General features: G+C 35.9%; 2 protein-coding genes and 1 long non-coding RNA gene across 4 annotated transcripts; 1 reads left to right on the top strand and 2 right to left on the bottom strand.

Annotated features, from left to right (window-relative positions):
• Positions 1-61,589: 61,589 nt before the first annotated feature.
• Positions 61,590-67,136, bottom strand: LOC143248290 (uncharacterized). The gene is made up of 2 exons (XM_076496685.1): positions 66,655-67,136; positions 61,590-62,819 (listed from the first exon to the last, which is right to left on the bottom strand). The coding sequence occupies exon 2, from the start codon at positions 62,658-62,660 to the stop codon at positions 62,331-62,333; it is 330 nt and encodes a 109-aa protein (XP_076352800.1). The 5' UTR covers positions 62,661-62,819; positions 66,655-67,136; the 3' UTR covers positions 61,590-62,330.
• Positions 67,137-71,679: 4,543 nt separating this feature from the next.
• Positions 71,680-140,891, top strand: LOC143248789 (uncharacterized). 2 transcript variants are annotated; one of them, XR_013027181.1, is made up of 3 exons: positions 71,680-71,800; positions 134,439-134,550; positions 140,043-140,891. It is a non-coding gene; the product is annotated as an uncharacterized LOC143248789 (long non-coding RNA). The 2 variants fall into 2 exon arrangements; XR_013027180.1 differs by lacking the exon at positions 71,680-71,800 and adding an exon at positions 119,547-119,960.
• LOC143248788 (hillarin-like) lies at positions 102,483-131,539 on the bottom strand. The gene is made up of 7 exons (XM_076497520.1): positions 130,545-131,539; positions 118,218-118,334; positions 116,160-116,444; positions 115,158-115,313; positions 114,268-114,350; positions 109,180-109,323; positions 102,483-105,589 (listed from the first exon to the last, which is right to left on the bottom strand). The coding sequence occupies exons 1-7, from the start codon at positions 131,073-131,075 to the stop codon at positions 104,488-104,490; spliced, it is 2,418 nt and encodes an 805-aa protein (XP_076353635.1). The 5' UTR covers positions 131,076-131,539; the 3' UTR covers positions 102,483-104,487.
• Positions 140,892-144,179: the final 3,288 nt, after the last annotated feature.

Below are 144,179 nucleotides of genomic sequence, written 5' to 3'. Positions count from 1 at the left end.
ATACAATAAAACTGTGATGTTTCTTAATCTCTGTGAAATATAAAAGAAATGAATCGACTTTTTAATACCTGTGTGATCTTTGCGTAAGTTATTTAGTATTCTACAAACAAATTGGATGCAATAAACCGATTTGTCTTTGTTAGACTGGTACTAGAAGAACAATTTCAAACGGGTCGTTTTGAGCAGATTTTATAACCCCTGTAAGAGAACCATAGGTGCCTTTTTATGTGTGTACAGCCTGAGAAGTCAATAGCAAAGGTTTTGAAGTGTTGTTTGAACTGGATCTTTACTGTTTAAGGTGCTTTTTGCCAGAACATTCTATTGGGGTTTCGAACAATCCATGGCGATCCCTATTATTAATCACTATCATGGTTCGTTATATATATATATATATATTTAAGTCAGTATCTTTTGTTATGTCTCTTTTTACATATATAAGTGCGCTGTAGATATTTTTTTCCGTATCCTCCACAAGTTAAATATCTGGAATAAGGGACGAAAATCTAGTTAACGTGTTATTTTAAGAAATATTAGGCGTACTGGTTTTCAAGAAATTCGCATGATTTCGTAGTTTAAGTATATGATATGTATATATATATACACAAAGTAGATAGGGCTCGACATGGGCAAGTGGTTAAGAAACTCGATTCGAAATCTGAGGGTCGTGGGTTCGAATCCTCGTCACACCAAATATTATCATCCTTTTATCGGTGGGGGTGTTACATAGTGACGGTGAATCCAACTATTTATTGGTAAAAAAAGTAGCTCAAGAGTTTGCGGTGGGTGGTGATGGCTAGCTGCCTTCCCTCTAGTCTTATTCTGCTAAATTAGGGACGATTAGGGCGGATAGCCCTCGTGTATCTTTGCGCGAAATTAGAAAAGTAAAACAAAGTCTAAAATATATATGCTTTTACAAATAGTAAGATAAACAAACAGTTTTGTTGTTGGATTTCATTTGAATGCATACCCTATGAGAAAATTAATACAGACATAATTAAGACAGTGAGGGTTTCATCATGATTCACGCGTTGTGCTGGTGATTTAGCACATAATGCAACTTTAGAATTAAATACTTTGTATCTGTTAAAACTGAAACTGTTCCAACAGAAACACTTTTCGTAACTGCTACCTGTTTATTGGTTTATCAGCACAGACAAACTCCGGCTAAACAAATTCCCACATTGTAATAATGTAACTAACTTGTAGAAGACGTTCTAAACACGTGTTTATTTGAACGCGAGTAAAAGGTTTGTTTTGTTTTGAATTTCGTGCAAAGCTACTCGTGGGCTATCTGAGCTAACCATCCCTAAGTAAGCAGTGTAAGACTAGAGGGAAAGCAGCTAGTCATCATCACCCACCGCCAACTCTTGGGCTACTCTTTAACCAACGAATAGTTGGACTGACTGTCACACTATAACGCACTCACGGTTGAAAGAGCGAGCATGTTTGGTGTGACGGAGATTCGAACCCGCGACCCGCAGGTTACGAGTCGATTGCCTTAATCACCTGGCCATGCATGGTCCACGTGAGTGTGAGGAAGGATCGAAAACACAGAGAACATTCAGTTACGCGCTAATTTTATTTTATTAATTACAGGAATTTAACATGCTATACTTTTATGTTCATGTGTCACACTCGGAAGTGAAACTTATTTTGAAGTTGAGCCATATTAGCGAAAGCATATATGACGCCTAACGCAAATTTGTTAGGCTTAGGCGTCATGTGTTTTTAAAGACGGTTAATTCCCACTGTAGTCGTAAAAGTGACATTCAAATTCCACTAATTCGGTTAGAAATGAGTAAAGCAAGGGTTAGCTAGGGGTGTTGATGGCCAGCTAGCTTCCCTTTAGTCTATCAGATCAATATTAAATAGGGCTAGCAAGAATATCTGACAAAAAAAAAGTTCGACAAATTTCAGGAACACGATAACCTTCCAGAACGTTCTTTTTAATGAAAAACATATAATTAAAGTTAGCTGAGTGAAAGTTTCGTAACTGGAATGTCGTGAAAAAGTTTAAAATGTCAAAATATGTTCTTTATATCGGAGCTAAAGCAATTAGTAGCTTTAAGGAATAAGGAAAGAAAAGTGGTAAAACATTACAAAAGCTGAAATGGAAAAACGTTAGAATGCTATATGTTGGCTGGAAGTTTTGGAAAACAACTTATTTTAAATTAGAAATTATTGTTAAGTATAAAGGGAATATGTTTTTTAAGCTTACTTGCTCTATATCTGTGCATGAGTTTTACGTCTGTGTACATATTTCAACCAATGTTTTGACCTACCTAGAAAAGGTACAAAATTATTTTTTACTTTTCTATTACTAAGCACAAAGTTACCCAATGAGTTATGTGTGCTTTGCACACCACGAGTATCGAAACCCGATTTTTAGTGTTATAATCCTTCAGACTTACTGCTGTACGAGACGAGCATGGTTAGTATCTTATATACATGTCAGCTTGGTAGGACAACGGTAAAAAAGAAATTCAGTAGAATAATCGTACGACATGGATTTACAACGCTAAAATGAGGGGTTCGATTCGCCTCGTTGGACACAGCACATAGCTCGATGTAGTTTTGCTATATCAAAACACACACGATTTTCTTTTGTTTTCCGAAATAGAAAAAAATAAAACAAAAATAAAACGTGTATCCACACAGTATGCTGACAATGATACATATGTTTGTTATTATCGATTACTAGCTAATACACACACACAGGTCAGAACTAACGAACGTTATTGTTTTTTTGAGCACAAAGCTACCCAGTGAAGTATCTACGCTTTGGCCTGGCATGGCCAAGCGCGTAAGGCGTGCGACTCGTAATCCGAGGGTCGCGGGTTCGCGCCCGCGTCGCGCTAAACATGCTCGCCCTCCCAGCCGTGGGGGCGTATAATGTTACGGTCAATCCCGCTAGTTGGTAAAAGAGTAGCCCAAGAGTTGGCGGTGGGTGGTGATGACTAGCTGCCTTCCCTCTAGTCTTACACTGCAAAATTAGGGACGGCTAGCACAGATAGCCCTCGAGTAGCTTTGTGCGAAATTCCAAAACAAACAAACAAATCTACGCTTTGTTCAGCGTGGAGAACCGAGTGTCCCAGCAGGGGTGGTGTTGACTAGTTGCCTGTACTTTGGTCTGTAACTTCAAAACCGTGGACGGCTAGCTCAGACAGCCCTCGAGTAGTTTTGCGCGAAATTCAGTAATGAAAAGATGCATCTGCAAGTAACATATCAAACAGTGCTTGTAAAGAACGTTGTTACAGCATCAAGTAAGGACCTCTCTTCTTACCAAATTACAAGTACAGAAATTATAGTAAAAACACAGCAATGTTAACCTTATAACTCGTATGAATTAAAAGGCAGAAACGTAAATATTAGTTTGTACATGTTATAGCTGTCTGTCCAAAGAGTAATGCAAATATTATAATCAATATACTTTTGCCGCAAGAGGAAATCTAAGCCTGTCAGAAACAAGGCGGCCCGGTATGGCCAGGTGGTTAACGCACTTGACTCGTATTCTGAGGGTTCAGGGTTCGAATCCCTGTCACACAAAACATGTTCGCCCTTTCAGCCGTGGGGGCGTTATAATGTGACGGTCAATACCATTATTCGTTGGTAAGCCCAAGAGTTGGCGATGGGTGGTGATGAGTAGTTGCCTTCCCTCTAAATTATGGACAACTACCGCAGATAGTCCTCGAGTAGCTTTGCGCGAAATTTAAACCAAACCAAAAAGAAAGAGACAATGATTTTTAATGTTTTTATTACTTTTTAATTCTAATTGTCTGTTTATATTTTCCTGCCAGAGAAATTCTAAACTTGGAAGAGAGAATGGACGTTTTTTTTTAGGGCGGAAGGATGGTGGCACAAAGAATGAGGCTACAACCTTCTTTAACAGTTTACTAGTGGCTAATGGGGAATAGAAAATGATTTTCTTGCAATAAAACGACTTCGCAAATTATACATAAGCTGTATTATGACCATACTCTCATTTCGAGAATGTGAAGTACATCTAACGTTACATTCTTTTATTACTAAAACATTACATTAAAACTTGGTTAAACATAGCTGATAAAAATTCGACATAGACATAATTCTTTTTTGTTTTATCTTTTGGAATTTGATAATTTATCGGTGTCGTATCGATAGTTGGTTAATAAAATTTGTTAGTGTCGTATGAATTTTGTATTGAAGTTTATTTGTTTTGAATTTCGCGCTAAACTACGCGAGGGTTATCTGCAATAGCCGTCCTTAATTTAGCAGTGTAAGACTAGAGAGAAGGCAGCTACTCATCACCACCCACCGCCAACTCTAGAACTACCCCTTTACCAACGTTCTCACGGATTAAAGGGCCAGCATATGTGGTAGGACGGGAATTCGAATTAGCAACCCTCAGATTACGAGTCAAGCGCCCTAACCACCTATCCATGCCAGGTCTTGTATTGAAGCATCGAAATGTTGTACGTATATATATATATATATATAAATATTTAGAGTTGCGATTACGGAACATTGACAATGTTAAAATATCACAAGTCAATATGGCGCTCAACGCGTTATCAACTGATACCCTGGGGATAATCCCGGAGAAGATTCTTGTGCATGACAATAGAAGGAACATGGTAATTAGGCAGTTAATGTTGTTTAAGCGTGACCTATTAGTTTATCGTGAGAGAGATACCAAGCATTTTTGGAATATGCATAATTTTGAAATGTCAGAAGGGAAACTAACATCCAAAACGGGTTTGACCGAAGTGCTTAAATTAGGTGCGTAGGCTGACTTTGTTCTAAAAGGTGGTGGAAAATGTGATAACTAGGTAATTTAAAGGATAATAGAAATGCCTTACGAGCAGCGAGCAGGGGATTAACCATTAAATTTAGATGATAAAGTCATCAGCTGAAGTATTAGGAATTACAGTATAACTCGTTCATGAACTATATATATAACACAGCGGAAGGTGGTAAACTTGTTTTTAGTAAAAATTATGGTGGCAAAATACAAAACGCGTGTGATGACGAAATTTAGAAAAGTACATTTCAATAACTTTACTGAATACCTTTATGACTTTTAAGTTCGAATTCACTACTTCAGTATCACACGGGTGTCTTACAACTTTAAAATAGGGTTCTTATTCTCGCATAGTTTACTTTGAATGCTCAAAATAATTCCCTGAAAAAGCTCAAATTATGTATGCCATAACATAATGTTACATAACGAAATATTATTAGAAGCATAGTCAGTATTATGTTACATATGTTTTAATGTGTGGTGTGAAAATCATAGAAGATACCATCAGCCTAATGTTACATTTGTTTCAATGTGTAGTATGAAAAAAGCAATAAACGTGGTCAAGCCTAATGCTACGTTTGTTTTTTAAGTCTTATTAAATTTTTTTTACAAAAAGCACCGGTTTTACAGGGTGTTCGGAAAGTCACTGTGCAGTTTTGTAATCAGCATTCATTCAGTCTTGTTCAAGCCAGCAACTGATAGCGGTGTTTAGAAACAAAATAAGAAGGATCCAAGCCTGTATTGATGCCAATGGGGGTCATTTTCAACATTGTTTATAATTGTCATTCATGTTTACCTCCTGTATTCTATATTGAAACATGTCTGTTAATAAATATATAAGTGCACAATGACTTTCCGAACACCCTGTATTTACCTTTCCATATTTTCCATCACTGATATTTGTGTTTACTGTTTAAACTACTGGTTATTTGAGCATTGTTTCGCAAAGTTGGTGTCACGAAGCTTTTTTCCGGAAGAGGGGGCCACCAATAAATAAACAGAAAATAAAGATGCTTAATTAATTTTAACTCCAAGTAAACAATAAACAGATAAAAATTATGCCGAATTAATTAAATGATACAGTATGTCGAAAGGAGATATTACTGCTTTTGTTTTAGCACTGTTCTTCAATCACCACGTTAAAGTTATAGGTTGGAGACCTCAAAATTTTTATTAACTTTGTTTTGGAATTTCGCACAAAGCTACTCGAGGGCTATCTGTGCTAGTCGTCCCTAATTTAGCAGTGTAAGACTAGAGGGAAGGCAGCTAGTCATCACCACCCACCGCCAACTCTTGGGCTACTCTTTTACCAACGAATAGGGGATTGACTTAACATTATACACCCCCACGGCTGGGAGGGTGAGCATGTTTAGCTCAACGCGGGCGCGAACTCGCGACCCTCGGATTACGAGTCGCACGCCTTACGCGCTTGGCCATGCCAGGCCATTTTTTTTTTTTTATTATTAACATCAAAGGAGCCACAGAAAAAAAGAATTTGGGAACCACTGATTCAGAGTGCCATAATGACAAGGATGACCATAATCTGACAAATGTAAATAATGTTTTTTTTATATATATATTCCTGTTTTTCCTCTATTTTTTTCATTATTTATGATTACGCATTGTAGGAATTGTCCCCAACCTATTTTATAATAGCTAATTTTGAATAGACTCGAACTCATTTCTTCTGTGGTATTTCCTCTTATGTCCTTCCATGACAAGTACAATGGAGCGGTAATATATCCTCTTTTCGAACACAATGAAGCCTTTATGAACAATCATCTAATGCTGGTTGTGGCAAATAAAAGTAGACCGAAACTGTATAGTCATGAAATACCATTGTTACTGGACGACTGGACTCAATCCAAGTACATGTACTTTTACTTGCTAAATAAAGCACAATCATACACTCACATATAAATGTATGTATTAATATACATGTATGTCAATATAGTTTCTGTATACATAAACGCATTTTATTATATTTTTGTCGTTGTTTGGGAAGCTGTGTCGTAGTTCTTCAGCCATCCTACAGACGAAAGTAACCTCAAAGGTTTCCAGTTGGGCAAAACCGGTTGCATGTATTGTGCTTAAATTATTAGCAAAACCACAAACTTTGTTATTGTAAGGTTGTTCCGATGGCAAAAAGAGAAACGTTAAAGAACCTCTTAAATAAATGATATTTGGCACTTACGACCCGAATAGTACCATATGCGACACAGTTTAAAACTACCAGGTTAGAGACCCAAAGTTCGGACGTAGCCATCTTTAATTTAGAACTGCTGACTAGAAGGAAGGCAACCGTCCGGCAGCGTACACTGCCTACACATCTACTCTTAGCCTAATAGTGGTATTGACTGCCACATTATAAACCTCAATGGCTGAAAGCTTTGAAACTTGGATTTTTCCCAACCACATCTTGGCACATTAACCACTAAGTCCAACCCTACTCACAGCATGGCAAGAATTATAAATATTATTATATTCTGATATGTGGGCTGAAAAACACCAATTTAATTCGCGTATGGATTTTGTTTTAGTTATTTTTTGGTGTTATGTTACGTGAAACGGCACTAAAGCTGGTTGAAAAATAATAAATGAATTTTGAGGTGACTTTTGCATTAGCACTTAAACGTATAGAGCGAACTATAACGAAACCCCCTACCTCCCTTAATACAAATACAAAATACTAATTGTGTTGTATTTTCTGAAATTGTTTTATAAAAATTTCTTACGCCACATCTTCACCGGTTAAGATAATAGACTGTTTGGATATTTGTAAGTTTAAACTGATTCAAGAATTACGTAAGTAGGCCTAGAGTTTAACCACGTGGGTTTCTTGTTCGTATTACATGTAATTTAATTTTATTTTATGTATATTTAATATATAAATTTCATTATACATACATGTACTTAATATGTAAACTTAACGTAAATAAAACGTAATATCACTTTAATTTTTACACAGATCTCAGTTATACTGGACACATTTAAGTATTTTCTTTTTGATAAATCTTGCATGTTTCTTTTCGTTTGTGATTTGTTTATTATTACATCATTAATCATAAAGCTCCCAAATGGATTTTCTGTGGCACATCCACTATAAGTATCGAAACATTTTAGCATTATAGGTCCTCAGACTTAACACTTGAGCCCCCTTTATTTTTATGTGGGAAGGGGGGGCAATCACTAATACACTACAACGAAATACACGTACTGTATCTTACACAAATATACAGCAAAATAAATATGGAATGTTATACGTTAAACAGCAGAAACATAGGATAATCTGGCAAGCACAGGTGTCATTGTTTTGAGTCCTGGTAGGACAGCGGTAAGTATATAGATTTGCAACGCTAAAATCAGAGGTTTGATTCTTTCCGTTGGAGAACACAGCAAATAGTTCGATGTGCTATAAAACATACACTTAAAGCTACTTGTAAATAATAATACTCTTGTTATGCTTCAAATGGATTGACTAACATTTTGTGCAGTACCATTGTTAACATAAAAATGTAATTATCTGAGGTATGAAAACATATACAAAAATACACGTTTTAATTCAAAAATGTTTATCTGATTTTTCATAAACATTATTATATAGATAAGGCCTATCCATTGTTCCTATTTATCTGGCCAGGTGGTTAAGGCACTCAAGTGGTAATCCGAGGGTCGCGGGTTCAAATCCTCGTCACACCAAACATATTCGGCCTTTCAGCCGTGGGGGCTTTATAGTGTAACGGTCAATCCCACTATTCGTTGGCGGTGGGTGGTGATGACTAGCTGCCTTCTTCCCTCTAGTCTTACGCTGCAAAATTATGGACGGCTAGCGCAGACAGCCCTGGTGTAGCTTTGCGCGAAATTCAAACCAAACCTAATTATCTACACAAGTTAGTATAACAAGAATATACACAAACTGATATTTGTGTTTTATACATGTGACCTACTAGTGTTATTCTGCAGTTCAAACAAAAACAACAAAAGAACTCTAAACCTGTAATCAGTGTAGAAAAATGTTAAACATGTGATTAGCAGTATCAGAACCAATCTCTCAGATAACTTGCTAACGATTTGATGTTTATTTTCGGTGCGTAATATTATGACAAAATTATGGTAAAATGATACGATTTATCAACATCGTGCTTTATATAATTAAGTTTTATGTGGTTGCTGCCATGTGCCAGAGATAGAAATTACAACAGTTTAACTTCAAGTCTGTGTCCAGTCATGATCGGACCCACCCCTAGTCTGGCGTTCAGTGGGAGTGTAAAACCAGTAGTCCGAACCCCAGTCGTTTAACCTCGCTAGCAGGTCTCACGACGCCAAATTTATGAAGGCGGAGAGAATGGAAACATAGATATTACTGTTATATAGATTTATGATATACACTTATATATCATTTTTCTTTAGCTTAAGACAAGCATTTCATCATCTCTTAGTTACGTTGAGTAAATCAGCCTATTGATACAGCTTCCTGGATATAAAGGCAACCAATCACTTTTATTGTTAGACTGCACACACACACACGCAGATTAAATTTTACCAGGTAGGCTTATTTTAATGAATCACGAGACATATGTAATAAGCAAGTAAAGCTCTTATTTCAGTGACAAAGAAATCCTAAGTAAATCCAAATCGTATCCACGCTCCCTTGAAGGTGAGCTTCAATCGATGCATCATATTTTACACATCACTCAAATTGACAGTCGAAGTAACATGTTGTGTGTCTAAAGTAAATAAATATATATATTTTTTTAAATCTAATTTCCCAGCGTACCAAGCATAAAATGATTTTTTTTTTTGTGTGTTTAAAGTAGGCTAACTAACACTATGTAATTTTTTTTCACTTTTTCTTGTTCCTGGGCAGAAAGTGTTGTTTCCCAATTGCTTATGCCTAAAGTAAATGGAAAAGACCTATTTTTCTCTTCAAACTTTGCTTTACTACTTAGGAGCGTATAATTAAAACATGATGGGAGACTATATTTCGGGGCTGATACGTGAAAGTGATTTATATTACAGTAACAAATTTCGAAAAACTACTCACTTCTAAACGTTGTTCATTTTTGTATAACTTTAGAATAAATACATGTAAATCTTGATTCATATGTTGTTTTATTCAGACCTTATGTAAATGAAAATGTGCAAATTTACCCGTTTTTACGTAGAAAATAGTTTAATTTCTAAATGTCATTATCCAGGTCACAAAAGCAAAGTTTGAAGGGAATAATAATAATGGCCATTTTCTGTACTTTTACAACATAAGTAATTAAGAAATAACACATACTGTCCAGGAACAAAGTTTCTGTTACATAATGCAATTCAGTTTGGGCTTTAATATATGATAAGTTATTTGTTGATTTTATAAAAAAGGGAGTAATTCTATAGTGATAAATTTGGACAAAGGTAATTTGTTGGATTAACTGATGTTATGAAAAATTATAGTAAAATAATACGATTGCAGTTCGAAAGCTTCTAATGACAGCTAAGATATAAGTGAAACAAGCTTAAGTAAAAATAAATAGTAAAAATATAAAATATAATTATATATCTAAATCCTGGCACACAACTTACAAACAATCTATTACAATGTGAGGTTGGTTTTAATACATTCAGTCTTGGTTTGGTTTTTGAATTTTGCGCAAAGCTACACGAGGGCTATCTGCGCTAGCCATCCCTATTTTAGCAGTGTAAGACTAAAGTGAAGGCAGCTGGTCATCACCACCCACCGCCAACTCTGAACTACTCTTTTATCAACGGATAATGGGATTGACCGTAACATTATAACGCTCCCACGGCTGAAAGGGCAAGCATGTTTTTTTTTCAATGTTTCGTTCTTTCTTTTTCATGGCCTGGCATGGTCTGGTAGTTAGAGCACTCAAATCGAAATCTTAGGGTTCGTACTTTCAGTCGTGAGGACATTAGAATGTGATGGTTAATCCCACTATTCAGAGCTGGCTGGGAATGGTATTGACTAGCCATCTTCCTTCTAGTCTGGACTCCGCATGGCCAAGTGTGTTAAGGCACTCAACTCGTAATCTGAGGTTCGCGGGTTCGAATCCCCGTCGCACCAGATATACTCGCCCTTTCAGCCGCCGTAAAGGCTTTAAAATGTTACGATCAATCCCACTATTCGTTGGTAAAAGAGTAGCCTAAGAGTTGGCGGTGGGTGGTGATCACTAGCTGCCTTCCCTCTAGTCTTACACTGCTAAATTAGGGACGGCTAGCGCAGATAGCCCTCGAGTAGCTTTGCGCGAAATTCAAAACAAACAATCCTTCTAGTCTACCACTGCCAAGTTGGAGGCGAGAAGTGTAGATAGCCCTCGTAGAGCTTCGCTAGAAATTCACAAACAAACATTGTTTACTTATTTTTTAACAAGATCCCTCCTTAAGTTAGTAAAGTTGTACGATAATAATCGAGTAGACCCCATTAAGAATGTCAGAGGCTTAGTTGCGACAAAATACATTCAGTGCTCACACTAATGCATTTCTTATCGGTTGTGACCATAAAAACCTAAATCGATAACGGGTTAAGATTAAGTCTTGAGCAACTCAAATACTATATAATAATTATGAAATTAAGTTTAATATATGACTTTTTAGATTAAGTTTAACGTATCGCATTAAGTGTTTAAAATTCTTTTGAAGTTCGCATGTTTCATATTATTATTTTCTTTACGATGTCGAATTTATTATTGATTCGTTTATCTTGTAACTTTATAGTAATGGCAGTTGTTACATGAGTACAACACATTTAAGTAAAATATTGTGCCGCTTCTGAAAAGTGTATAACAAACTAGCTATCAGAGACAATAAGTGTAATGAATAGTGGTTGTACTGTATGAGACATCAAAGAAACAAATCTAACAGCATTGATTCCTCTGGACTCTATATTTTGGGATAATGAACCGTGTTTCGTGTCTTACATTTATTTCCGTTAGAGCTACATAACATGCTGACAGTTTTTGAATGCCGAGCGATAGGCCAGACTGCCAGTACAATTGGCGTGTATTTTAAATGCGTTACCAATATTGAACCTTTCATATCAAATCTCCAGAAAGGGGGAACTGTTTAATATTAACACTATAACAATGATATTGATATCCATAGCTCGCTGATCTAATGGATTGAGTTTAAGGCTATGAATCTTAAATCTGTTTATAATACTAGCCTCTAGCTTTGAAATTCGGGCATTTTATGGGACTCTGATTAAAAAAGTCTAAGTTTTTTTTTTAATCACAAATTGAGAAATAATAGCATCATTACGCAAACCTGTAATAACTAAGTACTCAATACGATGGACAATGTCTATTAATTGACAGGAGAAACGTTTTTACCGAATCAGCCCAATGAATCACCTGAGTAGAACAATTTTGGGAAATCTTATGATGAATATTATACGATTAAACAGACCTCAAGTATGAAAAATATTAAACTAAATTACGAGCTAAACTGGACTCGTTAAGTGACGTCTAATTTCAGTTTCTCGTGAATGCTCTATTCTGCTTTCAATTTGTAGATTTGATTGGTTAGTATATTATGAGATTCTATAAACGTATGTATAAATATAACGAAATTGGCGTAACTAGACTTGCACGTGGCTAAAGCAATCGTAGTTAGGTACTAGCACGTATTCTTCTCTTGGACAAAGCAATCATTTCTTCAGAATTTTCTTTCAAAACTGAAAGGTATGTCATGTGCCACGCGATCTCTAAAGATGAATATAAACAAAAGATATGTAATAAACTGTGCATGAACACCAATTTAGCACGAGTCTAGTCAGGTCAAGCTGCATTATATTAAGAATAATCACTGCAGTTTTACCTTATAATAACGCCTTGAAACTCTAAGGTACCATTGAAGATATTTGCAGTGTTAATTATTACAAGCTGATGGGTAAAATTCTCTTGTCCAAACTTTAAAAAATATTATTTAAAGGCCTAAATCTGTTCTATATAATTAAACTAGCGCTTTAGTCTGTGTGTTTATGATAACATAGTACTTTAAACCTCCACAGTAAATATCGGGGTCCATATAAAATACATTCATTAACGCAAGAAACCTTTAGGTACGGGCACAGCTATTACTCATTTATATTTGCTAACCAAAAGAAGGAAAACGTGCCAATAGCAACCACTATGGCTACTAAAATTCACTGGATTGACTATCATTATTACTATACTATCAAAGTTAAAAGTGCTGAAGGTATTCATATGACATGTTGAAAGCTGAAACTTTAGACCTTTTGATCCGAAGACCGGCACGCTAACCATTAGGACAATTACAAATAGGTTTTTAGACCATCTTGCTGGGTAATAATTCGTTTCCATACAGTTTACGCTTAAAATATTTTGCAGTTCAATTCAGTTGTATATGCAGGGTGTTCATACTGCTTTCTCAAGTTATGTAACTAATAGAAGATACATGCAACACAGTCGATAAGTGTCAGAGTGATAAAAAAACGTTTACACTTTGACAAGAGTTTATGGAGCCATCTCCACCCACTAAAATGAGTTATACATAGATATACGTAGCTGATAGACTTAAAGAATGTATTAAATAAATAAGGTTAATTATCTGTAATCAAGTGAACTTAATTTCTTTAAACCAGTTTCGTTCAGTGGCATGTCTGTGGACTTACAAAACTAGAAACCGGGTTTCGATACTCGTGGTGGGCACAGCACAGGTAACTTATTGTCCAGTTTTGTGCTTAATTACTAACAACCAAACAAAAGTTCCATTCAAAATTTGTAAAAATATTATACGGGAAGAAAAGTTACTCGGAAAAAAATAACTTTTTTTTTTTTTTTACACGCAATGAAACGTATAAAAATAGCAAAACAGACAACTCGTTCACAGAAACAACTATAATAAAAGACAGTGAGAGTCGAATTAGTTTGTCAGATTGATGTGTAAAATAGCTTACATTACGCTGGAGTTACGTACTTATCGGTACGTATTCATAACATGGCCAGGTGGGTTAAGGTGTTCGACTCGTATTCCGAGGGTCGCGAGTTCGAATACCCGTCACACCAAACATGCTCGCCCTTACAGCCGTGGTGGCGTTATAACGTGACGATCAATCCCACTATTCATTGGTAAAAGAGTAGCCCAAGAGTTGGCGGTGGGTGGTGATGACCAGCTGCCTTCTCTCTATTCTTACACTGCTAAATTAGAGACGGCAAGCGCAGATAGCCTTCGTGTAGCTTTACGCGAAATTGAAAACAAACTAAATCTACAACTAGAACAAAAAGAGACTTTTGTGGAAAGGTTGAGACAACTATACTGTCAACACAAAATCTCTCATTGTCTTATCTCATTCCAAAGCTAAGAAAGATGCTTGTAAGAGTTTTTATTCTCCGTTTATTCCTCCAGTGTTTCGGCAAAGCGTAACCCAAGAAAGGTGTGTGTGACAATGTCGCAGGCTCGCAGTTTTTTCTTATCGGACATTCCAATCAAAACTTCTGGTGTAGGTACAGCTTTTCCAACGAAAGCTAAACACCTTTAACACGTAACTGAGCCACAAGTCTCCTAAATTGTTAATATTCTCATTAAGCTTCGAGCTTAAGGAGAAGAAACACAAAGAAGGGAGACAGAGGGGAAGGAGACAAGTATCATATGAAATGTTCTCGTGTCTTGAGGTTGTTATTTCTTTTGTTAATTAGCTAACAATCACAGTGTCTGCCACTCCCAGGAAAAACAATGAAAGTCAAGCTTTGCCATTTTAAATCCAAGTACGTGGAGAAAAAAAATAATAATAAAGAACTCCCACAAAGTTATAATAAGCAGAGCATTTCGAGAACACCTGTCAGTGGAGACACGTAATTTCACTAAATTATGAAGTACACATCCGGGATGTTGTCAACTATATGTACATATACGGTTTCAGTTTTTAGTAATTATTCACCCCCACACACTTTTTTTTGGCCCAAGTTTAATGTACTTGTTTTTTTTCACTCTGAGTCTTCTATATGGAGCAAACACGAATACATTAATTTGAAAATAGTAGTTTCTATGTATTTCTATAGAAAGAAAAAAGCCTCCATAAAAATGAATGATCCCTCAATGTCACTAATGTTTGAATTACTAGTCAGAGACCCGAATAAATTGTTTGTTTGTTTTTGAATTTCGCGCAAAGCTACTCGAGGGCTATCTGCGCTAGCCGTCCGTAATTTAGCAGTGCAAGACTAGAGAGGAGGCAGCTAGTCATCACCACCCACCGCCAACTCTTGGGCTACTCTTTTACCAACGACTAGTGGGATTGACCGTCACGTGATAACGTTCCCACGGCTGAAAGGGCGAGCATGTTTGGTGTGACGGGTATTCGAACTCGCGACCCTCGGATTACGAGTCGAGTGCCTTAACCAACCTGGCCACCCGAATAAATATTGGGGAACTTGTCTATGTGTATTTGTTTTGATTTAAACGTGCTTTTCTGTAAAAATTATTTGCCCACTATATTAAAGGGAATGATGATTATTGAAGATCGCCTCTCTTGCTGTTGTAATAATTTAAGATCTTATTAAAACTAAAACATGACCGTTCTTGTTCCTCCCTTGATAATGTCACAGAAGCTGCTGTTACTTTTGTGTGTTGAAGACAGGAGTGATTGTGACGTGTAAATAAGCGTTACGCATCTACCAGTGAACCAGCGATTGTTAATGGTATACTTAATATAAAAATATAAAAGCAAAGCCTTTCCTTTTTGCTATGTTAGTGTAAAAAAAAATATGTTCGATTGTATTTTCGTTCAATTTTTACACTTAGGTATACTTATAAGACTATAGTGTAATTATACGTGTTTCCTGAAGTCATATTATTGTTCTAAAGTAATACATTTGGCAGCAAAACGTATATTTTACGTATTGGTAAAATATTTTAATGATGAAAGAACTTTCAGAATTTTAAACTTTCTATAAAACAATTTCAGTTACACGATCCACATAACAGCAGTTTCTTTGTACACAAAATTTCATAGGTTTCAGCACCGTTTGGCATAAGTTATTCTGTCTCAAAGGTTTGAGTGATTAGATCGATTTTAGCTGTTGTTGAGCTCAAATCTACATAAAGGGCTTTGACTCTGCCCATCGCCACTATCGAAACCCAATTTTAGAGTCTTAAGTCTGTGACTTACTGATAAGCAGTTCACATTTCTACTTTTGGTCGTTTTAATCAGTCACTGAGACGTTCTAAACATTAAAGAAAAGAAAAAGGAATCTCATTCAGAATAAGCAATCGCCAATTAGCAGTGGAACTCAGCCACGCGGCTTGCCAGTTGTGTTGGCAGCAAGTTGCTGCGTATTGCATTGTCTCCATTGTCACTGATAAAAATCTACCATCGTTATTAACCTTCAGCTGTGTTAGCTCTCTTGCTCAGTGTTGATTATCTAACCCACGTTGACTACACGCCCACAGATTAGAATGATTATTGTTTATGTATGAACTGGCCTATCAAATTTAGCTGTGATTATACTGTTGGTATCAGCGTAAAATACTACTGTTGTTTTTTTAGTACAAGACTACGCAATGGGTTGTTAGCAATTTGTCCACTGTGGAGACTCGGACATTATATTTTTGTGTTATAAGACTGTAAACTTACTGTTGACCTACTGGAAAAGCCATTGTTGAGGGAACTGAGCCTTTGATACTGTTTTTATTGCCAATCTTTTGAGGTAATAGGAAAGTTAACGCATTTAAATCTGTTTCTCAAGCCATTCACATAACTAAATATCATAAGATACTTGCGCTCATGTCAACTCTTTATTTATTTGTATGGCTTAAACAGTTAAATATAAGGGTATACAGTGGGCTGTCTCTACTGTACTCTAACCCCAGGTCTTGATCAGAATAATCTTAACTTTTGTTCTACTTTCTTGCGCCAAATATACGTTGTCCAAAAGTCCATCTTCATTTCGGACAATATAATGTAACCAGTTATGTTTTTTATATTTTTTAATTAAATGAAGTTTTAAAAATTATGCCTAGATATTCATGACATTTTAATTAAGTGTTTTGATAAAATCGACCCACCAAACATTTTCGCTTTTTTTTATAGCCGTGAAGATGTTATAATGTGATGTCTAATTCTACTGTTCGTTGATAGAAGAGTAACCACCCAAGATGTTCTCCAGTAATTTTGCGCGAAATGCTGAAAAAAAAACCAATCTCTTTGACGTTAAAAAAATTAATCTCTGGCCGTGAAAGTAATAACGTGAAACTGTCTTTTCTTTCATCGAGCTTACACAGTAAATTACTTTAATGAATAGTTTGATGACTTTCTTATCTATTGAAGCTATCAGTGAATATCGCGCAAAATTAATGGTGAGGAAACATATTTAATTTTTAAATGGTTTCTTGAAGTGCCTTTTCCGTAAAAAACACATGAACTGTATCACGTTTTCTGATTATCCATTCACTCAAGTTTACTGATGCAACAGAGAACATCCGTTTTTCATAGAACTAAATAATAATACTTCTCGCTCACTTGAGAACAAGTGAAGAAATGTATTAAGATTAAACTTTTAATATTCTAAACGTAATGAAAAATTGAAATGGTTTGATTTAACCGGTGAAGAACATTGATACAATTTTCATCGTTGTAAGACAGTATTGTAGTGGCTCAGCGGTATGTCTGCGGACTTCCAACGCTGAAAACAGGGCTTCGATACCTGGGGTGGGCAGAGCACAGATATTGCTTTGTGCTTAATTCAAAACAATAGCAATTTATTTCTGAATAGCTTAAAATATTCCACTGGGTTTTCTTATTTGGTTGGTTTATTTTGGAAGATCTCTTTCAATCATAATTGGCTGACAACTACAGTTCTGCACAGGTGTTTAACGAGTCTATACAACCAAGATAACAAGTCGCTCTTGGAAATGGGTAAGAGGGTAATTAAAGGTTTGAGTTAAACAGCTGAGTTATGAATGTGTCGTGACGCCCGAAGAAAATAGTTCTATCAAATTAAGACATGGCGAACGTTTACTCTGAGTTTAATGATTAATCTTATTGATTGGTTAATGTAAGTGCTGTCCAGAGACGGAAAACGGTACAGATATACACAGATGTTGTTTTTACTTTTGTTGCCGATACCAGTATATATAACTTACAGAGATCTTCGTGGTCGAAGTTAATTTCCCCTGATGAATCACCGCACAAACCAAAAGGCAATAGGCAAGGTAGAGATCACGTGTTAGCAGTTCTTTTGTTCACTTCTACACGCGCATTCACCATTCCTCTATACGTAATAAGACAAAGAAAGGAAATAATAACTATTCAGTATCTCACAGTAAAAAAATATTTATGTATATATATGCGAAACCCTCACCTGTCGAGCGTGAAAGTGGTCTAACTTTCAATCATGCATGACACATTCACAGACTGAAGTCAAGCCAATGTAAGCCTAACAACAACATTAATCATTGCACTTCTAGTAAATCGGCGTTTCAAACAAATTCACATATTGCTCTGTGAATACCTAGATTGTAAAAATTTCAGTGGTCTCTTGTTACGCGTTAGCAATAACATGTCATACGAACTTCACGGCAACTTTAAAGGTCAGCGACACCATTACATCTGGGATAGTTTTTTTCGGTTTCAGATAGCAGTTTTTCTGACCATTAGGAATTGCTTCCGTTAACAAAATAAGGAACATGTACATAAATTAAACTTTTAAAAAGCAATTTACAACTAATTAACTTCTACAGCCTTATTCCGTACGCAACTAAGTCAACATTAACTTCTACTCCAATCAACCAAGCAAAGACAGTTTATTATTTGCGAGTAAATCCATGTCCATCGCTAGGAATCGAACCCAGGATTCTAGCGTTCTAAGTCTATAGATTTACCGCTGTAACACCGTAGAATGCATTGGAAAAATATATGTGAGCTATACGAGCCCTCTCAGTGGAACAGCGGTATGTCTCAGACTTACTACGCTAGAATCCTGGGTTCGATACCCATGGTGTGGAGGTACGGTACAGCCAGCCCATCGTGTGGCTTTGTGCAAACAACTGTATATTTTTAGTAATTCTTGTTACTTTATCTTGTGAACCTTTAAATTAACAAATCAAACTTTTAAGGAATGTCGTAACATGTTAGATGTTGTTTTCGAAGAATGTACTTAAATAACATTTAGAATTACACACATGTTAAAACATAAAAGTGTTGCTTATAGTGAATAAGCGAGTGAAAAATATATTGGTTGTAAAATTAAATAGTTTCTCAAACAAAAGTGTTTTCGTCTGATTTCTGTATGTTTTAACTTGCTTCGTCTAACAACACACTCAAATCAGACCTTTATTCCGATAGGTTGTTTAATAGGTTTTTTTTTCAAAAAATATTTTCTTATTTCGATTAATGATATTAATAGAGCTTAATTATTGACGTCTGCTGATAGCATTAATCTATCGTACATTTCTAACTGCATTATTTGTTTGTTTTGAATTTCACATAATGCTTCACGAGGACTATCTACGCTAGCCATCCCTAAATTAGCAGTGAAAGACTAGAGGGAAGGCAGCTAGTCATCACCACCCACCGCCAAATCGTGGGCTACTCTTTTACCAACGAATAGTGGGATCGACCGCAACAATATAACGCCCCCACCGCTGAAAGGGCAAGTATGTTTGATATGACGAGGTTTCAAGTCCACGAGTCCTAACCAGCTGACCATGCTGGGTCCCTAACCGCATTGATGATGATGAGGCGTTACAAGTAAAACTGTAATTATTGGTAGGCAGGACAAATATTTATCAAATAAGTTTTAATTATAGAGGGAGCAGGGTAATATATTTTGGTTATCATAAATTTGTACACAGGTGTCATAAAGATAAGAATCATATCAATAGTGTGATTGAAATATCAACAGAGAAGTCATCGAATGATTTCAGAATGAGTTTCCATAGATACTGACTACAAGTCAAAAGTAGTAATTCCAATTATCTCGCTTTCTGTACAAACCAAGAGTTAGGTCTCACTTGGAATAATGAGTAAAATTTTCGTCTCTTTATCTAAGGAAGGATATTGAGTTACTGGAAATGATTGAGAGGAGGGCTTCTCGGATGATTCCAAGGATGGTATGATTTATTTGTTAGAGATCGATATAGGTTAAAATTATACGACGAAGGGACACAAATTTAAGATTTCGAAGAAAGTAGTGCAGGCTCCAGTTAAGACAATGCGGTCTTTCTAAGTGGGTATTTGACTTATGGAATAAATTGCTGTCGGCAGTAAGCGGATTCCTGTAATTTACCAGAATTTAAGAGAAAAATCGATGATTTTTCTAAAACCAAAGTTATGAATATAAATATTTATTTTTTAAGGGCCGTTGTGCCAATAATGTCTTGGAGAACAAAACGTCTTTTTGTTGTGAGAACATTATGTTAGGCCTATATTCGTTTTCATTATTTTTGAAAGAACTAACCAGAAGCAGTGCGTTAATTTCAAACGTTGTTGATTAACTACAGTTTTATGTCTCTCTCTTTTCTTTTACTGCTTTCTAAAGCTAATTTAACATTAATTTTTAATTATCATAGAACTTATGAAAATTGGGGAAAATCCAACGTGTACGCTCACTCGGGTGTTTCTGTCTGTTGAATTCAGTAAAAATATTTACAGTACCAAAGAAAATAATAAAAAAACTTATGTCTCATTAATCATATTTTGAATGACGTTGTTTGAAGATATAGTCTTCATAGGGGTATCGCCAGAACATGGTAATTTGGTTTCCTTTGCTTTGAAAACCTGTATTGTTTCAACAGAAAGGTCAGATCTAGTTTGATGTCACAGTTTGAATTTTTTTTTTCATTAACTTATTTAGCGTCAGTGTGCCTACAACAATACCTTGGAAACAGTATGGGTCCACCTCAGCTTTTACATACCCAGCTGTAAACCTGTTTCATTTTCTAACGTGAAAAGCATAAATTACTATAGATTTGGCAGTATATGAAGTTGAAAAAGGCTTGGCTTAAGCCTAGTTTTAGCCTATTTCGAAACTCGAGAAATTATGTTTCTTAAGGCTAATATACGTTATTTATTATTTAATAAATGTAGACAATGCTATACCAGAATGTTTTGTTTTGTTTCATTATGTTATCATAACGATAGAAGGTTTTCGTTATGCCTCAACAATAGAAAGAGCGTTTTCTTATATGTTAACAATGGTAGGAACATTTTGTTATATCTCGGTAATAACTCAACCATTTCGTTATGTCTTAGAAATATTAGAAAAGGTTCAATACTTAACACTAATAGCAGAAGACGTTTCGTAGCATTACGTTGTATCAAACTTTTCAGTAAATTTGATTGTATCTTGAAATTAAGCTTGGTTTTATACCCTAATTCCTTGTAGCCAGGTGATTAAAGTAATCAAGGGTCGCGGGTTCAAATCCATGTCGAACCAAACGTACCAGCCCTATCAGCAGTGGTGGCATTATAATGTTGAAAAAGTAGCCAAAGAGTTGTCGGCGAGTGGTGATTACCAGCTGCCTTCCCTCTAGTCTTTCACTGCTCAATTAGCAATGGCTAGAGTAGATATCTCTCGCTTAGCTTTGCGCGAAATTCAAACCATTCGTTATCGACAGATATAAAGAAAGCAGCAGACTATATTAACCGATAACATGTTAAATTATTAAAATTTAGAATACGAGTGGCTTTATTCCTTCAACTCTAAATTATGAATAAGTTAAACTTCCTTTGAATATTTTAGGTTTTTTTCAATCGCAAAATGAACTTTGTGGATGTTTCAGATCGTATGCTTTATGCCTTGTAATTATTAAAGGTGTATTAATTTGTTTTAATTTCGCGCAAAGATACACAAGGGCTGTCTGCGCTAGCCGTCCCTAATTTAGCAGTGTAAGACTAGAGGGAAGGTAGTTAGTCATCGCTACCCACCGCCAACTCTTGGGCTACTCTTTTACCAACGAACAGCGGGATTGACCGTAACATTATAACTATCCCACGGCTGAAAGGGCGAGCAGGTTTGATTTGACGGGGATTCGAACCCGCGACCCTCAGATTACGAGGCGAGCACCTTAACCACCTAGACATGCCGGACAAACGTGTATAAAAAAAATAAGTTATCGAATATGCAATGTTAAAACCTTGTGATATTGTTTGTAAATACTTTGATATGTGATTAGTTACTACCAATTGTATATATTCATTAAACGTATTCAACTACATTCCAGACGTAGTAGATTGTGTTTATATATAATCGATATATTATAGATTCGGTTGAAAATTTATTTCTTAACTTGGAACAGCAGTGAACGTATTTTTATGTTTACCTAACCATAAATTATGCCTAATGATATAAAATTCAAATAAGAAGAATAAAAGACATTTATTAATTGTTAACACATTCTACTTGGTACCAATTTCAGATAAAGTAAAAAACAACAAAAAACAAACAAACCAAGTTTGGCTAGCGCAGTGAATTATTTATTTCCTTATTTTATCTCAAAAATAATAATATGCCTATTGCATTAGTGGAGGCCCGACATAGCCAGGTGGTTAGGGCGCTCGACTCTTAATCTGAGGGTAGCGGGTTTGAATCCTCGTCACATCAAACACACTCATTCTTTACACTGTAGGGGCATTATAATGTGACGGCCAATCCCGCTATTTGTTGGTAAAAGAGTAGCCCAAGAGTTGGCGGTGGGTAGTGATGACTTGGCGCCTTCATTCTACTTTTATACTCCTAAGTCAGGAACGGCTATCGCAGATAGCCCTCGTGTAGCTTTGCGCCAAATTATAAAGTGGGAATCTGTAAAAAAACAAACTTTTAAAATTATTTTAGGCAGTGTTAATCTATGTGAACTTGGGCTGGTCAAATGCATCAATCGAAGGGTTTAACCTTCTGAGTCTAAAACTAATTAGATCTCAAATCGTTAAAGATATGACGGAGTTACGTACTAAAAGTCTATACTTGAATTTAGAAAGACTACAACACTTAGAGCCTTTCTATGAGCCGCTTTGTAACGGCTTGTTTCGAATTTCGCACGAAGCTACACAAGGGCTATCTGCGCTAGCCGTTCCTAATTTAGCAGTGTATGATTAGAGGGAACGCAGTTAGTCATCAGCACCCACCGCCAACTCTTGGGCTACTTTTGTACCAACGAATAATGTGGTTGACCGTCACAATGTAACGCCCCCACGACTGAACGGACGAGCATGTTTGGTGCAACGAGAATTCGAACCCGCGACCCTCAGGTTACGAGTCAAGCGCCTTAACCACCTGGCCCTGCCGGGCGCTTTGACACGGCTACAAACATTATGTTACCACGTTCATTTTTCTAAGAGAAAAAAAAACCCACAAAAATATCATTACGTTACCACAGTCTTCTCTATAGAAAATAAATAATAATATGCTACCACACTTTTTTCTTCATGAGATTGTGTTTTTTGTTTTGTTTCTGAATTTCGCGCAAAGTTACACGAGGGCTAATTGCACTTCTTCAGGAGAGATTATTCATGAATTCGTTACACGTTACTCTCTGGGTAACATAAACCTGTATTTTACTGCATTCTTCTCTGAAGGAGAAACAAAATCAGTATGTTACCACACTCTTCTCTGAAATAAATGCTAGATGTACCTCTGCAATGTCCCAGAAAGTGTGTTCTGTTTCAAGACTAGAGGTACTTCTGCAGAGTTCCAGAAAGTGTGTTCTGTTTCAAGACTAGAGGTACTTCTGCAATGTCCCAGAAAGTGTGTTCTGTTTCAAGACTAGAGGTACTTCTGCAATGTCCCAGAAAGTGTGTTCTCTTTCAAGACTAGATGTACTTCTGCAGAGTCCCAGAAATTAAGAGTAACAAATACTTTAATTTCTTACTTTTGAATTTTTACGTCATAGTGTATTGTAGCTTACAAAGTACATAATTATTCTCGTGATTCATGGCATACGCACGTTTTAGTGACGCCACGACAGTACAAGTTGCAACGTTAAGCGTTCCATGTGTGATGTTATTTTAATATCTGCAAGCTGTCTAACAGACAACACACTATTTTATAATGTTTAAACACGTAACCTCTCCAGGCGGCCTTCGGCCCCTTTTAGAAATTTTTCATTGATATGTCGTATTCTTCTCTAAGAAAGATATAAACACATCTCTTTCTTTATTATTCTCCTCAAGAGATAAAAACCAATATTACCACGTCCTTGATGAATGGAGACAAAAAACATTCATTAACCATTTCATCCCTCAAGGAACATTCATTAACCATTTCATCTCTCAAGAACACAAGGAATATTCATTAACCATATCTTCTCTCAAGGAGACAAGGAACCTTCATTAACCAGATCTTCTTTCAAGGAGACAAGGAATCTTCATTAACAATATCTTCTCTCAAGGAGCCAAGGAACCTTCATTAACCATATCTTCTCTCAAGGAGACAAGGAACATTAATTAACAATATCTTCTCTCAAGGAGATAAGGAACATTCATTAGCCACATCTTTTCTCAAAGAGACAAGGAATATTCATTAGCCACATCTTCTATCAAGGAGACAAGGAACATTCATTAACCATATTTTCTCCCAAAGAGACAAACATCGTTTAATAACCATGTGTTCTCTCAAGGAGACAAAGATCAGTGTAATTCTCTTCTCTTCTCTAAATGAAGACAGGTTTGGCTTCGTAGAGAGCGTTGGGGAATGTAAATCTGTGTTTGCAAAATTCCTTCCATTATTTCAACTTTGGGTGTGCTATTAAACATACATGTTAATGCGTGGAAGCTTGTTTACTTTTCTTTGGATCTGCTAAAATCATATTTGTTTGCACTTGCTAGTCAATATTTCATACTTAAGAGAGGATATATGTTATTTTAATAACAGTCAAATCCTATTAATCGATGACTTAATAAATGGATACTAATGTTCCTTTATCAGTTCAAAATTTGAGACGAATAAACGAGAAAATTTTGAAACTGACATCTAACCAAAAGGCAGTTATGAATACATTTCCATACACTGTACTCTCGTCCATCATTAAGTTACCAATCTACGTGTGTTATTATTATATTTATGTTACCAGGTAGAGCAGATATAGGGCCTGGTATAGCCAGGTGGTTAAAGCACTCGACTGGTAATCTGAGAGTCGCAAGTTCGAATCCCCATCACACTATATATGTTCTCTCTTTGAGCCGTGGTTGCGTTAAAAAGTGATAGTCACTCTCACTATTCGTCGGTAAAAGAGTAGCCCAAGAGTTGGCGGTGGGTGGTAATGTGGTGAAAATTAGCTGCCTTCCTTCCTACTAAATTAAGGATGGTTAGCGCAGATAGCCCTCGTGTAGCTTTTCCCGAAATTCAAAAACAAACAAAGAAGAGCAGATATAAAAAAAACAACTTTGAACGTTGACAGGAAGTATAATAGATGGCTGAACCTTACGATCTTACAAAATTGAATTAGTAAATTGCTGGTTGTGGACAAAATAAATGTCTTTTTCGTTTTTCGAAGGTAAGATTGATAAAGTCTGCGAACAAAAGTGAGGTTTCCTCTCTTAACTGGAGGCAAAGTAAGTAGGATTAGTCTTTGACTGTATACCGAGTTTGGAAGGTCATTGATATTTTGATTACGAGCAGGATGACCAACTTGCGCAAAAAAAAAAAGTGACCGATTTAATTTGTCAGTTTAGAGCTGATAAATGATTATCTGTCATGTTTAGGTTAAAATAGCGGCTTCAATTCCGGTTTTAAACATGATAAATGGGCAAAACCTTGACTTCTAAGTTCGTGAAACCATTGTCTTCCTTTAACTATGACAGTTGGATATAGAAAAACGAGATCCATCTTCGTGTTTTTTGTGCGTTTTTTTTACGTTGTAGTGCAACGTTAGGTTTCCTTTCTTTGTTTCCTATTTAAAAAAATATATAATATAAAACGATTGACGTTCGTCAAGACTATAGAGTTTTTCCCGCGATCTTCAAACGTACATAAGAAAAAAATGGAGCATTCTAGCTCCAGACGGTAAGGCTTAACGAGTTTAGCGTCTTAGACTACATAAGTTTGAAACGAACTGAGCGTTCGTCTTCGTAGACATCAGTAACAAGATATTATCCATTTACTTTAGAAGTCACGTGTAAGTCTGAACCCAAACTTTTCGTTAAATATTATGCTGGTTTTTAACTTATATTTCTTTTGACGAAAATGTTTAATTATCTCCATAAACAAAAAGAACAACTGTGAAATAGCCGAGGGGTGGCGTTTTTAAATAAGTCCTAACACGTACGATTTGTGAATTCGTCGACGCGTGTTCGTAAAGTATCTGAAGCCAGATTTGAATTTCATTACGCTCTTGTTTGTTAAAGGTCATCGAGAAAACGTAATGTGTGGAATGCATTACACCTTTCACTAATATGTCGTTCCGAGCGAGTCTTCTAATCGAATGTTACGTTATGGAAGAACGCTACGCGCACAGTTGGTGGGAACGTTCACGTGCATAGCGTGCCGTTGACACGTTATGCGTGACCTTATATATCACCGCTAGATGGTGACTCGCGTTTACCCGGCCATGATTCCACTATCCCTTAGGAAATGAACGCAAACAAAAGCGTCGTCATGCCGGTCGTTTGGTTCGACACACTTCATAACGTTTATTAGAAAAGAGCTCTGGACGTCACGCATGCCTTTTCCTCGACCTGTCTTGCACATAGCAGACTTTGCCAGGAAGTTTGGAATGAGTACTACTTCGTGCGAAGTTGCAGTCCACGAAATTAACATCATCCGGTGTGCTACGTCTGAAGCAAGTTTATAATTAATAGCCATTCACGACTTGTATCCAAAGTTGGAAACTTCTCTAAGGTGTTTAAATATACCTTGTACATGTATATGTCGTACCTTTGTTTCTCGATGATATTTTAAACGTTCAGTGTAGCACAAACTTCCTTTGGTTATTCCCTCATTCCTGCTTCAGGTTTCACTTTGGTTGGAAAGTTCAAGAGCTTTTCTTTACCCTTTTTACCATTTCATGATATTCACCGTTTCACATGTATTTTTTATACAGCGTTTTCGTCTATTGATTTGTTCTTTCATGGGAAATAAAAAATCCTATTGTATACTTTCATTGGCATTATCTTTCACTCTGAACGAAATTGCTGATGACACATAAAGTCATGAAATAAGAAGTGTCGAGTTACAAACAGATTCACTCTATAACTTAATTAATATTTTAGACTTGGTCAGACTTTTTTACAAGCAATCCACAATCTGCATATTTTCGTTTGGTTTCTTTGTATAAAAGCGTCGTGATAAGATTCTGTGTACTTGTGAAATTTCTATTGACTAACAACCTTTAATATCACAACAATAATGGAGAATAAAGGCTTTAAAGTAATTTTTATAACTGGAAGTGTAATATTAATATCCCTCACAAGATGTCCAGCTACAGTTTTACATCTCAATGAGAAACGACCAAGGCACGTCAACAAATTCAAATGTCTGGGAAGCTGGATGACATCTGATGGTAAATTTGATCATGGAACAAAATGGAGACTGAGTATGGCTATCTTCGAAAATGTGAAAAAGATGCTGATAAACAGTAAAATTTCTATGGGGACGAAGTTAAGAGTTTTGGATTGTTGTGTTATACCAATCATCAAGTATGCACCAGAATGTTGGACAATATCGCCAAGTATGGAAAAGAGAATTGAAGTAATTGAATTAAGGTTCTTAAGACATATCTTGAAAGTATGTTGGACAAATCACACCTAAATGAGGATATTTTGTTCAGAACAGGCTGAAGAAGAAAGATCTTAACTAACACCAGAAAGAGACAGTTGGAGTTTCTTAGAGACATTATGAGGAAAAAGAAATTGAAAATCTGGCATTTTTTAGAGAAGAAAGAATGGAAACTCCCTCTCTGTGTGTACCATATCGAAAGAGGACGTTGGTGATCATGGTCTTTCACAGCTCTATTCTCGTCGAGACACAAAGACTTATCAATGTCAATACATTCATCCATTTAAATAGACTCTTGACATAAGAGTTGCAACTTCTTTCTTCAACAGGAAAGACTGAAAGAAAGAGACTGTTGATGACAGAGTTTGCAACACTTATGCCAAAAGTCTATTTAAATGGATGAATGTATTGACATTGAAAAGTCTTTGTGTCTCGAGGAGAATACAGCTGTTAAAGACCATGGCCACCAACGTCCTCTTTCGATATGGTACACACAGAGAGGGAGTTTCCATTATTTCTTCTCTAAAGAAAATGCTAGTGACCACTTAGTGGAAACTGGTGAACTTATGAATGGAATATAAGAGTCTGCTCTAAATATACTTCGTTCTGTTAAGAGTAAAAAGAAGAACAAGATATTATTTTCAGAATATTAATGGAACTTGATAGTCCTGGAAACAGGTCATTTGATTCTTTATTACACATTGTGAGATGACAAGAAAAATAGTACTTTAACACATCGTATTGGAGACTGTTTTCAAGCATTCTTTCGTCATTCATCGAATGAAATAAAAGCTTTAATCTAAGAAGTAGTTCTGAGTTTATTTACTTGGTTATAACAATGAAGAATTAAAGTCGAAAAGAGTATAACAGGTAATGCTAAATAGTTTTATTAAACTCGGCAAGAAATTAGCGTGATGAAAACTAAAGTGTTAATGTTTAGTCAACTTGGATTAGATAACACTGGAAATGATATTTTACATACCAGGATAAATGTGTAACACACAATGGTACACAATTTTCGGTTTTATCTGAAGATTAACCTCTTTCAGACCTTGTAAACATTCTTCACCTTGAACTTCTTTGTGTGTTTGGGATTTTCCTATCTTTTCCATTGTTTTTATGCCTTCTATATTTTGCTATGCATTATGTAACTGTTACAAAACATTACCTCAATACAATTTCAAAACTATGCTATATATATATATTAATTTACCAGTACATATCTCAGTCTTATGTTTCTTACATTTGTGCTAGGAAGTTTATTGCTATGCATCACGTAACTTTCATAAAAGTTACGTCAGTAGAGTTTCAAAGCTATGATATATATATATAAGGTTGTTATAACTCAAAACCAAGCCGAAACAAAAATAAATTAGACAAAAAACGCTGCATCAACTGAAAAGATCCCAAATTACAAGCTACAATCTGAGATTATAAAATGTACCCTAGGTTTTGGAGGTCACTGAAGAAGTAGGACCTATATTGCAGTGGGGATACATCGTCTACCAGTCTTAACCTTCACTCGCCAGCCTCACATATATATATATTCATTTACCAGTACATATCTCATGCTTCTGTTTTTTTATATTTCTGTTTAATAAATAATTGTTACTAATGATTGTAAATAACTGATTTATAAATTTTGTATATTTTATAACAGTCTTACTTATTCACGTTATAAATTATTTCTTGAAATTAAATGTTTATCAGTTCATTAACGTTAAGTATTCTGTAACAATTAAAAAAAAGTGTATACAAGAATTTAGCAATTTAGTTACATATATTATCCCCATTTTTAGTTTGTAATTTGTTTCTCCTTAGAAGAAATCTGATTTATTTTACACAAGACTACATCACAAAAAATACATTAGAAAACATTAAATTAACCTACACAGCTCTCACTGAACCTAGAACTCCGAGGCTGATAGAAAACTACATAAGATATCCATATTTTTTATCCCATGTAAGCAAACAAAATAAACGTTGTCCTATTTGTATCAATTAAAACCTGAGAACAAATGGGCAATTTCTGTGACACACGTAAGCCCAATTTCAGGTGAACATTACACGATCTTAGTTCTTCTCGTATTGTCCAAAAGATCAGCAAAATGAATAATTTTTAATAGTTTTAAATTAGACAATGTCAGGAACCCAAACCACGCGTTTCTAAGAGTACTGTTTTATTTCGTTTATTATTAATGTAACAATATACAAAGTAAAAAATAAGAATTTTTTCTTTGTATTATATCAAGATGCTTGCTATTTCAACCGATATGACGTCCATACGCAAAGGACGAAGCGAGAGAGTCCGTGGTGAACTTACTGGAGTGTTGGAACTGAAATTTCCTAGTTATCGTGGTGGGTGCGTTATAAGAGTGACAGTTAGATCCTTCTATTCAGTCCGCACTATATGGCGGTAGTGTTGACAAGAAGCCTTCCCTCTCATCTACCACTTCAATATTATAGACGGTTAGCGCAGATCGCTCTCTGTGCATAAAGATATGAACCATAATACTTCTGTAGAAATAATATACTTTGCATAAGTTGGTCACGGCTTACGCTTAAAACAATCCATCCATTCTACTAATTATTCTAATCTTTATCTGGAATAAAAGAAATCTTATGACTGGTCGTTGTCTTAATTTTCTCTGGATGCACTTGCCATCAGTTTCATATAGTCTACATTAAAAATACAGCATATATCTCCCTCGTGGGCTCTCATGAAAAACAAGAGAAGCAGTTACTAACTGGAGGCTAGTTCGTTTCTTTGTTCTTGTTGACTCTGCAACTCAGTATCTATCTAAAGGAGGTCATTAAGAAGTTACCCCTCAGTCAACTGCAAAACAGGAAATGTTATTGAATAACAGATAAACTCTACAAGTTGAACCTGTAAAACTGCATTCTTCGGTTTAATTACCTACTGCAACATCTATTAATTAGTAAAAGAGTGCTGTATTCTATTGTTATTTTAATATCAATACCTTACCTTAACTGTGCATGTTGAACTGAAATCAAAATTCATTCGTTTAAGTATTTTGTCAGAAGATGGAAGAAAACAGTACTAACCGTAAACACCAAATATGTTTATTGAAGGAAGAACTTTTAATATGAAATTCTCATAAAATACTATTAGCAAGTAGGCCTAACGCATTCACTTTCAACAACGAATTTAGTGGAACGTAATTAACAACTCAATAGGACGAGGAAGAAATCATGAAAATACTAATTAGGCTAAAGTTTGTTTTTTGTGTATAATCGTAACTTCAAATAGTCTTTGAATGTTAAATAAACTACCGTGAGAGGTCAGGCGTGGCCTTGCAGCTAGCGTTTTAGAGATTCCGATAGTTCATGGTTCGTGTCTCACTTCCGTAAAATTGCTCTCCGTACTTGGGTGTTTTGAAAACGTTATAACAGTATCTGTCAAAATCACTATTTAGTCAGAAAAGAGTAGCCCAAGTGTTGGCGGTTGGTGATATCAGCTAATTGCTTTCTATCTAGTTTGTAGAATTATACACGGATTTTTCTTTACATTAAAATACTCGCAAATAAAATAATTTTAACGTAGAGAAACGTCCGTGTATAACTTACACCTTAATTTACTTACGTTATGAGTCTTAAATAACAATTCTGTTCAGTGTATCAGTTCAAAAATCAAAGACGGCTCTGCGCAGATGTCCCTTGTGTGAAATGAAAGGAACACACAAACAACTGTCGTTCGTGAAATAGAAATAATTACAAACTCACGTGAACTTAAAAAGATTACACAATACTTTTTGTTATTTTCATAAAACAACGGGTAATATGTTTCTTTCTGCAGTAAATAATATATTTAATTGCACTAAAAGTCAATATAAAAATAAACTACAATTATCATTTACAGTTCTCTGTACGGTCTAACGCTAGGGGGCGGAGTAAGAACGCATGATACCAGACTCTTATTGCCAACTATATTTTCATCTTTATTATCACCTGCCATTCTCAGTTCTGGAGTACGTGCACATGTTTCTTTTTTTTAATTAACTCTCGACATCCGTTTTGCGAATTAGAAGCGCGGCTGCGGAGGATGAAAAACGCCCTCTCGCTAGTTTAATAGTTGAAAAGATTTTATCTTAAAAGGAGTTGGCAGACTATTGACAGAAATATAGATAAGCTCCAAACTAGAAATAAGATTACGTGTATCTTGTACACTAGAACGCGGCTTAAGGGTTTATCCTAAGCAGTATGAATTACAAAATGTTTTGAACGATGTTAAAAGAACAAAACTGACCCGGGAAAAGAGAGAGAGTGCTGTTATTGTTTTGCCAAATAGCAATTATTTTAAATTACTAATTTTATTCGATGTTTCACTTGAACGGTTCTAGAGCTTGAAATCAGTAGATACATTTCTAAAGCTTGATAATTACCCTATTAAGCATCTTGAAGATTTTGTAAAAAAAAACAAACGAAAGAGGTAACAAACATAAGCTCCTATCTTGTGAAATAAGGAAAGTTTTAAAATTGCTAACGTCACGCAAATTAATCTGTTTTAACAATAGTTTATTATCTTGGGGTGGGCACTACTGACTTACCATCTCGCTTCTAGTTTAACAGCTCAAATCATCTTTTACGATTGTAAGAAGAAAAACAAACCTGACCCTCCTGGGCATTTAAATATTCAACATACCCAAATACCCACAAAGAAGAGTAGGAATGAGAAACACGTAAATACATTTAAAATAATGACATCGGACCCAATTCTTCAGTTCATCTGTTTACCTGTTTGGTCCGGTATGGCCAGGTGGTTAAGGCACTTGACTCGTAATCTGAGGGTCGTGAGTTCGAATCCTTGTCGCACCAAACATGCTCGTCCCCCCATTCAGTTGTGGGGGCGTTATAATATGACGATCAATCCCACTAATCATTGGTAAAAAAGTAGCCCAAGAGATGGCAGTGAGTGGTGATGACTAGCTGCCTTCCCTCTAGTCTTATACTGCAAAATTAGAGACGGCTAGCGTAGATAGCCCTCGTGTAGCTTTGCGCGAAATTCATAAAAACAAAACAAAAACAAACATTTTACATTGAAAGTCACTATTTATTTATTACACCATTCCAATATTACACCAACAGGTAGAATATTCTTTCTCTTACATTAGCTTGTTCATTTTCATTGAAATACCTTGATAAGTGGATGAGATACTCATAAAAATAAAAAAGAGAGTAGGTTTATGCACTACATTAAAGTGTCGCAGTTTTAACTAGTACTTTTGTACTTTGTGTATTCATTTTTTTTTGTGCTCTGCCCACCATGAATACGAAAACCCAATTTTTAGCATCATACGTTTTCATATTTAGCGTCGAACCAGGGGGAGAGTGGTGGGGGCTTTTGTACTTAACAAAGAAATACTGCACTATACATAATGTATACATTATGTATGAAGACAACATTTCGAACTAATTTTCACACAGTCGTATTACACATCAAATAGTAAACCATTCAGAGCGGCAACCATCAAGTGAAACTACTAGACCGTATCAGCTTTTATAGTTAGAGTAACACGCGTAACAAAATATCATAAAAATATAACTAGGGCGGATCAACTAATATTTACATATTTACAATCAGTGACAGAGAAGTTTTGTAGTTATGGCCCTTTTATGGGGATTTATTTTCAACAAAATATATACAACAAGATAGGTCACGGCATATAAGTAAAATAAGTAAATTACAGACTTTTATTTCTGTATACTGATATATACAGTTGTAGTAGGCAGGACTACTCGTTTACGCATCTAGATCGTTGGTTAAGCTTTGATAAAACACATGTATTATCACCCGTGTAGGGAGTGGCTTACATTAGCGAACCCAAACAAGCAAGGAATCCAAAGATATATATGGTTTGCATCTCTTTACCCGAAAAACGTACTCACTTTATAGCCATGGATGAGCTATAAGAGTGACATTCATATCCAACTATTCGATTAGGAAGAAGTAGTAAGATTGTTGGAAGTGAGTATTGACATTCAGTTCTATGTCAGTTAAACCTGTCCTCAATTGACCTTCATGTGAAATCGCACAAACATTTCAAACAAATTCTTGATGATGAGAAATCCACATGAAGCAGAATCGTCCCGAGATAAATTCTGAAACAAATATATCGTCACCTAAATTAGTTTATTTGTTTCTGACATTCAAATAGGATTGTATTAACAGTATAAACGTTGAGTTTTGTAAATAATCCCTCAAATGAGATAGCGACGTCTCAAATGCATTTCACACAGGAAGCTGGTGACTTCACCTGCTTATCGGGATTACGGCCGAAAACATCGCTAATAGAGAGTCTATTCAACTGATGAAAGAATCCATCATAATTATTGTAAATAACAATAACAAAGGAGAAACAGTATAACAAAATTGAAATCTGATTCAAAAATCAAAATATTTCTTCAATTATACAACCTTTACAGCTACTTTTAATACTAGAATGACGTTTTTATTTTCTTAAATTGCCTTAGTTTCTTTCATGTAGGAAAGTTAAGTGGCAGAAATGTTTTTATTTGTTTACGAACGACATGCTGACTATTTCCATTTCCATAGTCCCCCCCTCCAAGTGGCGCAGAGGTATGTCTACGGACTTACAACGCTAGAAATTGGGATTCGATACCTGAGGTGGGAAGTTTTGTGTTTAGTTTCAAACAAACAAGCTTTCAGACTCATAAGTTATCACTTACAAAACCAAAAGTAACACGACGTAATCTTTTCGCCATTTAAAAAATTCATCGTGTCACAAAACATCTCTCAGAATACATTTCTTCGGATACACAAACGCTCCAACAAAAAGAGTGATCGAAAACTGGAAGATCGAATTCGAACATTATTTCATGTTAACCCAAGAATTACCGATGGTTGACCCCACTCGGTTTTTTCTACTTTGTTTTTCCCGTGTTCACTAACAGTTTCCCAGTAGTACAGCGGTATGTCAGCGGACTTGCACAGTGAGCGACAGGGGTTTCGATACCCGTAGTGGACAGATCCCCGATAGTGAGATTTGTAGCTTTGTACTTAATTTATAATAAACAACACGTTCCTACACAAATGCGAACAAAAATACCGTCATAATTTCGACCAATCCTACTCACTTCTGCGCATATTTCTCTTGTATTTCAGACACCAAAAAGGGTGATTTTACCCAATGTTTTGGTCAGTTCTTTGTAGTGAGTGTTGTAAGAGGACAAAACATTATGATACAATATCTGAACCCGCCGTTAGTGAATGGTATGACTTGGGAGTTAATTTATTAAAGTTTATTCAAAGAAAAAGGGTTTATATCTGGTTTCACTCTCACCTGTAAACACTCACGGTTTTTCTGTAATCAATTTTAGAAACTGATTTTGCTAATGTTTTCATTTCAACTTTAATCCCGTCGACTTTGAAGTCGGCTCGTAAGAGTTACAGGTTAAAAAGTATTTTACATCCTGGCGACTAGGCATATATGACGTGTATGTTCGGGTGGCAGGGATTCGAATCCCTTTACCACCTTTGGTGATATTAGTATAGGGATAACAGGAGAAACCAAGAGTCACTGTCAGTTTTGTTCATGAGTGTTGCTTCTAAAGTCATTATGTACATCATATCCTGTCATCACTGTCAGTTTTGTTCATGAGTGTTGCTTCTAAAGTCATTATGTACATCATATCCTGTCATCACTGTCAGTTTTGTTCATGAGTGTTGCTTCTACAGTCATTATGTACATCATATCCTGTCATCACTGTCAGTTTTGTTCATGAGTGTTGCTTCTAAAGTCATTATGTACATCATATCCTGTCATCACTGTCAGTTTTGTTCATGAGTGTTGCTTCTAAAGTCATTATGTACATCATATCCTGTCATCACTGTCAGTTTTGTTCATGAGTTTTCCTTCTAAAGTCATTATGTACATCATATCCTGTCATCACTGTCAGTTTTGTTCATGAGTTTTCCTTCTAAAGTCATTATGTACATCATATCCTGTCATCACTGTCAGTTTTGTTCATGAGTGTTGCTTCTAAAGTCATTATGTACATCATATCCTGTCATCACTGTCAGTTTTGTTCATGAGTGTTGCTTCTAAAGTCATTATGTACATCATATCCTGTCATCACTGTCAGTTTTGTTCATGAGTGTTCCTTCTAAAGTCATTATGTACATCATATCCTGTCATCACTGTCAGTTTTGTTCATGAGTGTTGCTTCTAAAGTCATTATGTACATCATATCCTGTCATCACTGTCAGTTTTGTTCATGAGTGTTGCTTCTAAAGTCATTATGTACATCATATCCTGTCATCACTGTCAGTTTTGTTCATGAGTGTTGCTTCTAAAGTCATTATGTACATCATATCCTGTCATCACTGTCAGTTTTGTTCATGAGTGTTGCTTCTACAGTCATTATGTACATCATATCCTGTCATCACTGTCAGTTTTGTTCATGAGTGTTGCTTCTAAAGTCATTATGTACATCATATCCTGTCATCACTGTTCAGTTTTGTTCATGAGTCAGTTTTGTTCATGAGTCCTTCTAAAGTCATTATGTACATCATATCCTGTCATCACTGTCAGTTTTGTTCATGAGTTTTCCTTCTAAAGTCATTATGTACATCATATCCTGTCATCACTGTCAGTTTTGTTCATGAGTGTTGCTTCTAAAGTCATTATGTACATCATATCCTGTCATCACTGTCAGTTTTGTTCATGAGTGTTGCTTCTAAAGTCATTATGTACATCATATCCTGTCATCACTGTCAGTTTTGTTCATGAGTGTTCCTTCTAAAGTCATTATGTACATCATATCCTGTCATCACTGTCAGTTTTGTTCATGAGTGTTGCTTCTAAAGTCATTATGTACATCATATCCTGTCATCACTGTCAGTTTTGTTCATGAGTGTTGCTTCTAAAGTCATTATGTACATCATATCCTGTCATCACTGTCAGTTTTGTTCATGAGTGTTGCTTCTAAAGTCATTATGTACATCATATCCTGTCATCACAGTAATACCATAACACCCGAATCAAGAAAAACAAATAATGCGCAGTATTCGGTTCTCGACTTCGTCCATTGTCTGTTGACGTTAAAATTATATACTATAAAAATTTTCTTACTCTCATGATTTGAGATGTTATTCTTTTTAAGCGCTCTTAATATGAACCGAATAGTATGATACTTCATTTAAAAAAATTAATTTCGTACGTTTTGATGCTAGTCGTTTGTGTTATGCTGTGTAACAAAACATCGTGGCAGTCTTTAGTGCGTTGTTAACACCACAACTTACACCTGGTGCAACATGCTGAGAATCATATTAACGTACCTCGTCATGGATAATTGTTGTTGTTTTTTGTGCGATTTTGTGCTACACAATGGGTTACCTGTGCTCTGTCCGTCGCGGAAATCGAACCCAAGATTTTATTATAATTAGTGAAAAAGGAGGTTAGAATCACTCGTTTAATGCGTATTGTAGCAGTAACTGTTAAACTGTAATTAAAATGTTTAGTTTTTTCTGATCAATGACACACAAATTTAATAAATGACGTAGTTATAAAAAATAATTTGATAGATTTGAAGATTTTGGCTTTGAAAAGCATAATATATATATTACACATTTTGATTATGTGCTTTTACAATGACTTATATTGGTAGGTTAATATACAAACATAGATCAAGCCTAAACCGAAGCAGGCTGAATCTCTTGAAACATTATTGGGTTTACGGCCGAAAACGTCGCTAACATCTAGGGTTCTCAACGAATAAAACAATGCAGTCGAGTAAATATAAATAAGAACAGTAGCTTAAATTAGGTATAGACACTGCTGGTTTGATTTTCAGATCTGACTTATGTAGGTAGTTTGATTTGATCAGAATTTAATACTGACTAACTGTCTACGAACTTAAGAAAACGTGAAGAATGTCTGAAATTACGTCAGAAATAATCTGTTTAAGCCTTTTTATGATATCAAAAAACAATAAGAGGAGCTCATTCGGCACTAACACCCTCTAACTTATGGTCTATAGTTAAAGCATCTATATAGATTCCAATGACAGTATTTTTCTCGTTCTTGTGATATTTTATGTTGAACGAACGAGTTGTATGGACACCCTGTGGTGAGTGATAAGACCACGAGTACAAAGGACGTTAAAACTGATGGAGTATTACAGCATATCAAATTTGTCACGTTTTCATGGGATAATAGTGAGTATGTGAAACTAATTAAAGGCAGTGTCCATTAGAGGCCGCTGGTGCATAAATGTAAGAACAGCAAGCAGAGATTAAACAATGCAGACCATTAGAGATGTAGTAATCCAACGCCCAACATCTAAGCCAAATTATACCATAATTCTCTTCGGCCCTGTGACTGATAAAACTTCTCATCTGTTTATATAATGAACATATTGGGTTAGTAATGGGACTTCCTGTAAAGGGCGCCGAACAACTCAGTTTGACGTCAGTTTTGCTGGCTTTTATAAAAGTGGATACACGTGTGTTTGTAAATTTGGGTTTTCGAGTTAGACTATTGTTTTACGTCCCATTCCGTGGAATAAATTAATAGAAAGAAAGACGTAGGGTTTCCCACAGAGGTATTAACGCGTTAAAAGATTCAACCTGAATATTTAATGTAGTTTTTCATACTTAGGTTTTATACCTGAACTTCAGGATGTGATATTCCCCACGTTAATGTTAAACTCGAGATTTTTATTTTCTTTAATTATTGGTGAATAAATTACAATACAAAAATGTTTACCCAATCTGAAAATTTACCTGAGAAACGTTTGAACAGAATAGATGTTCCTTCTTTTTCGAGTCGGTAGTAGTGAAAGAGCTCGTGCCTATAATTTGAATCCAATGATTCATGGTTTGCAGTTCATTGCTGCAAAAGCGCATTCTGTCCTTGGGGCCATGGGCGCCTTGCCTTGTATGAGCTGCAGTTAAACCAACAGACTAAGGAAGATAATTAACAAACAACATTCAGCGCTATCTTTTGACCTATTATTGTGTGACCGAATGGTGCGATTTAACTATTTTTTACTGATATGTTTTTCAGTAGTACATATTACTATTCTCAAACGTCTACACAAATCTACATTTTTGAGGATAGTAATATGTTTGTTTGTTTGTTTTTATAATTTCGCGCAAAGCTACTCGAGAGCTATCTACGCTAAGCTCTCTCGAATTTTGCAGTGTAAGAATAGATAGAAGGCAGCTAGTCATCTCCACCCACTGCCAACTCTTGGGCTACTCTTTTACCAATGAATGGTGGGATTGATCGTCACGTTATAATGCCACCACGGCTGTAAGGGCGAGCATGTTTGGTGCGACGGGGATTCAAACCCGCGACCCTCAGAATACGAGTCGAACATCTTAACCCACCTGGCCATGCCGGGCCTAGTAATATGTACTACTGAAAAACATACCAGTAAAAATAGATAATACAATACATAGTATAATTACATGATGGCGTATCAGAACGTAATTTACCACGAATCCACTGGCCAGGTGGTCTAAGGCGTTTGATTCGTAATCTGAGGGTCGAGAGCTTGAATCCCCGTCGCACCAAACATGCTCGCCTTTTCAGCCGTGGGGGCGTTATAATGTGTCGGTCAATCCCACTATTCGTTTGTAAAAGAGTAGCCCAAGAGTTGGCGGTGGGTAATGATGAATAGCTGCTTTCCCTCTAGTCTTATATTGCTTAAGGCCCGGCATGGCCAGGTGGGTTTAGACGTGCGACTCGTAATCTGAGTTTTGTTACATTAAAACTATTTCTTATCGTTTTAGGATATGTTTGTGCACATTATAGGTATGCTTGTTTTGGAATTTCGCACAAAGCTACTCGAGGTCTATCTGTGCTTGCCGTCCCTATTTTAGCAGTGTAAGACTAGAGGGAAGGCAGCTAGTCATCACCACCCACCGCCAACTCTTGGGCTACTCTTTTACCAACGAATAGTGGGATTGACCGTAACATTATGCACCCCTACGGCTGGGAGAGCGAGCATGTTAACGCAAGCGCGGGCGCGAACCCGCGATCCTCGGATTACGAGTCGCACGCCTTACGCGCTTGGCCATGCCAGGCCTGTATAGGTATGCAAAACAGTTTTGCTTCTAGGTTTTCGATAACACTATGTAACAAAATTTTCACTTTTTCTTGTTCCTGGGCAGAAAGTGTTATTTCCCAATTGCTTATGCCTAAATTAAATGGAAAATATATATTTTTATTTTCAAACTTCTTTGCCTTTGTGACCTGGGTAATAAAATTTTCAATTTTATCCATTTTTTCAGAACATTCCAGCTAGATTCAGTGATGAGTAGCTGATAGAGAATTTTCAAGAACCTTTTAGAATTTTCTAGAACTTTCCATAGTAATATATATACGGGGGCTCACCACTTACCACTTCAGTTTAGTTCTAGCTTCCTAAGTGAGCACATAGATCTATCTGATTTTATCAGACATGGCATCAAGAAGCTGCAAGTATTCTCCAGACGCATTCTGCTATGTATGTGGCCAAATTAGCAAGACAAGAGCAAAACAGTATTCTGTGACACTGTCTGCTAAAATGTGTGAAGCCTACAAGGCATATTTCGGCATACCTGTCGGGGATCAATACAAACCCTGGGCACCTCGTTTTACCTTCGAGCACTGCAAAAAAACTATAGAAGATAAGACGGACAATTTTTGCTTGCTTGAATAGTAAGATTTTATATTATACAAACTTTAGACCTTTTAAAATTTAAATCTATTTTAATTTATTTTTTTAATTTCCAATAGCACAGAAAAAAATATCACATATAAAATATTTTGCATGAACCTCTTAAACATTGGTTGTGGATGAAATAAGTTTATTTTTCATAATAACAATTTTATTTTGCTCTTTTGCAGGATGGTACAGAGGGGAAAAGAGAACCATGAAGTTCGCTATTCCAAGAATTTGGCATGAACCCACTGACCGCTCAAGCAATTGCTACTTCTGCATGGTGGACCCTTCCAAACGTCGGGCTGGCAAGAATGCATCTGCTATCATGTATCCGGACCTTCCATCATCCGTCGCCCCAGTGCCACACTACCCTGAGCTCCCTGTACCCACTCCGCCAGAGAGAAAGCAGCCATCCTCAGAAGAGAGCAGCTAATCAGAAGAGGAGGTAGATGTTGAAGAAAACATGATGGGAAGCTATATTTGGGAGCTGATTCGTGAAAGTGATTTACATTACAGTCGCACAAATACATGTAAACCTTGATTCATATGTTGTTTTATTCAAACCTTATGTAAATGAAAATGTGCAAATTTGCCCATTTTTACATAGAAAATAGGTTAATTTCTAAGTTTCATTATCCAGGTCACAAAAGCAAAGTTTGAAGGGAATAATGGTCATTTTCTGTACTTTTACAACATAAGCAATTAAGAAATAACACATACTATCCAGGAACAAAATTTGTGTTACATAGTGTAATTGAACGGTTGTAATATACTGCTTGTGTGATTAGTCTGTTGTTTTTTTTTTACTGTAAGCATGTCATTTTAACATTGAAAACATTAAAAGAAAGGATATACGGTATACTAGTATATATAATTTAGAATAAAACTGACATACATATTTTTAGCCACGAAACTACATTTCAAATATACGAAACTGATTTGTCTGGTTTGTTTCGAATTTCTCGCAAAGCTACACGAGGGCTATTTGTACTAGCCGTCCCTAATTTTGCAGTGTAATACTAGAGGGAAGGCAGCTAGTCATTATCACCCACCGCTAACTCTTGGGCTACTCTTTTATCAACGTATAGTGGGATTGATCGTAACATTATAACGCCCCCACGACTGAAAGGCAAGCATGTTTGGTGTGACAGGGATTCGATTTCGCGACCCTCGGATTACGAGTCGAGTGCCTTAACCACCTGGTCATTCCGGGCCTACGAAACTGAAGGTTACATGTCATAAGGCGATAGATTTATTGAAATCGTCATCGGACGTCGTTGTTGTGAATTATTAATTAATGCGAAAATAAATTATTCATATGTTATGAAAAAATGTATATTTTGTATCGTCTAATTTTAGTAATTTTAAATTTACGTTAACTAGAATATAATGCTTTTTTTCAAACTCTATAATAATATACACTTTTCCAGATCCATCTATCTAAAGACGTCACCTAGTGAGTCAGCGATAAGTTTACATACTTACAACGCTAAAACCCGGAACTCGATTCCGCGTGGTGGCATTGTGCAGATATTCTAGTGTGTAAATGTGCGCTTGAAGAAGCGATTAAAACATTCTATAGACATCGGACAGACGAGGACTTGGTCCAGAGTAAAGCGGGTAAATTTGTTTTACTGTTTTTTTATTCAAAACATATGGCGTTTAACCGCTTTTAATTTAACCCTAAACGTCTAACCTTTGACTTGGCCTGATGGTTAGCGTGCCGGGCTGTGAATCCGAAGGTTCTTGTTTGTGTACTGTTGTCCTACTGTAAATACGGACGATAGTAAAATTCTGTCATGTAATTAGAATAGCCCAAGAATTGGCAGTGGGTGTTGCTGACTAGATACCTTCCACCTAGTGTATCAGTTAAAAATTACCGAGGACTGTTCAGAGTTAGCCCTTGTAGCAAGTATAAAAACTATCAAATAAACTCTTAATGAATACTATGCCATTGCGAAACTTGGACCTTTAACTATCATAAAGTTTAATTTACTTAATTTGTTCGATTTTTATCACTATAACTCAGTTAAATGAAAACAATAACCTAAAAAAACAACAAAATGAATAAGGTAACACATAAATTCGACCTGGTTTTTCTCCATCGTCAGGGAAAGTTATGAAATGAGAATTTGTAGCACACAGTTGTCCAGAGCTGAAGGCTAATATTACGCACACTGGTTGTTGCATACTATTTGGATTAAGTCTTATTATTTATATATATAATATCTGATAACTTACTAAAGTCACATCTTTGGGCTAAATTAGAACAGCGTTTCCTTTAACAAAGCAAAGGTGCAATTTTTTGGAGGTAAAAGTCTATAATTGTTTTCTTTCCGTGTGTTATGTGGAAAACAATTGTTCGCTATACCTTTAATGTACCTCGTAATCACATTGACCTATATATGTATAGACATTGTTTAAAAACAACGTACTAAAGTTATGGACGCTTAAAAGTGTTTAACACTCCTACGAAAAGTGGGGCCTAATAGGCCCCAGAGCAACTTGAAAGGTTATTAATATTAGGCTAATAATTTTGCATTTAAATGAAATTGCCATTTAAATCCATTAATGAATGGATTAACGAGATTCCCACTGTCCCTATCTACTATCTAGCGAAACCACAGCCAGGGGAACGGGCTTGGAGAAATCAGGACTAGAAACGTCTTTTCGTAGGAGTGTTAAGAAAACAACTGTGTTTGAAGGCATTTTTGGTTTTTGCCTCACTTGATTATATACCATTTTCCAATGTAACGCATAGTTAAGACATTGCGCATGCGTACGTTCACTTCTCAGCGTATTTCTTTATAACACAACATTTTTTTTGTGTTGTGTTTGTTTATCAAGTATAGGTTAGATCTAAACATTTAATATGTTTATAGCTCCAGGCATTAACTTTTATCGTCACCGTTTTCAAGTTATTTCTATCTAAAGAACAACGACATGTTTTAACCCTTTTCAAACAACAACTGGTATCCGTACAGATAAACGCCAGTCGTTGAGATTGCGCACAAAGTGTAATTGTATCTCTCGGAATTTCTAGACCGCGAGCGTAAGTTTCTCCCAACTGCCAATAGCTTCGAAAAAACGATGATAGATGGCGATGAAAATTATATACATTCCGATAAACTCTAACAGCGATTAAAGTCGACGAAAGGCTTCGAACTCTGCTATAGAAAGTTATTTCGTGGTTTTAAAAAAAAAACCACCCTGGCCTAATAACGCCCAATGATCCGCGAAACCAGTTATTTCAAAAAAGAACTGCAGCGTTGTTGAGCAAAAACGAAAGAGACGTGGTCAACTGGCCCAACTATTGTTCCATATTTTTACTTTGGTTATCTTAATGGCCTTATTCCTTTGTTATAAAGTTGTAAAAAGATATTGGGATAAAAACTATGAAATTGAACAGGCGTGTCTAGTACGCAACAGATATTTTCTGAGGTAAATAACAGTATGTATATATACGAGTCGTAAAATAACAATTCTACGTGATTTTAAAGCTTTTTTCTCCTGCAAAGTCAGACTGAACCACTTAATTACTTATTAACTGGCATAATTTTCCAACTGAAAGCTTTTATTGTGTGTTGCGAAATTATAAAACTAATAATGCTGAAGCTAAAATATTGGGTTTGTTGGGCTAAAAAAAAAATGCCAAAAACATATAAAATCATAAATGTTACCAAATTTACACGTTGTTAGATCAGTTATCAGTAATGCCTGTTAAAAAAGATTTATGATTTGGTATCAAGAACAAAATACTAATTATTGAAACGTACTCTTTAAATCCTGTTCCTCCCAGTGGTGCCACGGTGTGATTGCGGACTTCCAACGCTAGAAACTGGGTTTCGATACCCATGATAGGCAGAGCACAAATTGCCCCTTGTGTAGATCTGTGGTTAATTTCAAACAAACAACAATAAACATGCTTGCTCTTACTGCTATGGAGGCGAAAAGTCTGAGGCTTATGAACACTAAAATTGGATTTCGATACCTGTGGTTGACGCAGCACAGATAGTCGGTCTATCACGTAGTGTTTTGTGCTTAACTACAAAGTTCAACAAAGCTAATATACGAACACCGAATTTTATGAATTATACATCATGCAAAATTTCATCACGTGAATAAAGTATTTTATGTAATATAATTTTATTAAATACACCATAAAACGATATCCCAAAAGATAGTAGAAATGACACTTGTTTGTGGTTAAACACAAGGCTATAACATTGAGCTATTTGTGCTCTGCCAATATGGGTATCAAAACCCAGTTTCTAGCGTTGGAAGTCCGCAGACATTTTGCTGTTCTACTGGGAATGGGAGAGTATTTGTAGGTTTTGGTTTGTTTTGAATTTCGCGCATAGTTACACGAGAGCTATCTGCGCTAGCCGTCCTTAATTTAGCAGTATAAGACTAGAGGGAAGGCAGCTAGTCATCACCACCCACCGCCAACTTTTGGACTACTCTTTTACTAACGAATAGTGGGATTGATTATGACATTATGACGCTCTCACAGCTGAAAGGGCGAGCATGTTTGGTGCCACGGGGATTCGAACCCACGACCCTCACATTATGAGACGATTGCCCTATCCACCTGGTCATGGCGGGCCTGGTATTTGTAAGAGGTTGCATATTACTTTAAGACCTTGTTAATCCTTTCAATCATAGACTCAATGAGTTTTGTTTGCTGAATTTTTTAAAGTACACGATGGTTATTTGTGCTATACTGAAACCCGGTTGTTAGCGTTATAAGGTCGAAGCAGTATTTGTGACCAAAGAAGTCTGATTTAATTAAATGTTACATATGTACGTATTTTACCTAAGTTCAAAAATGAAAAAAAATAAATGTCTTCCTCTGAGACAGCAGTAAGTCTACGGATTTACAACACTAAAATTGTGGGTTCGATCCTCTTCGGCAGACACAGCAAATAGCCCGATGTTGCTCAGCTATAAGAAAAACACATGACGGTAAACGTTTACATCAAATTCTCTTAAATACTTAAATTATTTTGATAGTAATAACTCCTGGAGATACTGACTTGTGATAGCAGTCCATTACTCATTCCATTGAAAAAAAGCACGATTAGCATATATTAACATAAATATAGAGCAAGTGTGTCCCGTAAATTTATGCTGATTCTATTTAGGTGTGTGTTTTAAGACCACGTGACGTTATTAAAATCTCTGCTAATAACGAGTGATTTAAAGCCAACATCAGCTGTTTCATAGTTTTTGTGAACCCAAGTGGTAAAATAAAATATACTCGCTTGAGTTTAACATGACAGTATCGCAACAATCATGTGAAACAAACTTGACAAAATCAATATGATTGATCTGAACTTTACGTTACAGTATCACTACCATCAAGTGAAATTCAACATGCAAAATAAACATCATTCATTTAGGCTTCACATGATAGTTTTACAACCACATCTGAGCTTTTATAGCGACATCAACACAGAAGTCTAGAGTACACGTGAAACACTGTAATATATTGCGCATGTTAAACAAACCAGAAACGTTAACTCAGCTAATAACCGGAGGTTTTTGGGTGTGTGTTTCCAAAATAGTTTGTGATAGTTGAGTCACAAAGAAAAGATGCAGATTTACATACGAGAACAAATGTTTAATGACATTCTTACGATTCAGAACGTAAACATGGATGTACCACAATACAATAAACAGCTACAGAAGTTATAGTTGGAGAAGTGATCCTGTGTTTAAATGTAGAAAGGCGTAAGACCAGCAAGAATGATGAAAAATTAATTAGGCAAACAAGTTCATTCTAAAAAGGACTCTAACCCCCATAAAGGACTCTAACCCCCTTACCCACTAATTTAGGCTACGGTATAAGCAAGGAATGCTAACTAAGGATGCCTCCAAGTTAAAATGTAAACATTAAACCTCACTTTACCCTTCGCGAAATTCAAGTTCGCATTTCACTACAACAATATAACACAATGTTTCACTATTCCCTAAAACAACTGATATGAGTTTTTATCGGTTCGAATGCAAATAACTTAATAAAACTATAGAGAACAGTCGAATGGCGTCTTTAAAATGAAAACTTAAAGTTAAATGTAATGTTACGAGAGTACTTTGGGTGTTCTCATGAGGTATAAAAACAGAAAAATACACTAAAGTTTTACCAGAAATCAATAGTGAGAAGTGTAAAAATTATCGTTGTGGAAAATAATGTTGAAATCCATGCATGTTTTATGTTGAAATCGGTGTACAGTCTGTGTAAAGATTTGTTCTCTCAGGTCCATAGAATATAACAACAAACTCAAGTTCCAGTCACAAGACAACTGTGATTAGTTGCTGGTAGATAAGCTGGCCAACAGGCAGCGAAAATCAAGAGTCTATTCACAGCTATTATATGATTCGTAGACAAGAGATCTTGTTTGTTGGTAGTTTAAGCACATAGCTACACAATGGACCATCTGTGCTCTGGCCACCACCAGTGTTGAAACCCGGTTTCTACCGTTGTATGTTCGCAGACATTCCGTTGTGCCACTGGGAAATATCTGACAAAAATAACTCGCTAGTTAACAACAAAGTTGTCATTCTCGGAACGGCTGATATGGGTATTAACACCTTTAATAATAAAGCAGAGAACTACGTTTCGACCTTCTTAGGTCATCTTCAAGTTAAAAAAGGGAGAGTTAGCACATGCCTTAAACGGGTATGGAATTGTAGGGGGCGTTGCAATTTGATGTTAGATTATTAATTTGTATAGGTATAAAGATGTTCCTTTATATTTATTTAATATTGGTTTGAGTTGTTGTGTAAGTAGGGATTCTTTGATTTTGCGTTTGTTTATATTTGCTTCCCTACTTAGTATCTGACTGTTTTCTCTGCTTTATAGGTAAAATTGTTAATACCCATACCAGCCTTCTGATATATATTTTTACTTCAAGTGGGTTTCTTGTCACCAAGAAAGTTGTCATTCCTGTAAGAGAAACAGATAAGCCAGTTTATAAATCTTAAATTAATCTAGGAAATAAAAGTTGTTTACTTGCTTGAGAATCGCTCTTTTCTATCAATAAAACTATGATTAAAATAAACCCCGCAAAGTTGAAATATTTACCGTTTAACTAAAGGAGTGGAAATCATACAATATCAACATTATTCACGCATGGAAGTGTCTGTTTACCATATATTTAAACAGGCGCTACTATAATTTCTATATTAACATATCTTTTCAACACCAACTGCTTTTCGAACTCCATGCGTTAATATTTTCAATACCTTTCTGAACTCCAGTCATTACGATCCCATCATTATTACCAAGAAGAAGTATCATTACAAGTCATTAAAAGTTATAACACTGTTGTACCTGTTTTTGCTTGTTAATTAGGGCTAACACTGTTGTACCTGTTTTTCTTGTTAATTAGGGCTTTTCGTTGTCACACACAAAGCTAGCAATGCGCTATCGGTGTTTTGCCCACCACAGGTATGGAAACCCGAATTTTAGCTTCGTAAGCTTACAGCCTTACCATCGAGCCACTAAGGGACATATTATCTGACTTTATTTATTTTTTTCTATTATGTACGTTTGTGTTAATACTAAGTACATAAATATATGTTGTTGTTTTTCAACCAGAACAATTTCTCACAGAAAGTGAAATCAAAATGATCTCTCTTATAAAACGTGTTCTGAATATTAACTTATCATTTTGATAATGTGTTTGGCCTGATTTACATTTGAGACTCCACTTTGTTTTTGTGTAATTATAAAACAACAGCATCGATAAACACTGATATAAATAGTTTAACTTATTTGAATTCGAAACAATTGGGTCATTGTAATACGTGCATATAATTCCAGATGTCGCTTTTTTCTAGTTAAACTGATTTTAATGATTTATGGAAATGACAGGATAAAACAAGAATAGAATTTAGAAACTGTCTTCTTAATAGAGACGTAAAAATACGTCATCAAAAACTTTTCTTTCAAGACATTCAGAATGTTTTATACAGGTTATTTGCAAATGCTCAGTTCATTCGATATACTTTGGAAGCAGTTACATTCTCGTAAATTAGACCAAAAGAAAATAAGGAAAACCCACCTTCTTTGCATCTGTAAGGCAAAGAATGCGATATGTCCAAAACTGGCCTGGCATGCCCAGCTGATTAGGGCGCTTGACTTTCAATTCGAAGGTTGCGGGTTAAAATCCCCAACCCAACAAACATTTTCTCCCTTTTAACCATAGGGACGTTACAAGGTTACAATCAATCCCACGATTCGTTGGTAAAATAGCAGCTCGAGAGTTTGTGGTGGGTGGTGATGATCAGTTGCCTTCCCTCTAGTCGTTCATTGCTAAATTTAGGACAGCTAAGGTAGATAGCCTTCGTGTAGCTTTGCGCGAAATTCAAACCAATGTCTAAAACTATCTTAGTAACATTTGCAGAGCTGTCACTACGATCTGTCTAAAAGTAATTTACTCTAGTGTCTGTTAAGCAATCTGTCTGACCTGTCTAAAACAACTTTATTAATATCTGAAGAACAGGGTTAGTGTGGTCACTAGTAACATCCGTAAGGCAGTCAGTTTTATCTAACAAGTACTACCTTTTTAGCACATGAACAAAGCATTAAACTCGACCTGTCCGACACTACTCTAGTGACATCCGTAAGACAGTCAGTTTTATCTAACAAGTACTACCTTTTTAGCACATGAACAAAGCATTAAACTCGACCTGTCCGACACTACTCTAGTGACATCCGTAAGGCAGTCAGTTTTATCTAACAAGTACTACCTTTTTAGCACATGAACAAAGCATTAAACTCGACCTGTCCGACACTACTCTAGTGACATCCGTAAGGCAGTCAGTTTTATCTAACAAGTACTACCTTTTTAGCACATGAACAAAGCATTAAACTCGACCTGTCCGACACTACTCTAGTGACATCCGTAAGGCAGTCAGTTTTATCTAACAAGTACTACCTTTTTAGCACATGAACAAAGCATTAAACTCGACCTGTCCGACACTACTCTAGTGACATCCGTAAGGCAATTAATGTGGTCTATTTGAATTCACTCAACTAGGATCTGAATAAGGTATTCAACGTGGACTGTCCGAAATTACTCAGGTAACACCTCTAAGATAATATGTGCACTACAGAAGTAACCTAATGTAAATTATATCATTGAAATGTGTTCTGTTTTCTTCAGGGTTTCAAATAAAATGCACGCTTTATAATTCTTTTTTTTTAAAAAAAACCTTCAAATTTTCTTAAGAAAGTAATATTAAATCCACCAAAGAATAATACGAAAACCACACATTCTGTGGTGTTTGTCAGTAATTTGCTTAACAACGTTATTTAAGAGTTATTCTTTTCTCTCCCTTCCACTGGTGGCTCAGCAGTAAACATTAAGGTTTAAAATGCCATAATTCGAGGTTCAATCCCTGTAGAGGAAAAGCGAAAAGAGCTATTATGTTGCTTTTCGATTGCCCCTCATTGGCACAAAAACACGTCTGCGGATTTACAGCGCTAGAAATAGGGGGTTCGATACCTGTGGTGGGCAGAGCACAGAAGACCGAAAGTGTAGCTTTGTGCTTAAACTACAAGCAAACAAACAAGGTTTTCGATTGAAAGCAACCGAGCAGTTAAACGTTCTGGCACACGTATATAAAAATAAATGTTTGTTCCACTCACCTTTCCTATGTCTACTAATTTCAACTACAGCTAGGGCTTTAATACGATCTGCCTAATTAGAAATGTAAAATAGTTACGAATAAGTATAATTAATTCCTATCACCCGTACGTAACCAACAAATACTCATAGTGTTGTAAACTTTATTCAAACATGACTACGAATTCCACATCGTATCTTTGAAGGAATATCCTTTACTAGCAGGCAAAGGAACAGAGAATTCCTAGAAATTCGATTGGTACTTTGTAAGAATGGCTATGAAACCGTAAAAAGCGTAACCATTTCAATTTCACGATGAATTTCACTGACACATAACACGATTTTTTTAATGTCCTTAGGCCCTAAAGAGAGTAGAAATGGCATGAAAATTATGCCCGTAAAAGTAATAAGACACGCTTTAGATTACGTTATAATGATCGCTTGAGGGAAGCGGTTGTTTCTGTTCAGCTTGTTCCTCAATATCCTCTATTTAGTATATCAAGCGATTCTTACTCTGTAGTGTTGTTTCTTTAATTTTAGAGGCGTGGTATTTATTCAACTGATATGTGTGTTTTGAAAGTGACAGATTTAGTGTTTTGTGATACAAGACAGAAAACTGCGTTTAATATGTGAAATAAAATTATTCTTCGACATTTCTAAGCTCAACAAAAATAATAACCATAAAGCTGAAATAATTTCGTTTATTTGTTTAGCGTAATTATACATATTGAGTTGCCTTAGTTTTATTCACAGCAGGGAATCGAACCACGGGTTTTAGGGTTGTAAGTCAGTAAACTTGCCACTGACCTACCGAAGGACTTGAAATAACAGATAAATTTGTTTTCGTCTCGAAAATGTATAAATGAAGTCGGTAAATTTAACCACGTGTTATTCTACGTTGTTAAGCCTATCTAATTTTGAACTACTCACCAGAGAAAAACTCGTTAATCAGCTACTCTTATAAAACACCCACATTTTAGAGAGAGGTATATTTTGTGTCATCACACAAGTTCAAACCCGGATCATTAATTCCACACCCAGATTTCTTCCACGAGGCCTCTCGAGGTAACTCGAACTTCAGTATTAGAAACACAAATTTATTTCTAGTTTGTTAAACGTTTTGGACCGTGTGTAGTTCAACAGTTTGCAAGCCTGGACAATTAATCTCGTGATTCCTTGTTTGCGACTCGACACCTCAAAAATGCAAATGCACTTTGAAGTTTACGTGGGTGCATTATATGAGTGACAACCAAATCCCACTATTCATATCGAACAAGTATAGCTCAAGAGTTGACGGCGGGATATGTCAACTAGCTGCCTTTTTTCTACCCCATCAGCTTAAAAGCTGGGATGGTTGTATTCCAGATAGCTTTTTTGTAACATTGGGTGAAACTGTGCAAAAAATAATACATTTGTCTGCCGAAAAGATTGTAAATTAGGACAAGCTACTGTAAAAATATAAGCTCTGTATTTTTAGCTATGGAGCTACTGTATCTTTGACAACCAATTACGCTATTATGCTTAAGAGCCTGGCATAACCAAGCGCGTAAGACGTGCGACTCGTAATCCGAGGGTCGCGAGTTCGCGCCCGCGTCGCGCTAAACATGCTCGTCCTCCCAGCCGTGGGGGCGTATAATGTGACGGTGAATCCCACTTTTCGTTGGTAAAAGAGTAGCCCAAGAGTTGGCGGTGGGTGGTGATGACTAGCTGCCTTCCCTCTAGTCTTACACTGCTAAATTAGGGACGGCTAGCACAGATAGCCCTCGAGTATCTTTGTGCGAAATTTCAAAACAAACAAACAATATTATGCTTAAAGCAGCTAAGCACCTTGTAGCGAATTCTATTGACTATTTGTTATTTTTTTGATTGGCAGTTTCGCACTTGGTATGCCTGAGCCTGAAAACATGAATAATAAAGTGGTATTGAGTGATTCTATTGAATATGGACTATTCCAGGAATCATGATTCCATCGAAAGGCCATCCACGCCAATTCCAGTGGCGTATCTTTTAAATCTCAAATAAGACAATAACTGATAAATTCTGAAAATATGATTTCATAAAGATTATTTTATGATCAAAATTAGTAATTAACCACAACTAGCGCACAGTTTAAGTATGTTTTATTATCTTATCACTAATGTTTCTTGTCGTTATATTATTCACCTAAGTTCTTTCCCTATCGAAAGTGACTCTCAAAATGAGTGAAAACAGCTTAGAAATTAGTTAGCAATATTCTGGAGTTTCTGTTTTTATGAGTAATTAGTCCTTTGCCTCCAGCTAGTACCGCGGTAAGGCTACGAATTTACAACGCAAATGTGGCTTTGCTATAAGAAAAACTCACATACACTATATGTCTTTTTCTGCTGATAGTGTCTCCCTCTAGGTGAATACAAGAAAAACTATTCAGAAATTAGATTCTGTAACCTTTAACACTCCTTCATTAAATGAAATGGCAATTTCATTTAAATACAAAATTATTAGCCTAATATTAATAACCTTTCAAGTTGCTCTGGGGCCTATTAGGCCCCACTTTTCGTAGGAGTGTTAAAGTCGTTGTCTTTAAATAAGTTAAGTTAACTACTTTTCTGCCAATAGTTTCGCTCTCTTGTAAAAAAATAAAAATATTTAGTAATTAAAATCTTATGTTTTTTAAAGACCAAGTCGATAATATAATGACTAAATTGGCCTTTTTCCCACGGATGAGTTGTTATGTTAGTGCTTCGAGCAATAAAAGTCATATCGTAATACACCCAGCAAAGGAAGAGTAGTCGTGACTGTTTAAATCAGTGTGTAAAAGTTCAAGGTTAACAAAATACAGAACCATACACCAAGTTAAGATTTTTCTTACCACGAACGCATCAATAATGTTTCCACATGACTGTCGGCGTCAAGTACAAATGTGGGTCAAAAGATATGAAACGAACGATTTGATTTTACATTTCTTTTGGAATTTAACCACAAAGCACCATAAAGGACTAGATTTGAGCTCATGAATTGAAGAGAAGGCAATAACTCAACATTGTCTTCCATTGTTGGATAACTGGGAATGATCACCATTCTTATAACGTTGTCATATTCCACTCCCACCCCATGCGGAGCGCGTTTTTGAGAGAAATCCAATTTTACTGCTGTTTTGACATTCATAACATTTACATCACCTTTAGAAAAACAGTACTTATTATTATTTGTTTGGTGAAAAATATCAACAAAGAATTACTATGCGCTTCTGGATTGATTTTGATTTGTTTGTTTTGAATTTCGCGCAAAGCTACTTGAGGGCTATTTGCGCTAGACGTCCCTAATTTAGTAGTGTAAGAGTAGAGGGAAGGCAGCCAGTCATCACCACCCACCACCAACTCTTGGGCTACTTTTTTAACCACCGAATAATGGGATTGACTGTCATATTATAACGCCTCTACTGCTGAAAGGGCGAGCATGTTTGGTGTGACAGGGATTAGAACCCGTGATCCTACTATTATGAGTCGAGCGCCCTCACCACTTGGTAATGTTGTTTATTGAAAAGTCACAATATGAGTTAAAATTACGGTTGTAATTATTGTTTTATCAATACTATAATCGATCGCTTGTTTAACTAGAATGCGAATTCTCCAAATGAAATAGATCTGTTTTGAAACAAGAAACAAATACCTTTATGTGCGTATGAAAAACTCGAGAATAAGGTTTTTGTAAAAATCATGACTTAACTAATTTTGAAATAAATATTTACCTGAAGACGGCGTAGGTATTTGTATGCTAACACTTGATGCATAAAATAGAAACAATACTGAGGATGGGTAGTGGAGTCCAATGTTTATAAATACCTTTATCTGTTTAATGTATAGCAAAACATTAGGTTGTTTGCCGTGTCTACTGCTGGTTATTTTAGCGTTATGAATCCGTTTACTTGCCGCTATTTTACCAGATGAATGTATATATATATATATATATATATATGTATTTACTCCAACACGTTTCTACAGTATTAAAAATGTTTTGCACTCGACTTAACGTAAGGTTTTTGTTTATTTGAAACACTGTATTACTGTAATTTTCTATCACGCTTTCCACGGTATTAATACTAAGCCTAGTTCGTCTGTTTGTTGTTATTCTTCAGAATATTCGCGCAAAATTCTTCAAGGACTTTCTACACTAGTCATTCCTAATTTTGATGGATCAGAGAGCAAGCAGGTAGTCAACAACACCCACGAGAAACTCTTGGGCTACTCCTGTCTGACCAAATAGTGGATTCAATTGTCACACTTATAACACTACAAATTGGGAAGCGTGATTTAGTAACGGGACGCAAATGCTAAAAAGTACAGATCCACAGTTCGGTAGACTAACCACTAATCCACGCTCAGCCCATCTGTTACGAAACTCGGGCATATGTTCAACATATATTACAACAAAGTTCGTTTACCCGTCCAAGTGAAGCTGTGTTGTTGTTGCTTTGCTGTTAAACGCAAACTTTTACAATTGACTATCTGCGCTGTGCCACAGCAGGAATTCAACCCATGAACTTTAGATTCATAAGCCTTCAAGCTTGAGGCTGAGCCATCGGTGGAAGGACGGGGAACGTGAAGAATTATTTGTTGACTCAAAAGTCGCAGGTAGTAGTCAGGTGGGCGGTGTCTTTTACATTTTTGGCACTGAGCCGGTTTTTTAACTCAAAGATATCCGGGAAGTTGTTTATTTAGTATTCACACTATGTCTCAAAGACAGGGTCAAGTTATGCCACAGCTTATCAGTGTTGGTAAGCTAATACGAAAAACAAAATTTTCTCCTTGTTGTCGTAACGTAAGTACGTTTGTTTTTTTTTAATGGTTGAGAAATGGCCTTTTTGCGTTACTTAATTTTGTAATTAATAATCTCTTATTTTCAAAATCCTGTTCAAGTGTGAGAAACTTAATTAGAAACTACTAACACAAATCACTTATTTTTGGGTGACCACTCTTAATTAGTTTCCACAAAGAAGTGCCGATTACTTCACAGAACCACTGATACATTAACAGTTTAGAAAACTATACGAGTTATTTTTGACAGTTGAGTATTTCGAGAACGAATATGGTGGTCCTTTTGGTGAGTTTTCCTTTTTTACATGTATATAAAATAAACAGTGTAAATGAAATACTGCAATTACAATACTTTGAAATTAGCAGTCCTTTCACGAGATGTACCCTTATTCTTTCTCGAAAGCGCTCGGGTTATAAGTCATTTTATTGTTTTATATTAAGACTTCTTGAACTTAAGCATTTTTTAATTTTTTTATATCACGAAGAGAACTATTGTTAATCAGAAATGGCCTGGTGGGCTTTAGCGTGCTTTAACTGCAGGTCTGCAAAAACTTCACACTTACAAATTATGCACTTGGTTGTACAGCAGAAGTGGTTAGGGCATTCAGCTCACAAACAGGACGTAGATCTAAACCCGTTAACCAAAAATGTTCGTTCTTTTCAATCATGGGGTGTTATAATGTTTAATTTAACTTCGTTATTCGTTTGTAAGAAACTAACCCAAATTTGACGGTGAGTGATGGTAACTAGCTGTCTTCCCTCTTGTTTTCCTACTTCAAAATTAGGGACGGCTAGCACAGTTAACCTTCGTGCAATTTTTGTTTTTCTCATATTATAGAGACGCTCACAAAATTCTAAATGCACTTCGCTCTTATGAGCTGTTTGATATTATTTATGATTGTTTCATTTCCTTTAACTCCACTTTATTATTAATTCGTCGCAAAGACGAGTTATTATAAAGATAAAAACAGAGGCTATTTAACAGGATTGTAGTTTTTCTTCCTTTATAAAGACATTCTATTGTATTTTATTTCTTTAGTAATATGTATTTGATATGGAAATGTTATTCTATTTTTGAGGAAAAATATGCATCTCTTACTAACGAGACCCGAAGAAGAAAGAAAGTGGCCGTTTCACCCTTGTATATGCATCTCTTACTAACGAGACCCGAAGAAGAAAGAAAGTGGCCGTTTCACCCTTGTATATGCATGTCTTACAAACGATACCTGAAGAAGAAAGGAAGTGGCCGTTTCTCCCTTATAATATTCCCTCCAGTGGCATAGCAGTATGTCTGCAGACTTACATTGCCAAAAGAGCGGGTTTCGATACTCGTGGTGGGCGTAATACAGATAGACCATTGTTCAGTTTTTACTTCATTCCAATCAATTAGGCTTATAATATCTAAAATGTGATTTACGAATTTATGGACTTCAACAAAATAACAATAACTTTGGACTTCAACAAAGTAACAATAACTTAACCTAATGAAAATGTTTGTTGAGACACTTTAATCACTTACAGCTTTCACATGTATATTTATTTCTTTTTCGCTTGATAAAAAAAAGACTTTTAAATACCATTTCAAGTGATAAGTTAAGCCTTAAAAAAGTACAAAAACTTATTCGCTATGATTGATATACACTATTGTTTCACAAACAAAAGACTAGGTCTAGAATCTGTTCTTTGTAGAATTGTTTACGTAAAGATAGCTTTTGATAGACATTAGTTCAGCAGGCTAACACTTTATCTATTGCGAAATTATTACTTGTAGTTTCTTTGATATTCTGTACACTAATGTTGTTGACCTCGATTAGTGTGAGGGGAGTTTATTGTAATTTATATGTCCGATTACCTGGTTGCCGTGAGGCACCTTTTCCTTTGGATGTCGTATACTATACCCTAGCAACATGAAGGTTTTCAGTGTTTACAGCATGGGCTCCTCAACAGAAATGTTTACCTATTCCATTTATGACGTGTATTTTAGTGTTAGTTACTTTAAGTGTACTTGATATACCATTCCTAAAGAAATAGGTTGTATGAAAACTATATGAACGCTTTAAATTTATTTATTCAATGACCCTTTTTTTTTTCAATTTTTAACGTTATAGTCTGTACACTTATTGTAGTTTTAACAATATGCTAGGTGGCGTGCAAGTAGCCTAAAGAAATATGAAGTCATTGGCGTGGTAGCAGTAGTTCAGATTAATTAATTAATCAGTTCTTTGAAGATTACCGCGCGTTTATTTTACTTTTAAATCACTGGCTTACAAAAAAGAAATTCTTTATTCTTATAGTGTCTACTAACGACACGTGCAAACTAAAATACACCCATAGCAAACTGAATATGCAGTAGTAGTGGTGTTATACTGTATGAGCCAATTCTTACAACTTCCAACAAGTTCGTAATACTTTTGTATAATGCATGGTTGTAATTTCTTTTTACTCTAATTTAACCTGCAGGTCTACGGAGCTGGGTCGATAGTATCCCAATAGATTCATGGGTTTATATACTTACCAATAAACCTGGAATTAACAGTGATATTACAAAAAAATATTTGTACTTTTGGTAATTACAATTAACTTGCGGCATATAAACTGTTCATTCTTTATGTCACTTTAAACTTGCCGTAGCTATTTGTGAATTTTTTTAAATATTTTCCTTGGACCCATTTGTTGCCTTGAATAGAAACCACCAATTTTTTTCAAATTTTTCAAATTTTAAAGACGATTAGACTTAGATTTGGAGATTTAAGTATTACTTAGACATTCAAATAATTAATTGTACAATGACAGCACATTCCCCTAGAGTAACTTCCCTCTAGTCTTACACTGCTTGGCCCGGCATGGCCAATCGTGTTAAGGCGTGCGACTCGTAATCTGAGTGTCGCGGGTTCGCATCCCCTTCGCGCCAAACATGCTCGCCCTTTCAGCCGTGGGGGCGTTATAAGTAACGGTCAATCCCACTATTCGTTGATAAAAGAGTAGCCCAAGAGTTGGCGGTGGGTGATGATGACTAGCTGCCTTCCCTCTAGTCTTACACTGCTAAATTAGGGACGGCTAGCACAGATAGCCCTCGAGTAGCTTTGTGCGAAATTCAAAACAAACAAAATTACACTGCTAAATTAGGGACGTGTAGCGCAGATAGACCTCGTGTAGCTTTGTGCGAAATTCAAAACAAATAAACAAACAAACCTCAAGAAAATATAAAAGCTTGATTTAGAAATACTGAAAGCGATGTAAGTGACATCCACATCTTTGCGATAAAAGGACACAAAATCTGTAAGTTTAGAACCCATAGTGACAACACCAATCTCATGTTTTTAAATAATTAGACTGTTTTGTCACAAAGCTCACAAAGACAGATTTAAGAATGGTCAAATTATGGATGTGGTTAAAGATGAGATAATCATTTATCTGTATAATGTTTTCCAATGGGATATTTATGTACGGGCTTTCAATATCAAAAGTGGCACAATGAACGTCGCTATAAAATTTTATTTCTTATACCTCATTTGAAAATTAAAACGTTTTTTTTCCGCGCTTTTTGATTAGTGGCGAAAGAAGTCTTCAAATAAAGAAAGCAGTTAAGGCATGATTGTAAGTTCCAATGGTTTCAACTGAATTATTTTCAGATTGGCAGTTAACTCACATAATTTATAATAATAAATAATAATATATTTAAACAATTCCGAAATCCATTATTGTAGAATAGCACACTAATTTTCAAAATTTACATTTTTTGAATGTGTTAAGAATAAGGCTTTAGGTATAATAAATAAAACATTTAGCCTAGGCCTAAGTATTGGAATTCGTCTAGGCCTAAGTATTGGAATTCGTCTGGGCCTAAGTATTGGAATTCGTCTGGGCCTAAGTATTGGAATTCGTCTGGGCCTAAGTATTGGAATTCGTTCTATATACCAAAGTTTTAGAAAAACCGTAAAAGATTTCTGCAGTTTGGTTTTAGAAAGTTTCAGATGTAGTTTCTCTGTATTTCTAAATTCACTTAAGATAGTTTTGCTTTTCCGTTTTTAATAATGTCAGCAATTGAACGATTTTGGGAAAATATGAAAAATACTTTGAATTGTAAAACTAGGTTAACCAAAAACCACACATGTACTTTGACCTCAAGTGCTAATGAAAACGACTTTTATGAAATTATAAGACCACATCAAAAACCTTTTTTAAAAAAATTATATATTTTCTTTATTCCTCAAAATACTAATTTAAATGTGAAATTTTGTGCAGGAAGTCAAGGTCGTCAAAAAGTTCGACAGTGGTGTTCAAAAAAATAAAAACATAATTGGAATCTGGCTCGGTTGTTTGTGATTAGGCACAAAACTTCATTGTTGTTAAACACAAAACTAAACTGCCCAACTACTGGAATCGAAAGCTGATTTCTAGCGTCTTAAGCCTGAAGATTAATGGAATGAAATGTAAGGGCAACAATAACTAAAAAAACCGTAGTAAATCAACCATCAATTATTTTTGAGTAAACCATAAACATCATAATTACAATAAAATGCACCTAAAACTAATATTATTTTACACTCCAAGCCTAGTTGAAATGTACTGAACCATACATTTGACTCATCCAAATAATGTAAGTAATAAACAAAAATAAAACACCCGATATAATTCTAAAGCCTACTCTTTTCACATTGAATAATATACTTACTTTAATAAAAACTCCAAGTTAAAGATAAACTGTCTTTTTCGAACTGCACTTACTTTTATTATTTGGTGATAATTATAGTTGTCGAATACCGCTTTGCATTTGATCAAAAACGGAAGAGAAACTTTTAGAATGGTCCAACATGGCCAGGTGGGTTAAGGCTTTCGACTCGTAATCTGAGGGCCGTGAGTTCGAATCCCCGTCACATCAAACGTGCTCACCCTTTCAGTCGTGAGGGCATTATAATGTGACGGTCAATCCCACTATTCGTTGGTAAAAGAGTAGCCCATCAGTTGGCGGTGGGTGGTGATGACTAACTGCCTTCCCTCTAGTCTTATACTGCTAAATTAGGGACGGCTATCGCAGATAGGCTTCGTGTAGCATAGCGCGAAATTCAAAAACGAGCAAATCAAACAAACAAACTTTTAGAGCATTAAAAGTAACTTGTAAACTGAAACTGCTTATCCGAGGCCACATTCTGTGAATATGAGATCATGTTATTATATGTAACATAATAATATTCGTAGTCGCAAATCACAAGACAGTCTTTTAAAGAATTTAAAAAAGATTTATGATGCTTATTTTGTGCCTACAGAAACATTCGTGTACCAACACAGCAATCTCTTAATTTCTGTGTTTCAGACTTGAACGTTGTCCTATCAAAATGAGCTTAACAAGGCTTAAAAAATCTTAATATTTAACAACGGTGTAATGGCACTATAAATCCATAATATTTCCGTGTTTGCGCTGTCTAATTTGTTTACTAACATTCTTTCATGTACATATTTATTGACGTACGCTGTTGTAAAGATACTGACACAATACTTCGCTAATTATAATTATTAATGAGCCAGACTCCACGGAACTTATGTGTAAATTTAATACAATCCATTCTTGGCAGGTGTTTGGGTAATTAAAAATGCAGAGTGCTATTCAGGGTTTACAAAGGTTAGAAAGCTGCCACAGACAGTCAGTTCTAATCGCTTGTAGTGGTCTGAATAAATTGAAGACTGCTAGATTTACTAATATGGAATATTGGTCTCTCTCTTCCCCTTCCCCGTCTTCAAATAAATTAATTCCAATTTCTTCTTTGAAACGTGCTGCAAACAAAACTCTGCACATCTGGCATTACATTCGTCCTTCACGACTGTAATTATAGAGTAATTAGAACTACAGGTTTGTTTGTTTGTTTTTTGAATTTCGCACAAAGCTACTCGAGAGCTATCTGCGCTAGCCGTCTCTAATTTAGCAGTGTAAGACTAGAGGGAAGGCAGCTAGTCATCACCACCCAATGCCAACTCTTGGGCTACTCTTTTACCAACTAAAAGTGGGATTGACCGTCACATTATGACGCTCTCACGGCTGAAAGGGCGAGCATGTTTAGCGCGACGGGGATGCGAACCCGCGACCCTCAGATTACGAGTCGCACGCCTTAACACGCTTGGCCATGCCGGGCCCGAACTACAGGCGAACAAGTGTATTTTGCACAGAAAACTCCATGCTAATGGACATGTTCCAACCTGTAAGTCGGTCATCACAACCATAAATGTAAAAAATTTGCTCTCGTTGTGCTTTAAGCGTTAACATTAAGATGAATAGCAATGAACAACAACAACACGTGATACGGAGTGATTAATCCCATTACTTGTTAGATGGACTGGCCAAGCTAGACGTCAACCTGGATAAAGTTCATTTTGTGGCCATGTTGCTGAAGTGGGTGCAGCGTTATGGTTTGGGCCTAAATTAGATAACTTTTCTTTGATTTACTAGTAACAACTACAAGAATTGCCGATTCTTTGTTGTATTGTAACGATCTAAAGTATATTATAACTCCTTAAATGGCGCAGGTCAGAAGGGAAAAAATCATCGTATTTCATTATAATCAAGAACCATTTCAAATCGAACGTATGATATAAAGTGTACACGAATTAATGACTTTTCTGAGGATATATACTAAACAGCAATGATTTGACGAAATAGACTGTGAATCTGTTTTGGATGGTTCATAATATATATCTAACCGAACTGCCTTGAAGTGTTTTAAAATGTCTGAAGTTCTCGTGAAGCGAACTGACTGTTTGTCCTATTATACCTTTAACAACAGGTTGCAAGTTTTAGGAACTAAAAATGAACCGCCTTCTCATCAAGATGTTTTTAAGCAGCGAAATAACACCCTCCCTTTCAAAATGTGATGTCTCACGAGTTGTGGTAAAACAGCACTTAGGAATTCTTGATGACGAAAAACCCACTTGAAATAAAAATGTATCTCAGAACGGCTGGTATGGGTATTAACACTTCGTACTGATAAGCAGAGAACAACGTTTCGACATTCCTAGGTCATCTTAAGGTTAATACCCATACCAGCCATTCTGAGATATTCAGAGGAATTCTGTTTTACCACTTCGATAAATACAGGGTATCCCCAAAAATGTATACGCACTTTTAATTATTATAAATACAATGTTTATTAAGATATATCAAGGTTTTATAATCTGAGTCTACGACGACAAGAGTAGAATCTTTTGAGTTATCGCAGGTGTTCGAACTGATGACCGTTCTGATCCAGGCACTGGTGATAACATAGACAGATGGAAATGCAAACTTCACGAATCATTTTACTTGGTATTTGGGTGCATTCTCTTTCAATTGCTGCTCTCAGCTCATTGATTGTTAGAGGTTTTGTGTTATACCCTTTATCTTTGACGTATCCCACAAAAAAAAAAAGTCCAGGGGTGTGAGGTTTGTTGAACGTGGGGGAAATTCAGTGCTACCTCTTCGCCCAATCCATGTGTTTGGCAAATGTTCGTCAAGATAAGCTCTTACATTACGATGGAAGTGGGGTGGTGCTCCAGCTTGCTGGAAATAAAACTCCTCATTTCCAAATTGTTCTCGAATGCGTGGCACGACAGATTCTTGCAGCAAGTTCAGATAAACAAGACTACTGGCTGTGTTTTCGAAAAAGAACGATCTAATTACGCCCAGCGCTGATAATCCATACCACACTGTAACCCTTGCTAAGTTTACGGGGTGTTCAACCGTAATATGCGAGTTCTGAGGTGCCCAGCAGGTGCAGTTGTAGCGATTAACTCAGCCATTTAAGTCAAATGTGGCCTCATCGCTCCAGACGATCTTGTTCGGAAACTGTGCATTCTCTACAGATTTTATCAGGTAGCACTCACAAAATTCAACTCTCCGGTCAGGATCATCTCCATTGTGGGCGTGGACTAATGCCAGAATAAAAGTTTTCCAATGAACATAATTATGTTGATTTTTGGATTCCTGTCTCACGAGCTGTTTGCCAAACAGATTTTCATGGAGGTCGGTGGAAACTTTCCAACAACTCTGCTTCTCGAGTGAGGCTGGTGGACGACCGCGGTCTTCCAAAACGCCCTTTATGGACGTCTTGAACAGATCCATGCGAGTAATGGTGAGTCGCGTTGGCGGATCTGTTTAAAACTCCCTTCTAAACCATCTTTACACTTCAGCTACGTTCTCACACTTCCAGTTGCACTTTAAGATACATTTTCTTTTTCAAGCCTTAGTCATGCTTCTGCCATTATTTCAAATCAGTTGCACCTGTAAAAAAAAAAGAAAGTTTAAGTAAGTTGTAATCATTCAAAGTGTACATACATGTTTTGCGACACCCTGTAGATGGCTGAATTATTCTGATGTGGCGTTAATATTGACGCAATAAAATCCGGTGACTTTTTTATCCTAAGCCATTCCAGTTCTTTTTCCCATCGTCTACAAATACATACATTCATAACACAACGTCACAAAATTTTTACTTTATTTCCCAATTGCTTATGTCTAAAATAAATGGAAAAGACCAATTTTTCTCTTCAAACTTTGCTTTTGTGAACAGGGTAATGAAACTTTCAAATTTATCTATTTTTCAGAACATTCCAGGTAGATTCAATGCTGAGTAGCTGATAGAGAATTTTCTCAAATTTGCAAGAATTTTCTGGAATGTTGTAGAACTTACGAAAATTTTCTAGAACTTTCCATAGTAATATATATATGGGGCTCACCACTCACCACTTCAGTTTCGTTCTAGCTGCCTAAGTGAACACATAGACCGATCTGATTTTATCAGAGATCGCATTAAAGAAGCTGCAAGCATTCTACAGACGCATTTTGGTATGTAAGTGGCCAATTTATCAAGACAAGAGCGAAAAACTACTCAGTGAGTGACAGCATCTGCTAAAATGTGTGAAGCCTACAAGGCATATTTCGGCATGCTCGCCTCTCACTATGAGAGATCGCAGGTTTGAATCCCCGTCACACCACCCTTTCAGCCGTGGAGACGTTATAATGTGTGATAAATCCCGCTATTCGTTGGTAAAATAGTAGCCCAAGAGTTGGCGGTGGGCGGTGATGACCAGCAGCTTTCCTTCTGCCTACACTGCTAAATTAGGGACGACTAACGCAGATGGCCTTCTTGTAGCTTTGAGCGAAATTAAAAAAAACAACCACTTTTCACTGAGGCTTTACGTAAAGACTCCAAGGACATAGACAAGGTAACGAGGTGGGTATTTCTGTGATTTCTTCTTTGTAGTTAACCACAAAGCTACACAATGGGGTATATGTGCCCTTCTCTCCCCAGACATTTTGTTGTGCCACTCATCGATTACGCCTGTTATATATAAATTTTGATTCCAAAGCTAAAGTCAGAAGATGTGGGATTATATGTTTCCGTCCACCATGATTCTTAAGCTTTTATCCAATTATAAAAACTTTAATTTTGTTCAACTGTGCTAATGACGGTAAGACCAGGAGTACGGTCTTAATAAAAAAAAAAGAAACAAAATAAACAGAGAAGGAAATGAATAGAAAAATATTGTGACTGAAGGGCAACAAGTCTTTGGCAGACAAAGACACCTGTTTTATAAACCAGAAATTAAAAAGCAATTTCGACGTATGATTAATGGAGAACGGCTGTTTTAAGACCGATTTATCGACCATTCGGAACTCTCTCGGCAGAAATATAATTAAAATATAACCTCCATATTAGCACCGTAAGCGTCGCTTTAAAAGACTGTGCTTATTGGAATCTCTTTTGCGTTGAGGTTTTACAATTTCTTTTAGTAAATTATAGGGTCCACGAGTAGAGACTGAAGAATAACTGTAACTTTGTAATAGCAATTTCCTTGATCTTTCCTAAAGCAATTAGACATTAATTATAATATAAAGGAGCGAGTGATGGACCTCATTGTTACTGTTGATGTCCTGTTAAATCAACATCAATGATATTGAAGCAGATACCATATCTGATCTCTAAGAAGCAGTGAAATGATGATTAGGTAAAGAATACGTACACTGAAGTTTATAGTTGAAAAATATATATAACCGAAGCCGTTTTGATAACCATATATCTCTTTAACTGTCTACCTGTTTATCCGTCTCTCTTCCTGTTTGTTGTTTCTAAGCTCATTACGTTTGTTTGAATTTCGCGCAAAGCTACACGAGGGTTATTTGCGCTAGTCGTCCCTAATTTAGCAGTGTAAGACTAGAGGGAAGGCAGCTAGTCATCACCACCCATCTCCAACTCTTGGGCTACACTTTAACCAACGAATAGTGGGATTGATCGTCACATTATAAAGCCTTCACGGCTGTTTGGTGCGACGGGGATTCGAACCCGTGAACCTCAGATTACGAGTCGAGTGCCTTAACTCACCTGGCCATACCGGGTCCAGCTCATTATGAGATGCAATGTCTGACAGTAGCCTTAAAAACAAATAGAAAGAAAAGAAAAACAGTTAAAATGGTTTCTGTTCACGTAAATCTACAAAGATATCAACCAAGTAAACACTATTGTGCTGTAAAATATTGTGTTATAAGTGATATTAATAAACATATGTGCATAAAATATGTATCTTCATGTTATAGTTGAAGGACTATAATATAATTTGAAATAAAGCTCAAGGTAACTGTGAAAAAAAACACACGAAAAATTAGCAAAATAAAGAACCAGGTTGAAACACACGAAAAATAATCAAAACAAAGAACCAGGTTGAAACACACGAAAAATAATAACCAAATAACAAAGAACCAGGTTAATCCCAAAATCAGAAAAACCATAAGAAAACCTCGTATGGGGAATGATTAAAATTGGGGATCTTGTTAAAATGAAACTCTGAGTAGATGTAAGAAATAAATACAACAGAAACGATTCAGGTGAAGAAGCACACTGATATAAAGCTCAGAGAACCTGTAACAAAAAAAAACACATAAGAAATTAGATCAAAAAAGAAGACCGGGTTCAAATAAATCTCTAAATATCTGTAAGTAATAAACAAAGACGAATGATTATAACGGAAGACTGGATTAAAATGAAGCTGTGGATAGTTGTGAGAAGCAAAATAAAAAGGAACAGTCAAGACTAGATAACGGAAGACTGGATTAAAATGAAGTTGTGGATAGTTGTGAGAAGCAAACTAAAGAGGAATAGTCAAGACTAGATAACGGAAGACTGGATTAAAATGAAGTTGTGGATAGTTGTGAGAAGCAAACTAAAGAGGAACAGTCAAGACTAGATAACGGAAAACTGGATTAAAATGAAGTTGTGGATAGTTGTGAGAAGCAAAATAAAAAGGAACAGTCAAGACTAGATAACGGAAGACTGGATTAAAATGAAGCTGTGGATAGTTGTGAGAAGCAAACTAAAGAGGAACAGTCAAGACTAGAATTATCAATATTTGTCAACTTAAATACTTGAATACATTAATATCAAGCACACAGATCGTAAATAAACATGAAAATGTGAATGTTTCATCGTCTCACATTTTTGAAAAAAAACAAAATTATTGATAGTATCATTCGTTTGACAGTTATATTTTGGTTGAGGCCCGGCATGGCCAGGTAGGTTAAGGGGTTCGATTCCCCTCGCTGGACTCAGCATCAAACATGCTCGACCTTTCAGCGGTGGGGGCGTATTATGTTACGGTCAATCCCACTGTTCGTTGGTAAAAGAGTAGTTCAAGAGTTGGCGGCGGGTGGTGATGACGAGCTGCCTTCCCTCTAGTATTACACTACTAAATTAGGGAAGACTAGCCCAGATAGCCTTCGTGCAGTTTTGCGCGAAATTCAAAGCAATTCACTTTATACATGACGTTTTCTTTGTAGTCACGTGGTGTTTCCGTCCACGGTTTCCGCGGATAACAGTAGCAATAAAATGTTAATAGCATCATTAAAGACAGTCAAAATCACTTTAACGCGCAGTGTTGATTTATGGCCATTTATTAGCAAAAACCAAATTCCTTTTCACAAGAAATCGAAATATATATACGTATATCTAATTTCATAAAATCACACAATATTATATGTAGCAGATAGAGAGGAAAAGGGGCAGTAAAAGGAACAAACTTTGTTCCTTTCAGAACAGAGCCATATTGGATTATCTTGTACTCACCGTGGAAAATCGAACCTAGGATTTTAGCGTTGTAAGTTTGTAGGCTTACAAATATTCCACCGGAAAAAAACTGATAAAATTTTGATGCTGGAGATATTAGTTTCAATACATTGGTGTGTCTTCATTCTGTGTCTTCTTCAGTGTCACTCATTGGTGTGTCTTCTCCAGTGTCACTCATTGGTGTGTCTTCTCCAGTGTCACTCATTAGTGTGTCTTCTCCAGTGTCACTCATTGGTGTGTCTTCTTAAGTGTCATTAATTTCTGCAATATCAAGACTCCTGACAGTTTGTTCCTTTTCGTGTGTTTCTTGTTTGTTTTTCTCTTTTCTTGATGAAGCCACCAACGCATAGCAATTTGCGTCAAACTCTGCAAACGCGAGGAACACTTCAAGTAGCTTATTTCATATGTTGTTTGCAGATGTAGAAAAGTAGTTTCACCTCGCACCAGAACGTGTTAGGTTCACACTACAAAGTTATAGCAACTTTGTCAGTAACTACGAGTTTATATTTTAAACTAGTTATTTGTGCTCATAAATCTTGCTGCAAATTATCTTTAATAACACCTATGAACTGACAGTGAGCTCAGCTTTTTTACATCATCCTTTCAGTTATGGAGCAATAAGCTGTATCCCCCCTATCTCTGAGCAGCTGTGCAGGTAAGTTTTGACTAAGGTGCAAGATTCCTGATTTACTTAAGAAAGGCACTAAAAGTTACCATTAATAACTAGCATTTTTTTACGTGGTCAGATTGTAAATATAATTGTAAGATATTGAAAGTTTTTTATGGTTTGCTTGTTTCTTTTGGGTGTTTGTGCAAAGGTTCACAAGAACTACTTGCACCAGTTGTCTCTAATTTTGAACATATATACTAAAAACAAGGCAGTCTATAAACAGCACTTGCCGTCAGTTGTAGAGGTACTCTAATCGAAAACAGAGGCTCAGTACGTTATACTAAAATTATGTAAGAAAGAGATTGGCTTGATTGCAAGGGCTCTTAGCTCAGCTGTAAGGAAAGCTTTAAACTAAAAATAGATAGTGCTGAGTGAAAAAATAAAGTAAATAAAACAAAACTGACATGTAGAGGAGAGCTTAACGTAGGAAATCAGTGCACATATAGTTATAAAACGGGATTAATTTTCATTATTGTAGCATCAGAAGTATAAGAATAGAATAGATAATTTTAGGACTGGTGGGAAGAGAAGATTTTGATATAAAGGAAATAACTGAAACTTTGATGATAAAAGTTTCTTTGAAAGACACGGTTATACGATATTTACTAGAAACAGAGTAATAAAGAGAGAAGAAAGAATGACTCTGTGTGTGAAATGTGAGTCACATCCTGCTGAACTTGAAAATATTAAGGATAACAGCAAGGAGATTGGATCCATTTGGGTTTCTGTTAGTGGATGTCAAGAGAAAAAGCTTTCAGTAGGAATTTGTTAGAAACTGATGAAATTAGTGAGAAACTTTACAGTGAGATTAAGATCTCGACTGTTAATGAAATCATAATTATGGGAGATTTTAATTTCAAACAAACTGAATGAGAAATTTTAAGAGTCAAACCATGGTGGAGAAAGGTTTCTGGAAATTGTTCAAGATGGATTTACTGCCTTTTAGTCGTGAACTGAAACATTCTTATAAGGCAATTTTATGCTGGTTGCTAGTGTGAACCGTAACATTTTTACTTGATTACTCTGTACGCTGTTAATACGAACCGTAACGTTTTTACGTAGCAACTCTGCTGAGCAAAATATATTATTTTTATGAAAATATTCCTGGAACCTCAGCACATTCATCCGACAGACTGTGAGATATATATATATATATATAACGATCATAAATTTACTTTTGAAATTTTCAAGTGGCTCCACCTTACTTTTGATAAGTAAAAAAATAAAATACCATTTTGTTTAAGATAGAAAAAGGCAACGAAGTTGTTTTTCCTCAAATGCACTCGTTCGTTTTGCTACACTCGGATACGGAAAAACAGCAATTTGAATAATTCATGTTTATAAAATTTGGGTTATTGCTATTGCCACAGGATGCCTGTTTTTTTCTATCTCAGTTATCACAAAAAAACATGAAACTGTCAGCATGTAAAAAACAACAGTTGGTTTGTTGTTTTCCACTTCAACCTATATATCTGAGAAAACGTGGTTTGGAAAATTCCGTGATTACAAAGGCTTTTGTTAATAGTATTTTTAATAACCGAAAACAATGAACACATCAGAGAAATTCATTTGCTATTGTTATTTAACACTGTAAATATTCATTTAGTGTTAGCACATTCTCCACATAAAAAAAAGCAGAGAGCCAGTGGCTATTTTCTATTCAGAGCAAATAACTGGAACAACAAGATAAAGGTAAGGGCAGCTAAAGCAATGTAATGTCTTTCAAGGTAAAACTGTATTCAAATAACTCAAGCCATACCCCTCCTCCCCCAAAGGTGCAGTGTAAACCTGTTTTATAGTAACATACACCTCCCTTACTAAAATTACCAAAGCGACATATTCATCTACACATTCTTTTGTTTTACATACATCAAAAAATACCCAACATTAACTCGAAAACGTTTATTACCTATACGTGTATCTTTTATACCTGGATAGGTGGTTACATTCGAAGTAATTGTCATCTCAGTTTATCTGAAAAGTTTCTAAATGTTTCTTCATTATTTTTAGTTTCAAATACGAAGTTTTCAAGCATTAAGAGTATTTGTTTGTTTGTTTTTTACAGAGCGACCCCTGTTGTCTAAATGATGATGTACTTGCTTTGTTTTTTGCAAATATATTTCGAAATTTCAATACTTAATTACTTTTAAGTTCACGGCCAGTAATGGTATTGTATAATATACACAACACTTTTTATGAGAATATGTAACTAAAATCATGAAAAGTTCACGCATTTACGAAAGACAGTATGTAAATTAGGATTTGAGATCATGTCTGAACAGATCCCGTCGAGTGCGTACTAAAAACATATTGTTTTACCTATTTTTATGTTGTCTAATAAGAAAATATAACAAATTAACAACATTTTCAGGAGAGGACGCTTTTTGTAATCTTCCCTGTACAATATTACAATTTAATATAGCAATAGTCAACTGACTATAGTTACATTTCTACAGGTGCACAAAAACTATATTGATGTGCCAACTGTCAGTTTTGTTATTTTACCACCTCTTAGTTTTCATTAATTTGTTGAGGCAAAATATATCTAAGTTCAATGACACCTGGGTTTAATTAACTAGTATATTAATATTAAGTGCCTGAATATCCTACACTACGGTTAATAGATCAAACATCTCAGTGTTACACACTACTGTTAATAGACCAAACATCTCAGTGTTACACACAACGATTAATAGATCAAACATCACAGTGTTACACACTACTGTTAATAGATCAAACATCTCAGTGCTATACACTACTGTTAATAGATCAAACACTCATTGTTCCTAATATTATCAGTAGATCAAATATTCAATGCCTTACCCTATGATTAATAGATATAACACCTCAGTGTCCCATACTACCACCACAAAGGAAAGCATAACGTTATATATTTCAGTATTTAACACAAATAATTTGATGTTCTATACAGATTGAAGATTTAAATCATTTTAGGTCACTCAGTTTGTTATTATCATTCACTTAAGTTTAAATTGTAAGAAATCATATTTTGAACATTGCTATTTACCTACGTTATATTTTGTGATACAAACAAAATAAAACCAGTGATTAATTATTGTGATATCATATTGTTAACTTCTTCGTTCTGGGTTAAATACAAAATAGGAATCTTATCCAAAGCTACCAATTAATTTTTAACACCATATAATTCTTATTTGGAGCTTGGTGTGACCTACTAGCTAGTGTGCTCGGACTACGAACCCGAGGGATCATAATTCGCTTTCCCTTAGAAACGCAACCTATATTCTTGGGATGAGGCCTGATAATCAAACATGACAATTCGGTCGAACTATATTACTATAATGTTTGGCAGTGGATGATGTTGACTCGGTGCCTTTTCTCTTGTCTGAGGTGATTAGGGGCGCTCGACACGTGATCTGAGGGTGGTTCTGTTGGAATCCCTGTCGCACCAACCATGCTAACCTTTTCAGCCGTGAAGATTTTAATACGCGACGGTCAGTTCCACTATTCGTTAGTAAAAGAGTAGCCCAAGACAAAACAAATTAAGGATGGCTAGCGTAAATACCCCTCGTGTAGCTTTGCGTGAAATTCAAAAACAAACCAAATTACGTTGTCTATCTGCTGAAGGGGCCTCGCATGGCCTAGCGCGTTAAGGCGTGCGCTTCGTAATCTGAGGGTCGCGGGTTCGGGCCCGAGTCGCGCCAAACATGCTCGCCCTCCCAGCCGTGGGGGCGTTATAATGTGACGGTCAATCCCACTATTCGTTGGTAAAAGAGTAGCCCAAGAGTTGGCGGTGGGTGGTGATGACTAGCTGCCTTCCCTCTAGTCTTACACTGCTAAATTAGGGACGGCTAGCACAGATAGCCCTCGAGTAGCTTTGTGCGAAATTCCAAAACAAACAAACAAACAAACTATCTGCTGAAAATTAAGTACGTTTATGTGCAGATAGTATCTTATCTTGCTTTATGCGAAAATTCTGAAATAGAAAAAACCATCTTTCTGCTTGAAGTAAAATTGCTTACACTGTGAACAAGGACAACTGCAGTTCGTCCTTCTTCTAGTCGTATATTTAAAGAATAAACATGTATCTTCAAAGATACTAGAAAGCATCATATCTTCCATCATCCTTGTTGAATTTTGAGACTTCATTGCATAGTATAAAATATTCTTTTACACAAAAAAACAACGCATATCTTTATGACCTTCACATGCGTTGACACATATACGTACGTCCACAGCGAAGGTCTTTTATCACACGATCTCCAAATCCTACAGTGATTACGGTAAAAATACAGAGGATCATGAAATTCTATTCACCAAGGTAGTAACATAGCCTTGAAATTCATTTCTTTCTACTTTAAATTATGGTGTATAATACTTGTATTACTGAACTATTCATTAATGTTCTGCGGTTTTATACCTTAGTCATTCTATTTTCTCTGGATCAATCTTCTTTACAGTAAAATATAACGTTGAAAAGTGGAAAGTAAACAGGTATGTTTCTGTCATTATTTAATGTATAATAGAGAGTTCTATTAGTTGTTATTTTTTACATTTTTTAACATCTGTGAATCGTAATTAAGTATTGCTTGAAATGTTTTGCTTTGTCTGGTGTCTATTTATTGTCTGTACCATTGGCTTAGTTACTTACTTAAAAGTAAAAAAAAAACTTCGAGCGCAGCTTTGTCCATGGTTTACGATACCCAGCCGTCGAGGTTTGTCCATGGTTTACGATACCCAGCCGTCGAGGTTTGTCCATGGTTTACGATACCTAGCCGTCGAGGTTTGTCCATGGTTTACGATACCAAGCCGTCGAGGTTTGTCCTAAAACATGTCAACACTTTTCTGATTTTTTGAAATGAAACTAATAGAAGCAGTTTGAGTACAACTGTTACATCTTATAGCGGCAACTAGTTAAAAACAGAGAATCTGTTTACGTCGTCACGGTTAGTAAATTCAAATACGTACGGCGTAAGTAAGCTATGTAAGACATAATTTTCTGTTCATGTGGTCCAACTAAAGTCTTATTCATGTCATAAAATTACGTTAGTCTTGTTTATTAATTTAATAAAGTTTCCTTACTGATAAAGTTTCCTTACTAATAAAGCCTGTTGGATTAATTGTTCTGCCAATAGTTGTGAATATTTTTAATACTTTTAAAATTAAAAAAAAATTAAGATATGTGTTAAAATACATGTTAATCTAAAGTTCCTCGAGTTTTTCTCATTTCGCTTGTATTGACCAAAGTTAAGATTTGAGATTTTATTTATCGACTGTGCTATAATATCCCCAATAGCATCGTGGTAAGCTTACAGGCTTGATAAGCTAAAAAAACAAACAAACATGGTTTTGATACCCCTGGTGGACAGAACATAGGTAGCTCATTGTGTAGTTTTGCGCTATAATACACACAATTAGTACCATAATGGCTACTGTTCAGCAACAAGCACCGATCATTCTGTAAGATGTAGTTTTAATTCTAATATTCTCGTGCACTGCGAGTTCCAAAATATTTATCATTCAGGAGTTTCATTGCACTCAAATGATGGCCTCGTTTGGTTTGGTTTGAATTTCTCACAAAGCTACACGAGAGCTATCTGCGCTAGCCGTCCCTAATTTAGCAGTGTAAGACCAGAGGGAAGGCAGCTAGTCATCACCACCCACCGCCAACTCTTGAGCTACTCTTCTACCAACGAGTGATGGGATTGACCGTCATCTTATAACGTCCCCACGGCTGAAAGGGCGAGCATGTTTGGTGTGACGGGACTTCGAACCCACGAATTACATAAGTGATGGTTTAAGCAGTTATAACACTATAAAGCATGGGTGTCTTAAATACTTGTTGTTAAGGGATAACACTCTCGACTCTGACTCAGAAAAAGTCTTAGAGTAGAACTTCTATTAAAGTTTGTATAACAAAATCCATTTTTTAAAGTTTTTAAAAACAAACGGATATACAAATATAATGTAATGTGACCTTTCATGATAAATAATATTAGTACTTTTCTTTCACTTTATACCTTACGATGAGGCAGCATTCATTTGTGTGGACCAGTCAACGTTGGTAACTGTCGAATTTTAAAAGACGATTGCTAATGAAACTCACAATGTTTGGTGTCTTTTCCCGACGAATTAAAGATCTACAGACCATTTTTACTTCCAAGATAAAATAATCGTTGGCCATACATTTGTTTCTTTCTGTAGTAGGAAACCAATTATTGTTACTTGTCTGATGTTTTCCCAAAAAGACGGGACTTTGCACTCTAAGTTTGTGAGGCACTGGACCATTGTTTGTCCGACCAAACGACTGAATTGTCGGGGCGGAACACTCTTAGTTCTACCACCGTTAGACTTTGAGCCGCCTAGACTTGGATGACTTGTTTGTTTGTTGCATTTTTCCCCAAACCACTAGAGGACTATCTGCGTTGGCTGTCCTTAATTTATAACTTAAATACTTCTAACTCTTAGACTATTCTTTTACTGAGGAAAAGTGTGATTGACCGTCACGTTATAATGTCCTTACGACTGAAAGGTTGAGCATGTTCAGTGATGGGATCCGAGAGTCCTAATCATCAGGCTATGCCAGGGCGTCATCTGGAACGCGTATTTGACGAATGGCGAATCCGTTTCGCTGAAGGTATCAAGATTGACAGAACTTATGAAGAGATGGCAAAAGACGTGAGGATACTTAGATCAACATACACGTTATTTCACTTGAAAGTGGTTATGTTTTAAACTCACTAAAGTAAGCTTAATGAAATGACTGAAGAATTCGCAAGCTTTTAAAAGCACCCTTTCCATTTATTGCCGTGTATTTATGTAATTCGTTACGTTAGGGGGCCACAAATCTCGCGTTGCACTGCGAGAACTAGTTCCAAGACAGCAACAATGTTTGAAACGAGAAACTTTCTCCACATTTTCGCTTGTCCCGTAGAAGTAAGTTAACACTACTTATTTACAATGTGCTTATATAAAATTAATTTTAAAAAGAGGTCATCATAATTTAGAAATTAAATCACAATTTATTTAACATAATAACTGAAAAATTTCTAGATTAATTATCATTCTCTCGGAGAGTCCTAGGCAAGTGAAATTGTCTTTCAGCTACCAAATAAATAACCCAATAATCTCAAAGATATTTCTCGAGCTTTTTACCCTTTACTTACACTTTTGTCAAATAAACACGTTTTCCCTGTTAAAAGTTTCCCAAGAGGATGGGTTCAAATCCCCATCACACCAAACATGTTTGCCTTTCCAGCCGTGGAGGCGTTATAATATCACGGTCAATCCACTATTCGTTGGTAAAAGAGTAGCCCAAGAGTTGGAGGTGGATGGTGATGACTATCTGTCTTCCCTCTAGTTTTACACTGCAAAATTAGGAACGGCTAGCGCAGATAGCCCTTGTGTAGCTTTCCGCAAAATTACAAACAAATCAAAACCCAAGAGGATTGGGGATTTTTTTTAGAACATAAATGATCCCTCACACTGTTGCTCACATATTGATTTCTTTTCAGCGTTTTTATAATCTTATATGATCATACCTTGCAGACATGTTAGCCATGCTACCCTACAAGTTTTAAGCTTAATTTGTAAACGACTCATTGCCTATGTTTTGATAGTCCTTTTCCACATTGACTTACAGTATCAAAACCTTCTAGTAATGGAATACCAGTTTAACCTTTACACAATATGCAAAACATAGCGCTAGTCTTGTGTATATTAAATCTAATGCTGTCTCGTGGTTGAGCAATAAGCTTGAAGATTTTTGTTTCTGAAATTCTGGCTTCGACTGATTGACTAACATAGCACAGATGGCTCATTTTGTAGGATTTACAGATGTCTTTTCCAGCTATTTCCAGTAATACACTGCTTACCAGCTAACTGTAACTAACGAGATTCCATAGCACATTTCTATGACACATTTCTTTATAAACAACCATCACACTATTAAGTTGTGTTAATATCCTAAACATATATGAGGATCCTAACACAAAAGTTTAGGGTTGATATCTTAAAACGTGCATCAGGATCCTAACACGGGAGTTTAAGTAACAGTTTATCACTCGGTCATTGTACTTACTAGTCTTCAAGACTACAACCAATTAACAAACAACATGGTCATGGTTGAAGCGCTCTCACGTTGGATAAACTATGAAACCAACACAAAGAGTGGTTATCATCATTAGAACTTACTTATTTAACGTCTAAGACAGGTAATTATATTAGTTCATTAGAACTCACTGCTTTAGCTTCTAAAACAGATAATTATGAGGTCATTAGAAACAACTGCTTTAGCGTCCAAGACAGGTAATTATAATGTTGTTTTTTTCTGTTCCAATCATTTGGAGTATTTCAGTTTTGAATCAGACTAGTTATTTTATTTCATTCTTTATAATAATTTATACAAGGTTTTCCTTTGGTTTAATCAGACCAACATCTTTAACCAACCCTTTGATATCATCTTTATTACAATTTATTTTCATATTATCGTAGGCCCGGCATAGCCAGGTGGTTAAGACATCGACTCGTAATCTGAGGATCGCGGATTCGAGTCCCCCTTTTACCACTGGAAGCTCGGTAAACGATGTAAGATAGGGAATAAGTCAACAGATGTTAACAGGGAACAATGCTGTTTATTAAATGGGTGCATGCGTTCGTATACCTCCGCTACGGATAGATATATACACAAACGAATGGAATAACAAACTGAGCTCCGAAAGAAAATAAAACGTGTTTTCAAGTTGTTCCATTCCAGAAAAAAGTACGAATCAAACATGATCCAAATAAGTATATTTTAAACTACAACAACCAGTTTCAGCTCACCTGAGATCTCTAGAGAAATAACTTAAATAACATCACGGTTTTACCATTGGGTGATGTTAAAATATTAAAAGCTATTGAATTACCCTTCACACCAAACATGCTCGCCCTTTAGTGGGTGATGGTGATTAGCCGCCTTCCCTCTAGTCTTATACTGCTAAGTTAAGGACGACTAGTGCAGATGACACTCGTGTAGCTTTGTGCGAGATTCAAAACAAACCAAACCATATGTGAGAACCATTTCGATTCGATGCAAGTAGTTTAAAGAGGTACTTTAAAATGATGTGATCCATACAGTTAATATAGTTTTATCTGTAATCTGATATAGCATTGTTACGTATTATAAATTATCTCGAGCGACTCTCCGAGTTATTATGTTACGTATTACGAGTTCAAATAACCTGAAATTTTAATTTTTATTTAGAAATTAACTGAATGTTGATAGGTATCAAATTTATAATATTTTACCACAAGATTAATACACAAAGTTTCCCTCTGAACACAAATATATTTTAACATACAAACAACTTTATAATAATGGTTTTTATAAATAATGATTTATATACAAGAGTTTTACAAGATTACAAGCAACACTGAATATTTTATCTAGTCTGCAACTGAATATTTTATCCACGGTTCACGATGAGCGAATTAATTTGGAGTTGATATTGTTACAATTCGCTTAATAACTGGTCAGCTAATTCTCTATTCTTGACTGACCTCACGCGGTTTACAAGCTGATTTTTCTCCGACGTATCAGATTACTAACTAGTTTATATTCTTGGTTTAATTAACTAATAGTCTATCGTCTTCAGGGAGTTTCTAAGGAGGATTCTTTTTTTTTCTCATATTTGCGCAAAGCTTCAAAAAGACTATGTCTACTAACCCTTCTTAATTTCGAGCTGAAAGATAAGAGGAAGGGTTAAGCCGGGGTGTTTGTTTGTTTTGAATTACGCGCGAAGCTACATAAGAGCTATCTGCACTAGCTGTCTCTAATTTAGCAGTTTAAGACTAATGTCCGTCACACCAAACATACTCGTCCTCTCAACAGTGAGGGTGTTATAATGTGACGGTCAGTTTCACTATTCATTGGTAAAAGAGTATCCCAACAGTTGGTAGTGGGTAGTGATGGTTTGGTTTGCTTTGAATTTCGCGCAAAGATACAAGAGAGATATCTGCGCTAACCGTCCCTAATTTTGCAGTTTATGACTAGATGGAAGGCAGTTACTCATCACCACCCACCATCAACACTTGGGCTACTCTTTTAGCAACGAATAGTGGGAATGACCGTCACATTATAACGCCTCCACGGCTGAAAGGGCGAGCATGTTTGATATAACGGGGATTCAAACCGTGGCCCTCAGATTACGAGTCGATTGCTCTAACAACTTGGCCATGTCGGCCCTAAGCCTGGGGGCAATGAACACAATTTTTGATAAAAACATCTGTGGCCAATTAATAATAACAACATTTAACATTAGTTACATTTTCACAAAAACATAATGGTATTGTTTCACGTTCCTGAAAGTAGGTTTGAAAAAAACTTAAAACCTTGTTTACGTGGAAAGCTCCTGACAAGTCAATGGCGGGACCTAGGAAATGGACAACTACAGAAGGGTTGAATTTATTATTAACTACATTAAGATTGTTTCGTAGAATGTGACAAACTTTGTGTATTTTAAATTTAGAGTTATTGTTTCGAAGGACAAGTAACAAATAGAATTGTTTAACTATAGTTGAATTATTTCGTAGGATATCACCGAAACCGAATGTGTTTTAAACGCAGATTGTTTGGAAGGACATCATGAAAACCAAACGTGCTCTGAACAACGCCTTTTAAACTCAGATTGTTGTATAGTATGCTACAGAAACTATGCGCTTTACCCTCAGTGAAGGCCCGGCATGGCTAGGTGGTCAAGGCATTTGACTTGCGATTTGAGGGAAGCGGGTTCGAATCCCCGTCGCACCAAACATGCTTGCCCTTTCAGCCATGTCAATCATACTATTCGTTGGTGAAATAGTAGCCCAATAGTTGGCGGTAGGTTGTGATGACTAGCTGCCTTTCCTCCAGTCTTACACTGCTATATTAGGGATGGCTAGCGCAGATAGCCCTCGTGTATCTTTGCATGGAATTAAAAAATAAAACAAAAAAAACATCAATAAAATTGTTTCTTAAGGTATGACAAAAGCTGTATGGATGCATTTTTTACTTCAATGGAATTTATAGTTTCCATTTCGATGTGATACAGTCGTAGGATATAACAGTAATTAAAATATTTAACTCCAGTAAGATTTTTCCATACAATATGACATAAAATAAATGCTACTAACTTCATTGGATTTTGTAAGTTATGACAGAGAACTGAACATTTAAATTTTAAACAGATGGCAGGTGTTGAAAGTTTTATAAATCATTTTATTTTAGTGAAATGATATCGTAGATGTCGCTGGTGCTTAGGAACGTTGAATTTGCTTACAAATTTGGTCAAGAGGATGGCAACTCTAAGAAGTACAACTGACGAATTAATTATTAATATTCTACATTCTCTACGTTACAATACACGTGCCTATATTTGTATGAATAATCATTGGATTCGTGTCGTATAAAAAAAAATAAGAAAGTGAATTTCATGTGAGTCAGCTTATGTTCTTATATTTGTAAATATTCTCATGTGTCATAAACTTGTACATGTTTTTAAATTTATATTGCAAGAAGTCTTGGGGCATAAATTTTCTTTATCGTGTAGGTGTATTAATTACACCTTAAAGTCATAACGTTTCGTTATTCAGTTCATCTGAACATTGATTATCACCATATATTAAAATATCAACGAAAACCTAACGTCTGGACATCTTAGGTGCAGCTCCTAGGTAAAACAGGACAGTACTTATTATTTTAACTTGTTTCTTTATGCAGTAACTTATTTGTTTGTAGTTGAACACAAAGTTACATAATGGACTATCTGTGCTTTGTACATCAGTACTATCTAAACACGAAGAATAGGTCAGCAAACATACCGCTATGCCAATGAAGCCATGCATTAACCTTTAATTCTAATATATATATATATAAAGCCTAAATAAATGAGGTTTAAAACTATATTTTTCTTATAAGCTTCTTTCTTTTTCTTACTTGCATTTCAATACTTTTTACAAAAAAAATAATATTTTTTTATAAGTAAGGAACGTAACACATCTTAATTCGTCAGTTAGAAAATATTTTTTAATATTTATCACACATTGTGGAGAAGAGAAAATATAAAAAAATCTACATTTATATTTGTTTAACTTTCTTATGTAAGCATTCGACCACTTTCTTTAGGTCCAGCTCTCTTTTATTTTTCTCTTCACAATTGCTTAAGTTAAACAGTGAAAGAATGTGGTTCTATAACATAACGAATATAAGTAATTTAACTATGTTGTTTTATCCATATAACTTCCAAAAGATGAAATCTAGAGTTTGATTGTAATTTTAGGCAACCACGATTAGCTCATTCATTACGATTGTGGAACTACTTTGCCTAGCGTAATAATACATGTTGGATCTAATTTTTGTGGTGTCATAACACAATATGGAATTACATCTTCGGATGTAATAATATAACTTGGAACCTATTTTCTGGATCTGATTTCTATGGCGTAATAATTCATATTGGAATTACTTTTTGGAATACACTAGAGGAATTAACAAAAAATGCAAAAGTTTCACTGCAGTTCACGTTTGCGCTGCAGAGAAGACAAAAAGTACACACGAAAAGCTTCACTGAAGTATAAGGTGATACAGCAGGAAACCAACAAAATATTTATGAATTCAAGTGACAAGGGTTGACTCAGGAAACCATGGCTGTAAATTAACCTTCTATAAATTTAGTTTGAGTCTCCTAGAAATTTAGTTTCATCCAATTGAAAACATAACCGAGAACAACTGGCCTGGTTAAATTAATACGACAAACCTAAAGACGAAAAAAATTACTATCGTATCCTACATGTAAAGTCAGAGACTTAATAATACATCTAAAATCTAAACAATCATATCTTAGAACTCCTTGTTCATAACATGAACATTTACTTCAAACTTTCTTTTCTTAACATGATTATTTACTCCTTTCCTTGTTAGATTCATAAACCTAACATTTATGAATTCAGCAGCCATGTAATTTTCTTCTATGATGCCTTACTGTGTTATTTTCCGTTTCCTCCTTCAAACTTAATCCAAAATCCAAATCTTTTATAGATGTCGCTTAAGTCTAACAATGAGTTAAAAGTACAAAACATGCTATATTTCTTCCCTCTCTTTTCAAAGATAAAAACCAGGTCACTAAAGTTGTTTGCATTTCTTTAAACTGAAGTTTCTTTTAGTTGTTTTTATTTTGTGGTATTTGCAGCACAAAGTTTTTATAAACGTATATTATTATTCCTGAACATCTTAGCAGAGTCGCTGACCGAGGGTTAGCGCTTTGGAGAAGTAATCGAAAAGTTACAGACTAGGATCTCATTTTTGCTCTGTGTATTTGTCCCTTTGACCTAATAATTGCTTCATTTTATCAGCTGTTAAAGAGTTAAGAGCTTTAATTTGGTCTGACGCAAACTGGTTTCCTGTCCAGGAGAAATCTAATAAACATTTTGAAATACTTGTGGCCAGGTGTGCGTTTAAGACACAGGGGAGAACATAGTTAAACATACTGACCCTATGTGTCTTTAACACACGTAAAAACACAAAGTTAAACACACTAGTCCTATGTGTCTTCAAGACCCGAGGGGAACGTTATTAAACACATAACCATATATGTCGTCAAAACAAACAGAGAACCGTAGTTAAACATACTGACCCTATGTGTCTTTAACACACGTAAAAACACAAAGTTAAACACACTAGTCCTATGTGTCTTCAAGACCCGGGGGGAACGTTATTAAACACATAACCATATATGTCGTCAAAACAAACAGAGAACCGTAGTTAAACACATTAAGATTTTCTGCTCTTGAAGACAAGTAAATAATTTGAGATAACTGGAGTTATGTATTGTGGAGATTCGGTTTTTCAATAATTCGTTTTACTTTACTTGAAAATTGTTGGTGTTAACACATGTTAATTGTTATTGTTTCATAACCTCTTTCGTGGCTGATAAACTGTTGATGTTACTAAAACATGTTCTCAGTTGAATATTTTTAAAATATTACTATACAAATATTTTCAATTTTTGTAAATATTAAACTGAAAGGTTTTTCAACCTTTATTGTTATTAAACTGGTAGCTTCAACCTTTCTTAGATTTAAACGAAAGTTTCAACCTTTTTAGTATTAAACAGGAAGTTTCGATCTTTTGTTAACATTAAAATAATATAGAATTTCGACCTTTGTTAGTATTAATCAGGAAGTTTCGATCTTTTGTTAACATTAAAATAATATAGAATTTCGACCTTTGTTAGTATTAATCAGGAAGTTTCGATCTTTTGTTAACATTAAAATAATATAGAATTTCGACCTTTGTTAGTATTAATCAGGAAGTTTCGATCTTTTGTTAACATTAAAATAATATAGAATTTCGACCTTTGTTAGTATTAAACAGGAAGTTTCGATCTTTTGTTAACATTAAAATAATATAGAATTTCGACCTTTGTTAGTATTAAACAGGAAGTTTCGATCTTTTGTTAACATTAAAATAATATAAAATTTCGACCTTTGTTAGTATTAAGCCGGTAGCTTCAATCCTTCTTAGATTTAACCGAAAATGTCAACCTTTGTCAGATTAAACTGATATATTTAACCTTTGTTAGTGTTAAGTCAAGTGTTTTAACCTTTGGAATTTCAAATGCAAATGCATCTGAGTTTTACAAACAGTTTCATATATTTAAAGTGGCTTGCACGACTCTTGTTCAACTTGGGACAGAAATATAATTTTTATAAGAATATAAGACCAGATGCTTTAGCTAGATTTGAAAATGCATGTTAAACATCTCAGAGATGTTTTTTTTTTTAAATAACTCAGGTCTTTAAAATGGTTGTAGTCACGTAAGAACTTGAACGCTTGGTTTTGCACGTGCAAAAGGCCCGGCATGGCCAAGCGTGTTAAGGCGTGCGACTCGTAATCTGAGGGTCGCGGGTTTGCATCCCGGTCGCGACCAAACATGCTCGCCCTTTCAGCCGTGGGGGCGTTATAATGTGACGGTCAATCCCACTTTTCGTTGGTAAAAGAGTAGCCCAAGAGTTGGCGGTGGGTGGTGATGACTAGCTGCTTCCCTCTAGTCTTACACTGCTAAATTAGGGACGGCTAGCACAGATAGCCCTCGAGTAGCTTTGTGCGAAATTCCAAAACAAACAAGCACGTGCAACACAAGAGTTCGGCTGTTTCTTATTATGACAAACTAATGCGTTTCGAGGCCCACTTCTAACCTTCTTCCTATTCACCACAAATGTATTTCTGGAATTAATCATACGAACACCTGAAAAAAAGTTTATTTATATCCATCAGTTCATAGGATTTATATCGCTCCTTCATCTTTGATTCCAAACAACAAACACATACGGGACTTACGTGAGCTATAACATTTCACGTTAGAATACAATATGTGTTGTTCTAGTTATTTTCACAAACACCAAATCAAACAAATAAATAGCTTTTGTGACGCGCGGCTAAACTAGTCGTTTTGACCAGGCCTTTTGATATGGTGTTCGGTATTTAGTTTATAAATCCTGCATAATAATCATCCGATCTTAAATTGGTGTTTAACGACTACTATACTTAATAATACAGAAAAAAATTCAGACTAAAGAACAAAACACAAACTCACTTTGTAACTACACAGTGATGAAAAATTCACGTACCATCATGGTATTTGTATGTAACGCCCATGTTTTGATTTTTTTGAAAGTCGTTTTTGTACTTCACTATCTGTCTAATTATCTTTTATTACTGTAATTGGTTGGGTGTCATTAATCTTGGAAGTAATTCCGTTGTGACACTGTTTCGTGATAGCAATGGTGTACACTTCAAACACCTGTAAGGGCAGGATTTGGACAAACCATAGTGGTGCGTGACTTTTGTATCACCCTGTACATTTGCTAATATGATTAAAAGTATGAATATATTTATAGCACGAACTGATATCGCTTTCTGACTTGCTAATTAACAAGTTCTAGAGCTTTTTCTAGTCAGACCATTTGATGAAGTTGAACAGCAATGCTACTAGTCTGATTCGCTTTACGGCCAAGATTTAACAGTAAAGTCACTAGTTTGATTCGCTATAAATCCAAACGTTAACAGTCATATCACTAGTCTGATTCACTGTGTAATCAAAAACCAAAGCAATACTACTAATCCTATCCGCTATACAGCCAAAGATTAACTCTTATTCACTATACAGCCATAGATTAACAGTAATATCACTAGTCTGGTTCGCTGTATAGTCAAAAACAAAACAATGCTACTAATCTCATAGCTTCGTCATCTCTTGGCCAATAAAGGCTTAACTCCAGTTTTGGACTCAGGAAGTTAAACCCTTTCGATTCATGTATTTGATCACCCCTCAAGATCTCACAGATTAATAGACTCAAATCCTGCCTAAAAGAATTTAAGTGCTATGGCGATTTAGGATTCCCTCTTGTTTTTGGTAAAGCAGAAGGAAAAATGGTTAGAAAAATAAGGCCCACAAATAAAGAATCTCTTTGAGACCCATTTTGCCGGAAAAACTGTCATGGCTTGAAGACAGACCATTTTATATTTTGAATTTTATTTTCAGACGTTTAAAAAGCGTTCAAGAATTTATCTGTACTAATGTTAACGTCATCATCTGAGTGTATGTTAATCAGCCCAAATGCTGAGCTGTTGTACCCCTAAATCTCTGTAGAGGAAGGGATTGATTTGGTCGTGGAATGTGTAAAGAATCATAAATACAGTGTTAACTTAGCAGAATACCCTGTTTAACACATTATAGTTGTTGTTGTTTTGAATTAAGCACAAAGTTACACAATGGGCTATCTGTGCTCTGCCCATCACGGGTATCGAAACACGGTTTTTAGTGTTGTAAGTCCGCAGACATACCGCTAATCCACTGGGGGGCTAATACATTATAGACATATTTACGGTTTAATGAGATATGTTATCAAAAATTGCTTGATGTTGCTATGGTTAATCGTAAAGCTGTAACGTTTTCGGTTACTCCTGTGTACTTGTTGGAAAGGCAAGAGTTACAACACTGGTGTTACGAAACGCACAAGGAGTTACACGTAACGGTCAAACATATCGGTGACATTTTTGGAATTTGGAACAACTCATTAAGTAAGTTGCTACATTTCTATGCTTTCCTCACTAACTGCCATTCGACTATAAAATTAATTATTAGGCGCTTCAAATGTCTTGTCGTTCCTTGATGATCCTAAAAGATTGTCAACTTGTAACAGAACTGTATTATAAGTTTTGTTTGTTTGTTCTTTGAATTTCGCACAAAGCTACACGAGGGCTGTCTGCACCACCCATCCCTAGGTTACCAGTGTAAGACTAGAAGGAAGGCAGCTAGTCATCATGATTACGTGTCAAACGCCTAAACACACCTGTCCACTGTTTTATTAAGACGTGTACCACGAATGGATGTAAATCAAAAGTTATTCTAAAAATTATATACAAATTAAACAAATAATAAACCCGCAGATAAACGTGCAGGTTGTGTCAGGTTTAAGAGGAATCTATAGTTACAAGTGTGAAACACAAACTTTGTTCTTCTATATATATATATATATCAGTTAAAGAGGCAGAACTATTATGAATGAAATTAACACAGACTTTCAAGACCTGTACCCATTAGACAATAAAGTCAGTGCTGTGGTTGAACATTTTGTTGACAACCATGGTTTAAACCCAACACATGGCATCCAACGCCAAGGAAAACTTTATTGTTTGTCTAAATGAGTTGCCCCATCCAAATCTAACTTGGTAGTTCAAAATCAAACCAAATTTATTTGAAACTTTTCCGTATATCGAAAAATAAAAATATTTTATAGAATAACCCGTATGTTGTCACTGTAGTACTTTGGTGGTTTTTAAAATTAGGCCCAAAACTCGAGCGCTTACGAATAGTTCACTGTTCTAAATAGTTGATTTTGAACTTTAAATTCACACCACAACAAAATTCTACAATCCAAAAACCGTAAATGAAATATTTTGCCCATTAGATTCTTTTCAATAATAACTAAAATATACAGTGATATAACATCCAGCTACAATGCTAATAATAAAGATATTAGTGCTATCTAAATGTCTCGCTGTTATCTAATTCACACCACTTCACTGTGGGTTGTGGTTTTGGGGACTTGTTTTATTCTGAGGTCACTTTTATTTTTGTAACACTTTACTTCAATATACAGTAAAACTATTGTATAAATGGTTTTGATAGTTAACTGGATGAATGAATAACCCTGTTTATTACAATTTTAGAATAATTTTATCTTCATTCTTGTTCCACTAAGAAACACACCACAATTATGAACATTTTGGACCACCCATTCAACACATTCTGTTTTCCATTTAAGCCTGACAAATCGCCATTTTGAGTAAAAAACCGTAAGAATCAGTTTTTGGACGGCAGTGCCGCAAGAACGCACTCTTTTTGAACAGCAGTTCTGCTTGTTGTTAAGCTTATTTTGAACGGCAGTGCCGCTTATTTAGGACACGTTTCGAGGGGTAGCGCACCTTGGTTTTCTCGCGAGGCAAAACTTGTAAGTCTTGCCTGTTGTCAGACTCGAAGTGCATTGAAATTTGTTGTATAAACTTAAAATTAATCAGCAAATGTCTCGTTTGTCCCGATGAAACCTTAATGGCGAAGCATTAGCTTAAGTAAAAACAGTTATAGTTTCTGGAGTAATAGGTCGTGTTTTGTATACCATTTGTTAGCAATGAATACAGCTCTCCAGTTTGTACTAGAAATTCTAAACTGCCATTAAAACTGTTTTTCCCATAATTACAAAAGAGTTAGCAATATAAGCAGCAAATGAAGGGGATTTTTCCCTCTTACAGATGCAATCAGCTAGTTCTCTGCTGGTACAGCGGTAAGCCTACTAGATTTACAACGTTAAAATCAGGGGTTCGATTCCTCTTGGTGAACTCAGCAGATAGCCCGATGTGGCTTTGATATAAGAAAACGCACACGGACACACACACGTACAGTCAGCTAAACAAAAGAAAATGGTTCAACTGATGGATAAATTAATTGGAGGGATTACATGGATTCTGGAAGAACACAGATATAATTCTTGTTACATTAAGTGTCGATATTTCTACAGTTAGATGCACATAAATTGTGTCTATGCACGTGTGTATATTGTCTTCAGTATCAGTTTATGTTACAAATATTTGATTGACATAACACAATAAACCCGATAACAATAAGTGTTAGCAAATATTTCGATACGATTTTTTTTTAATATTAAAACATCTAAAAGATGAAAACAATCCCGATTTTTCTTGTCATGCAGTGTTTGTTTGAGCAGTCCAGGAGTGGAGCATATTATTAAAACCTTTCAACTGTTTATCTCTCATTACTTTAAAATATGGTTTTGGTGAACAATGATTAGTCTAACTAGATGCAAGTTGGCATCTTGTCTTTGAGAACCCGTTGAACCATATCGTGTTTGAGTGACTACTTGAAGCTCCCAGAGCTATTGGATAATCTATAAGTAATTTCGTCTTCTTTTTGTTTGCCAGAAAAGCCCCCCACTAGAACAGCGGTAAGTTTACGGAGTTCCAACGCTAAAATTAGTGGTTCGATTCCCCTCGGTGGGTTCAGCAGATAGCCCGATACGACTTTGCTATAAAAAAACACCCGAACCCTAATAATATTCATAAGCTAAGTCTGATTCCTGTAACTATGATCTTATACTGTTTATAAGCTAAGCTAGATTTATGTAACTATGATCGTATACTGCTTATAAGCTAAGTTTGGTTCCTTTAAGTACGATCTGGTCAGGGCCGGATTAAGGACTCAGGGTCACTGTCTGTATTTTGACTCTTGATTTTCGAAATTAGCTATTGACACGAATTAAATAATTAACTACAGTTTTACAGCTTAATACCCTGATCGTTTAGTCGTATTTACACGAAAATACTTTACACAGATTTAATTATGATAAACTTTTAATGTGCATTTGTGAAATTTAACACAAATAACCATCAGAAAAATTCCTTCAAAAGACGCTTTAGGAGAGTGAGTTTCAGCCGCTTCTGCACGTTAAAATTAAAAAACAACAACAACTTCAATCCAGAGTCGAGATAAACATTTCTTGTGCTTCGCTTTTGTGTTTCTTTTTCTATTTAAGTTAATGATATGATACGTCATAATTTTAGTTCAGCTGTGTTTGCAACGATACAAAATACGGGCTTGGAAGTAGCGTGTTACATCTGTTTATAATGTATCTATTTCAAACAACTAAATCACCACGTAATGACATCGTGATCCAGAAAATGAAAAAGGCGATAGGGCGTGAAAGACGGTAAAATTTAGGCTAAAATAACCACTCTTCGTTACATCTCATTTTCGTCGGGGGATATCGAAAAATAACTCAGATAAACAACAGAGATAAAATGTCATGTTTGAATGCTTATGATAAATCAGATCAGCCGTTTAAACGTAAAATAAATCTTTAATTGGTTGTTCACGAAGTGTCAGCACTTCGTTTGAACAAACGTTACACAGGTCTTACTTTGTTAACTTACTAATTGGTGTACACGTCATCTGGACGAAAGTTGGGTAATTCATGATTAATGAAAGGCTGTCTTAGGAGAAGAAAAGTTACTCACAAATAATTGTAAAAAACAACAACCAAAATCACAAAATTACACATAAAAACTGCAAAACATAAAATATGAAACCTCAAATTTTCATGTATCTTTGCATGGACCCAACAAACCTTCATGCCAAATTTGACGAAGATCCATCAGCATGGAGCAAAGTAGTGGTAAGAAGATCCATCAACATGGAGCAAAGTAGTGGTAAAAGAACGCTACATAAAAGCTACAAAACTGAAAATTTGTATGTATTTCCCCATGGACTCAACAAACTTTAATGCTAAATTTGGATCCATTTAGATGGAACAAAGTAGTTATTGTTTGTTGTTAAGTAAGAAACTGCACAAAGGGTTATATATGCCCTGCCCATCACGGATACCGAAACCTGGTTTCTTGCAGTGTAAGTCCACAGTCATGCCGCTGTGCCACTAAGTGGGGGGCGGTGCGAAATAGTGGTAAAAAACACGAAAATGCAAAATAACTCATAACAACCCCAAAACGTAAAATACAAAACTGAAAAAGTTGTATGTATCTCTCATGGATCTAATGAAACTCCGTACCAATTTTGGTGCAGATCCATCAAAACTCTGTAAAGTTTGGTTTCTTTTAAATTTCGCGCAAAGCTACACGAGGGCTATCTGTGCTAGCCTTCCCTAATTTAGCAGTGTGAGACTAGAGGGAAGGCAGCTAGTCATCATCATCCATCGCCAAGTCTTGGGCTACTCTTTTACTAACGAATAGTGGAATTTATCGTCACATTATAACACCTTCACGGCTGGAAGGGCGAATTAGTTTGGTGCGATGGGGATTCGAACCCACCATCTTCAGACTACGAATGAGTACCTTAACCACCTGGCCATGCCGGGCTTCTCTGCAAAGTAGTCAGTTACATGGACAGACAACATATAGATCTATATAGATGCAAACAAAATAAATGCTCAATAACTTGTTTTAGGTCATTTTTGTCATAATAGATTATATTTCTTTTCAGCCATATTTTAGGCCATCAGATGCATGTGTGGGCAGAAATCCAAGGATCGAATCCGTGACATTTTATTAAACACGCTCTACATTTACAGTTTGAGACAGGTTATAAAAGTGACAATCAATCCTGTTATTCAGGTAATCAATCAAGTAGAAGGCTATGCGTGAAACTCGACGTTTCGGACCTGGTCATGGTTTGCGTAAATATTTTAATATTCAACTTTCGCTAATAATATGTGTGAGCGTTTCACGTAAAACTTTTATTTGCTCAAAGTGATGCATTCGAATTTCAGTTCTAACTGAATGCTGCGTTTGCTTGAAATTTTCAATATAGTGCGTTTGTTTGCTTGTTGAATTTCGCGAAAAGCTACTCGAGGATTGTCTCTGCTAGCCGTACCTTATTCTGGAGTGATGAACTAGAGACTCGAGAAAAGACAACTGGTCAACTCTGCCCACTGCCAACTATTGAGCAAAGTCGTGAGAGTTTAGTTCTTTTTGACCTCCCATATATTTATTTAAAATTGAATTAATTTGTTTCCAATTCAGACGTCCTTCAACGGGTTAGCGGAAAGTTTACGTACTTGCAACGTCTGAAACATTGGGTTCATATTCTTGCAGCGGACAGTTTGCAGATAGCCAATGTACATCTTCACTGATAAAAAACAAAACTAAAAGAAGCAATGCTGTTTTTATAGCGCCATCTGTTCTGAATTATTGTAACAATTTTTATCTGCTAGCCTATATGCAAGATTACCTTCCTGGTGACTCAGCGGTAAGTTCGTAGACTTATTATTATGCTAAAAATCGGGTTTTAGTACACAGTGTGGGCAGAGAACATATATCCCATCGTGTAGCTTTGTGCTTAATAACAAACAAATGTGTAAAATTAGAGACGTTAGAATTTTCGTACTCGCAGCAAAATGACGGAATCCCTTTCACTTATCTTTATTATTGTTATTATTTCATTTCGACTACAAAAGAAGATTTGTTTGGAAATTTCGCACAAAGCTACTCGAGGGCTATCTGTGCTAGCCGTCCCTAATTTAGCAGTGTAAGACAAGAAGGAAGGCAGCTAGTCATCACTACCCTGCCCGCCATGGCCAGATGGGTTAAGTCGTTCGACTTGTAATCCGAGAGTCGCGGGTTCGAATTTCCGTAGCACCAAACATACTCCCTCTTACAGCCGTGGGGGCGTTATAATATGACGGTGAATCCCACTATTTGATGTTAAAAGAGTAGCCCAAGAGTTGGCGGTTGGTGGTGATGAGTAGCTGCCTTTCATCTAGTCTTAAAGTGCTAAATTAGGGACGGCTAGCGCAGATAACCCTCGTGTAGCTATGCGCGAAATTGAAAGCAAACCAAACCATCGCTTTTCACTACCAACTCTTGGAATACTCTTTTACCAATGAATAGTGAAACTGACCGTCACATTATAACGCCCCCACTGCTGAGATCACGAGTATGTTTGGTGTACGGGGATTAGAACCTGCGACCCTCAGATTAGGATTCGAACCCTAACAACCTGGCCATGCCGAGCCAGATACTGCATGTGTTGTCCAAACGCAATGTGGCCGGACGTGGCCTAGTTGTTTTATATCGTTTCGAGCTGCGGATAAAAGAGCCCAGGGCTAGAGACAATAAATCCAGTTAGTCTGTTTAAAACGTCGGATAAAGATACACTTTACTGACTGGCACTGGTGATTGCTTTCCTTTTGGCCAGTAATTCAACACCAAGGCCGAGTCGGGGTGTAGGGTGGATGGATACGTTTAGATAAGTGAGATGTCATCGACTAAATTAGTCCGTAATGGGAAAACTATAACTATAATTATAGTTATAATAATAATAATAGTTATAACTATAATAGTCCTTCCTAGTCTTTCTGGACTATAAATGTAGTTCGTCAGTGATAAATTAGGTAATTGAATTAACGGTACTGTTTTATGCATCGGTACTGAATACCGGAACTGATGTTTTTAAGTATTTGAGCTGCTTTGTCGCTTGTTTATTTATGTTTACAAGTACTTTCTTTATTTTTTAAAAACAGATCCATTTCATCCAGCTAAGTATCTCTACGTTTCATTAAATATTTCATCCCTAGTTTTATGTGTGTGTATAAGAATGTTCTTCTTACATTATATCTATAAAGTTCACCCTGTTATGTAGCTACAATTCGATCAATGATCATGTCACAATATCGATACCAAACTGTTATAATTAAGGCACCGGATCTATTGCATCGTGTCGATCTTATATTCTCGGTACCAGTTCGTTCTGCGGCATATTTCAGTTATATTCGTCTACCAACTAGTTACAAACGGGACAATTTGTTTTCCTAAAGTACTTTAACATCAGTAAATTTCAACGTTAGCAATTGAGGGTATGAGTGTGTGCGTTTTTCGTATAGCAAAGCCACAAAGGGCTATCTGCTCAGCCCACCGAGGTGAATCGAACCCCTAATTATAGCGTTGTAAATCCGGAGACATACCGCTGTACTAGCGGGGGGCAAAAGAATTGTGTGTATTTGTGTGTGTTTTTCTTATAACAAAGCCACAAAGGGCTATCTGCTCAGCCCACCGAGGGGAATTGAACCCCTGATTTTAGCGTTGTAAATCCGGAGACATACCGCTGTACTAGCGGGGGGCGAGGGTATGAGAGAGTTGCCTATAAACAACGATCACTGTCGTCTATTAGACGTAAATTCTGTAAATGCTAGGTACGATATGCAAAGATGGTGGCGCTACGTACTGGTTTCCTGAATGAAAGACTACATAGCTTCTAAAGCGGGTCGCTATCGTAGTTTTATTGCAACGGATCGCTAGTTTTAAAGAAAAACTTTCTGTTGAACAGCCTAAATAACCCCCGGAACAAACTGCTTCACTGGAACAAGGTATCCATTCACTTTCTTTTCGTACGTTCTCTGATGACTGATCTTGTGAGCACAGTTCATGCCAATTATCTCGCTGTTCCATTTTTAATTTCTATTCCAGTGTCACGTGCTGTCACGGATGGTCGTGCGGATGGCTGCACAATAATGGCAAATATTGTTCTCGTTTCGAAAATTGTGACTGAGAGGACAATGTTTAGTGTTACACGGGCATCTCGAAATAGAGTATGGATAGCAACCTTTACACGACGTTAATGGTCCATACAAAGTAGGCCAAACATTTTCCACGCCAAAATGCAAATTGCACCCGCTCAATGGCCACTTTGGATTCATACTGTCATGTGTAACACATAACTTTTCCACGTTGTAGACGTAAAGAGAGCGATGTATCCCTGTAGGCAAAAATGAAAAGTAAAGGTTTTTCTTTAAGAATATAATAGACCCGTTTTGTTAAAAGTTCCCTTTATTTCGAACAGCATGACACGTGATATGTTACGTCATCGCTTTTCATATACGAATACAGTTTCACCTAATTATCTTACTCCTCAGGTGACTTCGGTTAATATTCCTAGACACGAGATTATAACATTATATATATATTAGAACTTAAATGCCCTATTTATAACCATCAAAAAAATCATAAAATGCAATGTATATTTATTATACTTCTATTTGAGCCATGATGTACTGTCAATAAAATTTTACATGCTCATCAAACCCATGGAACGCAAATAACCCTAAATATAAAGATTACAACATGACAGCAGCTTATATATTTTAGGGTAAACACCTATATAACTGTGTTTACCTTCTTAATAGGTGTGCAACTGAATATTAATACTGAATTCAAATGGCTTTCAAGCAATATCAGATTTAGTTTGGTTCTTCATAAAACATACAAAAGCGCGGTCTGAAAGTTTAAAAGCTTACCATAGATGGCAGCACAAAACAGAGTGATACATTTTTATTTAATTTTCGTGATTCACTCTGTTTTTAGCAGCCTACACCTATATTCTTTTTAAGCAGCTTGTAACAAGCCTATTTTATAGTTTGGTCTAATTACCTTTATAATTGTACTTTAATGATGAAACTTGTTTAATTGTCTGATTTGTTGAATTTCGTGCTAGCCGTCCCTAATTTTGAGATGACAGATAAGAGACAAAATAGTTAATGAACATCAACCACCTCTAGCGCGTGTGTAGTCTAATTAAAAAGTAGAATTTGATCTGACATTATATCGCTCTCACATCTGAGAGGTCGAGTACTTTGGATGACGGTATTCGATCTCGCCGACCCGCAGATTGCGATTCATTGTTTGTTTGTTTTTGAATTTCGCACAAAGCTACTCGAGAGCTATCTGCGCTAGCCGTCCCTAATTTAACAGTGTAACACTAGAGGGAAGGCGGCTAATCATTACCACCTACTGCCAACTCTTGGGCTACTCTTTTACCAACGAATAGTGGAATTGACCGTAACATTATAACGCCCCCCACGGCTGAAACGGCGAGCATGTTTGTTGCGACCGGAATTCGAACCCGCGACCCTCGGATTACGAGTCGAACGCCTTAACACGCTTGGCCATGCCGGGCCAGAATTGCGATTCAAGTATACTAGCTATTAGGCTTGCCAGGCCCATAATGATGGTGTAAGTGTTTATTTGTACTGCAAGTTTAATTTTGATGGGCATCACCTTAACAGTGTTGCGTAGGAAAAGATGTTCGGGTTTATTATTTTCTTAATAGTGTTACGTTGCTAGAAATAAGGTTGTATGTATAAAAATATTGTATAAAAGTCTAAACAGGTTATGATTTCATTTGGAGTATTGAATTCAATCTCGGCCTTTTTATCTTTAGAAAGACATTGAATTCATGGGAAAAGATTTTGATTAAGGCTACTGGGATATTTGTGATGGAAAGGTTGTTATATGATGCCCAATTAAGGTATCTGAAATTGTTTTCTTTTGTATTGATTGATTGATTGTTTTGAATGTTGCGCAAAGCTACTCGAGGGCTATCTGCGCTAGCCGTCCCTAATTTAACAGTGTAACACTAGAGGGAAGGCAGCTAATCATTACCACCTACTGCCAACTCTTGGGCTACTCTTTTACCAAAGAATAGTGGAATTGATCGTAACATTATAACGCCCCCCACGGCTGAAAGGGCGAGCACGTTCGGTGTGACTGTGGTTAAAACCCGCGACCCTTATATTACGAGTCGAACGCCTTAACATTTCTTTTGTAAAAGGAATTAAATTGATAGTGTTGGTTCATCATCATTTTTATACTCGATGGTGAGGATGATAGAGCTAAGAAACATAAGTATACATTTTGTCATGAAAAAAGTCGTCTTCAGCTAAGGCAGATTTATATTTCTAATGAGACGGCTTTGACTTAGAATGGCTTGCCTACAAGTACTGTGGACGCAGTAAATTTAAAGACGTTTGACACATGATTTAATAAGTACTTGGATCGTAAAGGCTGGTTTTTAACGTTTTACTTTTAAGTTAAAGTTTAGTTCACTGCATGAGTCTGCATAGATGGTCAAACTTTTGTTGTAAAAGTGCTGAAATGTATTTAAAGATTGCTTTTAAGTTTTCAACTAAACCTACGACATTGATAGTCAGTTCATTATCTCTACAACAAATGACATTTATTTACATAACAACGGTTTCTCTTTTTGAGAGTTATGTTGCTACCTCATCGATAATTTTGTGTTATTAATTTATTCTTGGATATTTTTAGAGTTACAAACCTTTATTAAATGTCTTTCAATTCTTATCTAATTCCTTCCTCGTTACTGAGGGTCAGAGATCATGGTGTGTGATATCACACTCTTCTATAGGTTCCTCTTCCTTACCCTGTTGGTGCATTGAGTCATTAACAATTCGGTCCACTTTTTGATGTCGTCCATTCATCTTCTTGACTGTTTTCCACATAAGCGTCATCCTTCCGTTTTCCCTTGAAGGGTGATTGTTGAGAGCTTGATAGCCCATCCTTCCGTCTTCCCTTGAAGGGTGATTGTTGAGAGCTTGATAGCCCATCCTTCCGTCTTCCCTTGAAGGGTGATTGTTGAGAGCTTGATAGCCCATCCTTCCGTCTTCCCTTGAAGGGTGATTGTTGAGAGCTTGATAGCCCATCCTTCCGTCTTTGATTGTTGAGAGCTTGATAGCCCATCCTTCCGTCTTTCCTTGAAGGGTGATTGTTGAGAGCTTGATAGCCCTGGTTATGTGAATAAAATATTTCAGCTTTTGTTTTCTGATGTCATCGGCAGGTTGACATTCTGCCCCCACTTCCTACAGTAATGGCTCATTCCTTCAATGAGCCGATGAACTTACTCCCAGTAGCCTCCGGTAGCCATGTACTTCCGTTTTTTAAACGTTTGATTCTCGCAACTGTAAACTGCTACCGACACGGTCATCGTTTTAATCAGTTGCACTTTGATGTTTTTGCCAAGTGACAGATCTTTCAAGAATGATGTGAGAAACCTGATTTCTGCTTTGTCATCCCGAGTTTAGCACGAATCTTTTTTCTCAGTCACTTTTTTTGGCTGGTGATTGCGTTCAGATATTTAAACGTGAGGGTGGATTCAAAAAGGGTCCTGAGAGTAGATGTAATTTTTTTATCTTCATTCGTGACTGTCATGACCTTTGTTTTGGCAGTGTTTATTTCCAATTGATATTCTCTGAATACAACATCCATCTTCTATAGAAGCTTATAGAGAGTTTCCTGTGATGTCATCATCAGTATAATACTATCAGTATATCACTGACTGTTAACTTTCCTCTGTTGATCTTGAATCCAATTCAAGTCAGGTCATCCTTTACTTTCCGTGTAATATCTTCACTGTATAGGTTGTATAAGTTTGATGTCTTACTGTTGCTCTCTGGTTGCTGTACAAGTTTGATGTCTTACTGTTGCTCTCTGGTTGCTGTACAAGTTTGATGTCTTACTGTTGCTCTCTGGTTGCTGTACAAGTTTGATGTCTTACTGTTGCTCTCTGGTTGCTGTACAAGTTTGATGTCTTACTGTTAACCTCTGGTTGCTGTACAAGTTTGATGTCTTACTGTTGCTCTCTGGTTGCTGTACAAGTTTGATGTCTTACTGTTGCTCTCTGGTTGCTGTACAACTTTGATGTCTTACTGTTGCTCTCTGGTTGCTGTACAAGTTTGATGTCTTACTGTTGCTCTCTGGTTGCTGTACAAGTTTGATGTCTTACTGTTGCCTCTGGTTGCTGTACAAGTTTGATGTCTTACTGTTGCTCTCTGGTTGCTGTACAAGTTTGATGTCTTACTGTTGCTCTCTGGTTGCTGTACAAGTTTGATGTCTTACTGTTGCTCTCTAGTTGCTGTACAAGTTTGATGTCTTACTGTTGCTCTCTAGTTGCTGTACAAGTTTGATGTCTTACTGTTGCTCTCTGGTTGCTGTACAAGTTTGATGTCAATAAGATGTTATTCTTGTTGATTCCCATCTTTTTCAAAACGTCCCACAGTCTCGAATGTCACACAGGGTCAAATGCTTTTCGATAATTGACGAAGGTAAGGTAGAAGGGTTGGTTAAATTCATTTGCCTTTTCCATTACTACACGTAAGTTAAATATCAGATTTCATGTACTGGCACATTTCCTGAAACCCATCTGCTCTTCTGCCAATTTCCTTTCTGCTGTTGGTGATATTCGTCTCAACAGAATCTGCAGCATGATGTAAATGCATATCTGATTAAAAGTATTGTACTTTGGACAACAATACAATCAACTGCTCGCTTCTTTTGAGGGATGAGTATGACGTGAAGTGATTGAACTCAATCAGCAGGCTATTCTCCCGTGGACAAGATTTTGTTGAGCAGTTTAGAAGGAATCTGACTGCAAACTTTCCTCTGTTTTTAACTAGTTTTCTTAAGGGAATCTTCTAGTCCAGTTACCCTTCTCTTTGGAAGTCTTTTTATGGATTCCCATACTTCACTCCCTAGGATGGCCAAATCTGCTTCTTCATATTTTTAGGCTGGTCGTCACTAGTGTAAAACTCTGCACAATAATTATGCCATCTTCTGACAATTTCCTGCATATTCGTCAGGATTGTGTTGTTTTTAATGTCACACTATCTGGGGTAGAATCCTTAGTGTAGTCTCTTGACAATGCCGAATGTTTCCTTGAGTTGTTATTCATCAGTTCGAGCTTTTTTCTGCGAATTGCTGTTCCAACCATATAACCACATCCTGCTTTCCTCATCTCTAGACGATCATCTATTCTTCTTCATACTATTGTTCCTTTTCCTATGATTTTGATATTGCAGACGTTAGCACATTCCATATGTTCATCAAGCAAAGTGCCTCTTCCGAGATCCAGAAATTATTGAACTTTGACCTCTCGCTGTCTAAAACTTGATTTGAAGTCTCTTTTCATCTCATTCCTATAACCCAACCAGGTTTCATCTGTGGATCTTTTTGCTTTAGAAGATTTGACACTTCAAACCTATTCTCTACCTGTCTAGTGAAGCTTTTCTTTGCCGTAGGTGACTCCAGACTACTGAGTTTGAAGCGAAGAGCATGTATAGTTCTGTTTTTGGCTTGAATTCTAAGTTGGATCTTGACATCTACGAGATTATAGTTCGAGTCCCAGTTTAATCCCATATAAGCTCTTAAGTTTTTGATTCTCCTTAAACGTCATCTATTAATGAAAATGTAACCTATTTGATTTATGATATTCACATCCGGAGAGTGTTATGTATATCTTCGACATTTTTTGTACTGCAACACCGTGTTTGTTACTGCCAGGTAACTCCCATTACAGAAACTTAATATACTTTCTCCTCTGATGTTTCTTTCCACCCAACCAAAACTTTCCATATGTCTCATTTCTCCTACATTTGCAATGAAGTCTTCAGCTCTGGCTTGGATGCTATTGTAGAGTATTCAACGTCTTCATTCGGCGCCATTGATGTTGGTGCATAGACTAGAATTAATGTGATGATGTGACACGGTCTGGCTGGAGGTCGTACCACTATGGCCCTGTCCAACAATGAATAATACTCAAGTATAAACTTGGTCATCTACTTATTAAAGATGCCTCTGACCCAACTCTCATTGCTACTTCCTCTCAAGTAAGCAACATATTGCCCTGTGAAAGTTTTGAAGATCCATTTCATGTCGTTTTTCCACCACCTAGTAAGCTAATCTTGTTGTATTCCTTTAGCCTTGCCACATTGGTAAGTTTACCAAACCGGTAAAGTGAGAGGACGTCTCGTGTTACCACTCTAATTTGTCTTCTCGGGTTAATCTTCTCCCGGTCTTTACTGCTGGCATCAGCAAAAGGTCTTCAAGTGCCTAGGTTTGGGTTTTCCAGGTCAGTTTACGTAGATGTCTGAAAGACTGATAACTCCGAAGACTAGGTTCCTGGTCGCCATGTTGAAACTCTGATGTTGTTCTTTCATGGAATACAACGTACATAAAATATATGGGCCAGCGAGACGTAACTTCTGGCAACCCAATCTTGCCTGATGATCCCTCTCCCAGGTCTTAAGATACCTTTTACAGGAAAATCCATATCACACAGATAACCCACGTCACCATCTTCGATGATCACCTGGTTGGTGCAACGGCTATTTAATTGGTTATTCGCAGCTAACCTCCATATCTGGATGTATTCCCACCATTCCCATATTTCAGCACTTGAACACGTCTAGCAGGAGAAAGTAGGGACCACTCCCAAAACTGGAAGGATATATAATAAAAGGATTTCACGTTTGATAATCATAGATAACCGTGGTGGCAGAGCTCAGACAACCAACTGTGTAGCTTTGTGCTTAATTGTAAACAAGTCAACAAACAAGCTCTTATAAAATATAAAATCATTATTCTTTTATTAATATTTTAACTGTTTCAGAATCGTTTAAAATATCCTGATGTATATAGTGTTGAACAAATAAGATATTTTAATATAAAACAACGCCACCTAGTTCTTCGACTCTTTCAACTTCTCAAACACTACATCAGCTTCCTGACTTCATTAGTCATCTTCTAATTCCTTTGATGTGTTCAGGTAAATTTTCTCTCTTTCTTAATAACAATTTACAAGAAAGAGTTTTGATTTTACCGATATTTTTGATTGCCTTCAACACAGTATTACGTATTAAAAGTTGTACTAAATATATTAGTTGCTATATATACATTTCCTTTTCGTATTAGAAAAACACCCTGATTAAGTCGTGGTTGTTAATACATTGTTTGTTTTTTTTACATTAAGCCTTTTTGTTATTAGATAGGAACATCAGGTTCTATTTATTCCGTTTCATTCAATTTCAGCAAACGAGTAAGAGATTTGTAGGATATAATACCAGGAATGCTCACTAGAGGGGATAGTACCAGAAATGCTCACTATAGGGGATAGTACCAGGAATGCTCACTAGAGGCGAAATATAAGTATTTTTCATGAAATAAATATAATAAAATATAATAATTAACACTAATGGCAAGAAAATAGATATTATATGAATAACAAAATTGGAATTTACACAAACACATCAACTTATCAACTCTCTTTTTCACTACCTGTAGGCTTTGTTTCGGATATATGTATTATTTAAGTTTAGTTTGTTTTGAATTTCGCGTAAAGCTACACGAGGGCTATCTGCGTTAGCCGTCCCTAATTTAGCAGTGTAAGACTAGAGGGAAGGGAGCTAGTCATCATCACCCACCGCCCACTCTTAAACTACTCTTTTACCAACGAATAGTGGGATTGACCGTCACATTACATTACCCTATGGCTGAAGGGGTAAGCATGCTTGGTGTGAGCGGGATCCGAACCCGCGACCCTCAGATTACGAGTCGAGTGCCTTAGCCACCTGGCTGTGCTGGGCCCATTGTTTATCTAATACTTTGTTCTACATATATATATATATACACATATGCTATTTAAGTAAGCGGCCTAGCATGGCCAAGCGGTGGGTGGTGATGACTAGTTGCCTTCCCTCTAGTCTTACACTGCTAAATTAGGGACGGCGAGCACAGATAGCCCTCGAGTAGCTTTGTGCGAAATTCAAAACAAACAAAATTTAAGTAAGCTACAAAAATTGTCACAATTTGATCAAATCGAAAGGAATGATAGCGTAAATTACACACAGCTTATCGAAAGCTTAGATTGAATATAATATAGTTTAGTTTTAAAGAGAAGGAAAAATAAATTAATGGACGAGAATTATATCGGGATTTGGGATCCGGAAGAAGTAAGACCCAAATGACGTTGGGGCTTCACTGTCTGTCCACTTTAACCTTAACTTCACATCTCACATGCTTAGAAAAAAAGCATAAGGCAAATTTACTTCACGTGTTAAAGAGAAGTTGGGAACAGACTGAAAGTGAGAAGTTTTATCTTTCGTTATATACAGCGGAGCGCCGTTAAGCCGCGGTATTTGGGGGGTCAACCGCGGCTTAAACCTTTGTTGGACAACAATAGAATATGCATCACCTGCCTGGATTAACATAGCACCCACACATGTACAGAAACTTCAACGTATACAAAATTCTGTACTAACTTCAGCATACAAAGTACCACGTAGCACCTCAACCACATTCATGCACAAGTATGCAAACATAGATACAATAGCTGAAAGACTCTTGCATAATTCTCTAAAATATTTCAATAAGAATTGGCACAAAAATGACTTAATGTGTGATCTCGACAGATATCACGTACATGATGTAAATGGTACTAAATACCTCTCCCTTTTAACATATATTTAAGAAATGTAACACAAGCTGGCCACTATGCACTAGACTTAGTCCTTGTTTCTTTTTATTTTTATAATTATTATTTTCTTTTTTAATCATTATTATTATTTTTATTTTCTTCTCTTTTTTGAATTATTATTCAAGTATTGAATAATAATAATTATTATTACTTTCTTTTCTGTGTGAGTGTTTGTGTTACTACAAGTAGTAGTAGCATTCTCTCAATCGAGAAAAGGAGAAAAATACAAAAAAAAATATATATATGAAAATACAAAAAAAAAAAATTAAATGGAAAAAAAAAAAAAAACTTCTTGTTCGTCCATGCATGGACTGAGCCCTGAAATGGACCTGAGTATGATGTTATACTTTTACTCTGGCCCAAAGCTTTAAAAAAAAACAAAACAACCCTAAAGACAGACGCTATAATCGTTCGGGAGGGAGGAAGAGGTCAAATGTACCTGACCCTCCTGGGTATTTAACAACATCAATACCCAAATACCCACACAGTCAAACAAACTTTGTGACTGAAAAGCCGAAGTCGCCAACAGCTCCGCCGAGGAGCCTCATGCGGGCCATTGCGTGATCATTTTTTTCGAATTATCGAATTAAAAATAATACTTTAATTATTGATCACTTTTTCACGGATTTACCGCGGATTAACTTTAATGTATGGAGAGGTGTGATTCGGTAACAATGGCGGCCTCCATAAAGCTGACATAGAGAGCGGATAAGGTAGATTAACGGTCGATTTCTATTGTAATATATTTTATTTATTTCCCAAATTAAAGCAAATCCTTTTTAAATATCCCCTTAAAGTTATAAAGCCAGGATTAAATTGTAAGCCGCGTTTTTACACGTTCTTAAATTAGCGGTGAGCCGCGATAATCCTCGCTCACAAGACTTGTTACAGCGGCTTAAGCGATTTCGCGGTTTACTGGTCCGCGGATTAATGGCGCTCCACTGTATTTATACCTAAAATCACATTTTTTGACTTTGAAAATAGAAAAGAAATTCGTGTCCATACCTAACGCCTCAACTATCACGATATTGGTAAATCAGACTAATTTATTGGTACATTAAATAAGTATTTGTATTTTTGTATGAAGGTTTGAAGGTTAGCAAGACAAAACTTGAAACTACAGGGTGTTCGGAAAGTCACTGTGCAGTTTTGTCTGTTAATAAGTGCACAGTGACTTTCCGAACACCCTGTATACTTCCATTTATTTCCTCCTCAATTGTTAATGCTGGGGAGCCACTCAGCAACATCCTACTACTGGTCTTTGAAAACTGATTACCACTTGTAGAATGATTCCCTACCTTAAAGGGTGGGGAATATGTTTGTGGTATTTCATGGATTCGATGTAGGCTTGCCAACTCCAAAATCCAGAGCTCTTCGACAGAGCCAATCCATGTCTAATAAATATAAACAATTATTATTAATGAAATCAATAATCCACTACTTTTCAGGCCCAGCATGGGCAGGTGGTTAAGGCACTCGACTCGTAATCGCCGTCACATAAAACATGCTCACCCTTTCAGCCATGGGGACGTTCTAATGTAACGATCAATCCCACTATTTTCTGGTAAAAGAGTAGCTCAAGAGATGGCGGTGGGTGGTGATGACTAGCTGCCTTTCCTCTAGTCTTACACTGCTACATTAGGGACAGCTAGCGCAGATAGTCCTCGTGTAGCTTTGAGCGAAATTCAAAACAAACTAAACCACTGGTTTTTGTTGTTGTTTTTGCCTGTTGTCCATTTTAACACAGTACCAGTTCCTTTGTTAATTGCATATTAGCAAAGACGTGGAATATCATTCATTATTATTTCGAAAGAAAAAATGAATATTTGAATATTTAAAAAGTTTCAACCTCGTTCTTAAGTTTACATAATTAATGTATAATATGAAGTCAAACAAAAGTTTAAAAGAAATACAAAATTTTGTTTATTTAAAGTCAAAATTTATTTCGTCAACAACTCAAAAACACGAACTAAATTGTAAAATTTTATTTATTTAAACTTCAGCAAGTAGTTTGTTGAATCCACATATAAAAGTACAAGTAAATAACACACGGTAAAGTGAACTTAATCTTAATGAATAAACGCACACAAATTTTTCCAACTTCATTGTATACAAAAGCCTTGATTAGAGAACATACTTTTACGTTTTGCCTCAATATTCTTTAGTTATTGTTAGAAACACAAACGAGTTAATAATGTTATTGAGTTTATTCGAAACAACTTCGAGATTACACGATCTTTTTTATCGGTTGTACATAGTAAATTTTTCTATTGTGAACAAAATAAACAAAACTTCTATTAAGTATACAACCGATAAAAATACACCTATGTGAATCTTCAGAACATAGTTCTTTCTGATATTTAAATTAATTAAAAGCTGAGATAAGACTTTATTGAAACTTTCAAGTACATGATATACATATACATAAGCAGATACTTCGAGAGATTAAAACTTGAAATACAAAATAATGTGTGTGTGTTTTCTTATAGCAAAGCCACATTGGGCTATCTGCTGAGTCCACTGAGAGGAATCGAACTCTTGATTTTAGTGTTGTAAATCCATAGACTTACCGCTGTACCAAGGGGGGGGATACTACAAAGTAATCCTGGATATAATTAATGTTGTAATTTCGGAATTGCTTGGCTTTAATAATTGAATTCTGCTCAACAATACCTTAAAATGTTCATATAGAAATTAATTAATTAATTCTGTGTATATAATGTTGTAACCTGTAACACTTTTTGGCAATAGAATTATTTTAATAATTTAATTTTGTCCATCATTAACACCGTACAATACTCGTTGAGAAAGCAGTTCAAGGTATTTGAAGTTATATTTTCTAAGCCTTTCTGAATTACTTCATCTTTAACAGCTTAATTGTTTTTACGTTACGAATTTTCTATGGTCTAAATTAGAGTGCAAAACCTACTGTCATTGAACAATAGAAGTATTATGACATGCTATAACAGTAATTTTTAACCCCTGATGGTTCAGAAGTAAGTCTGAGTGTTTATAACGCTGAAAATCGGGTTTCGATATTTATGGTGGGCAGTGCACATAAAAATCCATTATATATCCTTGCGCTCAACAAAAATCGCACAAAAACTCATATTTAACTAACTAAATAAAACATAATGAATGTAATTCTTTCTTTACTAGCACGTGTTAATCTGTAGTTATCTCGAAGCAACGTCATTTTCAAATTATGCTTTTTAACTTTAAATTATTTATCGTATTTGTATCACACCGACTTGAGAAACAGGGCGTTGTTGCAGTTACATCATGACATCAGTTTAGTGTAACTTTTAACTTTCTTTTGCTTGGACTTGTTATTTGAGGAGATATCATAAAACAAGTAAACGTTGAAAAACAAAGAGTAAAAATAAAAACTTCAAGGTATATTTTATAGTATCACGAATCTCATCAAATAATGTTTCACGCGTACATTTGACATAACATAATTCGAGTGGGGAATTCGAAAATATGTTCGTATATGGGTATATTTAATATATATAATGAAATCTAGGCTTTTCTTTTCTATTTATTAAGTCTCAAACCAGTGTTTATTATTAACGTTGGGCTTGAATTTCTGTACATATGTGTATGTGTGTGTGTGTGTGCTTTTGTTTTACTTAGTGGATAGCTAATTCTTAACACAGGTATTCCTTTTACTACTTTGTAAACGGTAAGACCTACGGCTCTACGTGGCCAGGTGGGTTAAGGCGTGCGACTCGTAATCTGAGGGTCACGGATTCGCATCTCCGTCGCACCAAACATGCTCGCCTTTTCAGCCGTGGGGACGTTATAAAGTTACGGTCAATCCCCCTATTCGTTGGTAAAAGAGTAGCCCAAGAGTTAGCGGTGGGTAGTGATGACTAGCTGCATTCCCTTTAGTTTTACACTGCTAAATTAGGGACGGCTAGCGCAGATAGCCCTCGAGTAGCTTTGCGTGAAATTCAAAAAAACCAACAAACAAAACTAAGACCTATAATTAATCAAATATTTACAACAATGAGTCAGTAAATGCTTATCAGAGGGTTCTAATCTCGAGGTTTTTTCACGTGTGTAAATGTCCATTCCATACTGACCTTCCTCTGGAAAGGTTACAAAGAATGTCACCAGGTCGCCATCTCTTGCGTGAGAAACATATTTTGATAACGCCTTCTCCTCAATTTCATTTTTCTGCAGAGTTGCCATAAAATCCGTGAGAGGGCGGGACATTCGAAACTGAATTTCCAAGCTACGGGAAGAAAGTATTAATGCATCGTCATGGGTGATAGGTATAAGACCAAACAACCTAATAGCCTTCATGGGACCCCATTCCCCACTGGCACAGTCTGGTAAGGGAACCATTACCGTCTGAAGATCTTCGCAAATTATTTTAAATTTGCAGACGCTCTTAAACTTCATTGGTTCTCCTGTCAGATACTCTTGGGGAGTAACAGCGTTGGCAAAAATATCCAGTAAAAATTTGCCACCGCAAGGAGCGTGCACTTGGAAGGATACAATGTTGTCCACAACAGATTGCATGACGCATCTCTTCAGGCTTACGCCCTTGTAAGCGCTGACGTCATTATCGAATAATTTTAAGTTATAATGAAATATTAGGCTTGAAGACATGTGAGAAGGCATTCCGATTCGAACAGTGATGGCGCCACTACCATCTGTGTACAGCACTGCCTTTGTTTCTTCGTCAGGCATATATAGACCATAATGAAAAAACAAAGACCGCACGAATGGAATTTCTTCAAACGCTTCTAAGGTAATTGGTTTTCTCAGTAGCTGCCATTCTTTCTGTAGCGGGTAAAAGTCATGAATAAATTCTTTAGGATCGGTGAGAAAATAATGATCGTCGTATTCGTAGCGTAAACTATCATTATTTTTGGAACCTGGTTTTGGAACTTCTTTAGCGTTCACCAGATGGCGCGCGCCCCAGTTACACTGCACGAACCGCCATGCTCCTGCGACGTAAACAGCATTCCACGAGTTCCGAAAGCAAGTGCCTTCAAATAATACACCGGGTTTATAACCAGCACTCTTGGAATAACCTTTGATAACAACACAGTGAAGTCCAGCGTAGCTGTAATATACAAGTGTACAATATTTAAATTAGAAATAGTTTCTCTGAAACTTATTTTTTTAACTTTTTGAAAGTAGATATATCATATTCTACTGCTTTAATTCCAGATTTTCTAACTTCCAAACAACTACAAATGGCGTTTCTCTAAAATCTTCAGTTTCTGTCCAGTAATTCGAAAGAAATCTCAAATCAAAACGTTTCACTTCTTCGGCACTGTTTCAATAGCTGGTATGATTTTTACCAATTCTTTCTCATCATTTACCAAAATTTTTAACAGTTATCTGTCCTCCATTGGTAACAATTTTTAACAGTTATCTGTTGTTCTCATTTAGTAAAATTCGCCACTTACCTCTTTCTCACTTGTTAACAATTTACCGGTTATCTGTCTTTAGTTGATAACAATTTTACTTGTTATCTAACCTGAGTCAGTTTATCCCTATAGAAGAAAGATCCATCTTTCAAAAGCGCTCGAGTTTGGACCAGTTATCTATCGTTCTCATTCGGTAAAACTTCTACCAGTTATATATCTTTAATTGGTAACAATTTCATTAGTTATCTTACCTCAGCTAGTGAAATTTAAACCAGTTATCTCTCCTCAACTGGTAACGGTTTTACAAGTTATCTGTTGTTCACAGTTGGTAAAAGTTATCTCTCCTCAACTGGTAACAACTTTACCAGTTATCTGTTGTTCACAGTTGGTAAAACTTTTACCAACCGAGGGAACTTCGCATAAAAAGTGAAACATTCTGGTAAAAACTGTCTTTCAGTTAATTATTTGGGAGAAGCAGGTTCACAAGTTTGAAAAATATTCAGGTTACTTCCTCTCTTTATCACATTGTTTATATTCACCTGCTAGTCTTAAAATAAATTAACCATAGAACAAAAAAAATAATTAACAATTAATTTGTCAATTGCGAAAACGTCCTAATCTTTCGGCGAAAATATTTAATGTTAACAATTGCGAACTTAATAGGCTATCAATAAACTTAAACACTTCGTATGTACATTGGGACCATTATGTAGAGAGAAGATAACTTATATGAAACGTTTTATCACGAATTTAAAACCCTACTTTTCTGAGAAAAACCTGCAATTTTTACATATTTGTACTAAATTTATTTTCAAAACAAACATGTATAACAGAAAGAAAATGCATAAGTAAATAAACGTTAGAGAGTTCGTTTCTTTCGTATCTTGCACCAAAAGATGGATCTTTAGAAGACTTTACTCGCCTTACGGGAACTTCAAGTATTATAAAACTAAAGATAATCTAAGCCTGAATGATGTATTACATCAAATGTTAAGTAATTACACTTAATAACGAATCAATTTTTGGGAAAAAAGACTTTAACAATTTAAACGAAACAGTTAATTCAATACAGAATCATTGCTAAACAACTAGATACAATAATGAATCAGTTTTATAAAAAAGTTAGTTCGTATGCAAATTTAATACTTTATGAGAAACAGTTGATTCTAATGAAGAATCATTGTTAAATAACTAGATATAATAATGAATCAATGTTTTAAAAAAAAAAGAGTTAGTTCGTATACAAATTTAATACTTTATGAAAAACAGTTGATTCTAATGGAGAATCATTGTTAAATAACTAGATACAATAATGAATCAATGTTTGAAAAAAAAGAGTTAGTTCGTATACAAATTTAATACTTTATGAGAAACAGTTGATTCTAATGGAGAATCATTGTTAAATAACTAGATACAATAATGAATCAATGTTTGAAAAAAAAGAGTTAGTTCGTATACAAATTTAATACTTTATGAGAAACAGTTGATTCTAATGGAGAATCATTGTTAAATAACTAGATACAATAATGAATCAATGTTTGAAAAAAAAAAGTTAGTTCGTATACAAATTTAATACTTTATGAGAAACAGTTGATTCTAATGGAGAATCATTGTTAAATAACTAGATACAATAATGAATCAATGTTTGAAAAAAAGAGTTAGTTCGTATACAAATTTAATACTTTATGAGAAACAGTTGATTCTAATGGAGAATCATTGTTAAATAACTAGATACAATAATGAATGAATGTTTGAAAAAAAGAGTTAGTTCGTATACAAATTTAATACTTTATGAGAAACAGTTGATTCTAATGGAGAATCATTGTTAAATAGCTAGATACAATAATGAATGAATGTTTGAAAAAAAACGTTAGTTCGTATACAAATTTAATACTTTATGAGAAACAGTTGATTCTAATGGAGAATTATTGTTAAATAACTAGATACAATAATGAATCAATGTTTAAAAAAAAGAGTTAGTTCGTATACAAATTTAATACTTTATGAGAAACAGTTGATTCTAATGGAGAATCATTGTTAAATAACTAGATACAATAATGAATCAATGTTTGAAAAAAGAGAGTTAGTTCGTATAAAATTTAATACTTTATGAGAAACAGTTGATTCTAATGGAGAATCATTGTTAAATAGCTAGATACAATAATGAATGAATGTTTAAAAAATGAGTTAGTTCGTATACAAATTTAATACTTTATGAGAAACAGTTGATTCTAATGGGGAATCATTGTTAAATAACTAGATACAATAATGAATGAATGTTTAAAAAAAGAGTTAGTTCGTATACAAATTTAATACTTTATGAGAAATAGTTGATTCTAACGGAGAATCATTGTTAAAAAATTAGGCTCAATAATGAATCAGTATTAATTAAAAACAGTTAGCTTCTATACAAAATTAATATTTTATACAAAATAATTAGTTCTAATACCACATCGATTTTGTAAAAAAAACAGATATCTTTCTTTTTCTTGAGATAATTGTGTATAACGAGGCATTACGTATGCATTAGAAGTAACTGTTTCTTATATAATGAAAGATTTTGTATTCGATCTAACTGTTCCTCACCTAATGGCGAGTTTGTATGAGAGTTAATCGTTTCTTACCTTTTGCAATTTTGTGCTAGTAATAATTCTGTTTATATTATAAAATATATTTTGTATTGGTCTAACTGAAAGAAATATGACGACCATGAAATATTTGGAACATTAATTTTCGAAGAAAAATTAAACTAGTTTTTACATTACTTGTAATGTTTTTTCGGAGGTGAAATTAAAATTGCTGTCAAGGATGGTCATCAAAATGAAATAAGTCAAATATTGTGATAAGTTTACAATAAATGAAATATTGTAATACATTTAAAATAAATCAGATATTTTGATAAACTTAAAATAAATCAAATATTGTAATAAATTTAAAATAAATCAGATATTTTGATAAACTTAAAATAAATCAAATATTGTGATAAACTTAAAATAAACCAAATATTGTGATGAACTTACAATGAATCAAATATTGTGATAAGCTTACAATTAATCAAATATTTTGATAAGTTTAAAATAAATCACATATTTTGATAATCTTAAAATAAATTAAATATTGTGATAAGCTAAGCTTAAAATAAATCAAATATTGTAATTAGCTCACCATGATTCAAATAGTTTGATAAGCTTAAGATTACTAAAAAATTATATCTGGTTCTTTAATTGTGATTATCTCTCAAAGCTTGTTATAAATTTAAAATTTATTGAAGGCAACATACCTACACAGACGTTTGAAAAGCACATGGTAACTCTCTGTTCCATGCTTGATTCCCCTCAAGAGGGCCATCGGTGTATCAGCATGTATATCATCATTGAATTTCATGGTGTTCAAATTCTTTACAGTAATCCACCGGAATATAACCCTGTAAATATTGCAAATATATGTAATGAAACTACAAGTAGCCCATACTACAGTTTACGACGACTAACGGGCACGTCTGTTTACTGATAAACATAATAACCCGCACAAGCCCGAAGTATAGTTAATATTACCTCATTTGATTAACTCTGATGTTATATCGTTAATTCATGAGAGGTTACAAATAACAGTGATCATGTAGTTTGTGAATGTACTCACTAGAAGCAGATTATTTTGACTTCATACTTTCCATGTCTTGAACCTCTTTGTTATCATGTGATGAAGTGCTATAGTTCTTTGGCTATTTCAATATTTATTGTGTGGAACATCCCATGAAAAGATTGGTTGTCGTCAACAGATTTTCAGCTAATCCTGAATAATTCTGCTCTTCAGCAGAAATAGCAAGGTACTAATATTTTCTTAAGTACCAAGGCACACCTTCTTTGTTTGTAGCTTGATCTTCGAAGTACCAGGAAAGGAACAAGTAACTTCCAACCCAAACGTAACTCGGACTTAATTAATATGTCTATCATCACAGTACGTCATTGTATCGTATCATATGAAATGCTGTGACCCGAGTGCTTTAGGTAAAAGAGGTGAAATCAAAACGTCATCTTTTTCTGAAAACGGTTGATTTTTGGAGTTCCGTATTTTTGCATTTAAATTATTTTAAACCTACGTGTTTATCTAGCATCGTGATTACATTTTATCATGAAATATTTGTCACCATACTGTGTAATCCTGACTGAAAATGATGCCCTCTATTGGCATAATGGTATACCTGCGGACTTATAACGCTAAAAAACCGGGTTTCGATACCCGTGGTTGGAAGACCACAGATGATAAATTGTTTAGTTTAATTATACACAAATAAAGTGAAAATTATTTTAATCATTATCAATAAATATTTAGTCAGTAATAAAGTGTGTTTTCTTACAGCAAAGCCACATGGGGCTATCTGCTGTGTCCACCGAGAGGAATCAAACCTCTGATTTTAGCGTTGTAAATCTAAAGTCTTATGGCTGTTCCAGTGGGATACCACAGACGAAGTGCTTGTAGCCTACTCTTGGTTTCAAAAAATGACAATATAAGCCGTATAAACTAAAACTTCAAATGTTTTTCTTACTCTAAGTATTTATGCAGTAAGTGAAATGAACGAATAAATTCAAAGATAGCAATAGCTGCATTTTTTTAAACGCACTATAACCGACAGCACTTGTTTGTTTGAATTTTGCACAAAACTACACGAGGACTATCTGCGCTAGCCATCCTTAATTTTGCTGAGTAAGACTAGAGGGAAGTCAGCTAGTCATCACCACCCACTGCCAGCTCTGGGGCTACTCTTTTACTAATAAATACTGAGACTAAACGTTATATTATAACGCATATAACGTACCCACACCTGAAAGAGCAAGTATGTTTGGTATGACAGGGATTCGAACCCACGACTCTCAGATTAGAAATTGAGTGTCCCTAACCACTTGACCATTCCGGGCCTCGATATCACTTCAACAATATGATATTACATTTCACATTTATAATATTTTTCATAAACCGAAAAATGAAATCATTGTTTCTTTACGTCGCCCCTAATAAATAAACGGTAGAAAAATCGTTAAAAGTAGCCAAATTTACTTGTCGAAACTAAATATATAAATATTGTGAAACATTGGTAAATCTTTCTCATGTTTATTCTACAAATTTATGTGCTGTTCTGCATCTCCTGCATAATTTGCATATTTCGTGACAGGATTCTTTTTGGAAAAACAAAAATATATTGATGTTTTATGACCTCTTGACCACTAATATGAAAACACTGTATTATCGTCAACATTTTATCAGGCAGTTTTGTGTGTGTGTTTGTTTGGTTTTCTTGTCTTTGCGAACTAGAATCCAGTAAAGGTAAAACTGATCTTGGTAGACAGTAAAGACATGTCCACATTTCTGTGTTTAAAATTTTCCTCAAAATGCCTCTTCAGTTTCACCCACGCAACTTTCTCAATAGATCCGTGTATAATGTGTTTAAATATCGAAAACAAATCAAATAAAAATCCAACACAACGACTTGTACTCGTCTCACCGAAGACGATCGTGTTCTAGAGATCAGAGTTTCTAGACTGTGAATAACTTGCTGTTAAACCGACAACTACATCTCTGAGGTAGTGAATGTACTATAAAAGTGACAGTTAAGCCCCAGTGTTCCCGATACGCCATTCCACCACATCTAATCCTTTTGGCAACAAATTTACTGCCCTGAATGTACATAAGTTCTATATGTGCCGTTTCTAATATGAAACCACTGGAAGCCCTAAAACCGAAAACTCAATATTCAATATGTTGCCCCTATCTCGAGAGGGTCAAGGGAAAAGCAGTTTCTTAGCGCTTCCAGTTCGCTTCCAAGATTTTCCTCTGAAAACTTCATGTCGAAAGTCCTGTCAGTAGACAATAGTCAGACAAGTAACCCACGAGGGTAGGATACTGTTCACTAAATGGCTTTCTTCTACTCTATCAATTTTCTAGTTCACTCATATCCATTGATCCATTTTTTTTTCTCACATTTTAACAATTTTAGATGTAATGATAGTTTCACTTATCATCTAGTTATCAGCTAGTTTTCTTTGTTTAATTGCAAGAGATTCTAGTTTTTTAGTTGAATATTAGGGAACAGCTATGCGCCGATAGCGTTTTGTGAAGCCTTGCGCGAAAATATCTAAAATAAAAATTCACCACTATAATTTCGGTTTTTTTGTATACGACATCTACACGTGAGTGGTACATTTATTACAATATTCACTAAGAATCTCAAAATATAGGGCCCAGCATGGTTAGGTAGTTAAGACACTTGACTCGTAATCCGAGGGTCGCGGGTTCGAATCCCAGTCGCACCAAACATACTTGCTCTTTAAGCCGTTATAAAGTGACGGTCAACCCCACCATTCCTTGGTAAAAGAGTAGCCCAAGAGTTGGCAGTGGGTGGTGATGACTAGCTACCTTCCCTCCAGTAAAACACTGCTAAGTTAAGGACGGCTAGCGCAGATAGCGCTTAAGTAGCTTTGCGCGAAATTCAAAATATAAATTATTCTGAATTTTAATCCCCCAACCATATGTGTGCAGACTTGGTCAATCACTCATAATCCTGAATTCACGACGTGTTTCTGAACGAAATTTAGTAAAATGTAACAAGTTTGTTGGCCCGGCATGGCCAGGTGGGCTAAGGCGTTCGACTCGTAATCTGAGGGTCGCGGGTTCGAATCCCGGACACATGAAAAACATGCTCGCCCTTTCAGCCGTGGGGGCGTTATAATGTGACGGTCAATCCCACTATTCGTTGGTAAATGCTAAATGAAGGAGGACTAGCGCAAATAGCCTAATTTGCGCGAAAGTAAAAACAAACAACAACAAAACAAATGTTTCATTCAATATTGCTGATTTACTGACAATTCGCGTTTTTTATGAGAACAGAGCCCACATCGAGCTATCTGCTGTGTCCATCGAACCCTTGATTATAAAGTTTTAAATCCGAATATTTACCATTTTCTCACCTTGGGACTCATGATATAGAATATTATATAGGCCCTTTCAGCCGTGGGTACGTTATAACGTTACGATCAATCACACTATTCGTTAGTAAAATGTAACCCAAGAGTTGACGGTGAGTGAAATGAATAGTTAATAACTCTGACATCAAATACATAGATGCGATTTTGAATGGCACTTCATAGAAGGTTGTGGCTTGGGCACCTTGACTCTAATTCGTGTGCATTGTATTAATTTGGCTTTGATTTTGGTTTGTCTGAAAAGAAAGCGCATATGCAATTTTTTATGCTAAAGGTCTACTAATAGATGAATTCTGTCTGAAAGGATTTTATAGTAAGGATTGTTTGTTTTGGAATTTCGCACAAAGCTACTCGAGGGCTATCTGTGCTAGCCGTCCCTAATTTAGCAGTGTAAGACTAGAGGGAAGGCAGCTAGTCATCACCACCCACCGCCAACTCTTGGGCTACTCTTTTACCAACGAATAGTGGGATTGACCGTCACATTATACGCCCCCACGGCTGGGAGGGCGAGCATGTTTAGCGCGACGCGGGCACGAACCCGCGACCCTCGGATTACGAGTCGCATGCCTTACGCGCTTGGCCATGCCAGTTCAATTATAGTAAGGAAAAAGAAATACAACGTATTCTTACATTGTCCATGTAAACGTGGACAATGTCATTGTAACCGCGACCACTTCTCTTGATATCATTGTTTTTAACTGTCCTCATCATGTGCTTAACACGTTAAAATAATTCAACTGAAAAAATTAGAAAAACCTAAATCAAATATGTCGACACAGGTTGGTTCATTTTAGGGATTTTCTATCAAATCGATCTCATTTTCTCATTTATACCACAGTGAAAGCTATTGATGGAGAAACTGGTTTATAAAATCCATAAGTACTTATTAAACAGCTCCTCCCCAATGTCACAACGTATATCTACAGGCTTGCAACGCTGGAATCCGGCTTTAGATGCCCATGGTAGGCAGAGCGCTGATAGTCCATTTTAAAGGTAACCATTTGAGATATTTTTTAAATGTTGTTACCGATAGCATTCTTATCATTTGATATCCGTAGACGACAGCATATTTTTGAGTGCAGCTAACAACAAAAGTCAGGTATGACCTGGTTGTTAGAACGCCCGACTAAGTAATATACAGACTGAATATTCATTTCCCTTTCAACCGTTATAATGTTTGCAGTCAATCACACTATTCATTGACAAAAGAGTTGGCTAAGAATCGGCGATGGGTGGTGTCCTCTCTCGTCTATTACTTCAAAACTAGAGACTGCTAGAGCAGAGAGCATTGGAGAAGCTTTGAGAGATATTTGATAAAAATACAAATAATCTAGTACCTTGTTGACTCGGTGGTAAATTTAAGAGTCTAGAAAAGTTAACAACGATTGTACCTAGCTTTATCGACATCGGTGTGACATTGGCTAATCAGTAATCGCACCAACTCTGTGAACGTCACTTGATCATCTTCCGCCACCTGTAGGAAAAACAAAACGACTGAAATAAACTTTCGGTTTTGACTTCTTTTTTGTACTGCTTATTATGAATATATCACAAACTCGTTCAAGTTTAACAACAAGTGAGATAATATTAAATGAAATAACTTTGAATGTAAACTGTCCTCTGATTGGTAAGAGTTAAGTTTACGGACTTACAAAGCCAAAATCTAGGGTTTGATTTTCCCGGTGAACGGACAGCACATAGATAGCTGCGTATCGTTGCGCCAAAAAAAGAAAACGTGTGTGTGTGTATTTTGTTATAGCAAAGCCACACCGGGTTATCTGCTGAGGAAGAAAACTTATCTGTAACAAAGTGTTCCAGCTGTTCACTCTGAACGATAAGAAGGTTAGGACTAAATCAGTGTCAAAAAGCCATCAGAAATAACTACCCAAGAAGTAATGTTAACTCGTGAGTTCACTTGTTTTTTTTTAATCATGCTGAAAATTCTAAGTTTAAGTTTCATATACAAACAAGCAGTAAAATACACACACAAACATTTGTTGATACAGCTGCTCGTGGATATTAATTAACAAATAATAAACAAAAACCAGAAACTAGTTTTAAGTTTAATTTAACTACTTATCGATCCATTATATTTACTATAATTGTACATTGTGTAGGAGTTTATAGTCTAAGGTTCATTTTGCATCAAATGAACAAAGTCATACATTTGTGTATCATAATTTCTAAGAACAAAACAATTTTATGTAAAAATTCGAACCAACATCCCGCAATAAGCGATAAACTACAATAAGACGAGACTCGAAAAGTACAGGATACCCACGTTTATAGCGACTTGATCCAATTCAGCGAAGACCGCAGGATCACTGTAGATTTCAAACTTAGACAATTTAGGGGGGGTCGGTGGAGGAGGGCGTGTAGGGTACGATGTCATCTCCTCTGTGACGTGTCTCTCTTTTTTTGAGTAATGATTATTTCTCTGAGGATTAGAAAAAAACCAACATGTAGTAATGTCAGCAAAATTATATATTTTATAGCTAAATCACATTATTTAGACATTTCTCTGAAATAAATACGAAGAAAATAGTTTTTAACTGAATTTGTTTGCAAGGAATTAACCCATTTTATTGAAGCTAAGTAAGACAAATAGCTTACCAAGAAAAAACAGTTAGTTATTGCATATACACTAGAGGTAATGGAACTGGACAGATATAAACTACCTTGATCAGGAAATATTATAGAGTATTTAAAATTTTTAAAATAATTCCGTGATCGTAAAAAACAACTTTCAAACCCTCAAAATATAAAACAGTAAATTGTTATTATTATACGTAATTATGTAGTAAAATTTAAACAAGTTATCGTATCTTTTAGGTTTTTCAATGTATTTTCTTTACAAATCATTTCTTTTAAGTTTTCATTGTCTCCCCTTTTAAATACATTGAAACTTCTTTTGCGAGCAACATTTAACAAGATTATGGTTTTGTTTGTTAGGGTGTGAATGTTGGTCGTTGTCAGTGTGTGATTTTCATCTTACTCCGACTGTTGATTTCCTCAACCAAACTATATTTAAAAAAAACAACTTTTGATAAACTAATTTTATGTGGTTTTTGTGCATCAATTAATGTTTAAAAGCCCCAGTGTTTATTGAACACTTTTGTTTTTGTGGGTACTGAATAACATCAGCCATATTCTATAGAATTTAACGATTGTTTATATAGTGAATAATAATCAAAATAACACAGAGATATAGAATTATAAAGAGAATAAATGTGAATATTTCAATAATATTTTTAAAAATTATTGTATATTTAAACAGTCACACCCTTTCGAATTCAACTCTCTTTTGGTTGATAAGGTTTATCATTTCTTTGCTCTGCTTGTCCACCAGGTCAGCAGTAGCCGCACGTTCCTGTTCAAGAAGTTTCTTTGTCATGGATTCTTTTCTCTTGTCTAGTTTTGATGTCATATTTTTCTCTAAGTTTTTCTTTTCCTTCTGTTGCTTTAAATTCAGAGTTTTTTCCTCTTCTGTCGAAATATTCTTCATTTTAGTTCTCCGTTCATCTTGAAACCGACTAGTCAGTTTTTCCAACTCTTTTTCCCATTCTTGCTAATAAATGAACAAGAACAAATAAACAAATTAGACTAACTTATCACTGTTGTTATTCAGACCGTTGATAAATAATCTTAATTCTTTTCTTCTGTTTTGGGAGCTCAAGTGTTCCATGCACTTGCGACAAGGAACTTACCAGAAATGATGGTACTTTAGCTGTATTGCTAACGTTACATAATGTGGGAGGACATTGAGGAACACCTAGGTACAAGTGATCGTTGCTGTATTCGATTTGACGTTTCGCTGCATATGAAAATCAGAAATAATATTTTGATTCGAAATTTCAAACAACAAATTTTGAAGAAATGCAACAAACATTATCTCTCGCGAATTGAGTAGCTGAGTTATTTAGAGACACTGGAAAAATGTGGTCAATTTTTAAAGAAAAATTTTCTGTATTTAAAACAAATAAACTTCTTACAGAAAGAAAAGTGTAGCTGCAAGTAAAAGTCCAGTTGGCTCACAAAGAATGTAAGAGATAAAATTATAGAGAAGCAAGACAGTTGGTCAACCAGAAAATTAGGACATCCAAAAGAATCTATGAGAAAAAATTGCCGAAAACATAAATATTAACAGTAAGGATTTGTTTTAAGTATATAAAGTGTAAATTAAATGTTAGGATGAGGAAAGAATCCCCAAGGAATGACAAAGGAAAATTAATATCTGATGTTAATGACATGGCTGGATTATTAAATTCTGCTTTTTCTTCGATTTCTACTGATGACAACTGAAGCAGCATTCAACACCTTGAACAACTGATAGATGAAAACAACGTGAAAACGACAAATGGACAAATTCTGAGCATTTTAAAAATAAAACTGGAAAGCTTAAAGAGTGATAAAGCTCCTTGGCCAGATAATATTTTCCTAAGGGTTTTAAAGGAGGTCAAGGACTGGATATGTGAACCACTCGTTAAAACGATTTGTAAGTTCCTTAACCTGTTGACTGCCAAGTATTTCAGCTGCTACGGCAACTCCGAACCAAGTTCAAAATATAACTCTAATGCTTCTTCATTTTGTAACTTTTTTCGTGACGCCATTTTGGATCGAAAGTGAAACAATTTGTAAGTAGGTCTAATGTATGTATGGTGCTGACATCTAGCGTTGAAGTTAGGTATTATTAAGAACGAATTAAGTCGTCAGTGGCACTGTGTTACCGATCGGCTTGGACGAGTTATCTCGTCTACGGCACTGAACAGGTTAATAGTGGGGAAGTACTGATATATTGAAAATTAACTAATGTCACTCCTGTTTTCAAGGAAGGCAATAGAAGTTGTCCGAGTAATTGTAGGCCTATTAGTTTTACAGCAGTTGTGGGAAAAGTTTTGTAAAGTCCAATATAAAATACTTTTCATTTAAAAACAGTTCAGAATTTTATCGGATATTTAACATGGTTTCACTAAGAAAAAATGATGTCTTACAAATCTTTTGACATTTTTGAGAATGACATTGCCTATGTAGATAACGAAAAGGTTGTAGATCTGGTATGTCTGGATTTTCAAAAAGCATTTGACAAAGTACAACACAATCTGAGGGTCGCGGGTTCGAATCCCCGTCGCACTAATCATGCACGCCCTTTCAGCCGCGGGGGCGTTATAAAGTGACAGTAAATCCCATTATTCGTTGGTAAAAGAGTAGCTCAAGAGTTGGCGGTGGGGGGTGATGACTAGCTGCTTTCCCTCTAGTCTTACACTGCTAAATTAGGGACGGCTAGCGCAGATAGCCCTCGTGTAACTTTGCGCGAAATTCCAAAACAAGCAAACAAACGTACTTGAGTTTCATGATTGATATGTATTTCTTCTTCTGCTTTTTTCTTCGCAAATTGTCGATAGAGGGCGTCTTCTTCAGCTCTGTGTCTCATTTCCAAACTTTTCTGCGTATCCACATCCTATAAGGAAATAAACATATAAATATAATTTTGGTAAATTAGTAACAATATCACGTGCGTTATTCATACAAAATAACTGACCATCAATTGTGAGAAATCAATAACTTAATGGATGCATTTTGAACCGTCATACTAATAGAGGAGAATTTGAAAGAATGTTTTTAAATACGGTAAAAATCTCGCACTTTTAAGTCAATCTTTGTTTTTCAAGGAAATACAGTTAAGGGCATAAGAATTGTGATTACATAAAAGTTTCTCCCAATCTCGTTTTTCACTATGTCTAAATATCTTATATTTTCCCGTTCTTGTAAAACAGGTTTGTGGATAACCTTATCATAACAGTGAATATTCACTATTTCGTAATACATTACAAGAAAACACATTACTAAACACTGACGTCTGTTCATGAAATGGGTAATACTGTGTTAAAAAGCACAAATTCACACTTTGTTTTACAAACATGGGGTTAATTTACTGTAACTATCTTCAGGAACAGTAGTGGGTGATCTAAATTCAACTTTGTTCCACAGGTAAAGCGTGGCCCAGTGGTTATCGTGCTCAAACTGTGAATCAGAGGATTCATGGTTTGTGCCCGTTCGCTTCGAAACACAACACTCTTCACATTGAGGCTGTGGTGCGCTATAAAAGTGACAGTCAAATCCCATTGTTCAGTCAGACAAGAGCAGCAATTGTAGGAGGTGGGTGTTGTCTTCCCTTTAGTTTGTTAGATCAAATTATAGGATATGCGCAGCGTAAAAGCTGAAGGAAACAAACTAGAGGGTTTTCTCAGGGTTAACTTGCCTGTTACCTCGCTTGAAAAAATATTGTGATAAAGTAGTCAATAGCTTGTGCAACAAAATAATCGTGAAACATAACATACAGTATTTTTAGTAAAATAAAAATATTATTGATAAGGGGTTAAATGGAGGTTTTGTGTCAAGGATGTGTAGTGTTGTTTGAAATGTTCATGTGGGTGGTGACATATATTTTAATACAACTGTAGTTACGCTGTAACCTCATCTAAAATCTGAAACACACTAACCGGTTCCGCCTACATGGGTAAACTGCGTCACAGTAGCTTTAATTACATTACAACCAATCATCAGTACTCCGTGTTGTTGCAGCTTGCAATGAACTCAACCAACTCCTAAATTATTTTCAGTAAATTAACGAACAAGTGCTATAAATGCGTCGTTTATCGTTTGAAAAACAGACAAAAAACACGTATTTTTAATTATGTAATGTAGCTTGTAAATAAATATATGTATATATGTGTGGGGGGGTTGTATGAGTATTCTGCAATAGTACTTATATAAAAGTAAGGCCCGGCAAGGCCAGGTGGTTAAGGCACTCGAATCGTAATCCGAGGGTCGCGGGTTCGAATCCCCGTCATACCAAATGTGCTCGACCTTTCAGCTGTGGGGGCGTTATAATGTGACGGTCAAACCCACTATTCGTTAGTAAAGGAGTAGCCCAAGATCTGGTGGTGGGTGGTGATGACTAGTTGCCTTCCCTCTAGTCTTTCACTGCTAAATTAGGGACGACTAGCGAAGATAGCTCTCGAGTAGCTTCGAGCGAAATTAAAAGCCAAACCTAATTATTACGCAACTCGCCTATTATATCAAGGTACGTGACCCACTAAAGCATATCCAGTTTAAAACTTGTAAATATTTCGAACATATAACTCCAAATTCTTATAAGAACATAATTTTTTTTGTTTAACTATACGTAAAAAAGTAATTTATAAGGTACTAAAAATAAATATGATATCAATCTATTCTTTGGTTTACCGTTTGTCACTAAGTTATATCGGTTTAGGAAAATTCCGCCCCTGATCAGTAACTCTGAACAAAAACAAGTCGAAATACAAAACTAGTTTTCTTTCAGTGGTGAACTTATGAGGGAGTGAACTTTATTGAAACTTGCATAACACAGTGACAATTGTTGAATAGAAAGAAAGATTAGGTTTAATATGCTGTTTCAATACACCCTAAAAACTTACCTGTTAAATATTCAGAATAATAAGTTATTGCATCAGTGCTACATATTTTCCAAGCTCATTCGTAAACACAATTTCACTGTGATGAGTAAAGACCACTTAAATCATACAATATACATTCGCTCACAGTTAAGCCTAGTTTTATTCTTTCCATTTGTCTTTGTCCAGGAATGGTGATCATGGATAGAATTCCCTTTATCCGCGTCCCGGCATGGCCAGGTGGTTAAGGTACTCGACTCATAATCGTAATCCGAGAGTCGCGGGTTCTACGCCCGTCACACCAAGGATGCTTGCCCTTTCAGCCGTTATAATGTGACGGTCAATCCCACTATTTGTGGGTGAAAGAGTAGTCCAAAAATTGGCGTTGGGTGGTATGACTACCCGCCTTCCCTCTAATCTTACATTACTCAATTAGGGACGGCTAGCGCAGTTAGTACTCGTGTAGCTTTGCGCGAAATTAAAAACAAACCAAACAATTTATCCGATACGACTCAGTGATAAGTTCTTCGAAGAATAGATGGCTGTTTAAAGTCACTTTTAACTTTTTTAAACAACTTATCCGCTAAATAATTCAGAACAATAAACAGTTCTATAAATAATACATATTCTTAAAATTCTATATAAGTATTGAATAAAAGACAGCTAAAAGGCCATGAATACAAGTACAAAAACTGGGTATAAAAACAATCACAGTAATATTCAGAATTGAATTATTTAACCTGTTAAATAAACAAAATAAATTTATATTTAAATTGATGTCGACTTCAGTGTATTTATACTTAACTTATCAATACGAATTTCTACTTTAACTTTTTTTATTCGTTTCAAAGTATAAACAAAACAATATTTCACCTTTCTGGAACAATAGATATCATGCACTACACAAAGTTAAAATGAAAACTTTTGTGAACTAATTATTCATCGGCATGTCTGCGGTCTTACAACGCTAAAAATAGGGTGTCGATACTGATTATGGGCGGCTTACAGATAGCCCATTGTGTAACATTGTGCTTAATTAAAAACAAACTTATTCATCATCCTACGTTATAGCACTGGTATTGAGCGAAAGGCCACTCCGTCAGCAATGGATATAACAGATACAGTGTGGTTAACAAATAATTTTAAAATCATATTTATTTTCACTCACGAGTTCTTGTTTATAGTTAGTTATTAAACTTCCATTATAAACTTAAAAAGGTACAATTTGGAGGGAAGTATCTTTTCGTTAAGTACCATCAATCATTTCACATGTTTTAGTTGCGTTTCCAGTTAAGATACTTTTATCTACAGTTCATGTCGGTAAAAAACGAGTTGCTAGACTATTACTTTTTGTTTCAGTCATACTTCTAGTTGTATCATGTTAAAAGTTTTATAACTCCATATTTTCTTTACATGTCGTGTTTTACATTCCAGCTTTTTGCAGGCACGTGACTGCCTGTAACTTCAATTCTTGTCATACACTTGGCACCAACGAGTTAGCCTTGAAATTTCAAAGACGTGTAGGCTTATGAATAGATGCCCAGTTTGGTAAAGTCTGAGCAAGAACGATCTCGCCTCCACTGAGAGATTATTGTCGTAAATAACCTTACTTCAAAGCGCTTTTCAAAATTTTCATACGACGCAAGAATACCAAGGTACTGTTTCGCAACCTCTTGTGTTTGTTTCACTGTTTCGCAACCTCTTGTGTTTGTTTTACTGTTTCGCAACCTCTTGTGTTTGATTTTCAAGTCTGGCCAGGTTGTTGAAGAATATCCCATTCAGTACCATTCAGATATATTTATTTTCTCAAGGATAAATGAGATGGTACAAAAAATTAATCTCAGTGTATGAAGCCTAGCTAGTTTGTTTTGTTTATTTTGAATTTCGCGCAAAGCTACACGAGAGCTATTTGCGCTAGGCGTTCCAAATTGATGGAAGGCAGCTAGTCATCACTACCCACTGCCAATTCTTGGGAAACACTTTTACCAACGAATAGTGGGATTAACCGCACATTATAACGTCTCCGCGGCCCAAATTACGAGCATATTTAGAGTGACGTGGATTCGAGCCCGTGACCCTCATAATATTATGAGTCGAGAGCTCTAACCACCTGACCATACCGGGCCGTTGAATGAAATAACTGCAATCCTGTGGGTCACTGGAGGTTAGGGTGTTAGGGACGAGAAAAGTAACATTATTATAAACACAAATAATAATTATTTTGTAATTACATTATAATGTAATATATTTACAATCGTAATGTAATCTTTGATGTGACGGGGCTTCAAATCCATGAGTTCTAACCAGCTGACCATGCTGGGTCCCTAACTGCATTGATGATGATGAGGCGTTACGAGTCGAACTGTAATTATTGGTAGGCAGGACAAATATTTATCAAATAAGTTTTAATTATAGAGAGAGCAAGGTAATATGTTTGTGTTATAGTAAATAAGAACACATGTTTAACAAAGATGGGACCCATATCAATAGCGTGGTTCAAACAATAACAAAAGACCCGTCGAATAATTTTAGAATGTGTTTTTAAAGATACTAACTACAAGTCAAAAGTGGTAATTCTTTTTATCTCTCTTTCTGCACAGGCCAAGACTAGAAAGAAGGAAGATATTCATCACCACCCACCGCCAACTTTTAGATTATTATTTTACCAACGTCACATTATAACGGTTGATAGGTCGAGCATGTTTGGTGGGTCGGGGATTCTTTTCGTTCCATCTCTCTTTTTTTTTTAACCTACTGGTGTTTTTAAATAACGAAAAGATAATTCATTTTTTACGTTTAGATCAGGCTTAGCTAAGTGGTTGACGTTTCAGAGTGTAGATCGAAATATCCAAGACGGAATGTGCTCCCAAGTTTCAGCTATGGGCGAGTTAAAGCAAGTAACAATCAGTCTCAGTATTTAGTTTAAAAACCCGATTTAAACCCTTGTTGAGATGAGTTTTACTAACTTGCTGCCTCTTCTCTAATCAGTAGTTCAAAATTAGAATCGGCTATACCTCAACCCAGAGATCTTGGCTTGGATATTTAGCTCATTTTATGGTGTTCACAGAGCAAATTTCAATTCTTAACTCCACTAACAGATATTATAACTGCGTATCTATAAAAGCTGCCATCTTCATTGACAGGTGGAATTTATAATCATTTATTGATTACTGTTTCAGTGCAACTAATGTTGTTTTTGTTTTTGCCAATTTCTAGATAAAATATTCTAATTTCCATATCTTGTATTTTTTTCTGCTTCGCGAAGTATATAATCACAATCATGAAGTTGAAGTCTTGCGTTTTTCACGTCAACAGTCGTTATGTTTTATATTCATATACTCTGTATTTTCTGGTTTTTAAATTCACCATTTATTTGAAGTACAAACTGAGGTACCCGTCCTTTCTTCGGGTTATGAATGAATAAGAACATGAGGATAAATGATTGTCATGAATTTTTCACAAAGTTATACCAGGATTATTTAGCGGTGTAAGACTAGAGAGAAGGCAGTTGGCCATCACCACCCACCACCAACTCTTGGATTGCTCTTTTACCAACGAATAGTGGAAGTGACCATCACATTATAACGTCCACACGGCTAAAATGGTGCGCATGTTTCGTGTGGTGTCCCAAACTGTCATCCCACAATGTTTGGTTGAGATTGGCCTAGCGACCTTTCAGTATTTAGATAACAGACAAACAGACAAATAAAAATATTTTTCTGCTTTATATACATAGATTAGGTACTTATAAATGTTACATAAAACTTTTATCTGGGTCACATATTTCTTAGAAGAAAAGAAATCGTTTTTATTTAATTATTTTTAAGTTGGTATTTATTGTTTAGAATACAAAAAATGTCTTCCATTTCTTACAGCTTCCCGCTGGAACAGTCGTAAGTTTAAGGATTAAAATGTTAAAGTCTAGAGTTCAAATCGCCTCGACGACCACAGCCCATAACCCGATGTGGCTTTGCTGTAAGAAATCACGTACACTTATCTGTTACAAAACTTATCATCTCATTCCAAAACAGTCTTTTATTTATCACAAATATGAAAAGTTTTGGATCTTCACCCAATAACCCCCTAATATAAATTTCTTTTTTGTTCTCAATGTTGATGAATATTAAATTAAATGCAGGGTACAGTGCTATAGTATCAAATGTTCTGTGGACGAAAGGAGGTGGGGGACAAATGGAGTCGTTCATGTTTCCAAGAAAGGCTTTATCCATGGTGTGATGTCACTTGAAGACTGCCATGTCTGCTTTATAATGTGTTCTCATTCTCAGGTAAATAGGCGACGATGTTTTAAGTCCTTGTACCCACAGGTTAACCTTTGAATAGGCGTGCCTCCCACGCTAATTATGCTACTCTATACAAATGAGGACAACTTCATACATTATACTCAGAGTAGCTGAGTCCGCTAACTGTATAGGCTACTAGGTATGAAACACACATGAGACCCATGACAGTTCACATAGTACAAAATGGTCTTCCTGTACTCTGTCCGTCACGGGTATTGGAACCCGAGCTTTAGCCTCATAAACTTGCTGCCTTACCATCAAACACTGGGGAAGAAAAGGGCGGGGAGTCCTACAGTATATAGTTTATCTATGTCGTACATGTGTAATTTGTTGAATGGATTTTGTTTTTGAATTTCGCACAAAGCTACTCGAGGGCTATCTGCGCTAGCCGTCCCTAATTTAGCAGTGTAAGACTAGAGGGAAGGCAGCTAGTCATCACCACCCACCGCCAACTCTTGGGCTACTCTTTTACCAACGAATAGTGGGATTGACCGTCACATTATAACGCCCCCACGGCTGAAAGGGCGAGCATGTTTTGCGCGATCGGGATGCGAACCCGCGACCCTCAGATTATGAGTCGTATGTCTTAACACGCTTGGCCGTGCTGGGCCTGTTGAATGGAAAGACGCCTCCAGTATCAAAACAGTACGTTTGAAAACTCACACCACTAAAAACGGGGTTCGAAACTCGTGGCGAGCAGAGTACAAACAACCATTTGTGAGGCTTTGTGCTTAACAACAAACAGCCTAACTAAAATAATTTTTCCACTCATTGGACCGGGCAAAGGAAGGTGGCTAGAGCGTTCAAATCATAATCTGAGGGTCTTAGGTTCGAATTGCTGTCACGCCAAACAAGCTTGCCCTTTCAGTTGCAGGGACTTTATAAAATGACGGTCAATCCCACTATTCTTACAAAACATACCAGAGGCAGTATCTGTGAATTTCTGTGCGATCGTACTAGTGAAACGAACGCTCAGATATCTCTGTCCTCATATGCTAGGTGAATTATTGAAAGCTCGCAAGGAGGAATAGTGTAATTTGGACATGATATCTTTATAACGGGGTATTTTACAATGGAAATCATGCTATAGTGTAATTGTAAAGGTGCATGATTATCTGATACAGTATGATAGGACGTGATAGCATAGATTTTAACAACGTGATGAGACTCCAAAATCGTTTAAATATAGCGTACTTAACCTCTGTTTCTTATGTATACATAATACATACATGTATGTAGGCCAACTCACCCAGCAAAAGAACTTTTCCCGGTTCATGTCATAGATTTTCTTGAAAACATTGAAGCAAAAACGTAATTTTGATTTATTCAGCCTTGCAAAATCCTAAAGCTGTACTGCATGGGTGACAAAATCAAAATGAATTTTTGCTTAAATGTTTTTAAGAAAATCTATAACATAAACTAGGAATCCCTAGGTGAGTTGTCATGGAATGACCTATGCTTGTCTTTAATATTGCACTACGTGTAAGTATTGATAAATATTCCATAAATTCACATAATATTAGAGAAAGGCGGGCTAAGACTACAATTTTATCTTTGAATCTAAATTAAGATGTACCTCATGAAAAAAAATGAAGTGTTAAAATGTATTATAAGTGTAGTTTTAATTAAAGCAAAGAATGGATATAGACCCTTTATCGACATAGCAAAAGGAAAAAGGTAGATATTGTGGTTAAGGGTTATTTACCCGTAATACTGATCCCCCAAAACGGGGTAACATGGCTCTCATCTAACGCAGTACAACTGCAATTTAAAATAAGTGCTGTATGTAGTAATAGCTTTTAAATCCCCCACAACACTCAGATGCTTCAAGTTACACATTATTTAGGACAAAGTCTCAAACGAACGTGGGTAGTGGTGTGGGACAATGACATACATTGCGGTCGAAGCCAATAGCGAAAACATGCATCATTGGTTTGGTGTGAGACAGCCTCGTAGGAGACCGTCTCGTAGGAGACAAGCTTTTGTTTGTTTGTTTGTTTTGGAATTTCGCACAAAGCTACTCGAGGGCTATCTGTGCTAGCCGTCCCTAATTTAGCAGTGTAAGACTAGAGGGAAGGCAGCTAGTCATCACCACCCACCGCCAACTCTTAGGCTACTCTTTTACCAACGAATAGTGGAATTGACCGTAACATTATAACGCCCCTACGGCTGAAAGGGCAAAGCATGTTTGGTGCGACGGGGATTTAAACCCGCGACTCTCATATTACGAGTTGAACACCTTTACCCACCTGGCCAGTCCGAGACCTACTTTTTTCCTTTTCAGTTGTTTTAACAAGCGTGGATCGTGCGTTTACGCGATTCAGTTTTATTACTCATCACCAGCTTACCTCAAATTGAATTTTTTTGGGGCAGGACCAGAATAAATTAATGTATGAAATAGCAATAGACTGTGCTTGTAAGTAACCTGAATGTGTGGGCACACTCTTCCAGTGTGATAAGTATGAGAACTGATGATAATTTTTAACCACATAATAAAGTCCATGTATCCCATTGTCTTCTTTTACACCTCTTTTTTAAAAGCTATTTATTAGTTTGTTCGAAAAATAATGACGGATTTAAAATTTTATCTGTAATAAGAAATATAAAAATTCAAAAGCAGTTTTATTAATCGAAATAGGAACCCAGTGGACCTATAGAAAAAATTTGCCAATGAGAAACAATATTGTTTATGCCATGATGATAAAACTCTGAAGTCCTAGAACTCAAACATTCTTTAAAGCCATTCTCTGCTGTTGTTCTGTTGTTAAATTTTTTGTTCTGTAAAAATTTGTCCAAATGCTTGAAAAATTGGTAGTCGGTGGGTGACAGGATTGTGAAGTCATTAGAATGTTTCGTACCTCAATTCGTTCAGTTTCTGGAGCGTCATTTGAGCAACGTGTGGTCGAAAATTATCATGAAGCATCTTTACATGCAAATGTCTTCCAATTATGATATTCTGGCCCTGATTGATCAAACTGTATTAAATAATACTGACCACAGACCACCATACAGTGACCATAATCTTCTTTTGGTGTAACTTTGGCTTTGGAAAGTGTTTTGGAGCCTTATCACGGTTGAACCATTGTGCATATTTCTTTCTGTTGTCATAAAAGATTCACTTTTCTTCTCAAGTGACAATTCGATTAAGAAATGGGTCATTTCTATTGCTGAAAATCAGCAGTTCAAAACGGCAATTTTTCAGAATTTCAATCTGTTCGTGTGGAACCCACTCGTCAAGCTTTTTCACTTTTTCAGTTTGCTCGAGATGGTCCAAAATTTAAACAGCAGAAGGATGTTCTCTGCCTTCTTCATCTTCAAGACTCACGTCTCTATTACGAAACTTTCGGAGGCAACGTTTGGAAGTGGTTCCTTTGCCCAATGTTTGATTGATATTGCGAGCTGTTTTTGATGTATTATGACCAAGTTTAGATTCAAGCAAAAAAAAATTATGCGCATCTTTTTTGTCCATCTTTAATTGTTAGGGTCTGGAATATTGAAAATAAAATTTTATAAAAGAATAAAAGCACTAATGGATAGAAGAAAGTTTTAGTTTTTCAATGGTATATATGAAGTTGTAAAAATACAGGTTTCTTATTTCTATAAATTACTAATGTTTTGGTATATAATCCACCCTTATTTTTCAAACAACTTAATATTTACTAAATTGTCTTGTAGATTCATAATTTGCTAGTATAAGGTTCTGTAATAATGCATCAACCGTCTCTATCACCAGTCACACTGATTACTACTTTGGTCCCCTGTTATATGTGATAAATATAATAATATTACGGATCAGATTTTTTTGCACTGAATTCTGTAAGATTGTTTGTTTGGTTTCTTTTTTAATTTCACGCAAAGCTACACAAGGGCTATCTGAGCTGGCCGTTCATAATTTAGCAGTGTAAGACAAGAAGGAAGGCAGCTAGTCATCACTAACCACCGCCAACTCTTGGGCTACTCTTTTACCAACAGATAGTGGAATTGACCGTTACATTATAACGCCCCCTAGCTAAAAGGGGCGAGCACGTGTGATCTGACGGGGATTCGAACCCGCAACCCTCGGATTACCAGTCAAGTGCCTTAACTACCTAGCCATGCCGGGCAGAATGCTGTAAGAAACAAACAAGAATGAATCCTCAATAGTCGCGGCTGTAATTAGATCTCAAGTCGGTCAAGACATGGAGGTAGAAGCTAAAAGTTTGTACTTGAAAAAAAATCAGAGCCATTCAATGAGCCACAATGCCGCGACTAGAAAACATGCAACTGTTTAATAGTATTCAATGTAAAGATACCCAACGATATAAAAACAAGCTAGTAATTTGAAGGTTAAGTCAACAGGAAAAATATATTTTAATTGAAAAAGTAAACAAAACATTTTAGCTAAATTTCAACTTTTGTTAAGAGCATGTCTCTTAAAATTCTAAATACTTTATTTGAAACTCGATATGAAGACGTTACTGATACTACGTATTAGAACTATCCTTAAACAGTAAGACGTACACCGATTTCTATTGGTAGTTAGCCTCAAAAACTATCAAAATGTTTACTATAAACACTTTATATTTTTCCATTTCAAACAATAATTATTTTCATGACGCTAAGATTATAACTCAGTTTTTAAATCAGAATAAGTTGTTTTGCTTTTTAAATTTAGGTTCGTGTTTTTATTTCGATAATCATGCAAGAATAGGGGAACAAACATAATTTTTCGTCTTGCAATGCTACACAAAGGGCTATATGCCCATAGCCGTATCTACTTCTGAAATGATGAACTAGGGGGATGGCAACTACTCTACTCTACCCACTGCCAACTCTTGGGCTCCACCTGTTTGACCGAACAATAGAATTCGTCCATCACTCTTATATAACCCAAAGCTTACAAGTGCAGAGCGCGATTTTGCGACAACGGGTCGCCAACCACGAATCCTTGAACTCACAGTCCGGACACACTAGTTACTTGACGACACTCACTAAAAGAAAAACAACTATCTTTGACCAGGTGGTTAAGACACTCAACTCGTAATCCGAGGGTTGTAGGTTCGAATCCCTGTCGCACCAAACATACTCGCCCTTTCAGCTGTGGAGTCGTTATAATTTGAAGGTCAATCCCACTATTCGATGGTAAAAGAGTAGCCTAAGAGTTGGCGGTGGGTGGTGATGACTAGTTGCCTACCCTCCAGCTTTACACTGCTAAATGAGGGATGACTAGTGCAGATAGCCATCGTGTAACTATGCGTGAAATTCAAAGCAAACCAAATCCTCTAGCCTAACATTGCAAAGTTATGGACGGCTAGCGCAGATAACTCTCGTGTAGCTTTGTGCGAAATTCGAAACAAACCAAACCAAAACAACTATCTTTATGTGTTGTATATTTACGCTTAGTATTATTTTGTAATTAATTTTAAATAACACAATCTTGTTAACTTAAATCCACACTATTAAGAAACGCTTTTTCTTCCCCCAGCTAGTACAGCGGTAAGTCTACGAATTTACAGCTCTAAAGTTAGGGGTTCGCTTCCCGTCGGTGAGCTCAGTAAATAGCCCGATGTAGCTTTGCTATAAGAAAAATAAATAAACAAACAATTGATAAACGCAAACTTGAAAACAAAATTCCAGAAATTCGTGAAATTAAACTCTAGTGTCCTGATGGTAAGAGTACTCGATTCGCAATCTACGGGTTCGAATCCCCGTCGAGGAAAATGATCGCTCTTTCAACCGTGGAGGAAGTTTAATTTCATAGTCCTCTATAGGAACGTATCAGGTAATGAGTAGTAAAAAAGTAGCCCAAGAGCTGGCGGTGGGTGATGTTGAATATTTATCTTCCTTATGGATGAATGGTACAGATAGTTCTTGAGTATTTTTGCGCGAAATTCAAACCAAACCAATTTTTAAAATATCAGTATTCTGTATTGAGATATCCTACCAACTTACCAAATATTCATCCAGTTTACAAATACGTTGCCCTACGTCGTATCGCTTCTGAACTTTGGTGTCGTTTATTCCATGAACAATGTGCAAAGCGTTGACGTCTATCGCGCCAGCAGAGTGGTGTCTATGGCGACTGTCGTATTCGTGCACTCTGGTGTAACTTAAAACAGATTTCACGCCGATAACATCAGAGTCAGTGGTCCCTTTTCCTGGGTTTCGGATCTGGTCGTTAACAATGTTGATTTGTTTAGGTGCTTTCAGGGAAGTTTTTATTCCCACGGACGTTCCGTCCAAATGTCCCGGGCCAGTCCTCGGCACGTGGCTTTGACAGTACACTTCTTTATCATCTTTGGATTGTTGGTTGTTGTAGTAGGTCCTGAGGGTTAGCTTAGTCCCGCACACGGAGCATTTGAAACAGTTCTGATGAAAAAAGGTGAAGTCTTTAAGTGGTCCAATCTTGTCCACTTGGTACACTGTCGAGTTACATCTTAGACAAACGCTCTCTCTGTTTCCTGAAGAATAACCGTGAGCCATTCCTGCGTGTACAGAACTCAAACTCAATGAATGTCTTCTATCTTCTAATTCAAAGTACCGAACTTCAAAAAAATGCGTTCTGTTTTTGACCTTGAAGACAAGTTCCAGATAAAATAGTTCACGATTTAGAATGTTGTACCTTTTATGATCAATCTAACACGAACAGTACTTTAAGGCTTAGCTACTATAACCGGTTGTACTCAAGCTGTACACGTCTCTGACTACAAGTAGCATGTGGGGGAAGAAGGTACACCGTGTTAACAGGTTATGTGAGAGTTTTGCTCGACTGGCAAAAGTTAAAGGTGCGTGAGATGGACGACTCCTACCCGAAGCTAAATCCTACCCGAAGCTAAATCCTACCCGAAGCTAAATCCTACCCGTTTGTACACCACTAACCCTAGTTTGGCTCATTTTCCAAACGCAAGTGAATCACGTATCTGTATTGGCTCTGATACTAGTTGACAATTTAACTTGCTTTGCTCTCTAGCTGAACTTTCAATTCTACGCCCACGTTCGCGAAAGACTAGTGACAAAACTTAAATAAGCCTAGATAGTTATATTTTTAAATAAGTCATCATTGTTCATTCAAACATGTATAAGAATATATACAAAGGTATAATACATTGACTCCTCTATATTTATGTATATAATATCCCGACTCTTATGGTTTGCTTTGTTTCGAATTTCGCGCAAAGCTACTCAAGGGCTATCTGTGCTAGCCGTCCCTAATTTTGCAGTGTAAGACTAGAGGGAAGGCAGCTAGTCATCACCACCCACCGCCAACTCTTGGGCTACTCTTTTACCAACGAAAAGTGGGATTGACCGTCACATTATAACCACCCACATCTGAAAGGGCGACCATGTTTGGTGCGACGGGGATTCGAACCCGCGACCCTCAGAAAGCAGGAAGGGATAGAATGGGTGGCTCATTCCCATCTTGTTTATCTGCTTGTTGGTGCTCATAATTCCACTTACTTCTTAAAATTATTTTTGTATTATATCCGTATAAAACAAACTTATGTTGTAACTGTCTGGTAGATTCAAAACAGGCCTGGCATGGCCAAGCGCGTAAGGCGTGCGACTCGTAATCCGAGGGTCGCGGGTTCGCGCCCACGTCGCGCTAAACATGCTCGCCCTCCCAGCCGTGGGGGTGTATAATGTGACGGTCAATCCCACTATTTGTTGGTAAAAGAGTAGCCCAAGAGTTGGCGGTGGGTGGTGATGACTAGCTGCCTTCCCTCTAGTCTTACACTGCAAAATTAGGGACGGCTAGCACAGATAGCCCTCGAGTAGCTTTGTGCGAAATTCCAAAACAACAACAGATTCAAAACTAAATACAATTCATGGTAATAGTTAATTATGGTGCATATCCTTTGATTAGTCAAATGATACAGGCGATTATCCATGAGATTGAGATTTTGTACGGGTAAGTCAAGGACCACCTTTCTTGGTTATGTGACATGTTTTTCCATATAAATACAGACTTATGGAACTATTTAATTCAACATGATGTTCAAGACTTGAAGTGTCCATTTAAAAGTTTCTTGAAGTATGTTTTCTTTCCAACATTATTTGCTTTACTGTATCTCTTAATGTTTGGTTTCGTTTGTTTTTAAATTTCGCGCAAAGCAACACGAGGGCTATCTGCGCTAGCCCGTCCCTAATTTAGCAGTGTAAGACTAGAGGGAAGACAGCTACTCATCACCACCGACCGCCAACTCTTAAGCTACTCTTTTACCAACGAATAGTGGGATTGACCGTCACATTATAATGCCCCCATGGCTGAATGGGCAAGCACGTTCGGTGTGACTGTGGTTAGAACCCGCGATCCTTAGATTACCAGTCCAGTGCCTTAACCGCCTGGACATGGCAGATTTATTATAGTTGAATTATTTTATTTTTTATCTAAACTCATTGCCTGAGATCAGCAGAGTTGTGGTATGTTTCTGAAACATTACATCGAATATACAGATTAGCTGGTTGACGGATTTTTATAAAAGAAAAATAAGTTACATGTGATTCATAATACTCAATAGATTTCTATTAGCTTGGATAAACAGTATCACGTTGATACAACAAATAAATCATTTTGTCGTACAATATCCATGTTTAAAATCATGATTCTATTAAACTACTTGTTTCGTTTCCCTGTTAGTTTGTGAGAGAGTTTTTAGTTATCAAAAATCTATATACATTTACAACTTCGAAACATATACTATCTTAAAATTTATCATCGAAGTGATTGAACAGGCCACGATGGTACAGCGGTACGTCTCCGGATTTACAACGCTAAAATCAGGGGTTCGAGTCTCCTCTTTGGGCTTACCAGATAACCCGGTGCGTCTGTGGTAGAAGAAAACATAACCTCACTCGCATTTTTCATTTACAAATATAACCCTTTTGTTTACCATTACAAATTCATTCAGTTAAGCGCAGTTAGCCTAGTTGGTTTGCGCCATAAAACACCAAAACACCCTTCAGTTAAATATTTTGTTACTTCTTGTTTTCTGCTGTTAAATATTTCCTTTCAACGTTGCGTTCTATGTTTTAACTGAATAGACCAAATAAATTAGCAGATAAACTCTTTTCTCATAATCTAAGTAAACATTCGACGAAGTGGTTAAGCCTTGAAAGTACAAAAAGAAACAACAAAAAGACATTGTTCGTCTGTATGTTCCTTTGTGTTTTCGGTTAACACAATACAAAGGAAAGAAAAGGAACAATATGTTGCTGCTATATTTACTTCTACGGTTACACACACACATATATATATATACGAAAAACTTCTTATGATGAGAATACCAATTACCTATCTTTCTACGCTGTCTTTGTTCTCTTAAATTATTCCAATTGTTCTTTGTTCTGTTTTTGTTTTTTTTAAATTATTACTTAGGCCTTAGCAGTATCACAATGGGCTATCTGTGTTCTGCCCACCGCGAATACTTGAATTTGAGTGTTATAAGGTCTTAGAATTAACTTTAAGATGCTAAGTCTGTGTGTATGGTCTAAACAGTGGCACTTGGTTATATATGAAAACGTTTTAACGAAATTACACGAGGAGCTTGCACATATTCATGAGTTATTTGCAAATGTTTTTCAAAATAAATTTAGCATTTAAAGGTATTATCAGGCAGGTGGCTTTTCACTCTGAAATAAAATTATGAAAATGCGAAAACGAATAAAATTATTATTGTTGTTCAAATACAAAGAAAGTTGTATTAATACGTTTCTCTCTGTCTCTGTGGTTCTATTTGAATTACGTAAAACTTCGATGGTTCGACTTACTTTCTTAACTGGATCCATATGATGAATATATATATATATATATAATTGATAAAATTAAAACATGCGTTTTTCTTATAGCAAAGCCACATCCGGCTATCTGCTGAGTCCACCGAGGGGAATCGATCCGCTAATTGTAGCGTTGTAAATCCGTAGACTTACCGCTGTACCAGAATCAAAGCACCAATGATAAGTAAGTATTACATACAGTATCATATCAACAATGCTAAGTAAGTATTACATACAGTATCATATTCGAATTAGCTTACTAATTTTGAAATAATTAATAGGGAAACGTCTTGCCATCTATGTTAAACGTATCAGAGTCGACAAAGGTTCGCCTTTCTCTAAACATTTATATAGATACCTTTGTAATTACGTTTTAACTCGAATGTGGCCTGTATTAGCGTGCCCGGTCTAATAGCACACCCATTTTTGGGATAGTGGATGCAGGTCAAGTCCCACAATTCCATCAGAGAAGTATCGCTCCAAAGTTGGTGATGCGCACTGTTTATTTGTTACTATAGTCCTTTAGCTCAAAATTAGGACAGCTATGCATTGATAACCCTTCTGAAGCTTTGCGCGAACTTCTTCAAAATACGAAAAAAGCAAAATTGGTGGTGAATGTACCATGAAGTAATTTGATATGCAAAGTAGAATATTCCCTAATTTAATGTTTATAAATGTGTATAATTTTAATGTCTTTTTGCTAGAAGTTTAAAACTAGAACTGAGAAATAATGTTACAATTTACATTTCTTGCTGCTACACGTATAATACGGAACATGAATATCGAAATTAGGCTTAGAATTTGCTTTCGATGTCGTTAAGTTTACCCCTTCATAATTTTGGCACTTACTTCGACAGAGTTAGACTGAGCATCTCATGCGCCATCTATGGAGTAGAAAATTAAATGACAGAGCACATTTTCTGCAAGTTTAAGCCAAAATGTGGATGTTAAAATATAAACACCTTTTAAAATACATTTCTATCATTATTGCCAATAAAGTTAAGCAATCCTTACAGCTTAAATACCTAAAACTCATAAAGCCTGGAATTAAATAAGCCTAAATATTTGTTTTGTTGAATTTCGTATAAAGTTACTCTTTGCGCCAGCTGTCCTTAATATTAGAATAACAGAGTACACCACTTACTGCCAATTCTTTAACTGCTCTTCACCAACGAATTGTGGAAGTAAGTGTGAAGTTGTATTATCTTCACTGCTTAAGAATCGAACATGTTTAATAACAGGACTAACAAGGACTATCTGTGTTAGCAGTCCTTAATTTTGCAGCTAGTCATCACCGCCAACTCTTGGGCTACTCTTTTACCAACAAATAGTGGGATTGACCGTCACGTTATAACGCCCTCACGGCTTAAAGGGAGAGCATGTTTGGTGCGACGGGGATTGGAGCCAGTAATCCGTAGATTAGAAGTGGAATGCCTTAACTACCTGGCCATGCTGGGCCAGACGTTAGGGATGCAAGTTCATGCAACTATTAGTAATAATTTTCTCTAAAGTAAAAGTTTATAGTTTTAGAAAACAAAACATTTTACACGTGTTTTATAGGTCGTATGTCTAATCACCTGTAAAACACTTAATTCTAATTTGTTTTAAAGCCACGGCTTCAGCGTTGTAAATGTGTAAACTTACCGTTGTTCCAGAGAAGAACTTTATAAAATACGCCAAGTTTTCGTTAGTTAACAGTAGAACAATGTAGATGGAGGATGGAATTATGTCACTTAAAAATATTAGCGGAAAATTCATGTGTGTTTTTAACCTTTTCATGTGTGTGTTTGCTCAACTTGCTTATTGATTCAAAGCAGAGCAAAAAACATTTTTGTTTATAATTTAATTATGAAACAGATAAAATATAAAATAAGTGCTGAACTATTAATATTCAAGAGTCGCATACGCTTATGAAAATAGTGAGATTATAGAGATGCAATGATTTGTTTGTTTGAATTTCGCGCAAAGCTATTTGAGGGCTATTTGCGCTAGCCGTCCTTAATTTAGCAGTGTAAGACTGGAGGGAAGGCAGCTAGTGATCACCACACATCGCCAACTCTTGGGCTACTCTTTTACCAACGAAAACTGGGATTGACCGTAACATTATAACGCCTCCACATATGAAAGGGCGAGCATGTTTGGTGCGACCGGCATTCGAACCCGCGACGGTCTGAATACGAGTCGAACGCCTTAACACGCTTGGCCATGCCGGACCTAGATATAATGAACAGTTGAATTCCACAAATACTTTAATCAGTTTTGGTTTGAAAAATTTCAAAGAACGAAAAATCGGGTAATTTTCTGAAGATGGAATCTTATGGAGTGATGGCCTGCTGGTAAGGGCGCTCGACTTGCAGGTAGTGAGTTCGAATCCACTGCACATACTCTACCTTTCAGCCATGGGGTGGTTACAATGCAACGCCCTCTCCCACTATTCGTGATAAAAGTGTAGCCCAAATATTTGGCGTTGGGCGATGTTAGTTTACTTCCTTCTTTCTAGTCCCCCTGGTGGTACAGCGGTAAGTCTACGGATTTATTACGCTAAATTCAGGGGTTCGATTCCTCTCGGTGGACTCAGCAGATAGTCTGATGTAGTTTTGCTATAAGAACACACACATAACCTCTTTCTAGTATATCCAGTGTTAAATTAGTGAGGGTTAGCGCAAGTAACCTTGAGTAGCTCCGTGCGAAATTCAAACCACAGTTGTGAAGTGACATACCATGTTTTTACCTTAGTAGAATGACTACGTTATTCTAAGACTTTCATTAATAATAAAATAATATTTTAGTTCTGCATTTTAAAACAAAAACACCAAGAAACGTATTACATTTAAGACCAAAGTAATTTATATTTAGGTCTTTCCGTAAATGTTCACTGTATATTTTCGACAAAGAAATTGGAAAATAATAAAGTGAAAAAACTTTGAATAATGTAACGGTTTTAATATTATATATTTATTTTACTATCTATGTTTGTTTCAGTTAAATGCAAGCAACGTAAATTGTTAAATATGTATTGCGCAAGTCTGGCCTGTTCTCTAAATTCGTAGAAGATTCTCGAGTGTAAGAATCAATAATATATGTTTTACGTTGTTGTCTACTGAACCTTCGAGAACTTCTCCTAAAGATTATAAATCAGCGCGCTAGGAGACACTTTTAAATATGTTGTTTGGTCGCTACAGTCAGTACACTACAATTCTCGTAAGCGTGTTTGTGTTTAATTGTGTTTTCTTATTGCATTGCCACATCGGGCTATCTGCTCAGCCCACCGAGAGGAATCGAACCCCTGATTTTAGCGTTGTAAATCCGTAGACTTACCGCTGTACTCGCGGAGGGCGTCCTCGGAAGCTATACTTATGGTAAACACTTATTCATCGGAAAAAATACAGATATTTGACCAAGAATGTTTATAGAGAGCTAGCTAGCTTAAGCAAAGTGTAACAACATCAACTCAGAATTAATTCGATCGTCCTGGAGCTGGACCGTCGAAAAGATATTCAGTTATAGACCAGATAGAAGACGTAGTATAGTTTGTAAAACTCTTCTGTGTAAACCATTATTTGTATTAACTCTTTGTGATAACCATTATTATCAATTTTATTATTATATTCAAATTAAAATATATTTGTGTTAAGAAAAAAATTCTGTGCATCAGTCTTGTTGGCAAATATGATAAATTTCTACACATAAACATTAACTTAACTTCTAAGTTGAAATTCGTATTTCCGGTTATTTGAAATCGTAATAAGTAGCGTAACTAACGTAGCTGAAACGAAGATTCTTCAGAGATACATTATAAAACGTAATAATAAATACAGATCATATTTTAATATCAAGAAAGAAACAATATTTCTACTTAACCTTACCATCTAAACATTCATCCAGCGTTCTTTAAAATTCTAAAATTTATTTATTGTAGTACTAAACAATTTGTTGTTATTATTATTACTTTACACTTGCTTCTAGTTTGACTTATATTAAATTAACCACAATATTGCGAAAGATAATTTTTATTTCTGAGCGAAATGGTGTGTTTCGGTCAGAATTGTCCCCTGGTGGAACAGCCGTAAATCTTCGGATTCACAATGCTAAAATCAGGGGTTCGATTTCACCTGAATTGACACAGAGGATAATCTGATATAAAAAAAACACACACACTCAATCAGAATTATTAATAATTTGCTTTAAAGTTTAAAATAATCGTGAATAATTTGAGTATTAGAAATGTGGAATATACAAAAGTTTTATATATTAGTATAGCTACAAAAAGTAACATGTTGGAAACTGATAAGAATGACAATCCTTCAGAAATTTAATTAATAGAAAAATTGTATTCTTAAAGACCATAAACCATGACAGTAGTTGTCAACAATTTAACTGTTGTCTGGCATGGCCATGTGGGTTAAGGCGTTCAACTGGTAATTTGAAGGCTGCGGGTTCGAATTCTCGTCATACCAAACATGCTAACCATTTCAGCCATGAGGGCGTTATAAAGTGACGGTCAATCCCGCTATTTTTCAGTAAAAGAGTAGCCCAAGAGTTGGCGGTGAGTGTTAATGACTAGTTGCCTTCACTTTAGTCTAACACTACTAAATTAGGGGCGGCTACTGCAGGTAGCACTCGTATAGCTTTGCGCGAAATTCACAACAAACCAAGTAAACTGCGCCATCTATCGATTATTTTTAATTTCAAATTATATATTCAGAAACAAGATTTCTTTCTAAAGTGGGATTTAAAATTACTAATGCATTTTTATACATAAAAAGGTAAATTCTAGGTAAGCAGTTTCATCATTTTTGTATCATTGTATTCAATGTGCTTAAAAACCTGTTTAGGCTTTATGCTCACGGCTAATTTGTTTTTATCATCAGTTTCTTTTTATATAGACTTTTCTCAATTAAAATATGGAAGAATAAGTAAGTCTTGCCTGGTATATCTTTAATCTCTTCTAAAACTTCTTGAAATATGTCTATATAATTTAAAGTGTCATATCGTGCTTTAAAAGCTCAGTTAGGTGGCTTCACCGTAAAGCAGGATTTAGAATGGTAACTTTTAAAAGAGTTCATTCGTGAAAATGATTTGTATTCATGCTATATGTTATAGAACAACAATACATAAAGTATCAGAGTTTGTATACAATAAATTATTATTTTGTATTAGGTTTTCTAATCTATAAAAATATAACACATGCACGTTGATGTGAAAAATACATTCTATTTCTAATTTTATCGAGCAATTGTTGTTTTAGTTTCGTTACCTCTCAACAGATTGCACTGCATTCGTAAGTACTTGTAACGTTTTAAATATGGTATTTTGAAAATATTATTTACTGATCTAAGAATCTGTTTTTATTTAATAAATAATAAACTTTTTTTTTCAGAAATGTAAGCTAGATATTCTTTCTTATTGTCAGAAAGAATGAACAACATTAATTATTAGAACGCTTATGATATTTCAAGAATAACTCAACAGTTCCCAGTACGTTTGGATTTTGAAAAATTCGATTTAAACACTGATTGTTAACGAAGCAATAAGTTTAAAATGTTTAACAAGAGTCACATCAGTTCCAAATGTTTTTCCTCTTACTTTGATTCATTGTGTTGTCGCTTTTCTCGCTTTTTTACATTATTCACACATTCTGGACTAAATATTTTGTTTTTTTATTTACCTTTCCAGATGCACTCAGGACTAGCTGTTGTGAAGGAGCGGGAGAGAATTCCATAGCCTTCTGGGAAATCTTCTATTGGTCAGCAACTCATGCTCTCGATTTGAAGGTAACCTAGGAAAATTTTTTAATCTGATGTTACCATGTTAAAAACTTCTTATCTGGATGTGGTATCTTTAGTCTGTTTCTTCACCATCAAATGCAGCTGTAATTGTCAAAGTTTTTGATAAGCACCAATTAAGTCATCTCTGGTTCTCGCACTTCCACTCTTGTTGCTTTCTACACCTATTTGCTTTATTGACCTTTTACTGTCTACAGCCAAGGACATTGATCTCACTTCCCAGCTTTTCGTGTTTCTACTTTTTACCATTTTTGGAGATAATTTAATATTGTCAAAGTTCCATTATTTGTCAACTTGTTTCAACCTGCAACTGTTTTATAATCTATTGACTCTTTCCTGTCAACAGCGAAGGACATTGGTCCTACTTCCCAACTTTCCATGTTTCTACTTTTTTATCCCACACATTTTTGGTGATCACTTAATATTGTCAAAGTGTCATTAGTTGTCAGTTTGTTCCAGCCTGCAAAGGTATCATAATCAAGACAGCCTCTCCAAATCCATATGACATCCTCTTTACCGAAATGGAACTTAATAACTTAGGACACAGTAGTGCCTTACAGAAGCTTAACTCTTCACACGTGGATGCAGGAACCACAACCACATAAATCTCTATCGTTTTCCTTACCTTCAAGTAACTAGTCCTGTCATCACTTTGTTCAAAGCCAATTGTGTTAAAACTACTCAAGGATGACATCTTTATTCGAAGAAGAGTTTGGATTGTTCGTGCCCACAGTCAAACATATATGTTTGTTTGTTTGTTTTGGGAATTTCGCACAAAGCTACTCGAGGGCTATCTGTGCTAGCCGTCCCTAATTTAGCAGTGTAAGACTAGAGGGAAGGCAGCTAGTCATCACCACCCACCGAACTCTTGGGCTACTCTTTTACCAACGAATAGTGGGATTGACCGTCACATTATACACCCCCACGGCTGGGAGGGCGAGCATGTTTAGCGCGACGCGGGCGCGAACCCGCGACCCTCGGATTACGAGTCACACGCCTTACGCGCTAGGCCATGCCGGGCCCAAACATATATGATCCGGATCATTAATGAAAGTAATGATGACCCTGATGGTTTACTTCAACATTGTGCTTACATACACCTGCAACAAAATTATGTTGAAACCTTTCAGACAACGTCATTCTCTCCTTTCCAACGTCTTTACCATGACAGTAGTTGTCAACAATTTAACTGTGGTCTGGCATGGCCATGTGGGTTAAGGCGTTCAACTGGTAATTTGAAGGCTGCCGGTTCGAATTCTCGTCATACCAAACATGCTAACCCTTTCAGCCGTGAGGGCGTTATAAAGTGACGGTCAATCCCGCTATTTTTCAGTAAAAGAGTAGCCCAAGAGTTGGCGGTGAGTGTTGATGACTAGTTGCCTTCACTTTAGTCTAACACTACTAAATTAGTATCTGCACATATTGCTGTTGTCCATATTTGATTCTATACTGTAATTAATTGGACCTACTCCCTTGTGCAATCAACCAAATCATCCAACCTATTTTACAAGTGTCATAGCAAATTTAACCCTAACCCAATGACCCTAACAAAACTGTTTCTCTTAGTATAACTCATTGTGCAGCACACCCTTCAAACACGATTATTTCATCTTCAACCGTTGAAGACATCCTCTATTTCATAATTCAATGATGTTTGATGTTTTTCTTGCATCTTTTTTATCGTTCTTGGCACTACAATGTAATCAGCTTTTGAGATTACCAGTTCATTTCATATTCTTACCACTCAGAAAACACTTCATTGGCTGGTCTTATATAGTAGTGTAATGAACCTTCTCTGTCACTCTTCTATATTTTGTTGCAGGATTTCTAATTCTTTCAAGACTCTTTCCTTCTCGCAAGATATTGTGTCTCGTTATATAACAGTCCATATCTTCAGCAAAGTTGTGAAACGTTGATGATGGTTATGAATTCTGCAATGATCTTTGTTATTTTCAAATTCTAATCAGTTCAGGAATAAATTAAAGTTGCTAACAAGACAGAAGAGCTCTTTAGTGTATTCTGTTTTAGCTGATTGGAATGCATTTTTGTCTTAAATTTACAAAGCTAATATATTCATTTTCTTCTTTGGAACTAAATTTTTAGCCCCATTTCAGGATCCACTGGACTTTGATGATCCTGTCGATGTCTTAGGCCAATCTGATCCTCACTATCGTATGTTTTCATATACATCAGACGATACCTTTACAAATGGTACTGTTGCTATGCAGGATTTCCAAATGAATCTTAGAGACAAATACAACAAAGCTCCAAGTCCAGATGGATTAGCTTATGCTCACTTCATACACACTCCAACACATTTCATTCACATTCTCATTCACATTCTAACACATTTAATTCACACTCTAACACATTTCATATACACTCCAACACATTTAATACACACTCCAGCACATTTTATACACACTCTAACGCATTTCATTTACACTCCAACACATTTCATACACACTCCAACACATTTCATTCACACTCCAACACATTTCATTCACACTCCAACACATTTTATTCACACTCCAACACATTTCATTCACACTCCAACACATTTCATACACACTCTAACACATTTTATATACACTCCAATACATTTCATTCACACTCCAACACATTTCATTCACACTCCAACACATTTCATTCACACTCCAACACATTTCATACACACTCCAACACATTTCATTCACACTCTAACACATTTCAAATATTTTAGCAAAAAACGTTTAGTGAGGGTGATGGAATAATAAGAATCAACCAGGAATTTTGTTTAGAGTTTAAGAATAAAAAGATGATGTGGTTTTTACAGAATTAAGTGTAAAATCCCGACGAAAAAAATTAGTAGGATGTTACAAGAAGAATGACGAAATAAAGTTTTTGACTTTAACTCTCTACCATGGATAACCTTATCAAGCCCTCTGATGAATTCATCAATCATTTCATCTCTTCTAAACCTTCTGTTATGCTTCTTTTTACTTTTAATACATTCATCTGTTTCTTCAACTCCTTTCCTACAAGTACATTTGCAGCAGTTTTCATGGAAGAATTTCTATGGCATTCCTTTTTTCTTTTACTATGGTGTATTTCAAGGATCAGTACTCTCTCATTTCTTTTATATTTTATATATAAATATATATATGTATACATCTCATATACGGCTCTTGCATCCACCTCTCTGGCAATGATTATCCTTATTAAAGTTTTACACCTTGTTTTCAACCCATTTCAGATTGGAATCGTTGCTGGTATTCTTGCCTTCAAAATCATTATAATGCCTTTAGATCCTACAAATATTGCCTTTGCCACAATTCTTTCTTATTTAATGTAAAAATTGGAGATATTCCAATTCAGCTCTTGGATAGATAAAAATATCTTTATGTTCTTTTCCACAAAAATACTACTTGAAAGGCTTTAGATGATTCTCAACCAGAAATTCACTTCCTTTCTCCATTACATCCGTCACGGGGAATTGAATCCATTTTTTCTATTATATACTTGAATACCTTCATTCGAATATTTTTATTTATTTTCAGGCTATCTGGCTTTCTGTTCTCCTCAGTTTTTATCATTGACTTAATGTTCTGTAATATTATGATCCAAGACTCTTTTGAATATGCAACTACCTAGTGTTGCACAAGAATTAAGCCCGCCATTGCCAGGTGGGTTATATCGTTCGACTCGTAATCTGAGGAACGCGGGTTTGAATCACCGTCGTACCAAACATGCCCACCCTTTCAGCCGTAGGGGCATTATAATGTGACGGTCAATCCCACTATTTGTTGGTAAAGGAGTAGTCCAAGAGTTGGCGGTGGGTGGTGATGACTAGCTGCCATCCCTCTAGTCTTACACTGCTAAATTAGGGACGGCTATCGCAGGTAGCCCTTGAGTAGCTTTGCGCGAAATTCAAAACAAACAAACAAGTACATGAATTATACGAACGTATCATTTTTTTCATCAGATCTCCTCCATTTTCGAAACCTTTGCATTCAATGTATGCTCAACGATTTTTTTCAAGTGAAGT

This window comes from Tachypleus tridentatus, chromosome 4, assembly GCF_004210375.1.
Source record: "Tachypleus tridentatus isolate NWPU-2018 chromosome 4, ASM421037v1, whole genome shotgun sequence".
NCBI classification, from domain to species: Eukaryota; Metazoa; Arthropoda; class Merostomata; order Xiphosura; family Limulidae; genus Tachypleus; species Tachypleus tridentatus.
Note: the sequence above shows the minus strand (reverse complement) of the source record. Positions and strands in the feature narration are given on the sequence as shown.

What these genes read in the sequence shown, in the direction of transcription:
- LOC143248290 (XM_076496685.1), bottom strand. Translation starts at nt 62,660, where the DNA reads ATGGATCTGTTCAAGACGTCCATAAAGGGCGTTTTGGAAGACCGCGGT.
- LOC143248788 (XM_076497520.1), bottom strand. Translation starts at nt 131,075, where the DNA reads ATGGCTCACGGTTATTCTTCAGGAAACAGAGAGAGCGTTTGTCTAAGA. An exon ending in GTAAACTGGATGAATATTTG is followed by an intron (nt 118,335 to 130,544) that starts GTAAGTTGGTAG and finishes ATTTCCTTATAG; the next exon opens with GATGTGGATACGCAGAAAAG. An exon ending in TGGATCAAGTCGCTATAAAC is followed by an intron (nt 114,351 to 115,157) that starts GTGGGTATCCTG and finishes TTTTTCCTACAG; the next exon opens with GTGGCGGAAGATGATCAAGT.